This window comes from Cryptomeria japonica, chromosome 1 (genome assembly GCF_030272615.1).
Source record: "Cryptomeria japonica chromosome 1, Sugi_1.0, whole genome shotgun sequence".
Taxonomy (NCBI): domain Eukaryota; kingdom Viridiplantae; phylum Streptophyta; class Pinopsida; order Cupressales; family Cupressaceae; genus Cryptomeria; species Cryptomeria japonica.
In genome coordinates, this window is record NC_081405.1 from 144,251,518 (window position 1) to 144,381,585 (window position 130,068).

Below are 130,068 nucleotides of genomic sequence, written 5' to 3' on the forward strand. Positions count from 1 at the left end.
ATTCCAAGAAAGTTCAAATGGTTGTCGCCGCAAAACCACCACCCTCACAAACATATGTCAATCCCATGCAATAATCATATGTCAATTCCTCACCAATGATACATGTCAATTCACCACCTTAGGCTTATCATAATCCTCAAATGCAGACATCAAATGTGCAAGCCAATTAGAAAAATTCCATCACTATTTCTCAAGCTCCTCCTCAATATACAAGTTATAATAGCCCAAGGCATCAATTTACACCCATGGGGGAACCCTTGGATGTGATCTTTAAAATAATGGAGCAACATAATCTGGTTGTGTATCCACAATCAATATAGTTTGATGAGTCCAAACCTAAGCTTGATTGGTACAAGAAAAATGAGTATTGTTCTTATCATCATGTCAAGGGTCGTGTGATGAACAAGTGCATGAAGCTTAAGCATCTAGTCCAAGATCTTATTAATGAGGGGAACTTTGATGTTGACCCTATCACAGGAAATTCCCCCAATGCAAATCTAAGTGTTTATAAAGATGCTCTTCCCAAGCATCAAGGAGAAGCCGGTATGCCCGATGTAGGTCAATAGCGTACAACCAACAATATTAGTTACAATAATGTCCCATTTGATTATGGTATTATGATGGGTTGCATTACCCATTTAGAAGATCATTACAACATGATTCACATAAAGGGAGTTGATACTCAATGTGTCACAACCACTAGAAGAGATTGCATGATAGTTCTTGGAGACCCATCTCCTACCACACAACAAATTCTTGTGTCTATGCAGCACAACATTTTTGAGCACTAAGGAAAGACCCATGCACAGCTCTCCATTTTAGATTTATTAAACTCTTTACATACTCATCAAGAGATTCTCACCCGTGCATTGCAAGAAGATCATGTTCTTAGTAACATAGACCCTACGCAATTACAATCCTTTGTAGCACATTTATCTACCACATAACATCTCAGTTTCTGATGTTATGGTTCTCAATCCAAATCACATCCTCCCACTCAAAATCAAGGCCATTATCAAATATTATAAGGTAAAGAGAGTTCTGATCGATAATGGTTATGCCTTGAATCTTTGTACACTAAAATTTGTTACACAAGTGGGGTACATTTTCACAGACATGCACAATCAATGCATCATTATCAAGGCATATGATAATGCTGAGAGAATCTCAATAGCAATGATCAACCTTTGGATTCAAGAGGGTCCAATAACACAAGATACGCTTTACCACATCATTCATCTTGATCTTCCATTTAACATCATCCTTGATCACCCACGGATTCATTCCATGGAGGCCATGTCATCCACTTACCATCAATATCTCAAATTTCCATATCAAGGGTGCAAAATCACTATTTGTGGTGACACTCAACCATATGAGTACTATTGCGCTCTTGAGGCATCTTCACCATTTCCCATCATTTCCCAGACATCAATATTAGAGCCCCTCAAGCCACTCCATCACCCTCATATGTTGACCTTGATTCCATACTCACTGTTGCTAAGGAGAAAACTTCTATCTCATCCGCTTTTTACCAACTCAAGATCAATGACACTGGTTGTCGTGAATATTCTTTACAAGGAACCTTTGCAGTGGATGCACTATCCCTAGATCCTCATACTCATGAAAAACCTACCAAAGAACAAAGGAATAAATAACCTGTCATTAGAATGTGTGGTTCTACTACATTCAAATTTCATGATGAACTTAATCATGAGGTTATAAAAGGAAACATCAACCAATGTCTTTTCAAATATTTTGTCGTGGACACTGATACCCACTTTAATCACTTCAAAGAGAAATATCTAGTATCTCACAAGTTGGCTACCAAGAAACGGGATTACCAAGGTGGGGTATTGGGAAAAGAATAACATGGAATTAGAAGACCGGTTTACCCAGTTCCTAATGTTCACCAACAAGGGATTGGTTATGGACATTCTCATGAAGCCTCAACTTTGGAAGGAACTTTTGGAAACAATTAAAATGTTTTGGCTGATATCAAATACATATTTGATGAGGTTGTCAAACAAGCATACAAAAATATGGATATCCCCTTGACCTTTGGCACATTCACCCTCTTTGACACATCCATTCTCCTAATTTACCTTTCACTTCACCATTTCAAACGCATTGATTGGGGCCAATTTTTTTCACACCTAGATACATTCCAAAATGACATAGCACTCCTACAATTCTTGGGGGAAACTAAGTGTGCACCATACTATCATATAGCTTAGAATATAGTATAGAAATTGAATCCCCAAGGATACTTCAAGGGAGAGGCCATCCTTAACCGTAAAAGTGAAAAAGAAATAAAATATCAAGTGTTTACTAGTGAAAACCTTTCTAAGGCACTTGTAGATCCTAAAAAGGTTAAAAAAAAAAAAAAGGTGTATATTCTGGTCAAAACCTCTCTAGGGTGCCATAAGATGAGGATACCCCTCTTCCTCTCATCAACATGCAGCTTCTTGATAGATCACCAATCCTCATTGATGAGACAAGAGAAATAAATTTGGGTACCATGGATTGTCCCTGCATCACTTATGTCTTAACCTCCTTGTCTGATGAAGAGTTCCAAGTATTCTTCCAAACCTTTCACAAGTGGCCCATCAACTTTTCATGGTCTTATGTAGACATGTCTGGCCTCGATCCTGAGCTTGTAGTGCATCACTTGGTTGTTGATCCAAGTGTCAAACCTATCAAACAGAAGCTTTGAAAGATGCATCCTCGAAATGTATTGTTGGTCGAACCAGAGTTAGAAAAATTGTTAGAAGTTAAGTTCATTCGAAAATTGTTAGAAGTTAAGTTCATTCGACTAATTGATTAATCATAATGAATCTCCAACATAGTACATGTTTCCAAACCTAATGGGGTCATCCAAGTTTGTATATATTTCAGAGATCTCAATAAAGCATGTCCTAAAGATGAATTTCAACTTCCCAACATTGATATTCTTATTGACTTGAAAATGGGACATGAAATTCTTTCTCTCGTGGATGGTTTTTCAAGGTACAATGAAATAAAAATTGCAGAGGATGATAAGAACTAAACAATATTTACTACTTCGTGGGGAACTTTTTGTTATCAAGTCATGCCCTTTGGTCTCAAGAATGCAGGCGCTACATATCAACGTGCCATGATAGTAATATGTCATGACCTTATACATTAAATACTAGAATATTATGTAGATGATACACTAGAAAAGTAAAAAACCAGAGTGGACATCCAGCTATCCTTGAACAGATCTTCAAATGCTTGGCTAAGTATAAGTTACGCCTCAATCCTAAAAAGTGTATGTTTAGTGTTACATCAAGTAAGCTCCTAGGATTCATAATTTCTAGGTGTGGTATAGAGGTTGATTTTAATAAAGTCAAAGTGATCTTAGAATGTATCCTCCTAAAACATTGAAGAATTTGTGCAACCTTCAAGGAAAGTTATAGTCTATCAAGCGCTTCATTGCTCAACTTGCAATAAATGCTAGCCATTTACACATCTTCTCAGAAATGGTACAGAGTTTAAGTAGGATGTCCAATGGCAGCAAGCATTTGACAAAATAAAATAATATATATCTCATTCCGCAGTGATTATGCCACCAATTTCATGGTGACCATTCCTTTTATATATCTTAGTTACCCCAGTTGCAGTGGGAGGACTCCTTGCCCAACATGATGATTGGGAAAAGGAATGTGGCATTTACTACATCATTTGAACCTTAGTGGGATATGAGCTCAATTACTCACCTATGGAAAAAGCATGTTTAGTTTTTGTCTTTTGTTCACAAAAGCTCCAACACTACATGTTAAGCCACATTGTCAATCTTATTCGTAAAATTGATCCTCTGAAGTATCTACTATCAAAGACAATCCTTACTAGTCGTATGGATAAATGGTTCATGTTTCTTAGCGAATTCAATATCCAATGTGTAGATAGAAATGCCATCAAAGGACAACTTATTGTAGACCAATTAGAAAAAACATCCCTGATGGATACTGATCCATTAATTGTAGAATTTCCAGATGAATATATATGCATAGTCATAGCACAACACCCTTAGAAACTTTATTTTGATAGTTCACATACACCGAATGGATTAGGAGAAGGTTTCTTATTTGTAACTCCACAAAGTGATATCATTCCCAAATCATTCAAGTTGTCCTTTCCCTGTACCAATAATATTGCTAAGTATGAAGGTCTCATCGCTGGTCTTAAAATAGTTATTTAGTGGAATATTGCAGATGTCCTTGTCTATGGGGATTTGCAATTGGTTTTCAAGAAAGTGAATGATAAGTACCAAACAAAGTATGATAATCTCTTGCATAAAAAATAATGATAGATGATCTCAAGAAGAAATTTCAAAACATTACCTTTGATTGAATCCCTAGGGCACAAAACAAGGGAACTAATGCATTGGTCACTATTAGTTTTCTACTTGCAATTGAGTCAGATAGTCCAAAATACAAATTTTTGATTGGATAGATTCTCCAACTAGCATTTGAAACATCACATATAGATATGGTGTGCAACACTATTGGTCTACAATCACCCTGGTACCATGATATTTATGTCTACCTTAAAGTTGGTACCCTTCCACCCAACATATCCTAAAACAATCGCCAAAACCTCATTCGTTGTTGTGCTCAATTGACACTTATAGGAGATAATATATATTGTCAAGGCTATCATGACATCCTCGCTACATGTCTATATTTGAATGAGGCTAATCTTGTGATGAAAGAAGTGCGCGCCAAATCTTGCGGTGCTTGTAGGAGTGGATATGTTCTTTCCAAACATCTTTTAAGAGTGGGATACTATTCGCCCACCATGGAGCATGATTGTTGTGAATTTTTCAAGAAGTGTGTACCATGTCAGTAGCATGGTGACCTAATTCATGTTCTGACACAGAATCCATAGCCAATTACAACACCATGGTCTTTTTCTACATGGGGCCTTGATCTTGTTGATAAAATTCATCCTCCTTCCTCAAATGGACACAATTTTATCATTGATTCTACTAAATATCTTACCAAGTGGGTTGGAGTCATTCCCCTCACTCTTACCACTAGTGTCCAAGTATCCAAGTTCATCCTGTATCACATCCTTTGCTACTATGGATTTACTTCTACCATCATTATTGATAATGGAACCCCTTTTAAAAACCAACATATGTGTGACCTTTGTTCCATATTTCACATCTAGCACTCTTCCAGTCTACCCCATACTATCCTCAAAGCAACAATCAAGCTGAACCAACCAGAAAAACCTTGATGCATATCCACAATAAGGTTTTCAATGAAACTGGTCATGACTGGAACCTCCACCTTAATCATTCCCTTTGGGCATATCACACTAGTATTCAAACTCTTAATGAAGCCACTCTGTATTCCCTTGTCTATGGTACAAAAGCAATTTTACCAATTGAGGTCGAGTTACCATTTTTGTGCATATCCTTGAAAGATTTTGATTCTAATAAATATTATAGAGTGGAAAGGCTATCTATACTCGATCTCCTTGATGAATAGCATCAGAAATCATATGATCACCTACAAATATATCAAACCAAGCTCAAGAAACAATATCAAAAGAACATTCATCCTCATCAATTCGAGGTGGGTGATTTAGTGCTTCGATAAAGTCCATGGATTTAGCAAGACTGAGAAAAAGTAAAATTTGAAGTCAATTACTTGGGACCATACATAGTCATAGAAAAATATGGTTTAGGTGCCTATCAGCTATCCACTCCAGAAGGGGAGCCTCTCAATGATCCCCTAAATATCTTACATTTGAAGAAATTTTATACCTAATATGAGGCAGTGTACTATTCTAAAAACAAAAAATACCAGAAATTTGAAAAATGATCAAAATCCAAAAAAAAAAAAGAGAAATAAATCATCCTATGTTGAAAACCACTTCTAGTGGCACCTTGGGCATATATATACGGTGAAAATCTAGAAACGGACATTTCATGTAAGGGTAGTTCCATTATCCTTTAGCTCCTCCCATCCATCTCATATGGTATAGTATCCTTCGCTACTCGCCTCCATCAACATCCCTTTTGCATCTACCTTTTCCAGCATGGTATCTTTCACTCCTTTCATTTCCTCTTCCATGATTCACATCCAGCTTCTTTACCTTGTGCTTCTCCTTTCAAGTTTTTGTACAGTCATTTCATGTCCATAGTTGCTTGCGTATAGTATTCACTTTGGTTCTTTGTACATAACGCTAGTCTCGTCCTATTTTTTTTCTTTTTGCACTCCTTTGAGGTTATTGTGTCTGTTGTCTATAGTTGTTGCTTGTAGATAAGTGGTATGTTGTACATATCCATGTCGGTTGTGTCTTCAAGATCATATCTCATCTGTTGTTTCTTCAACAATTATCCTTAAGCATCTTTTCCATCATGATCACATCAAGTTATCTTTTGTCAATTAGTCTCATCAATCCCACATCCAGTCATTAGTCTACATAGTATGTATCCTTCCTCTATTTAAACAGTATCAAATCCTCATCTTTTAATCCTTTTTTTGGCAAAATAAATCTAAGGCACTTGTGTTGGCTTTGATTCTTTTTTATCTTTTTTTATCTTATTTTATTTTTTCGAATGCCTTTGTTTTATTTCCTCTTGGCTTCCACGATCCTTCATATCATAGTGTGGTAGGAATAACAAAACTAGAGGTTTGATCTTGTTCATTTTAATTTTTGCTTGGTGTATTTTTTTATGTATCCCGTGTTGTACCCTCATGAGGTATCAAGTATCTCATGTTACATTGGGGCATGTCTTGTTGCTTGTTTTTCTAGCATCATCCCATGGAATAAACTATAACTTGGTGTGGTGCTAGATTAGCCTTTTGTGTCTATTTATTGAGTCGGCCCATGCATTGGCTATAAAAATCACCTTGGTTCTTTGTACCCCAGTGTATGTATGTATATATGTATGTATGTATGTATGTATATATATGTATATATATGTATATATATACATACATATATACATGTATATATATATACATACATATATACATGTATATATATATACATACATATATACATGTATATATGTATGTATATATATGTATATATGTATGTATATATGTGTATGTATGTATGTATGTATGTATGTATGTATGTATGTATGTATGTATATATTTATGTATGTATGTATGTATGTATGTATGTATGTATGTATGTATATATATATATATATATATATATATATATGTATGTATACATACATACATATATATGTATGTATGTATATATATGTATATATGTATGTATGTATGTATGTATGTATATATACATATATATGTGTGTGTATGTATGTATGTATGTATGTATGTATGTATGTATGTATGTATGTATATGTATATATGTATATGTATATGTATATATACATATATATGCATGTATATATATGTATCTATATGTATATATGTATATATGTATATATGTATATATGTATGTATGCATGTATATGTATGTATATTGTTAGTGAACATATTTTGTCTTTCATTAAATTGAATTGATTCTAAGCTCTATTACCCCTTTGAAAGACAAAATTTCAACTAAACAATTGGGCAAGTGTGACATACATCACTTCCCTTTGAATTTTAGATAGGTACAGCTCCCTCCATTAGTTATTCAGGGAATAATCTAACTAAATAAACTGATATGCTTTTAACCTGAAAGCACGTAAGGCTGCCCACTTCATTCTTAGATGAGAGGCCAGGTAATATGTAAAATAATTCAGAATAACCTTCTACAAGATGCTTTACCGTGAATATCAGAAGAAATCAAAGCAAAGTTTAATAACACTGATTTCAACGCCTCTTAAAAATAGACAAGAGAAGCAAAATCTCTCTTCAACTAAAAATATTTCTAAACAACACAGAAAGAAGCTCCATACTAATATCAAGATCCACCATCAGAAAGGTAATCATAGAAATTTTGATTAGACTAATATTTGCAAAGAAATACCACTCCACGGATTCAAACCCAAAGATTTTCCACCCCAAAATGCATATGATCTTATATATATATATATTTCATGCAACAAAGACATAACAATACACACATAAGTTCTTTCCAAGTTCAAATTCTGAAAGACTTGATCACTTCTTTCCAACAAAACCAAAACTTCTAAAATCTAAGCTTATTGTTCTAACCCCTTCTCTATCACTCTTCATCTAATTTATAGTAGCTTTTTAAAGAACAGAGGAGGTCTCCCTGAAAACTTGACCTCCTCTGAGACAGTTATAAAAACCAATAGAGTATTAGGGAATAGATGTCTTGAAGTCATTGCAAGATTATGAAAAATATGTAAAATAAAAACAAAGCATTAGCATCATGCTATGCCTCTTCTCCATCATCATCCTCTCCTACACTTTTCTGAGCATCATGGGCGGTTGTAAGCTCCTGAATTGTAGAGTGACTCGGATTTTTCATGGCATTGATCTTTGCTTTTGCGGCTTCTTTCTCCCATCTATGTTTCACCATTTTCTTGGCATGCTTAGGTAACTAATTGTTACCAATGAACATCATGGACTCAATTCAGGCGATTCGTGTTATATCTTCAGGAGTGAAGTTGCCTTTGGCCTTAACTTTCTCCATGTGTAGCCTAAATGTCTTTTATCACATCTTGTGTGTTCAGCCCACAAAGTCCCAGTTGCCAATCATGGTCTGGGTTAACCACTTTATTGTCATTGACCAAGCTACACTGAAGTTCTTGAAGCTCATAAACAGAGGCCCTAGCATTAGAAATCATAGACTTGAATGTAATTACCCACCATGTTATAGTTTTCTTTAATACAAAAAGCTGGCACTCATCAGTTACCAATTTGATTGAATATTCTGCTAAAAACTTTGTAGCTCCATATTCCTCTATCTTGGTGAGCATGGGTAATACATTTTCCCATTTATGCTCTTCTTTTTCCCATGGCACAATTTGATTTTGAATCTCCGCAATGAGGTTTTGCATCTCATTGCATAGCTTCTTGGAGCTTGTAATATATGTTTCACCATCTCTAATCACTCCAATCCATTTCTCTACAGCCCCTGCAATGCTCTTGGCTCACTGAACTTGATTCATTAGTTTCTTGTTCTCTGGTGAAGTGGGGTCAAAATTTTCTGAAGCATGCGATATGGGAAGTGCTCCAAAACAGCCTATGTTATCAATGAACTAAGCTAGAATCTTGATATATCGTTTCAGTTCTCTTTTCTCCTGTCCATCTTTTTCTAACCTGGTGAGCATCTTCTTAGCCGATACTTGGAAAAGGTGATTATCAAAATCCTTGTTCATGTTCCCGAGATCCACTTTGGTGACCTCAAAATACTCTGCATTTACTTCCTTATTCTCATGTTTGGGCTTATAGGAAGCAATTTCAGCAACCCACCTCCCAGTCTTTTCATCAGCATCCAATCTGGCAGTTGTTTTGAACTTCTTCTGTTTGGGACCCTTCTCTGTGTATTTAACCACCATGTCTTGAATTGGGATGGACACTAGAATGAAACTCTGTTTCTTTCTTACTAAAGTGGTTAGCCATTTAGGAGTTGCACTTGAACTAGCTATTCCTCCGGTCACTTTAGGTGGTGGCGTCATGCCTACAGTGATCGCATGAGAATCCATGGTGTTGACAATGTCATTGTCAAGGTCCTCGACTTCAAAAATCTGAGTATCAAAGATCTTGTCTTTTACCTCTGTGTCTTTGACCTGGTCCATTTTCTTCTGTGCAGCACTCTATGACCTTGTATATCAAGGAGCAAAAAATTCCAGAGCCGGATTAGGCTTGAGCTTGGTGTGAGATGACTTCTTATTTTTACCTACATGAATAGGCATAGAAGTAGGGTTAGAAAAACATTTTGGGGAACGTAGAGAAACCTCACCATCTCTTGCAGGATCAATCTTGATGCCTATTTTCATTGCTCTTCTCTTATTAACCCAATCTGTGGTTCTTTCCAAGACTCTCTTTGTTCTAAGTTGTATATCATCCTCTTCTTCCACATCCCAATTAATGCAGGACATTTCGGGTTCAACTTGGTCTAGATATCCAGGTTCAAAGAGCTCTAGCTAATCCTCTTCGAACCCACTTTATCAAGTTTCACCTATAGTGAAACTACATGTTCCAGAACCATTCTCATGTTTGCTCTTTTGAACACTTCAAGCTCATCATAGAAATCTTCCCAAAAGTCCTCCAAGTGTGGGATTGGAAGGTGCGGCATCAAACCAAGACTCTGTGAGAAACCTTTATTATCAAAGCCCTTTCTTTCATGATATAGTGGAAAATTGAAATTCTTCAAGTCAACCCCTATGCTCAACCCATTTGGCATTGAACTGCAAGATATTATGCCTAATTGAATAGGAAAATGATCCTCCCATTTATCTCTGAGTTGAGCTTTCTTAATTACGGTAAACAACTACCTACAGATCTCAGCAAGGACAAAACAATCTGAACAAAAATGAGGAAGTGTGAAAGGCTCTTCTTCAAAAATACCTTCCCTTATATAATAGAAATGAGAAAACTAAACAAAGAAACTACCATATCTTTTCACTAATGCCTGGGCATCTTCAGAAATCCTCTTAGTTTTCATGTTCTTTAACTCATAACACAAATCTCCCAGGAAAGCATTATGTACTCTCCTAAAATCTTGCAATGCATTATCTTTTTGCAACATGGGGTAAAAGTCATACATAGAAACATCTCCCTCAGCAAGCTGCCTAGGTATTCCCACTATTTCTTTAACACATGCCAGGCAATATATCAAATACGAGGACATAAAGAAATTTTTCGTGAACTTCTTCGCCCTGCTTAGCTGTTCCCTCATGGAGTCGGCAATAAGCTTTGCCCAGTCAAGATACCGCTTTCCTTCCAACACCAGTTGCACATAGCAGTAAATCCAATCATCGAAGTTGTAGGCCTCAACTAAACCTCTAACTCGGTTTAACAGTAACATAAAATCATGGATTTGGGGAAGCATGTGATTCTTGTTGGGATACTTAGGTAACCTGGAGCCACCCCTTTGAGGAACTTTCAACCAATGCTTCGCTATATTATTCCGGTGTCCAGTTTTATCTGCATTGAACTCAGTGATTGATTGGGCAGGAGAAAAATTTGAGAACTGATAATCAAGTAATTTGAAAACAGAGGAAATAACTTCCCTGTTAATCACGAGGAGGGTTTCACCATTATCTCTCTTGATAGTTTCAGAAATAGGATCATACCTTACAATGCACTCCCTAACTAATTCTGGGCAAGGGATAGCAAAAGGAAAGGCTGTCACTTCTATGAGACCACTACTTAGAATTTCTAAACCAAATGAACCATCTATTCCTTTAAACACCATTTCCTTCAAAACTTCCAAATTTTCTACTTTCAGGTCTGTATCACTGACAATGGGCTCTGTGTAAGCAAGACTGAAAATATTTCCGAAAAGGTGCAAAGTGGACTTCATAATTCATAAATAACAACCCTTATTTCCCCCAGAAAATTTAATTACGAGAGAGAAAAACAGCTAAAAATCACTTGGAGAAGATAGGAATCAAACTCACCTTCACAATTGAAACCAATTGAACAATTACCAGCAGACAAACCTTCTATCAAACACTCTGCAGCAATGAAGAACAAGTTTCAGAAATCAATCACTTCATACCTTCTAGCAAAAAAAGTGATACAAACTTATTTAGTGCATTAATTTTGGTCGTCAACTCAAATGTGCCAAGCATTGGGATTTGACATCACTCATGTGTATTGAATGCATGGCAGCTCTTTTGGGTTAACCACCAATTCCCAAAATGATTACTTGCCTTCAAAAATCGGTCAGTTGACATCACCCGAGATATGGTTCAATCTTCATCATACTTAGCAATAAATGCACCATCGTGTCTTTTAGTCCATGGGACCCACCTGATTTGAACACGCATAAACAATTTGAACTGACTTCATGAGGGTTCAGGTAGTTCAAAACGTACGCTGCACCAAGGAAATTCTCTTTGAAAAGATTAACTCTGCTAAGTTTCATTGGTCTTTTGAACTTCATTGAACATGTTGAACACCACTGAACTATTTGAACTAGGTTCAAAAGGGTTCACAGTCTGGAGGAAGAGAAAATGAAACATCACCCGCGACCGTGAAGTAGAACTACTGCAAAAAAATTGAGTGAATGTTAGCCTGAAAACATCTTAGACACAACTTAGAACTTGCGGTACCTAAATGCACATTATGAACTCTTTTCAAAATGGTTCAAGCAGTTCATGAGGTTCAAACCGACAATTTAAACTTGATGCTATGGATTAAGAGACAATTTACCAGCGAATTAAGGATTGAACCAAGGAATTTTTGAAAGGACAAAGACTCAAATAAAATTTTAGTAAGGCAGCTTACTCTTGTTATGAGGGATGAATGACAGGATAACATATATATGTATATATGTATATATATGTATGTATGTATGTATATATGTATGTATATATGTATGCCCTGTGATTAGCAACAAAATGTTCAACAGTTCAAGAATTGCAAAACAATAGCAATTTCTCTCTGTGTTTGAGAGGGGAAGCTCCCTCGTATGATGGGGATATATGGATTTTCTAATATTTAAAGAACAACAAGTATAATTAAAACTAATTAAGAAATAAGATATAAACTTATCAATTTTTAAATTTCACACATCTAAATTAAGATACCAAAACTTAAAATGATAATCTTCTTCACATGCAATGTTAAAGGAAAGCAAATGGTTATCATTGATAGGACATAAGAATATTAACAATAACACTTGAGATGAATTGAACACACATCCAAAACATTTCTCTATTTCTTTCTTTCTTGAATAGTACTATTTGAATCCTTCATACAATGCTTTACGAAAAAGTGGAACCCCCTTGATTGAATTACAATGAGGTATATATAGGTGAGGTTAGTAACCACCTAAGGTAACTACCTTAACCACCTTTATAACTACCTAGAATAAATAAATCACTTTAAGTGTAACAACTTGAAATAACTAACTCATTTTGGAATATTAGTTACTTAGAGTAACTACCCGAGTTGAGCACTTAAAATAACTAACTCATAAGAAAGAGTTAGGGTAAACCTAACTTTACAATAAAAGAGAAGAAGATAAGACTCGAATGAGAAAAGTCGATCATGAAACTTGTTTACAAAGCAAATCCAAAAACATGATTCGAGTTACACACACAAAAAAATTGAGAACTATACAATATGCATCACTACATTTATTCTACGCCTACCAAGGGTGTCATTGATGAAGTTGTTGATTCTGAAAGCAGGTTATCTTGACCGGATTCTTTATCCTTGAATATTCTGAAAAGTTTGATGGCTGGAGTAATAGATTTCCCTTTAGGAATAAGGATGTTGGCTATCCTCATCCTCCAAGTGTTCAATTTTTTGTAGATTCCACTCCACTCTGTCATCATATTAGGTATTTGAGAAATATAAATCTTCAAGGAAGTGTAGGTGTCAATCAAATTATCCATTGTGTTTTCACTGAAGACTTCCTTGTTAAAAGTTTATTGATCAACCATGCTCTGAAAACCATTTTTTTACACTTGTGAGTCTTCCATCAATGATGTACTTCAAAGGATGATGGTGAGATGACTTTGAATTTTTGCACACACTTGATCACAAGAAAGCATAAGCCTTTCTTGCTTTGTTGAAACTTGATCGATGATCCTCAGTTTCCAACTTATACTTTATGTCCATATCTCTAAGTAGTTCTCTTTAGTATTAGGTAGGATCTTCTCTGATATAAGGATGTCCACTTTGATCTCCATCATTTGTCTGAAATCATTTATGATTTCCTTCCAAGTTGCTTCTTCTTTCTTAACATTTTTCAGGTTCTTTTCAATGGTTTCTTTCTTGATTAAGGATTCATCATGAACAACTTCAGCCTTAACAATGAAATCAAATGTAAGGGATTTGACTTTCTCCACCCAGATTTTGGTCACTTTCTTGTAAACTTGATATTTTTGGAGACTTTCAATAACACCTCTTTCAACTTCTCCTTCTGGACCTAAAATAACTGTTTGGTGAGCAATATTGAGTGGCATGGTAGAAGTGTCAACTATGGACTTCAAGTAGGAGGACAAATTTTGCACTTGTTGTTTCACTTGATCCTTTGACTGATTTTCTTTTTCAGTTCTCTCCACTAGCCTTGCAGCTACCACATTGAAATTTTGTATGTCAACTTCATGAGTAGATGAACCCATATCAATTTTTGTTATAAAAAAATCTGTAGGAGTGGCTTCATTTAAATCTTTTTCAGAGATAGACCGAGCTATCTCTAGGCACATATTTCCTGAATTCAAATCAGTATTTATTCTTGAAGTCACTTTGATTTTTTTTGGCTTCTGAGATCTCCTGAAAAGATTAGATATTGTGTTGAATTTAGGAACCACAAACTCCTCTAATCTTCTCTTTCTCAATAGGCTTTTTTCCAACCATGGGAGGGAAATACTTTCTGAGGTCTCTTGTACATTGCTTTGTTGAATATTTTATTGTTCGGGTACTGGTGAAGTTGCTTCCTCTCTAACTTCTTTTATTGATCAACTGGATTCCTTAGGAAAGAAGGCTCCATAGTTGAAGTAGGGTATTATAATTCATGATGAGGAGATTCAATGAGGATTGAAGGTGACATAGTTTGTATACCTTCATCAAGCCTTGGATCATCCCATACTTCTACTGGGTCTTGATCTTTCTCTTCTCTTGAAGTAGAATTTTCTTCTTTGTCCTTTGATCTTGATTTCTAATTCTTTTGTCTGAGCTCATCTCTGCATGTATTTTGGAGATTATTTCTTCTTGGAGGATCTTCATCTTCGTCGCTTCCTTGAGATTTTTGGTGAGAAATAATAACCGTAACTGGTGTATGACAAGGAACTGATGAATTAGAATCGTCTTGATGGTTGCTTCTCCTTGGTGTCCCCTTTCTACTTGTTGGCTTCATAGTAGTCATTTGTGCTATACTCTTTTTGACCCAAGCTTCTGACTTCTTGATCACAAAACTGGTTCTTTCTCTAACATCTCTAACCTCTAGATCTGGCCAATTAATAGCAGGAAGAGGTTGATCTTGGGTCTTCTTAAAATAAAAGGGATCAATTAGATCTGATTCATCATCTTCAACACCTTCGATGATCCATTCCATCTTGAAATCACATATTTGTTTCAAGGTAAATCTTGTCCAATCTCTTTTCCTAACTTCAAATTCATCCTCACAATCTTCCCAGAAGTCTTTAATCTTTGGGAAATGGAGCTATCCAAGACCAAGTCACAAATTATTCTCAACATATCCTTTACTATCAAAGGGTAATCTCATCTGGTAGGTGTACAAATTGAATTTTGCTAGAGCCCTTTCCACATCTTTTGCTTTTGAGTTGGACTCACATTTATAATGACAAAGGCAAATAGGGAAGGTAACTCCTTTGTTCTTCCTATTTCTACATTTCTTCTGGACCAACATCATCTATGTATAAAGCTCAATCAAGAAGAGCTTATCATCCACATACCTTGGAAACCTATAAGGATAGTCATCGAATCCCCCTACTCGAAGGTAGGTGAATTTTGGAAATTGAATAAAGTAACTTATGTACTTCTTTATCAATGTTGTTGCTTCTTTCGATATTCTGATAGTTGTATTTCCTTGAAGTAACCTCACTGCCAGCATTGTAAAGGAATCATTCACTTGTTTGAAATGCACAAAGCTCTCTTCCAACTGCAACTGCTTGTAGTAGTTGTAGATTTGTGTTTCCGGATTCATAACACCAGTTGTACTCAAATTTGGCCATGACCTTAAATTAGTGATTGCATATATCAAAAAGGAAGACATGTGAAAGCGTTGACTTTTTGTAATTCCCTGTCAAGAAACCTTGAAGGGATAAAGCTAAAACACAAGAATAGAGTGCAAATTTTAAAAAAAAAAATTAAACACAACACAATGATATAATGAGATATCATAAGTTCAGAAAACACAGCTGAAGACTTCAATAACACCTAAAGAGTTTCCCAACGTGATTATTTAGTTCAACACTTAACTCAACTCACGCTAATTAATCCAATTAAGCTGATTAACTTAATGACAAGATATTACTTAAAACAAGGATAAATTCTTTCTGAAAAGTAGAATTATAGATAACATGATAAGTTCATCCATTAAGGTTAAAAATAAAGATAACATGATTAAGTTCATCTATTACAATTTAACCATACATAATGACCAAACTTTCATTAAAACATGAGTCATGCATCTAATTTTATTACATACTTTAATTTCATTATAAACTAATGAATACTTTCCATGCATACTTAATTGCATTATCAAAAACTTATTACATTTCATTATTCAAATCCACATTCTTTCATGATCCAAATTACTGCATTTAATAAGATGACTACATACATGCATTTAAGATTAACTTCATATTATACATTCTAACATAATGTCATTCATACATGCTAAATTAAAGAGAAAACATAAGAACATAAACACCACATAACACCGAAATGATATCGAAGTTCACCCCTAGTGGACTACATCTCTGGGTCTACTCAACTGCAAGACCCCTCTGATAAATAATACCGTGAAGAATACATAATGTTTGTATCATTTACATCCTGCCATCAAGGCATACATAAACCAATAATACATACGACCACATCGGTCCAATAGATACATGAATGATCCCTGAATAAGAAAAGGATCCAAGTGAACATAATAAGAAGTAATACAAAGATCAACTGGAGCATCCACGAAACTAAGTCTTCACAACCCATCATAAGAAAACCATGGTCTAACATGAATATTATGTTTTCACAAAGGCATAAACAACAGGATGACTCCACAACAGTGATCCTATCAAAGACAACACAACAACATACTAGCGAACATAAGGGACAAGTGTCATCACATAACTTGGTATGGTTACCATGGTAGGTCTCCATAGGTTCCGGCCCCATCTACTGGGTTACGCAGGCAACCTATCCTGAACCTCCAGCCCATCCAAGTCTTATGTGGACCCAACACATCCTTTCATGAAGACAAGGTTGATGGTGTGCCATTCCAGGCCTTCTCACTATATGTCGAGTTTGTGCTAGCAGTCATCCCATGCGTGACGTGCAATTATTTTACTTAGTGTTTTCATTAACTAACTCTCTAATTAAGTTATCACTTATTTAGACACACTTTCAATGGGTTACCCAGCAACCACTTTGGGTGCGGCCCCCAATCGAAAGCCACTTTCCCATATGACACTAGACCATAAACAAATGAACTCCTAAACCAAGGAATTACACAAGGTCAAGCATACGGAGTTCAATACGGTAGGAATACCCACTTAGTCAAAAAAGACTTTATACGAGGTGCACTGACTAACAGTACTCTAACTAGAGACCTGACCAACTATGGTCAACCACAAACCAACATTCAACACTCGCATGAAGGACATGACGGGATACAAAATCATCACAAGAAAACAGTCAAAACTCAAGATCAAGGACATAAATAGGTACCCAAACCAACGTACGATAATATCCAACAGTCACAATCAAGGACTTGCCATTTCTTAAGCAAATGCGAATACAGAAAATTAAACATGCATAGGCATAAATCGGAAAAGACAACTTTTTTCCATATTGATTGAACATTTAAAAATGATCCAGTTTTCTAATAGATCTAATTAGACTACAATTTTGTCTATTTTGTCTAGGTACATGTCGTTCATGGTTTACTAACTCACTAAAGTTCGATTGCATCATACAATAATTTAAATACTTCATTGTGAGTTTCCAAACCAAAAACCCATGATAATAATATAATGTATGCAGTATACACAATGATATAAAATCAAATATTCATTAATCAACTAAAAATATGTTATTCATTTATCAAAATAAACCATATTTCTCATACTTTCTCTAAAACAATATTCTAATCACTTCTCTTCCAACACAATTACATACTTTCCAAAAATGGAAATATACATTAAAAAGGAAATAAATGTCGATGATCATTTACCGAATAAAATGATACTTCCTTGTATACATATAGAAAAATACAAATTAAATATTAATTAATGTATATAATTATTAATCTGTAATTAATAAAGTATATACTAATTAATACTTAATAATAAAATTATAAATTAAATATTAATTAATATATATTAACCTCAATTAATAAAATATATATGAAATAATTATTATTAATAAAAAACTATTTTAAAACTTTTTAATAAAATAATATTAAAAACTTTTTTTTAAAAAGATCCCAAAATCAAATTGCGACGCATATTTTTTTATTTTAAAAAAAGTAACTAAAAAAAAGGGCAAAGGGCAACCTGCGGGCCCACCTCCCATTCACAGGAGTGGGGGGGTTGTGCCCTAGTCACGGAGGCTGCGGCCACCGTGGTGGACACAGACCCTCGGCATCCACACAGTGGAAGCGGGGTCCCTGTGACCACCACGGGGTCGCAGGACTCTACATCCACAGTGGGGTCCCAGGTCTCTATGACCACACTGTGGTCGCAGAGCTCTGCGGCCACCAGTGTGGTCGCAGACCTCCCAGGCTGCGAACCTGCAGAGAGGAGGGGGGCGCAAGTTGAGCCTCGGATCCTCGGCCCTCCAAACCTAAAACACCCAATAAAAAAAAATCGTTTAAATTTTATTTTATTTTTTTGTTTATACAAACTTTAGAAAAAGGAAAACCCCAGTTTCCATTTAATTCACAGTCTCATACAAAGACTAAAATATTTTCCAAAATGACAATGGTTAACAAATATTTAAAATTTCTTGAATAACCAGACCCAGATAAGCAAATTTCTTCAGCCAATATCATATTAGGCAAAAAGAATCATTCCTCACAGATTTATTCAACCAATCTGCCAAATTCCAAACTAATTTCCAATATGAAACTTAATCAGAGAACATTCAATGGGGATTTCACAAAGTTTAAAGAGAACAACCAAAATTCAATCTGGAGATTTGGAAAGGGAGCAAGGAGGATTTAAATTCAGAAATTAAACTACTACTCTTTCATTTTCCCCAAATAAATAAGATTTTTCAACAACACAACCATATTTCTTCCAAAAAAACAAACAAACTCTGATAAACAAAGAAATCAAAAATATAAACCAGTATATTACCTCATATAGCAATCCTGGAAAAGATTTAGTGAAGAGCTCAACCTGCAGGCTCAAGAAATCCTTATCCCCCCAATGCCCAAAAAATTTCTCCAACCAAAAAATTTTTCCAAAAATACTCTCCAAAAATCATTCTCTTCAACAAATCAAATATACTAAACTTGCTTTTCTTTTTTCCAAAAATCATTCTCTTCAACAAATCAAATATACTAAACTTGCTTTTCTTTTTAAAAATTGATTTTATCAATTAATTGAAATTAACCTTTCTATTTTCGAAATGCCAATGAGGTTAAATTGTTTATATTTCAAATAAATTTAATATTTCCTTTCAAAAAGCATAAACTGAATAAATTCATCATTTAAAATTAACCATTTAAATCAAACTTTCTACCAACTTGAATTGAGCAATTCTAGTTAATGATTAATCACACAAAGGGGACCTATTTCATTTAGTTCCTTAATTACTAATACGTAAACACTCATTAAATCAAATTAAATAATAAGGATTAAATACTCAATTTAACTACAAACAAGCATGCAACCCAAGAAAGCCAACCAGATAAATGACCTGCACACCCAACCAAAAGGGGAAACTAATGAACGACTGACGACACTCACTTGAGCATGACTAGGGTAAAACGAGGGTCTTAAAACCACCTAATCCAAACTCTAAGGATCAAAGAGATACACTCAAACCTGCAAATCCAGGTGGAGATGAACCTCGTACCTATGCGGTATTGTACCTGCAATCTCCTGCAACCATGAGTCACACATGCATACATATATATATATTTAATAAAAGTGTTACCCTGAGATTAATAACACGAATCAGGAGAACAAATAAACTTACATAAGAGTCAATGCAAAAACATGTTTACAGGTACGTACAATAAAAATAAAATCTGACTATAACATTACATCATGGTAAATCGACCAAGGTCAAACCGGTTTTACAAATCTGATTAGGGTAGGGGTACTACACTTGTCTTGAAATGGATCAACTAATTATGTATACAATCACTAATAAGATAGCCCCAATGAACGAATTTTTTTCCTGCTGATATGACTATGATGAAAAGGTACATCCACATTTCAAATTCAATATAATTAGGGATGCCTATTTCTCTATGAAGTAGGACTATCAGATGAAAGATCTCTTTAATAAAAAAAGAGCGGTGAAGCATCTTAGGAAGCTGATATTTTCCTCCTCATGATTTCACCATCCATTCTTTGGCTAATTTATTCAAGCATTTACTTTTGTTGTCACTGAAATACTTGTAAGCCTTCTACTTATCAATGCAAGTGAATTTCTCCTTATATGGCAATCGAAGAATAATGGCAATGGAAATTTCATCTAGTTTCAAGCGCCCATCAACAATTCTTATTTCTTTGGCATCAGAGTTATATCCTCTTGCATATTCTACCATCAATTTTGGACATTGCACCACCAAGGGGAAACAAGTTGCATCAATCAGCCCATTGTTGGCTATCCTACGGGATAATTTCGATCTATCTCCTTTTGTCAATGATTTTTGGATATCCCGCAGGTTAATGTGCCCTATTTTGGTTTCAATAACCTCAAGAAGCATACTATCGATCATTGAAGTATATTTATATTCCTATGCTTTTTGCTTCATGATGATGTGCCCACGAATTCTTTTGATTAATGTGGATGGTGATATGTGCACTGTATCAAAACCTTGATGGATTTGAGTTTATGGTTATCTTGATGTTATTTGGAGTTCCACCTTCAAGGTATTTCTAAAAAGACTCTTCTATGGCTTATTTGAGTGTGACAATCACTTTGATAATTCAGACAATTGTATTACATTTACTTGTCAAATACAAAAGTAATATTCTGCAATCCCAAAATTTTAGAGCTATTTGACCATAACAACATTATGTCTTTTCCCAAATCTAGACATTCTTTGAAATGAAATCTTATTTAGGCATCAATTTTAATAGTTTGAATGCTTTGTTTGTGATTCCACTTTTGCGAGCATCTGACAACAATCCTACATATAGGTTGATGAGCTTATACAAATCATAGTCTTTATGTTTTATTGGATACCCACAACATCTTTCAAGATTCGGATTCCACCACTGGTTGAGATAAAATTGGCTTGCATGCTCAAATATTGGCTCTACAATAATCCTTTGCATTTGTTGAACTGCTACGAGTCCTTCATAGTTGCATGAAGTTTGATAGATGTCAATGGAGATGGTATATTTCTACTTCACACCTTCTTATGAAAGCATCTTCAACAAACTCTTTTCTACATATTTTGTTTGAATGCTCTCCTTTTGTGTAGACTTGATTAGATGTGTCAACCGGCCCATCAACTCTTTATTTCTTGCATCCTCCAATCACACAGCTCTCTATGAGATAGTGTCTTCTCTGAGAGAACTCTTAATACATCTTGATGGACCCGCGGATTGTATGCATATCTCTTGTGCATCTCTGATGTGTGTTGCAACACTTTCATTTCTCCATGTTCACAGAGGAGAGGATTGGCAAGGGTTTTTGGCTTTGTCTTTATGCCTTACAATGGCATTTGCTTGAATGTTTATGAAAACAATTCAAGGAATGTATCTAGTTTACGTAATGAGACTTCATCTTCAAGTGAAGTTTAAATTGACACCCAAACTAGCTATTCCTCTTCCTTGCATACATGTGTTGTGACGAAGGGTTCGAACCAACTGCATGAAGACTTTTCCATTGTTTTCTTGGATCTTGTCTATGTTGGATTGATATGTCTACAAATTTTAACTATTGGCCTTTCTAAACTTTTGAATGAGTTTGAAGTTAGTTATAAAACTAATTGTGTATTCATTATCCTTCAATCATGGACCGCGTGTTGCGTTTGATATGTCAGATGGAGGTTAAAATGAACCCTATGGAGGACATGTCATCTTTCTAAACTCTCCTATGTTGTCGATGAGAATAGAACTTCAAGTGTATCGGTTACTTTATTAATTTGGCCAACTTGTCAATGACCTGGTAAATTTGCCATTATCACTTCATGAATCGGTTATAACTAGGAGTTAGATATTGGTTGAATCTCTTGATTCATCGGTGGTTTAGGAAGAATCCATAAGTTGTTGAGGGAAATAGAAATAAAGCATCTTGGCTTATTCAACAACTTGGTCAACTTACCGATGTAGCCGATGGAGATGGGAATAACACTTGGAAAGCTTGGGAAAACAGTGATTTGTATTGACGTGAAATCAGTAACCTAGGATTCTTTTGCAAAACATCAAATCCATTATTGCTTTATTAATTAAAGCATCTATGATTATTGATATAATCCATATGTTATAATCATGACTAAGCATTGGTGTTTTTTGAGAATTAATATTTTGCTTTGAAATATTTTTTCCACCTTATCAATGCTTGCGTATCATCATCAATGTTATTATCAACCGATCATCTTAGCTTTATTAAAAACCAATGTTCAACACTTTGCGAATTTGGTAAGACACTAAGTGATAAAGAGACATATCACCACTCTATTGCAACTTCATAGCAGTCCCTTTTATCCATTTCAAAACTTGCCAACTTCAAAATTGATAAACACTTGAATTATTTGAATGTACCCAGAAAGAGCATGTCTCTGATTAATCATCCTTACTAATCTTATTCAAAACTAGTGTTGAGCATTGTAAAGAATTGGCCAACTTGAATATATGAACAAATCATCCCAACTATTTTCCCTTTATCAATCATGATCTGAGATTGATACTTATGTAAAGTTTATAATCTCACAAAGACTAAAAAATTTCAACTGTCGAACTCATGAGGCGAACAATTCAATATTGGATGACAATTGGACAAATTTCTATCTAGGAGGCTCTTAGTACAAGATTCAACACAAAACTTAAATTTATCAAATTTTAAAATTGGGGTCAACAGTATGTATCTATATATATATATATATATATATATATATATATATATATATATATATATATATATATATATATATATATATATATATATATATATATATATATATATATATATATATATATACATATGTATATATACATACATATATATATGCATATACATACATACATATATATGTATAGATATATATATACATATATACATATATATATTCATTTATATATATATATATGAAAGTTTATCAATGAATATATGTACAAATGTGTCAATATATACATCATATGGTACATCATGAATGAATAATAAGGTACATATTTGAGTAATAATGAATGAAAGAATGTATATCACCTCTCATACTCAAAAAACTATGTGTCATGCATACAATTAATAAATAAAATCCTATGTATGGTACATCAAAAATAGTCATGGCCAATTGCATCAAGTTGTGTCAAAATTCTCTAGGGAGACTAGGTTGGTCCTTGTCATGTGTGTCCCTATTCCTAATCTTGCCCCTAGGATCCTTGTGTGGATCTTGATTCTGACACAATGCTCTACCCACTGCCCTATGTGTGGGTCCTCCTTCCTGATCCCCCTATCCCCCTTCTTGATCCTTCATCATGTGAGAAGCTAGACTGTTTGGCTCTCGGAGGGGTTGTGTATACCTCTATCTTCTTGGGAGGGATGATTCTCTCATACAATGTCATGTACCATCCTGCTTGATGAGATAATGTCAATATCTCCTTGAGCTGACACTTGGTCATCCTATCTAAGACTCCCTCTCCTCCTCTCTATTCTCATCCATGCATCAAGCCTCATCCCTCTCCTATTGATATTGGGAGACTCTCTCCTCTATTTCTAGTCATGTATGCTCCATAGCGTCCCTTGCAAATAGAGATACATCCCTCTCCTAGACTAATTTGTCCTTGTCTACCTGCAATTGGGCTCTAACCTGCTCTTCTCTATCCCTCTTCTACCTAAGTTTGTCCCTCTCAGCAATTTGATCTCTTGCATACTTTCATCTTCCCTACAAACTGTCTCCTATAGAGACTAAATGCGCACTACCAAATCTAGTGGTGTCTGTGAGCTCTCTCCCCTTTCCTCCCTCCTCTGTCATTGAGGCTGCATATGTGTCTATGTACCTGACCCCTGCTCCTACGATAATGCCTATACTTGTACCTATGCACCCTTGTATATGTCCGTGTTATGGGAATATCCTCCTCCTATCCCCATCTCATCTTGTCCTCCTATCCTCCTCTACCCTCTCCTAGCTAATTTTGTTGGTGCCATCACTATCCCCCTAACTCTCCTCAAAACTATGCTTGTAGCTACCAATGCTCTCCCTTGAACTGCCTAATATGTGTCAAGCTTGATGCCCATCACCCATGTCACGCTCCTATAATTACCTAATGGTGCCAAGACTTCTCTACCAATTGTTGCTAGTCTATGCTCTATCCACCATGCTGAATAGGTATCCGTCACTCCAAGATTTGTTACTCCTACTCTAGGATCCCATACGATCAGTGCATGTCAAGTCCACTGATCTACCAAACCTTCCCTATTTCCCAAAACCTTCCCAAACTTCATGGCTCACTCTCTAGTAATCTGTCTAAATCTGTGCAGATCCTTTAGTACATCCTATATGAAACCAAACTGACTTCAGACCCTATTGGGTCTATATCTCTCAATAACGTACTCCCATCAGCCAATAATATACATAGGAGTAATAACATAGGGGATGTGCCTAGCATCCTATATCCACCCTTCAAGGCCCATAAATGGATACCATGTAATATGTGTCATATCTAATCTATCAAAAACAATCCTCCAATGATCAACGTCCTTCGTCTCCTCATAGTGGATCCCATCTCTATAGCTATATACAACTCAAAGATTAGTTGCTCACTCTTCCCTACTTGCTTGTTGGTTTACCATGATGTGCTCCCAAACTCACACTTGAATTAGAGTCATGTATCCAAAACTATGGCCCTGATGATAGCATATCGCATGTAGAACTAATGTCCACCAATAAGTGGCCCAGTCTCAGTCTATTATGTCTATACATACCTAAATCATCCCTAGCACAACTCATCAACTATCTCTATATAGAAAAATGAAGTCGCTAACCAGTGCACACACAAAAAAGTAGATATGTTTGTATGTTGGTGTCTGCCTAAGGACTTGTTCTAAGGATTACCGCCCATGTTGTAGCTCAACACTTGTGCCTACTAGCCTCTGTATGGCTTGATCAGGAGGTGACCACTCTACAATCGCTCGTACTCCTCTGATGGGCAACCTCAAAATATGGTACACGTCCTCACCTATAACTATCATCTCCCCTATAGGAAGATGGAAGGTAGGAGTGTCACTCCTCCACCTCTCTACCAACATTTTCAGCATAGCCATATGAGACCTAATGTGAGGCATTTGGGCTAAGTCCCTTAACCCGATCGCATCAATCTAAGCCCACTCAAGAGGTTCAAACTGTTTTGTGACCTACAACATCGGCAATCGCCTCTCCTGGTTAACCAAGATGTCCACACTCCACTGCACTCTAGAAAATAAGCATGTCAAATCATTTTTCTCTATCTATTCATTTTCTTCTTTTCTCCCTGGCCACTACTTTTCTTCTATTTTCCATCAATCCCACTATTTTTGGCAGCTTTCCCTTATTCTGACTAAAGGAATGCATTCCCGCCAGTCCTTGGACCATAAAAATGCATTCCTGTCAATCCTTGTGTTGCAAAATTGGTGCAGGAGCACCTCATAAAAAATCTATTCATGACCCCAAGGATGAAGACTATGATTATTAGGGTTTCCTAAGAGTGTCTTGTGTTTCATGTATGCAAATAAACCCCACCATGTAAGCCCATGTCACCAATTAGGCAATTTGAGAAGCCAATTAGGACAGTGTGGTAAAAAAGGGGGTACTAGATGGTTTAGAATTCTGTTTGATAGGTTTTTAGACATTTTTCATGATTTTTTGGTTGATCCATGTATGTGGATTCCAACCTTAGGGAATATGACAACTTTTTGTGCAGAATTGCAAAAATGCAACTTTTGAGTGCAAAAGTGCAGCTTTTTGAAAATCAGTTGGGGGAAGTCTTTCAACAAATCCAAACTACTCCAAATTTAGTGGGAAACCATTGGAGAGTTGTATAATCCTTGTGGAAATGATTCCCAAGGTGGTTGTTATTGTAGTTGGAATTTGTGAAGCAATAATACACAAAATACTTCAGTTTTCCCATAAATTATGAGTTTGCAGGAGTTGCACATGCCTGTACGGATTGATTTGAATCCCACCATCCATGAAGTATATAGGGAGATGAAATAAATTTATTTTGTTGGTGGTATGAGGTCTTAACTATTTTGGAGTGGAGAGAACCCTCCATGCTTCTGACTGTAACCCGGAAAGTGAGGGTTTGGAGACGGTTTTGAACAAAAATAGCTTTATCTTGCACTCCAATCCATTAGAAGACTCTTCCTTTGTGGGGGATGAAGCATAAGCCTCTTTATTTTAGTGTTTTATTGGTTTTTTGTAGGGGAAACCTTGTTGTGTGGAGAAAGGAGCAAGATTAGGTAGGCATCTCTATGTGGCTACCTAGGACAAGTTTTAGGACAGTCATCATAAGTTGTCATAGCGGTGGATTCCAGCCATGCAACCCTGGAATTAGAGGTTTCTCATTATCCCCCACATGCCCATAAAAAAAAAAATTATCTGGTGTACCGGTAAAGGTATTTGCTTTGGAAAATAGGGCTAATTTCTCTTATTAAGTCTCTTAGCCTCTAAAGGGAATAGACCTTGTAATTGTAGATCTAGCCAAACCATTTTGGAGATCAGTACAACTTCTAAAAGGGTGTCTGAAATGATAATTTTTTTCTATGAGTGTGTGGAAAATTTTTGAGTTAAGGTCCATTTTATCGCCAAATAGGGCTATAAGCCTAAGAGTTAGATTTCCAAATAAGGTACAAAGAATTGATGCCCAAAACCAAAACCAGTATTTGGAATAGTTCTTAGACACCATGAATGGATCATTTCTAAAGTCTCTAAGAGTAGGAGTTACCGGTAAGGCTTGTTTGAGAAAGTAAGGCCTTTTACTCATCTTGAGTAGGCCCGAGCCTAGTGAGTGCGTGTGTAGTTTCATCCAAGGTGTGGAGTCCTTCCTTGCAGGACCCTTGTAGTCAATCGAGGGGTCACTAATCTAACCTTGTTTGGGCTTGTCCTTAGGATTTTGGGTAGGAATCTACATCAAGTGGTATCAAAGCAAAGGAGTGTCCTTTGGAAGAGAAGGAGAAGACAAGATGTCGGAAGAAGAAGGATCCCATGAGGCACCTTCAAGAATGACCAATGCAGAGTTGAATGTCCTAGTGAAGAAGTTGATCGTAGAGAGAAGACCAGTCAAGGCTGAGAATCAGGCCTTGAGAAATGAGATGGACCGGTTGAAGGACAGAGTGGAGAGGGGAGAGATAGACTTTGGAGAAGAAGGGGATGAAGAGGAGATCCCTATGCAGGAAGAACTAGAGGTACCTGTATACCAGAGACCACTGATGAGTGTCCTCGAGTACATGGAGAGAAGAAAAATGGGTGTGAAGATGGATCTTCCAGTATTTACAGGCAAGATGCATCCTGACACAAAGATGGAGTGGATAGACTCCTTGGACAATTTTTTTGAAAATGAAGACATACCAGAGTACCAGAGGGTGAAGATTGCCCAATCCAAAATGAAAGGGGCTGCACTGACTTGCTGGACTTTCATCCAAGATGAGAGGGGTAAAAGAGGGAAAGAGAAGAGTGGCTACATTGAAGAAGATGATGGATTTGGTGAAAGAAGCCTATGTCCCAATGGACTACAATATCCAATTGCATAGGAGGAGACATAATTTGAAACAAAAGGAGATGGATGTGAGTTCATATACCAATGAGTTCATGAAGTTGTGTGTGAGGACCAAGGTGAAAGAGAGTGAAGATTAGAAGGTGGCAAGATATCTCAATGGGTTGAGGTTTACAATCCAAGAAGACTTGAATCTCCACACCCCAGAGACAGTCTAAAAGTGCTTTCAATTGACACTCAAGGTGTAGGAGAAGTTGAAGAGAAGGCAAGGTCAAAATGGCAGAGGTAAAGGGAGACACCAAAGAGGAGGAAGAGGCCCTTTCAAAGGTAGAGGAAACAGTTTTGGATACCAGGGAGACTCTAACCAAGAAGTAAATGTAGGAGAGAGAAGTTACAACCAAGGAGGGAGCTACAATCCAAGAGGAAGCTTTAGGGGTAGAAGACCACCCTCTAGAGGAATATTCCAAGGAAGAGGACCACCTAGGTGTTACAACTGCAACCAAGAAGGGAACATGGCAAATAGGTGTCCAGACAAGGATTTTGGCTTCATGGGAGAAAGGAGAAGCAATTTGGTGCAGGAATATGTTTGTCAAAGTGTGGCAAGTGAAAACACCTATCAAAGTATTAATGCTCCTGATAGTTATGGCTATCCTGAAAGAGGAGAGGCTCTGATGATGAGGAGAGCAGTAACCACCATGAAGGTACCTGATAAGGAGCCTACAAAAAAGAAATATCTTTTCAAAACCACTTGCAAGGTAGGAGGAAAGGTATGCAAGGTTCTGATAGACTCTGGATCCACTGAAAATTTTGTATCACTTGAGATGGTAGAAAATATTAAGCTTAGAAAGTTGCCTCATCCTTACCCCTATAAGGTTTCATGGCTAACCCAAGGTCAGCAAGCAGTGGTAGAAGAGTAGGCTTGGGTAGAGTTTCAGATTGGATCTTATAAGGATAGATTGCTATTTGACATAGCCAAAATGGATGCATGCCATCTCTTGTTTGGGAGACCATGGTAGTATGACTTGAAAGCTCTTCATGATGGGTTGAGAAACACCTACTCAATCACCAAGGATGGTAAGCTGATAGAACTCTTACCTCTGATAGAGTAAGAGATGGAATCAAAAGGGAAGGATACAAGAGTGTTTATGGTAGAAGGTAAATAGTTCATAAAGGAGATTGTAGAGAAAGGTGCAGTTCGCTATGCTCTCATGCCTAGCCCCAAGGTGACAAGGAAAGAGCAATTTGTAGAAGAGAGAGAAGGGGGACCAAAGCACATAGACCCTGTAGTCAGACAGATTCTTGATAAGCATCAAGGCATCATCTCAGATGGAATGCCAACGTCCCTACCATTGGTGAGGGACATCAGTCATTGCATATATCTGATCCTTGGATCTACTCTCCCAAAAAAAGTAGCCTATAAGCTCACCCTAGACCAGAATGCAGAAATGGCAAGGCAGATTGAGGAGTTGCTTGAATCAGGACTGATTGGCAAAAGTATACGCCCATGTGTAGGACTGGCAGTCCTTCCACCCAAGAAAGAAGGCACTTGGAGGCTTTGTATAGACTCAAGAGCCATCAACAAGATAACCATAAGGTATAGGTTCACAATCCCTTGAATAGAGGATTTACTTGATTTCTTAGGGAGTGCTAAGTATTTTTACAAAAATGGATCTAAAAAGTGGATATCATCATATTAGAATAAGGCCAGGGGATGAATGGAAAATAGATTTTAAAACCAATGAGGGGTTATATGAGTGGAAGGTCTTGTCATTTGGGTTGTCCAATGCCCCTAGTACCTTTATGAGGTTAATGAATGAAGTCTTGATGGAATTCATAGGAAAAATTTTCATAGTATACCTAGATGATATCTTGATCTTCAGTCAGACAAGGGAAGAGAACCTTAAACACATAGATATGGATCTTAGGAGGTTACATGAAGAGAAACTAATGATCAATTTGGACAAGTGTTTGTTCATGCAGGAGGAGATCATCTACTTCAATTTTGTAATCTCACAAGGTGAGTTGAAAATGGACCAAGAGAAGGTGAGTGCTATACTATCTTGGCCTACACATAGAACTATGAATGATGTCCAAAGTTTCCATGGTTTAGAAACTTTCTATAGGAATTTCATAAGAGGATTTAGTCATGTTTTTGCACCCATGCTTGACACCATAAAAGGAGGACAAAAGTGCAGGTTCAGTTGGACCAAACAGGCAGATGATTCATTTGAGACATTGAAGAAGAAGGTTGCAGAACAACCAATCCTTGCCTTACCAGACTTCAACAAGATATTTCAAGAGGAATGTGATGCAAGCCACATGGCTATTGGAGAAGTGCTAAGTCAGGAAGGGAGGCCTATTGCTTTTTTCAGTGAAAAGCTAAATGATGCCAAGAAGAGATACTCATCTTATGACTTGGAGATGTATACTCTAGTACAGTCTTTGAAGAAGTGGAGGCACTATTTATTGCCTAAGGAGTTTGTAGTCTTTACTGATAATCAAACACTCAGTTTCATAAATATCCAAGAGAAGCTAAACCACTGGCACATGAAGTGGGTAGAGACACTATAAGCCTTCACCTGCACCCTCAAACACAAGAAGGGAGTCAAGAACAAAGTTGCAGATGCTTTGAGCAGGAGGGTCTTAACTATCAACAAAATCAATATGGAGAGTGTTGGTATTGATTCCTTGAAGAGTATGTATGATGCTGATGAAGACTTTGGAGAGATATACAAGGTATGTGAAACCTATGGTGAGAGATACCATATTGAGTTTTTTGAATTTCTGATACAAGATGGATTGTTGTTCAAAGGAGTGTAGTTGTGCATTCCTAAGTGTTCCATGAGGTTGAATATTATTAGGGAGAAGCACTGTGGAGCTATGGAAGGTAATTCTGGCCTTGACAAGACCCTAGACCTTGTGAACAAACATTATTTTTGGCCTAATTTGCAGGCAGATGTAAGGAAGTTTGTGGAGACATGTGTCACATGTCAGAAAACCAAGGGGAAGTCTACAAATGCAGGTTTGTATCAGCCCTTACCCATTCCTTCTAGGCCATGGGAGAGCATAACTATAGACTTTGTGTTGGGTCTACCTAGGACAAGGAGAGGATTTGACAGTGTCTTTGTAGTGGTGGACAGGTTTAGTAAAATGGCTCATTTCTTGCCATGTAAGACTTCTTGTAATGCATCATATGTTGCAGAACTATTCTTCAAAGAGATAGTCTGGATACATGCATTACCCTTAAACATTGTTTCAGATATAGATGTGAAGTTCATAGGTCACTTTTGGAGGACCCTTTGGAAGAACTTGGGAACTAATCTATCTTTCTCATCAGCCTACCATCCTCAGACGGATGGGTGGACTGAAGTTGTCAATAGGTCATTGGGAAACCTATTAAGGTGTTTGAGTAGGCAACATGGAGAGAACTGAGACAACATTTTGTCATAGGAACAATTCTCATACAATGACACCATAAATAGGAGTACCGGGAAGTCTTCTTTCCAGATTGTATATGGCATCCATCCAAGAGGAGTATTGGAGTTAAGAGATTTACCCAAGGAAGATCCCATTAGTGCAGATGGTGAGGCTTTTGCATCAGCCATCAAAAAGGTGCATGACCAAGTCAAGTCTCATCTCCAACAATCTGCAGTGAACTACAAGGCTCATGTTGATAAGAAGAAGAGAGATGTACAGTTTAGTGTTGGGGATTTTCTATGGGTACATTTGAAGGAGAGACTCCCAAAAGGCAAATACACCAAACTCATGCAGAGGAAGATTGAACCATGTTAGTTATTGAAAAAGTATGGACAAAATGCTTATGAGATCTAACTTCCTCCTGATCTTTGATTATCACCCATTTTTAATGTGTGTGATCTTACACCTTTCAAAGGTGATGGCAATGAAGAAGAAGAACCAATGCAAGTTACAACAAACAATGACATTCCAAGGCAAGAATCACCTAAGTTGAAAAAAGTGTTAGACACTAGAGTCACAAAGAAGACAAGGAACAAGGAGTACATTGAATACTTGGTGGCTTTCCAAGACAAACCAGACTCTGAGGTAGTTTGGATGACCATCGAGAAAATATCCAACCATGGTGCAGATTTGCAAACTCTGATCTCAAGTGGGCTTGAGATCTCTTCTCCCAGGGAGTATGGTGTAGGTGCACCTCATCAACAAGATATTAATGACCCCAAGGATGAATACTAGGATCATTAGGGTGTCTTAAGAGTGTCTTGTGTTTCATGTATGCAAATAAACCCCACCATGTAAGCCCATGTCACCAATTAGGCAATTTGAGAAGCCAATTGGGACAATGTGGTAAAAAGGGGGTAGTAGATGGTTTAGATTTGTGTTTGATATTTTTTTAGACATGTTTCATGATTTTTTGGTTGATACATGTATGTGGATTCCAACCTCAGGTAATATGACAACTTTTGTGCAAAAGTGCAACTTTTTGAAAATCAGCTGGGGTAAGCCTTTCAATGGCTCCAACCTACTCCAAATTTGGTGGTAAACCATTGGAGAGTTTTTTAATCCTTTTTGACATGAATCCCAAGGTTTTTTTTGTTATAGTTGGAATTTGTGAAGCAATAATACACAAAATACTTCAGTTTTACCAGAAATTCTAAGTTTGCAGGAGTTGCACATGCCTGTACGGATTGATTTGAATCCCACTATCCATGGAGTATATAGGGAGATCAAATAGATTTATTTTGGTGGTGGTTTGAGGTCTTAACTATTCTGGAGTGGAGAGAAATCTCCATGCTTCTGACTGTAACCTGGAAAGTGAGGGTTTTGAGAAGGTTTTGAACAAAAATGGCTTTATCTTGCACTCCGATCCATTAGAACTCTCTTCCTTTGGTTGGATGAAGGATAAGCCTCTTTATTTTATTTTTTTCATGGTTTTTTGTAGGTTAAACCTTGTTGTGTGGAGAAAGGAGCAAGATTAGGTAGGCATCTCTATGTGACTACTTAGGACAAGTTTTAGGACAGTCATCATAAGTTGTCATAGAGGTGGGTTCTAGGAATGCAACCCTAGAATTAGAGGTTTCTCACTATCCCCCACATTTCCATAAAGTTTTTTTTTCATCTGGTGTACCGGTAAAGGTAGTTGCTTTGGAAAATAGGGCTAACTACCCCTATTAGGTCTCTTAGCCTCTAAAGGGAACAGACCTTGTAATTGTGGATCTAGCCAAACCATTTTGGGGATTAGTACAACTTCTAAAAGGGTGTCTGAAATTATAATTTTTTTCTATGGTTTTGTGGAACATTTTTTATTTAAGGTCCATTTTATCGCCAAATAGGGCTACAAGCCTAGGAGGTAGATTTCCAAAGAAGGTACAAGGAATTGGTGCCCAAAACCAAAACCAGTATTTGGAATAGTTCTTAGACACCATTAATGGATCATTTCCAAAGTCTCTAATAGTAGGACTCATCGGTAAGGCTTGTTTGAGAAAGTAAGGCCTTTTACTCATCTTGAGTAGGCCCAAGCTTAGTGAGTGTGTATGTAGTTTCTTCCAAGGTGTGGAGTCCTTCCTTGCAGGACCCTTGTAGTCAATTGAGGGTTCACTGGTCTAACCTTGTTTGGGATTTTCCTTAGGAGTTTGGGTAGGGCTCTGCATCAAAAATGCATTCCCATTATCATGGTATATGAACCCGCTAATGCGATAATGCGATCCCCCAAGTTCCTTAATCTAAGCTTTTATTTTTCCCCTTTTCCCAATGGTGGGATTACAATCCTACTAGCATGATAACCATGGTAATGCATTCATAGTATCCTAGTGTGTGAACCCACTATTACAGGGTGGCATTCTCGAAGCTCCTAAATTTAACCTATTTATTTTTTAAACTTGCTCCCCTACACGAGTGGTAGGAATGCATTCCCATTGCTTCAGCATGTGTTCCTACATATTATGAACCAATGGGAATGCTATTTTTCCTACTTCTAGGCATAAGAAATGTAGTAAAATCAAACGTGAGATCTCATTTTTTTGAACATACCAGGCAATTGGTTTGTCACTTCCACCTAACACTCACCATCGCGTTCATGCAATGCCTCAAAGTCTCCCTAGCAACCATCTCATCTGCTGCTCTCAAATCTCTAAAAAGCACTAAGAAAATGCAAAGGGCTCTTAAATTGCTCTAGATTCTCTCTTGTGTGTAGTAAAGTGAATAGTAAATTTTCATATTTGCTAATATAGGGCCTTCTAAAGTCCTATTTTTCACCATCCTGGTTCCTTCGCAACCATTTTTTTTCCATTTCTTCCTATGCTCTTTGTTTTAAGTGTTGTCTTCACCTATTGATTCTATTTCCTACCACTTTTCCTCCATCTCCCTGGGGCTTTTTTCGCTCTTTGTTCTTTGAGTTGTTGGTGTCTTTTGGTCTTTTCACTGACACTATTTTAGCACCGCTGCTAAGAGGGGCAAAATGTAAACACCTAAATTTGATTAATTCAAATAATTGAATTCAACTATCCCAAGCACCTTTAATTAAATAATTACATGTTATTAATTAATTAGTGTTCCCTCTTTCTAGCTAATTAATTATGTTAATTATGCTATAGTCCTTTAATTAATTATTTGACAATTATAAATCATTTAATTAATTAAATCTCCCCCTTAAATTAAATAAATCAACTGCATAATTTGAGTACTTAATTCATCTTGTCCTTTCTCCTAATTCCTTCATAGAATTAATTAATTCTATTTCTCTAACATGTCTCCAAACTCTAACCCTCATCTAGCCCTTCCTCTAAACCTTACCCATCTAGCTAACCATAGGTTTTACTCAACCTTATCCTCTTTCCCTCACCATATGTGTTCACATTACCAAAATATCCTAAATTTCCTAGAATTTGAAGAAATTTCCTAAAATTTAGGAAAATATCTCAAATATCCTAGTATTTGGGAATATTTCCATATTTGAAATAGAACCTTCATGTTTGTGTGTCTCTCTCCCAAATAGGCATGTGTCCTCAGAGACACGTGTCATTTTCATCCATGACACTTGCCCTTCTCAGGGAAAAGTGTCTCATTTTCATGCCTCCTCATCTCCCAACCTAGCCTATTTAATCCTCTCATTTTCCTTCACAATCCATCCACTTTCATGCTTTCATACCATCGTAATTCCCAATTGTTCACTAATATTTTGCATCCATTAGCATTTTAGCATCCATTTTGCATATCATTTAACATAATCCTCATCTTGCATCAATCATCATGGAACGAAATCGAGCATCTGCAAGATAGAGAGCACACATCAAACCAGAAGACAATCAAATCAAGGGTTTGATGGTATCATGAAAGAATAAGAATCTAGTCAACTACAAAGAGGGGGGGTGAATTAGTAGATAGAAAAATTGATACTAAATTCACCAATCTCAAAATAAATCTCTCAATGTAAACTTAGAACTATCAATGTAATATCATTGTCAATATAAAAACTCTCAAGATAAATCAGTTGACTATTACAACAAATTAATAGTAAACAGCTTCAAACTCTTAAACATCAAAATGTTTTTCCATATGTCATTAAAACTTCATTTCTCAATGCTTCTAGTTATCATGACTTATCAAAGTGTATTAAGTAGTTAAGTAAATCAACCATAAGAACATAACCACAAAAACATTCACCACTTGACACAAATATTTTTGACATGGAAACCCAAATGGGAAAAGCCACGGTGAGATGAGACTCACAAGATAAATATCTGAACTCTTCTAAAGTTTGCCCTGTTAGGATCCTAGCCTGTTAAAGCTTTATAAAAGTCCTATTAAGAACAAATCTTGTTAGGGACCACCCGGTTAAGGGATTGATTATAATGCCTTGTTCGAAGCAATACCCTATAACGGGTAACCTCTATAGAGGATTTGAAAATCCAAGATAATGGATGACCTGGCTAGATGATTTGAATAGCACCAACCTTGTTAGAGATTACACGATTAGAGGATTTCAATTATGCTATAATTGTTAGCAAACAACAGTCATTTGTTGATCTATCTGAATAGCAGTACACTTGCTTGATCAGATCATTTTCATGCTCCTTATCTGCCTTTACTCAAACTGCAGATACATCATCTGGTTCAGCAACCACACTCAACTGATCTTTGCCCACACTAGAACTAAACAACTTCATCAACCTTATAAAAAAATCAATTAGGTCGGTAACACAACAAAAACTTAATTCTCATAGAGATTACAAACAAGTCGGTTCAAGTATGACCATTAGATTACATAGTGTAGATAGGAATTCGGAGATCATCACAGCAAAAAGGAATAAAACTAGCTCAATCACAAAAGCTCAATTGCAATGATAAGAAAACCTACAAACATTCAATAGAGATATGAAAATGAAATATTCAATTCAAACGCAAACCATAACAAATGTGAATGTCTCCTCCATGATTCTCCATTGTCCTTCTTTCTCCTTCAAATTGCTTTGTTTTGTGGATCTCACCTACAAGTGCATAAGCATAATATGAAAGCAAGATTGACAAGACGATAGCGTAAGAATACTAGAAGCGTGATTGATTTGGGGATCCTTTGATTGAAGAAATTCATCCAATTTATAGACAAATTGGAGAGATGACAAGATTAGCATGAAGAGATTTGAAAGGAAATTTCAAATCAAGAATGACAAATATGACAAATTGACACTTTCTATGCAAGATTGATTGATTGACAAATTATGACAAATTATGACAAAGTTGCTATGTCAAAATTGATTGATTGACAAATTATGACAAATTTGCTATGTCATTCCCATGAAATTAGGAGAAATTTTAGAAAAATAGGAGAAAATAGAAAATTAGATGAATTAGAAATTAGAAAATTTATGAAAATTAGGTAAATTAATTAATAATTTTTCATTCATTAATTAATTTACAAAAAGAAAGAGGAATTAATTAGCCAATTAAATAAATATTTAATTGTGACAAGAAGACTTAGGATAAATAAATAAATTATTTAACCTAAAGGGAAAATGACAAACAAGATTAAATGAATAAATCATAAAACCTTAAAACATGAATTAGAAATGCAAGGACAACAATTAGGTCTTGACAAAAGATAATTGATGCCGATTCGATTTGATCACGACTAACAAAGGACCAATGCTAATAAATGATTTGATTGATAAATGCACCAATTGATGAGGAACAATGACTAATTGATCCAAATTGACATGATTGAGAAGGACGACGATCAATGACAAATTGATCGTGAAATGACAAGATTTAAAATGACAACAATCAATGACAAATCGATCGCAAGATGACAAGATTGACAAGGACAAGGATCAATGACAAATCGATCGCAAAATGACAAGATTGAAAAGGACAACGATCGATGACAAATCAATCGCAAAATGACAAGATTGACAAGAGGACAAGGATCGATGACAAATCAATCGCAAAATGATAAGATTGAAAAGGACAACGATCGATGACAAATCGATCGCAAAATGACAAGATTGACAAGAGGACAAGGACCGATGACAAATCGATCGCAAAATGACAAGATTGAAAAGGACAATGATCGATGACAAATCGATCACAAAATTGACGAGATTGACAAGAGGACAAAACCCTAATTCTATCATCGATTAGGATTGACGATGTCAAAATATGCTCAATGAGCATGCACATTGATGCGACAGGATAAGATCGACCAAAATCATGACTGAAGATTATTATCGACAAGACCAAATTTGAAAGTGAGACAAATGAAGAATGCAAAAGAAAGACTCGATGCTCGCAAATGATAAAGACCAAGTGTGCAACATAGAAGAAATGTTAATGCGACGCAAAAACCCTAAAATAAGGCAATGCGCCAATGTTAAAGTATGACTCCACAAGTGTTGACCATTTTTAGACGTCTACATTTTGCCCCTCTTTGAGACAATGCAATTTTAAGCGTTGTTTCAAAGAACAATAATGAAAAATGCCCCAGACAATAACGATGACATATGCATGCCCCCTCGAGGAATTGGCTGGAAACATCCAGAAAAGAGGCCAATTGATCGATAAGAATGATAGAAAATGATAGGTTCGAACAGATCAAGAATTGAAGGTTGGATGCACGGATGACAAGCAATGGAAGGTGCAAAAGACTGTGACCAGCATAAGATGGAGAGGGTGCACATCCATCTATGCACTGATAAAGATCTATATAACAGACCAAGAGAATGAAAAGAGCTCATTTGCACTAGCCAAAGAGGAGGATTTTTTGCTCTGAAAAAGGACGCTTGCATAAAGATGGCAAACATTACAATGGTAGATCACCTCGGGGAACATGTATGCACCTACAGATGACCAGATGATGCGGGAGCAGCAGTATGTCTCTCAAAAACCCATATTGTCAATTTCATGAATTTTACTTGCTTGCGGGACATTGTGGGGCCCACAGGGAATGAAGTAACTGACATATGTGCCTGTGTGGGCGCATCCTATGCTTGTGTAGGATGTCCTGCACTTGTGTATGGTACACAGGTGCAAGTTGATGCTACACCGGTGTAGGACATAGCACACAGGCGCAATTGTGCACTGAGAACCCCAATTTGATCAAAAATAGCATGCGAATGATCCCAAAAAGGGGGATAAGGGTAGGATAGGTCAAAATAGATTAGAAACACCCTAATTTGTGGATGAAACAAGGAAATGCATCCCATAGGAGGAAACCCTAAAACTGACAAAATATGCCCCAATTGTGATGCAGAGTCGACAATATCCATTGATTACGTGGGAGAACCGACCTGACTGCTTCATGTTACGACATAGACTCAGGAGCACGGATAGAGATACATTAGTAGGACTTGGATTATACTATATCACATTCATGCCTAAGATTAGGGCAAACATAGGATTGTTGACCGCATTGGCAGAGTGATGGCATTCAGAGACTTCCTCTTTCCATCTCGTGACTGGAGAGGCGACAGTGACACTAGAGGATGTATGGCATATCCTCCGCATTCTGATCCATGGGGAGATGATAGAGTATGACCCAGTGAAAGGGAGAGATGCATTGTGCAGATTATTTGAGTGCAACGTAGATGATCTAGATATCGTAGAGAGGGAGATTGGCTGGGAGACCATGGCATCAGAGTATGATCAGCATTATGTGGTGATAGCAGTGGTTATAGCATGCCTATTAGTAGGAGACAGATGAGGACATGGATTCCCTATTGGATGGGGAAGAGTGCTAGAGTGGATGGCGATACAGGGGACTGTATATGCATGGGGACCATGTGTGCTTACCATGCTATATTTTCTGTTGCATCAAATAGCATACCAGGGAGTACAAACTTTGAGCTGTGGGGTCACACTACTATAGGTATGGGCATTTGAGCACATAGCCATATGTTGACCAATTGCAAAGAGATGGGTATTACCACATCAACCATATGTGTATTGCTATGGGGGAGCACTGAGACAGGGTCCTTTCGGATACATATTGTATTGGTGACATGAGCTAGACAGATTGAGAGAGTTCACATGGAGGCCATATCTTGATTGCCTTGGATGGTCAGATGATAGTGATGAGCTACTATATTGTAGATAGGAGAGATATGTGATTGGGCGACTAGTGGATCGCCAGAGAGTGATTGAGATGTACCTGCTAGAGAGAGTCAGACGACAGTTTGGAGAGAGGTAGGATGTACTGAGAGGGACTGCACACTTTGCCCAATCTCACAGAGAGACGAGTCAGTGGGGGAGAATGATTCAGCCACACATAGCATATGTTGACTTCACATAGCTACAACAAAGATAATGGGATTGGAGATCAGATGTGGTGGACGCCAGGATGACAGAGGAGTATGAGCGATGGTTTGCACGACAACGGCCAATGCCATTGACAGATCCTGAGATTCCAGTACCTAGGAGACAAGAGGACTTCCCACTCGCTGGAGAGGAGGAGGGAGATGATGAGGATAGAAATGAGGATGAGGACAGAGATGATGATTATGAGGAGGAGGATGAGGATGAGGATGATGAGGATGAGGAGTATGAGCCAAATTCGGCCGATCAGGAGTCATTGCAGGATATACACATAGAGCCGGAGTCAGCTAGGATAGAGGAGATGGAGATATGTAGGGCTACCATAGCGAGTCAGCATGATCATATTGCAACATTAGAGAGACAGAATGCTATCTTGAGGACAGAGCAGGATCAGTTCAAAGTAGAGATAGCCAAACTAACAGTGGCTTGAGATACAGCGATAGTGCAGGCACAGCAAGCAGAGTAGAGAGTGACTGAGTTTATTGGGTCTATTAGGGATTCTAGTGCACGTGAGATGGCACAGATGTTGGTAGAGACCAAAGAGGAGATACGCCATTGGAGGACACTATATGAGAGTGCAGTTCCACCAGAGTAGAGAGCAGCGTCATATCGAGCACGATCGAGGACAAAAAGCAGGCCACGTTCTCGGAGGTTAGTGAGCAGCATGGGGGTGAGTGGACCTATAAGACCACCACAGCCAGGACTAGGGACAGGAGGGACATCATCTTTGAGAAATGGCAGGGATGAGGAGGACAGAGGGAGCACCCAGTAACAGAGGCATGTGCTCTTTATGACAGAGACATATGTAGTTTGACATTTATGTAGTCAGCCTGCGGGCCATACTTAGGACAGACAGTCCAATTTTGTACTCTGATATTATTTTGATATATGATACGATATGCAACTATATGATGGGATGCAATGGATTATGACTTATGTTTACTTTCCATGTATGGATGGTTTATGCATTGCTTATGTACCATTGTGGAACATGTATGGATATATTTTTATGTGTTTTTGATGTATTTATGAAATGGATAAAATGCTTGATATAATGCTAGAGATAAGGCAGATGTACTAATCAATGTATGTAGGATGCAGCTTATGTTTGTGGAAATTGAAGCACTAGACTGAACTAACTGCCCAAACTGACAGAAGAAATGTTAGTAAGAAGAAATTAGATAGAGCACAGTTAGAGACGAAGAAAAACTTGCTTTCACCGATGCACTTTGTAGGTGAAAACCTTTATTTAATGTAGCAAAACGGATGCAGAGCATCATGGCATTGAAAGCCAAAGCTGGAACGCAACCCCTTTTGCAAAATACAAACACATCGCACACAAGGAATGAGTGAAGCATCCTAGGGTGCATACATCAAGGGTCAAGGTATGTGCGGAGTTCACAAAGCGAACGTACTTATCACAGACACCCAATGATATAGTTGCCCCAGTTTGTGAGAAACATTCCACAAACAACAAACACAACAACAACAAAAACAAAAGGGACCATGAACCATCCCGGTCACTCTAAATCACTCAGTGACATCATCGAGCAACATAGGAACATGATCGAAGATAAATCAATAAATGATAAGACGCGCTAATTCCAACAAGTCAAACAAACATCTTGACCTTCATTGTCAAAAGTTGAAAGTGTTGATAGGACAATCATGCTATCTGGTTTCAGGGAATGCGGTACCCCGTCTAAGACAAGACATAGTCTAGTTTCGAGTATACCACACCTTGTATAAGACCCATGATAATGTGCCAAGGACCAATGGTAATGTTGATGCTATTTTGATTAATGTGACAATTTTGATCAATTTGAATGTCTGGTTTGATTGAAAAGTTCATCTGTTAACGCATGATTTCATTAAAGCACAGTGTTGTAACATGTTATCTGTTTGTTGTCTACACAAATGTTTGTTTGATTGTCATTGGATGTATGCTCAGTGATCTGTCTATGCATAAAGGGGATATTTTTGTTTTGTTTTTTGAGTTTTTACAAAAAAAAATTATTTTTTCAGGACATTATTCAAATTTTATGATTTTTTTCAGGACATTATTTGATTTTTTTGTATTTTTTCAGGACTTTTTTCAATTTTTTATGATTTTTTCAGGACATTTTGCAATTTTTTGTGATTTTTTTAAGGACATTTCGCAATTTTTATGATTTTGCCCCCAGTGTCTAGCAAGGCAAGGAATATGACAAGTGAATAAATAGGCTTTCTGAAATGATGGTGGATAGAGGGAAGACAAAGGCCTATTATTATGGAGACAATACGGATGCAATTTCCAAGGGCTATTGCGTGATGGGACAAGAGACTGGATATGACAATGTAAAGCAGTGACATGGCATGAGGGACATGTCAAGAGGTTTTTGAAACCATGTTTAAATTTTGCGTCCTTATGTCAGATCAAGATCAAGGAATGAAAAAGAGTGTATGGATAGTGATAAGATATGGATAGGATAAGCAAGACAAGGAATGGATAAGGGACATGGACTGAAGGTCGGGATAGGATAAGGGATAGTGGCAGAAAGTTGCAATAAGCCAGGGAATATGAATGAAAGGTTATAATAAGCAAATGGATAAAGACCAAAAGCTATGAAAGACTGAAAGCTGCAAACAAGATGCATGATGCTCATGAAGATCCTCAGCCTTGTCAAGATCAAAGGTGGAAAGAGGAAATGGACATCAGGGACAATAGGATAATGGAGGAGTATGACAGGGGTATGATAGGATAATGAAGGGCAATAGGATATGAAGGAGGAAACCTGCCCCCAAGTACGGTATGCAAGAAGTTCATAGATTACGCATGACACCTGTTTGCCAGGTTTTCATCACGGTACTTGCCCAAGGCACCTGTTTACTAGGTTTTCACCAGTGGACGAATTATTTTTGCTTTACTTTTTTCTTTTGTTTTGTTTTTTTTTTCTCACTTTTTTTTTTGTATTTTGACATTTTCAATAGAAGATGGACACATGATAGAGGATGGAAGAAGGACTCAAGCGTCTTTTTTTTTTTTTTGGATAGTAGCCTTGAAAAAAATGGACCATGACCCTTAAAAGTATGCTCAAAGACGTTGGTAGGATAAGGACATGGAAAATAAGATGAAACTAAGGTGAGGATTTATGCAAAGGATGGGATCAAAGGGATCGATGGATGGAAAATATGCATTGGATAATGGATAGGGTATTGGAAGAATTGGGCTTCAGTGGATGGAAATGAAAGCAAGATCAACATTGGAACACACCTTGAGGAGTGATGGAGTAATGGAGGAAAGATGTATCTCAGATTGGGAGATTTGGATGGAGGAATAGCTTGGGATTTTGGGACATAAGAGCCCAAAATGGATGATGAAGGTGATGGAGGAATAGATTTGAGAGGTTTGGATGGAGGAATAGCAATTTTGGATGCCAAGTTGGATGTTTCTTTAGGCTTTTGTGCTTCAAGGAGCTGCTTAGGGATCCACATGGTTTTTTATTTTTCATGCTTTTGTGGTTCCTTGGAGTGCATTGCTTGCACAAGGGATTTAGGAACCCATGTAGATTTTGACTTTTGTTTTTGAGAAATGGGCCTTTGTGACCTTTTGGATTTTTCCTTTTCTTTATAGATCATATTGTTCTTTGTTCTGACATGTCGATTATATTGGACATGTTGATCCTTGAATACATGTGGATTTTTAGACTTATGACCTTTATGCTTGGCATCCAAATTGCTTGGAGGGGGAAAGGAATGCATGGATGGATATGAATGAAATGGACTTCTTTTGGATTGATGAAATTTACTCGAGGATGTGTGCCTTTGCTGACCTTGCATAAAGGATGAAGGGACATAAGGACCTAAGATGGATGGAAAGTATGATGGGGAAGGTGTATGTTTGGATTTTGAAGGGATGTTGGATTTAGTAGGGGTACCCACGTCTTAAGGAATTTCACTGAGGCCATGACCCTTAATATTGTCTTTAACATGAAGGGATTCTTGCTTATGGAGATCTAATCCTTTGCATTTATGAATATCTTGACTTGTAGGATACTCTTTTCTTTGGGAAGAAGACGCAAGTCCATTATGAGGTGGATATGATATGAGAGAAATAATGAGATCTTGAAGTGGATTGGATTGCACCAAAGTGGAAGAACCCATTGTTAATGTTAGGGGTTCATGAACATCTTGCATTGACACGTTAGAATCATGAGGGGGACTAGGATTATGTAGTGGACATGGTTCAATGACAGGCTCTTCAAGAGATGGAATGGGAGAAATAATGGGATCATCAAAAGAAATGAGACTTTGGAGTGTATATACTGGATTAGGACGTGGAGATGCAGGAACAAAAGGATCTTGTGGAGGATTTAAAGGAATAATTTGATCTTGACAAGGAGGAAGATCATTAGAATCCTCTTTAAAGGTGCTTTTCTCTTGACTTTCAATGGGATCATCGGAAAGGATGGAAGCGATATCTGGATCTTTCTTAGGAAGTGGAATGTTAATGGGATTTGAAAGGACATTGTGTTCTTGGATATAATTCACAGGAATAAGTGAATCATTGTGAGTGTCTAGGAACATGGGGTCCTGGTCAACAATTGGATGGGATGATAAGGTTTCGGGATCTTGATCTTGATATTTTTTAAGACATGTTTCTTCATGCTCTAAATTAACCTCTTCACATGGGGTTGGACTTTGGATATGCATGGGGGATTCTGAAAAGGAATCAATGTTTTGGCATGAAGGAAATGCACTTTGAACATTTGTGATGGATTATGGCAAGGAATCAATGCTTGAACATGAGGAAGAAGGACTTTGAATGGGGTCCTCTAAAACAGGTAATGGAAAATAAGTGCATGGTGGCATTAGGTCTTGTATTTCTGAAACATGACAAGGATGTGCATCATGAATTGGATTATCATGGCAATCAATTATGGATAGCCCTTGTATAATTGCATCCTTGGGTGTATTGTTTGATGAGGACAATATAGAATGTTCTTGTGAAACTTCTAAAGGTGTAGGGATAGATGCCACTGAGGAGTCAATTTGTTTGTGGGGAGATGAGGCATTGCTAGACATAAGTGTATTTTCTTGATCTTCTTCAAAGAACTCACTTGGTAGTTTCCTTAAGATCATTGCAATAAATCCACCTTTCTTTCGAGGTTTTGACATAGTTGTATCTAGAATTTGAACTTGTTTGGCAAGGAGTTGGTTCTGATCTGATGTCATGTTTTGATATTGGACTTGGTTAAATTGTTCTGACATGTTTGAAACTTGGGTTGGTGTGTGCTGCAACCTTTGTTTTTGAATGTTTGGTTGTGGTTGTTGACATTGATATTCCACCATTGGTTGAACCATTTGTGGACATTGTATAGTTAGTTGGCCATATTGTTGAAATTGGACCATTGGTTGTATTGGTTGTATATGTTGAACAATTGGTTGAACCATTGGTTGTATTGGTTGAAAATTTGATTGATAGTAAACACCTTCTTGTTCTTGTTGTGGAGGCACATAATGTTGTTGTCTCTTTTCTTGAAATTATTTCATCATCTCTATTTGTGAGAGGAGAGCTAGCATGTCTGATCGCTCAATAAGAGATCTTACATCAATTGGCTCAATCTTTGGATTTCGACCTGGAAATTTTTGAAACATTTTGGACATTTGTGATCTATTCTTCTCAATTTTTTTCACTTTTTGTTCCAATATCTCCTTTTCTTGAGCTAGTTTCTCCTCTAGTTTTTGTATTTGGACATTTACATCATCATGATAAGTTTGATCCAAGTTCTGAGACATGTAGAGATTGGATTGACATGATTGATTGCTTAATTGTGATGACATGGCTTCGTAAGAAGGTTGAGATCTCATTTCAACAAACATATCACTATGCAATGCAACTAATGGGATTGACAAATGCAACCTAAAAGGATGACAATGCAACTTAATGTTTTTGTTGTTTTTCAAGATTTTGACAAACTCATGAATTCAATTCTAAAAATGAGACCCTTAGGAAATTGAAATGATGTCTAGACCTCAAAGGACAAAAGGACCAAGTGACAATAGGACAAATTGATAATGTCTCACCTATATGCTTGGATACTAAGCTAGGTTTGACCAAATGACATTTATGACAAAAAGATAAAAGTTTGATAAGGTCTAGACTTCCTAACAATAACTTTAGGGTTTATCAAAGATTTGCAATTACTCAAGTATGAAAAAACCTAGTTTTGACACTATATGCAAAGGGACAATTACCATGCAAATGACCCTAATATGATATGATAATGACCTAAGCTTAATGAAGAGACCTAGGGTATGCAAATGTGACCTAATGTTATGAGGACAAGGATGCAAATGCAAAATGTATGACAATGTCAACCTAGGACAAAACCTAAGGTTGAATTATGAAATGGTATTACTCTAATGCAAGAGGACACATGCAAATGGATGGCCCTTATTGATATGAAAAGGAGTATGACCTAGGTGAAACCTAACCTTGGTAGTTGACAATGAATCTTGCAAAATGCAAACCTAGGATGAACCTAAATCTAAGTGACATGAATGTTGAGACAAGATTTTGAAAAATGTTTGACAACCATGTTTGAAGGTGTTTTGAACTTTGTTGAATCAAATACTCTTGTGTTTAACCTTGTTTTGAATCAATTTGTCTTGTTTTTTAAATGAGGCGCAACTCAACTTTTGACAAGCAAAGAAGACAAGATATTTTAACTTAGACTCAAGACAATCATCCTCATTCACACATTTCTTATGGTAGGTAAAGACAGTAGGTACTTGAGAGATAGACTCATTATGAGATTCAAGGAGAATACATAGATGCTTGACCCCATGGGCTCCCCTCCATGGCACTCACTTCTCAGGGTGGCCAAGCATCAGTCCCCATGGAAATCTCCCCATGGCAAACTTAGTATCTCTTCCAAGTATCCAAACTCCTCCTTCTCAAGCAACTAGAAGGATTTTGGCCTCTAAATACAAGGTGTTTAATAAGGATTTCTGTTAAGCGCTACTCCTTGGTGTCACGCAAGTGTGATTGAGACATAGGCCCACCAAGATATCAAACAAATGTAGTCGTGCAAGCATGATTTAGACCGTGAGGCCCTACTTAGATGCTGATATGAGAAAGAGTCCAAGGGTCATCACTTCCCAAGCAACTACAATTCCCACGTAACACTTCCTTCAAAGATTTTTCCCATCAGGTATTTATTTATAGTGAGTTAGAATGCCAAGGTACTCTAGCTGTGCTCACTTTGGTTCGTTCCCTTCTCACGATTGTCACTTGCTTGCAAAAGAAAGAAAATGGTCGGGAAGGCAGCCCTCTAAAGGTAACAAAGAATCCAAAACATGAGAATGGTATCAAAGGTCTGGATTTTTTATCACCCTAAGAAGGATGAGAGCATACTCTCCTACTCCAATGTCAAACTCGACAAACAAAGTGAAGACATGTTCATTCAATCCTACTTAGCAAACATACTAGGTGCCTAATTAAAAATTGCAAACACAAAGTTTGGTTGGAATATAAGGCAACCTGCAAAATCACTAAGTTAGGAGTTTGATTTGCTTGGTCTTTGACTAGTGAACCTGCATAAAATTTGTTAGTAGTTTCATTCTTGTCTTCGCCATGCGTAATGCCAAGGTGCTGCACAAAGAATCAGTACCAAAGAAAACCAGAATACCAGAACAGAATGCAAAACAAAGTAATTTGCAAGTAAAACATTGATTTTCACCTCTGTTTCTAGCCTTACACAGGCGCAGAATGTCTTGACACAGGTGCAGAATGCATTGACACAAGCGCAAAATGCATTGACACAGGCGCAAATCCCTTTGACATAGGCACAGAATGCCTTGACACATGCACAGATCCCTTGACACAGGCGCAAATTCCTCCTACATAGGCGCAGAAGTGCCCAGAAAGCCCTGAGTTGCCCTGTTTCTTGGGTTTTTCACCTGCAAATCAGCTCAAAAGCACTCAAAACACAGTTAAGGGGTTAAGTTCACGTCAGGTTCACCAATTAATGTAGATAGGAATCTGGAAATCATCAAAGCAAAAAGGAATTAAACTAGCTCAATCACGAAAACTCAATTGCAATGATAAGAAAACCTACAAACATTCAATTCAAATGGAAACCATCACAAATGCGAATGTCTCCTCCTTGATTCTCCATTGTCCTTCTTTCTCCTTCAAATTGCTTTATTTTGTGGATCTCACCTATTCTCCTTCAAATTGCTTTATTTTGTGGATATCACCTACAAGTGCATAAGCATAATATGAAAGCAAGATTGACAAGACGATAGCATAAGAATACTAGAATCGTGATTGATTCGAGGATCCTTTGATTGAAGAAATTCATCCAATTTATAGACAAATTGGAGAGATGACAAGATTAGCATGAAGAGATTTGAAAGGAAATTTCAAATCAAGAATGACAAATTGACACTTTCTATGCAAGATTGATTGATTGACCAATTATGACAAAGTTGCTATGTCAAAATTGATTGATTGACAAATTATGACAAATTTGCTATGTCATTCCCATGAAATTAGGAGAAATTTTAGAAAAATAGGAGAAAATAGAAAATTAGATGAATTAGAAATTAGAAAATTCATGAAAATTAGGTAAATTAATTAATAATTTTTCATTCATTAATTAATTTACAAAAAGAAAGAGGAATTAATTAACCAATTAAATAAATATTTAATTGTGACAAGAAGACTTAGGATAAATAAATAAATTATTTAACCTAAAGGGAAAATGACAAAAAAGATTAAATGAATAAATCATAAAACCTTAGAAGATGAATTAGAAATGCAAGGACAACAATTAGGTCTTGACAAAAGATAATTGATGCCGATTCGATTTGATCACGACTAACAAAGGACCAATGCTGATAAATGATTTGATTGATAAATGCACCAATTGACGAGGAACAATGACTAATTGATCCAAATTGACATGATTGAGAAGGATGACGATCGATGACAAATCGATCACAAAATGACAAGATTGAAAATGACAACGATCAATGACAAATCAATCGCAAGATGACAAGATTGACAAGGACAAGGATCGATGACAAATCGATTGCAAAATGACAAGATTGAAAAGGACAACGATCGATGACAAATCGACTGCAAAATGACAAGATTGACAAGAGGACAAGGATCAATGACAAATCGATCACAAAATGAAAAGATTGAAAAGGACAACGATCAATGACAAATCGATCGCAAAATGACAAGATTGACAAGAGGACAAGGATCGATGACAAATCAATTGCAAAATGACAAGATTGAAAAGGACAATGATCGATGACAAATCGATCGCAAAATTGACGAGATTGACAAGAGGACAAAACCCTAATTCTATCATCGATTAGGATTGATGATGTCAAAATATGCTCAATGAGCATGCACATTGATGCGACAGGATAAGATCGACCAAAATCATGACTGAAGATTATTATGGACAAGACCAAATTCGAAAGCGAGACAAATGAAGAATGCAAAAGAAAGACTCGATGCTCGCAAATGATAAAGACCAAGTGCGCAACATAGAAGAAATGTTAATGCGACGCAAAAACCCTAAAATAAGGCAATGTGCCAATGTTAAAGTATGACTCCGCGAGCGTTGACCATTTTTAGATGTCTACACATAGCAATCTCTACACATCAATCAAGAAAGCCTCAACCACTCCTTGATCACCGCTTCATTGAACTTAGTAACTCATCATGCACTTTGCATTATCCCTAGACAAAAATTGTTCAACAATGCGCCAAAATAACTTGAAATTGTCTTCATACAATGATCATACGTGTCATAATCATTAACGCTCATTAAAAGATCATAAACCAATATAACCAATTCACCAAACAATCGCTCAGGGTTTATCAAAACAACAGGTAGGGTTTACCGGCTACATCAATAGATAGGGTTTACTGGTTACTGGTTCAACTCTCCAATACATAGCAATACTGGTTTACAGTCTCCTTCACTTAGCTCTTCCTACCGGTTACAAAACAATATGACAACAATATCAACAATATCATTACTAGTTAATTGACATCAATGACAACATAACATATCATTAATTCAATCTTCATGCAAAATGCCAGCAATCTCCCCCTTTGGCATTTACGGCAATACAAATATCAATACCATTGATTTCTCTCCATGTCTTCATCTTTTCAATGGTTATGCTCCCCATAATCACATAGTTCTTCTCCCCCTTTGATAGTAATGCCACATTGAAAGTAAAACATGTAATGTCAAATTTCATTGTTCAGCATCAACAACCTGCAACTTGATGCTCCCCCTGTGGAATAACTCCACTTCTACACCAATCCTTCAGTAAAATTTTGCAAGTAGCTCCGGGACTAATGTAATCTACATCATGCTTAACTAACCTCATGAAGGGGTACAACCCCTAGCTGACTTCTAAGATACTCAAAAGTAGTCTTAGGCAGAGGTTTAGTAAAGATGTCTACAAGCTGCTCCTTGGTAGAAACATGATCCAAGATCAAATCTTTACTCTGCACTTTTTCCCTTAAGAAACGATACTTCAATTAAATATGTTTGGTTCGTGCGTGCAAAATAGGATTCTTGGAAATATTTATGGCACTTGTATTATCACATAAAATCTTTACAGGTTCTGAAATCTTCATCTTAAAACCTTCCAAAATGTGCCTCATTCAGATAGCATGAGTACAATTCATGTAAGTTACAACATACTCAGCTTCAGTAGTAGATTGTGATGTACAACTTTGCTTCTTACTACTCCATGAAACAAGTCTTCCTCCAAGAAAAAATGTTCCATCGGTTGTGCTTTTCTGATCATCAACATTTTCTACCCAATTTGAATCTGTGTATACCTTCAAGTCAAAATTTCCTCCATATGGATACCATAATCCATAGTCAATAGTACCTTTCAAATATCTAAAAATCCTCTTGGTTTCTATCAGATGTGTTTCCTTAGGATTCTTCTAGAATCTAGCAACTATGCCAACTGCATGAGCTATATCTAGTCTGTTGTGAACAACAGTGCAATTTTCCAATCATTGACCTGTATTCCTTCTCATCAATAGACTTGGATTCATCTTTCTTAAACAACTTACAACCTGTAACCATTGGTGTCCCAACTGGTTTACAGTCACTCATGCCAAATGTCTTCAAGACCTCTTTCACATACTTAGACTGTGTGATGAAAATATCATTCTTCATTTGTTGTATTTGCAAGCCTATGAAAAAATTTATTTCCCCCACTAGAGATATTTCAAATTCATTTTTCATTTCATCTGCAAAATCATTTATCATGTCATCATTACCTCCAAATATGATATCATCTACAAATACCTCGCTAACCAGTATTTTATCTCCTTCAAATTTCAGATATATGTTGCTATCTTCACTAGTTCTTAGAAATCCTATCTTCATCAGATGTGTATGAAGCCTTTCAGACCATGCTCTAAGTTCCTTCTTTAATCCATATAAAGCCTTATGCAATCTACATACCATGTCTTTCTCATCAGTCAAAGCATAACCATCTGGCTGCTCAATGTATACTTCTTCTTCCAGTATTCCATTCAAAAATGTTGACTTAACATCCATCTGGTATACCTTGAATTTCTTATGTTCTGGAAATGCAAGTAAAGATTTGACACCTTCTAGTCTTGCCACTGGTGCAAAAGTCTCACCATAATCTTCTCCTTCCTCTTTTGCATAACCTTTGCAAACCAACCTATCTTTGTTGTGAACTACAACACCATCTTCATTCAACTTGTTCCTGAAAACCCACTTAGTACCTATCACATTTTTATTTACCGGTCAGGGTACTAGGGTCCATGTGTTGTTCTTTTCAATTTGATCTAATTCCTCCTCCATAGCTTTAACCCAATGATCATCACCAAATGCTTCCTTAGCAATTCTTAGTCCAATAGTGGAGGTCATGCAAGAATTCTCTTTGATTCTTCTTTGAGTTAGTACTCCAGCATCCTCATCCCCAATAATCTATTCAGGATTGTGATTAAGTCTCACATATCTTGGAATAGCATGATCATTATCTTTAGGTTCATCTTCTTCATTATCATCATCTTCTAAATTTATTTATACTGGTTGAACTGGTTCATTAGTATTTGCTTTACCGGTTTCAGATTTCATAGTTTCTGGTTCCAAAAACAAAATTCAAGGATCTTCATCCTTTTTCTCCAAATTGGTTTCCTCTGAGACTTCAGGATATTCATCCACTCAAACATCGGCAGTCTTAATAATTCTTTGTGTATGTTTGTTAAAACACTTGTAGGCCTTACTCTTGGTGGAATAGCCAAGAAATATATATTCATCACTTTTAGCCTCAAATTTGCTAACATAATCACCTCTCTTAATAAAACATTTGCTTCCAAATATCTTGAAATAACTAACATCAGGTGATCTTCCATACCAGTATTCATAAGGAGTCTTGTCTTTACCTCTTTTTACCATAACTTGGTTCATTGTGTAGATAGTTGTGTTGACAGCTTCTCTGCAAAAAGTTTTCGCTACACCTCCTTGAATCAACATCGTCCTAGCAGCTTCAAAAACTTACCGTTTGTTCCTCTCTGCGATACCATTCAACTGTGGTGTCCTCGGTGCAGAAATTTTTCGTTTGATACCATTTTCTTCACAATACCTAGTGAATTCCTCAAAAGTAAATTCACCACCTTGATCTGTCCTCAGACACTTTATCTTCTTACCGCTCTCCTTCTCAGCTAAGGCCCTGAATGCTTTGAACTTGCTAAAATCTTCAGTCTTATCCTTCAAGAATGTGACCCACATCATCCTTGAGCAATCATCAATGAAGATCATAAAATATTTGTCACCTTGAATACTTTTTGTCCTTATTGGTCCACAAAGATCTGTATGAACCAAATCTAACAAATGTTTCGCTGAAAAAGATTTTCTCTTGAAAGTTGAGGATGTCATCTTTCCCAACTGACATTCCTTACATAGAGCATTAATCTATTTTTCCAAATGAGGAAAACCTCTCACTGTCTTGGAATTACTAACTTTCACAATGTTATCAAAGTTTATATGGCAAAATATATTATGCCAAAGCCAACTATCATCTATTTTTGCAATTAAACAGTTGTTGACTTTAGGATTAAGATGAAACAGGTTACCTTTAGTTTTCTTCCTAATTGCAATCAATTCACCTTTGCTCCCATAGATTTTGCACATACCATTTTTAAACTCCAATGGGTATCCTTTGTCATTGAGTTGTCCCACACTCAAAAGATTGTACTTTAGACATTCAACTAGTAAACATCATCTGCACTACTCTTTCCATTAAGAGAAATAGTTCCCTTACCTTTAACCATGCAAGGTGATTCATTACCAAATCTTACAACTCTGCCATCAAATTCCTTCAAAGAAAGAAATTTGCTCCGATCACCGGTCATGTGATGTGAACAACCTCTATCAATGATCCAATCATCAGAGTTATCCATTCTGGATACTAATGCCTTCTGATCTGATATCTCTTCTCTAATAGCTACAAACACAATATCTTCATTAGCATCACTATCAGATTCCTCATCAGTGATACAATCATCAACAATAAGACAATCCCTTTTGCCTTTACCCTTATACTTCTTGAATTTCTCTCGTTTGTGCTCATTATCACCATTAGGACAATTAGCAGCTATGTGTCCAATCTTGTTGCATGCAAAACATTTCAAAGGTAGTTTAGCTCTATATTTACAAGTGCCTCTAGGCAACCGCTTGGCCAACAATGCTTCAAGCTCAACTAAATTATCTTCATCATCAGCTTCTCTACTAGATCTGGATTCATAACTGTGAATGGCATCTCTACTTTTCCTCATAGATGGGTTAGAAATAGAAGCTCTAAATGCAGACTCGGATTTTTGTACACTACCATCATAACCGTTTAATTCAAAAGCAGTAAGCTTGCCAATGATGGAGTCAAGGGTTACCTTAGTTTTGTCAATAGACTTTAGCTCCTGAATGGCTGTAACTCGGATAGCGTAGACTGGTAGCAGGGTTCTCAGTACTTTACTGATCACTGTGGCATCTTCCACTTTACCACCTGCACTCTTAATTTCACTGACTATCTCTTTTATGCTTTGACCATACTGCTGGATATTCTCACCTTCAGCCATCTGCATGTCATCAAACTTTCCTCTTAGACTCTCTTCTTTAGCAATCTTAACATGTTCATCACCGTTATAAATTTCTTCAAGTTTTTTCCATACCTCATATGCAGTCTCTAGACCATGAACATCTACATACTCTGCATCATAGAAAGAACTGATAATGGCCTCTAATGCTTGATGGTTTCCTTGTTGCTCTTTCTTCTGATCATCAGTCATAATCCCAGTAGGTGCAACATATTGAGTATTAATGTGTTCCCAGTACTGGCTTCCCAAACTTTATATAAATTTTCTTTTTTCCGCTCCATATCCTATAGTTCTCTCTATTTAACTTCGGACGTTCCTTCGTCATCATGATCTGCAAGATCTTTACCTCAAGCTATAAGGTTTAGACCTTAGAGGACCTGATGGGCTCTAATACCAATTGATGTTATGATGAATGAATCAGAATCTGTTTAACTACTGAGAGGGGGGGGTGAATCAGTAGATAGAAAAACTGATACTAACTTCACCAATCTCAAAATCAATCTCTCAATGTAAACTTAGAACTATAAATATAATATCACTGTCAAGATAAAAGCTCTCAGGATATAAACCGGTTGACTATTACAATAAATTAACAGTAAACAACTTCAAACTCTTAAACATCAAAACATTTTTCCATATGTTAGTAAAACTTCATTTCTCAATGCTTCTAGTTATCATGACTTATCAAAGTGTATTAAGTAGTTACGTAAATCAACCATAAGAACATAACCACAAAAACATTCACCACTTGACACAAATATTTTTGACATGGAAACCCAAATGGGAAAAACCATGGTGAGATGAGACTCACAAGATAAATATCTGAATTCTTCTGAAGTTCGCCCTATTAGGAGCCTAGCCTGTTAAAGCTTTACAAAAGTCATGTTTAGAACAGATCCTGTTAGGGACCACCCAGTTAAGGGATTGACTATAATGCCTTGTTAGAAGCAATACCCTGTAAGGAGTAACCTCGGTAGAGGATTTGAAAATCCAAGATAATGGATCACCTGGTTAGAGGATTTGAATAGCACCAAGCTTGTTAGATCTTACCCGGTTACGGGATTTTAATTTTGTTTTAATTGTTAGAAAACAACAGGAGTTTGATGATCTGTCTGAATAGCACTACACTTGCTTGATCAAATCCTTTTCATGCTCCTTATCTGTCCTTACTCAAACTGCAAATACATCATCTGGTTGGGCAACCACACACTCAATTATCTTTGCCCACACCAAAACTAAACAACTTCATCAATCTTATAAACAAATCAATTAGGTAGTTAACACAACAAAAACTTAATTCTCATAGAGATTACAAACAAGTTGGTTCAAGTATGACCATTAGATTACATAGCAATCTTTGCACATCAATCAAGAAAGCCTTGACCACTCCTTGATCACCGCTTCATCAAACTTAGTAACTCATCACGCGCTTTGCATTACATGCAGTATACTTGCTCATTCCCTACACAAAAATTGTTACAACAACGCGCCAAAATCACTTGAAATTGTCTTCATACAATGATCATGCGTGTCATAATCATTACCGCTCATCAAAAGATCATAAACCAATATAACCAATTCACCAAACTTAATCAGGTAGGGTTTATCAAAACAACAAGTAGGGTTTATCGTATACATCAATAGATAGGGTTTACCGGTTCAACTCTCCAATACATAGAAATACCGGTTTACAATCTCCTTCACTTAGCGCTTCCTACCGGTTACAAAACAATATTACAACAATATCATTACCGGTTAATTGACATCAATGACAACATAACATATCATTAATTCAATCTTCATGCAAAATGCCAACAGGGTTTTGAAAGAGTTTGTGTTTCTTTTGTTTACCCATTTTCTTTCGAAATTCCCTTTTAGTTTCTTTATCATGAGTATGGTCAATTGTTGTGTTTGTTTAAATGTTTAGTTTAGCATTTTAATCTTCATCCTCTTGTACTCACAATGTTTTGCAGACAACATCATCACTCAGCTTAACCTATATCTCATCCTCAATATGTGTTGCTTCTATTTCACCAAGTCTTCTACAAAGCTCATTCATTTATTCATGCGCAAAATTCCAAAGTTTATAAAATTAGAGCATCAATCAAAGAAAACTACTTTGTTCTAAATTTGTAATGTCACATATAAGTATTAAACCAATGATAATTTTATTTTACATATATAACGATACTAATGCATGATTTCTCTACATATAATAAAGTGGGATAATTATGAAGATTACATCTTACTCCCTTTTCTACTAAAACAAGGTTGATAATTTGTGTCAAGTGCAAGTTAACCACTATGCTTAGCTCCTTTATCTGAGTGAACATATTGATTTTATATTCTTGGGCCTATTTATCCTGAGAGTATACATTATTTCTTTGTTGTCTTTTCTATCCATCCAATTTAGATTGTAATTTTTATGAGATCGATGCCTATATTTTTTCTTAAAGAATTATTTGCCTTATGTACCTTAGTGGTAACTAATGAACTTCTATGATACTTATAAAGAGTTGATATATGACTACATGTATTCACTAGGTTTTCTATCTAATTAGTTAATTGTTTTTTATTGACTTTTCATCATTGTCTTACCTTATGTATTCTTTCTTTCTCATAATCCTTTATGATTTGATCTTTCATTTGAATTTTATGTTTATCCCAGTCACTAATTTCTATCAATATGTTCTAATTTCCCTTGAACTATTTTTTATGTTATGTCCAAGGTGATATATGGTTGCTTTTTTATAATCATATCAATTGTATTTTATATATAATCTCTATTACTTTCACACTTGTCCATCCAATCATTCCAAGTAACTATCTAGAACATATTCTAGCCATATTTTCAAGTTAGTGTCAATTCGGTGAGATCCACTATGGCCCTATTATAGTGGGCATGACTATGTTAATGGTAAGGGCAATCATAGTAATAATCTATGTTTGTTAAATGCAATGAATTCTTTGATTTTATCTATGAGATCATTAATTAATTAGGACATAATACTTTCTAGGACTTGGTGGCTTAATTGCAGTAGGTGAGTCTTTCTCTATCTTGTTCTTCTCCAACATAACCTCCTAAATATGAGCATCTTATGTATTATTTACCTTAATATCTTTGTTTTATTCCCTTTGTAATGTGTCTACTTTCCATTTCTCTTCCTTCTTATCTAGTTTCCTCTTCCACTTTTTTCTTTTCTATTACTACTTCCTATTTTAGGCTCTCCCTATTAGGTTCAAATGTAGACATATCTATATGATGATGTTAATGGGATATTTATATATTCAAATGATATATATTGAGTTTCTCTACCATTATTTACTTCCTTAATCTTCAACAAATTCTTATATACATCTTTTACAAATTATCATTCTTCTACTTCTACTTTTTGGTGACACTCTTTCTCTTTTTAGTGCATGTGCACGGACATCCAATTTTTTACTTGTTTGTATCTCTTGATCCTATTGTGTTTGTAATTTTACTCCACTCTTTTTTTTTATCGATGTAATTATCCTACCATTTGCCTAATACTTTATTTCTAATTAAGAATTTAATCTTGAAGATATCTTCTCTCTCCATGTGTTTGTCCTTAATCCTACAAAATAGTTTTTCTTGTTATTTCTAGTGTTGCATATAGGATAGCTAAATGAACTATATGATCTCCTCTAAAATCTTGTCTTTGCTACTGCTAGTGTATGATGAGTATGTATTTTCCTTACTACTTATCTCCTCTAAAGTATTTTAATAACATAGCTAACATTCTAACAAGCTTAATTAATCATTTGTGCATATCAATAAAAAAAGCACAAACAAAGCTACTTGAAGGTCACTCGAGAAGTCTAATCCTATAGGGTATCTAGAATTATGACTAAATCAGATATTGGCTTCATGGGATTCAACATCATGTGCCCTATTACTTTATATTGAGTAGGACAAATTTACAATTTTAAACAAACTCAGCACACCATTTTGAATTTTTCTTGTATTTGCACACTTTGAACAAACGTTACACACATCCATCCACTACATAACAATAGTTGAAATGAATGATAAAATTATCTAATGTCGTAAGATTTATATTTAATAATCACATTTCATTAAATTATTTAATATACAATACTATAAAATTTAGCTCTATTGAACTATCATATCAATTTTATTGAAAATACTCAAATTAAACACCAATATATATTTACATGCATATCAACTATTACAAATTCAAAATAGAGATATCCTCAAAAGATAACCCACCAATACAAAATATCATAATAATAAGATATAACTCCAATACACAACTGTTAGACAAGATATAGATCTTACAACATAGTGATGTGTAGTTCAAATAAATAACATAAATAGAGCAGGATGGTTATTCAAAGTTTCCCTTAACCCCATAATATGTTCTTAGCACTCGCTTTGACAGATTCCCAAAGTGTGGGCTCAAGAGCGTGAGAAAGGTAAACTCCAATGGAGTCCAGGTACCAACCACTTCGACCATGAAAGCCTTTTATTTTCCCTCCGCTGGTGGGAAATGAAAAGTGCGTGCCTTGTTCCACACCATATGGCCCATGTTTCCGAATATTAGTATGAAATATGAGTGATCTTATCACACATGGGGTTCCCGGCGACATATGACCATAATGGCCGCTAATAGAAGTCAGAATCTCATTTGGGTAATCGAATTGAATCTGCAAAAGCTCAAATTTTGCCATCAAAACTCTAAACAATCCATAGAAAAGTAGTCCAAAGTGTTCATGTATATCAAACAAAACTAAAAGCAAATCTCGAATACAAGGCATAAGTAATACATCATAAATAGTTTCTGATTTTAATTGTAACTGATTTATTTAGTATCAATGTTTTGGGTTACGTTCAGTGATTTATCATCATGATTTTATTCTTTTAGTTTTCTATTATCTTAATGATAGATTATCGAATGTAACCAAAAAAATCGATATTAAATAAATCAGACAGTTAAAACTAAAAACAATTCATAATCTTTTGTTATAGACTATAGAAATCTAATGTCTTGATGAAATTTTCCTGTTCCAATTGAAAGCTTACCTTATTATTCTTGGTTCCTCCATTGCCACCATGCTTCTCTGACCAAACTGAACGCCCACCCTTGTCATATTCAATCCTAAGAGAATCAATGCAAGATGCATGCACTATATGTAACGTCTTAACTCCTGTATAAACCCCATCATCCCATGGGGTTCCACCACTTCCTCCCCATGGACCAACTGAGACTGCAGACTTACTGCTCTTAGTTTTTGACAAGCTCTGCCACAAATACCAAAACCACAATAAGGTCATTTCTTGGCAACGTCTATCCAGAGATCAAAATATACTGTGATTGTACTTTTTTTTTGGTTTATATCATATGCACTGTTGACTATACTTATTCTGTTCATTACTATTTATATTATCTTTAAACAAATGATATGAAATACAGTCAACGATACATTTTGATTTCAAAATAGATAAGTCGCACTTCAAAAAGACAACTAAAACAACATAAATTCAATGACTCCAAAATCTAAAAAAATTGTTTTTTTCCTTAAAACACCCAAACCTTGAAATAGCTTTCCTTGAAAATCGATTCAGAACAAAAATCAAATGAAGTGGATTCCTGAAAATGAAAAATTAAAAGAAAAGCATCTTACCATTATTGGGATTTTTACAGGTTCAGCTGATAATCAGAGTCTCCTTTCCTTGAATGATTCTTGATCTGTAAAACAACTGAATAAAATAAGGAACTTATTACTTCTAGTATTCATAATAGTACCAATACCAATATAAATATTAACTCTTCTTACTCTCTTGAAGCACCAAAAGTGGAAAATATAGATGATGTTTGCTTCCCGATCATTGAAGAAAACAATTTTACAACTTATACAAGAGTCTAGAGACAGATTTTTTCAGGCCAATAGTCAATCTACACTGTAGCATCTTATACAGCTTGCTTCCACCATGAAAATTTATTCCATGGTGATATGAGATCACTCCAAAATACTCAACGAAGACTTGAAAAGAAAGAATCTTATTCTGATTTCTTGAAATATCTTTCTTTCTTCACAGCTAATTTTGAATATTTGAACCAAGATTTTTGTTGGTATCATCATTTGAAACCACAAACGTTGCTGTCCCAAGATGCTATCTTGCATTAAAGCAATTGCCATTTTCTTTTATGCTCTTCTCTTTGTTAGTCATGATTAATACTTGCCATTTCCTTTTATGCTCTTCTCTTTGGTAGCCATGATTCTATTGATCAAGAGACGTTCATTTAATTTTTAGTTGAAGCCATAATTGTAAATAACTTTCTCCTTTAATTTTAAGGAAAAAATATTTATAGAGAAAGTACGGAACACATCATAGTTAATATAGATAAAGGTATTTTCAACTCTATAGTGTTCTATTTGAGGTGGTCATGGGATCAATTTCCGTTATAAATATTTAGAATCTTAGTTACAAAAAATCATGTCTTTTGTCACTAAGAATCAAATCAATTATTGTTCCATCATGGGTATGTCTTTTTTTTGGCAGTATTGTTCCATCATTTGTGTGAATTTTTCTCTTTCATCGATCTAGTTATTATTTTTCTCTCATAGATATGCTTACTTCACTTAACCATGAAGTTCATGTCACATCTTCTACATTTTTATTAGTGATAGTGATGTGCATGAGCATAGTGATGCTTTTATCTTTGAAGACCTTTCCTTCTCGTGTTTCAATTCATCGTAGTGATATATTTAGTTAATATTTTATTTATATATATATTATGCTATCTTTTCTTGTTCACTTATGGATTCTTCTACTTACAACTTCCCTACATAATCTTTCCTTGAGGATCCCAATGGTGAAGATAAACATATTTCACCTATGAATGAGGTCATTATCTGTTATTTTCTATCTTATGGCATATTGTCTAAATATGATATAAGTAGTGATGAATATAGTGATAATTATTTATATTCTCAACGAGGTAGATTTGTCTCAAGTTCATGATGATAATTATAAATTAGCTTTTTAATCGGAAAGAAATATACATACATATTCTCGATGTTCCATGCTTATGGTGTTTAATTCTTATGTCATTTATGTACCGTGCATGTTATGATATTGCACACATTTACACATACTTGTGATAACATATTTTTTGTTGCATGTCTCTATTATGCTTCCATATCCAAATGCTTGTGATCATTATCATAAATCTATTTATGATTCTTATTATAAGGTTCATATGTATAAATCCATTTAATCTACCCTTTGTATCTTAATTTATCATGATGTTCTATTGATCTTTTTATGCCACACAAAGATAAGTATGTCTACATACATGCATGTTGATGATTAGATGTGATGTAAATGTATGTTTATTGTTTCCTAATTGATGATTTTTTATGATTTAGAACTAGGTATATGGTTCAAGATCTTGATTCATTTGTCATTACTTCATATGACAATATAGATTTAGTTGTGTTGGATCTATACATATCTTGCACTCATGATTAAATAATAATTTGGAGATACTAGCAGTGTTGTTTGGTGAACATATTATTGGGATGCATTAGTTACTATGTATATGTATATGTCCTACTTATTATATGATTTGTGAGTCATTCCTATTGTGAGACATAAGAACTATATTAATTATATATGTTACATCTAGATATATGATGTTGATCCTAATTTATTTTTTAATACTTCATATTATGCTAGATATTTGATTGGGTTTGATCTATACATATTTTGTATTCATGATTAATTAATTATTGGGAAATATATTGCTAGTGTTTTTTGGTGAACATTTTATTCGGTTGCATGAAATAATACATGTGTATATCCCTTGTATGACTATAAAATCACTATTATCATAAAAATTAACTAGTGTATTTCATTAAGTTGAATTTTACTCGTGATTTAGATCGCTAAAGGTGTGATGTGTCTTGAATGTGTGTACGTTTTGGTTTTGTTGTTAATTTGTTGTCTATTATTCCATGATATGCTTGACATGTTCCTTTAGTATATTGATAAAAGGTAAAATCTAATGAAAGGTAATGCAACATAGGGGTGACAAGGATTTATACTTGAATTAAAATTATCCTATGTTTAAGCCAATAGTACCACCTTACCCAACTCTTGTGAAATTTTGAGAGCACATAATTACCCCTATGTTCTCTCTATTTTGCTTTAGCTTTAATTTTTTTTTGTCTAAATGTCTTCCAAGTAGTCAAGAATTATTTACATTCATATTGCATGTTTAAAATTAATTCAAAATGTGTTGGGATGGATTTTTATTAGGACATCATAAATAAGTGTTTTCTTCCCCTTTCTATTCGTGGTGTCAAAAATTGCACATTGTTGCAATTTCACACTCATGATTTGAACCCATTTAAATTTGATAAAGTAGTTCCGTAAATTGTAACCCCTTATAATTCACACTCCCTTTTGTGCCCTTGCCTTAGTGTGTCTCCTCCTAGCTCTTTTCCAAGCCTATTTATGGATTTGCACTGTAAAAGTGATGTCGTATGATGATATGGTCATCTAAATCCCTATTGTGAGCATGTATACATTAGAACCACCTTTGTTTCAACCTTTTCTAGGTGGACTAGGGCAATAGGCGGTCGTGTCCTACTGGACTAGGGTGCTAGGCGCCATAGTCTCCCCAGTTAAGGCCCATTAATAAATATGTCGATGTATCGAATCCTGCCAATTGATTACCGATACCGATATTTTAATATGATCGTTGGAGGTTGGCTTAATTTATGAAATACCTTGGAAACCTTATATAAGAGTATCTTTCCTAATTTGTTTTTATCCACGAGCATTTTACAACATTGAGCATTATTGAGATCACTTCCCAGAGTGAGTATTATAAGTGAATTTCTTCAAATTTGAACATTATGGAGTAGGAAGTTACAACAATCTCCATGCAAGCTTTTTTTATGATTGTCTTATGCCTTGTCATGTAATGTTATTGCATCAACATTTGTGGGTCTTATTCAAAGAGCATTGCATCATCATCATCATCATCATCATCATCATCATCATTAATAGGACCAAGCTTGAGGTATAATATTGTGGACCAACATTTTACTTCAAATATTTCTTTAATATCTATTTCATTAAAGGATTAATTCTAAATACGAGGTTTGACAGAAGAAACCCCCTATCAACCCAACACCATTTTCTCCTCTCTTGTGCGTGCAAGTTTCAGATTTAGCAAAGAAAGAATAAATATCCATAAAGTACAAACCGAGACAAATAGAACCAAATTTTGAATAAGCAGAAAACCTTAGGAAGTGGCAACCGCTCAACAGTGTCTGGCACTTTTTAGGCAAAATTTTAAGAGGATATTCTGAGTGACATCCTAATTTTGAATTTATTATCAAAATTTGCATCTAACACCTTCAAGATTAGGTTGCCTAGCCCCATATTCCAGTGCTTTCAAGATCAAATTTAGATATAGCTTCCTTTCTGACTCTCATTTCCTTATCTATACTCAGTGTCTACACATATGATCTAAACCTTACTGTTTATGATTAATATTTTCAATTTTTCATCATTAGCCCCAGTTCTCACATCCTCTCATCATAATCAAATGATCAAACAAAAAGATAAAGCAAATCATAGTGCCTAGCTCACATCAATAGGTCTGAAGTTGGGCCTATTATTTTGGTGAACCCAACACTCCTTACATTTTGCATATTTATGACTGAATGTTTTCAAATCTAATTTTTCACTATGAAATTTAAAACATATAATTGATTTGCAATTTCACATGTGATTACATTGTTTATTAGTTATATTTATAAAAATCATGTGTTGCATCATGGCTTCTTTCACTTCATGTTACTTGCATTCATCCATAGCACTCTAATGTATTTCATCATAAGGATTTTGTAATGGTGCAAAAGTGACCCTGCAAAGGGAATAACTATGTTCTCCTAGGAGCCAACTTCACAACATACATTCAGATACCTCCAACTAGTGAAACTAGTGAAGATATCTAATTAGAGAAATTGAAAGAGAAGACATAAAGAGTATTCGATCTAAGTATGAGCGTCTCAATCAAGGACACCAACACGATGGGAAAATGTTTGTGCGGTGGGTTGTAGTCTCGTACAAACCGCGAACAGAAAAGACTTGCAAACACGAAAACTATTCTATGTGTTTTAATTAACCTACAAAATTCAAGAGTTAGAAATGTAGCAACAAATACTAGATGATGAATACAAATAGAAATGAATATAATACAATTAAATAGAGAAAAAACAAACCCTCGTACGTTTGAATGCTTCTAATAAACCTGCACACATGAGGAAGAGGAAAATGTTGGGGATTGTGTTTAGAGGCCTGCCTCAATTAGGCCCCCTTTTTTATGTTTCCACCTCCACAGACAACCCAGATAGATAGATCAAAAGATAAATAGCTAGAATGATGAAATGATCAAATAGATAGGGGATGGGATAAATCACAAGATGCTCAAACCCGAGATAGATAGAATGCTAGAAAGATATTACCAAAGAGGCTTGACAAAGCCAAGAGAGTTGCAAGAGATTATTGTGAGAGCTTGAGAGTGTTGTAGTGAACTAGAGACTTATGTAGCAAGAGAGAGAGAGAGAGTTGTGAGAGCTAAGAGATATTTCTTGAGAGAACCTAGAGAACCAAGAGAGACTGCATGGAGAGAAAAGATGGGTTTAAAAGAGATAAGAGGAGAGAAAGAAGAGGCTAGAGGGTTGTTTAGAATATTTTGAGCCATTTCCACTGACCAAGATAGGTGACAAGTGCCAAATGCACAGAACGGACATTTGAATGTTAAGATGTTGAAGGATGAATGTGCAGCGCACGGACGTCCACGTGACGCACTAGTGTCCAGATGAATCACACTCAAAAACAAGAAATGGCAAGAGAAACATATGGCTAATATGGAATAGGAGCTAAAGGATAGCTATTGAAAAGGGAGTCCTGAGCATCTTGAGAGGGAAAAAGTTGATGCAAGGGCTGAGACGAGCCTACTCAAATGCTAGGGGAATGGACACTAAAGTGGTTATGAAAATGTAGGTGGAATTGCAAAGGGGTATGCAATTTATGACTCTACAAAATTCAAAGATGTTTTCTATATTCACTTCATTTATTAAAGATTTCATGCATGCTTCATGTTGTTATATTCATCTGATATTTTAAAGATGTTCATAGAATATTTGGATTTCATTAAATATTTAGTGGAGGTTTCAAGTGGTATGTTTAATAATCCTCCTAGAGATGATATCGAAATGAATCACACTTGTAGCTCTCCTAGAGTATCTCTAATTCATGAGGGAATCATAAGGAAGTTAAGAAATGGAACAATTTTCTACAGCAGCCTCTTGTTGTTTTGTTGCAGCGCTCTGTTGACACCATTGTTTGTAACCCTGCAGGGTCCCTTCCGGTTGATCTCTCTTTTGATGGACCTAATGACAACATCACCTGGACGGTGGTTGCTTGCAGACGGAAGGGGAAGTCTTCTCCCCTACCCTAAACCCCCCCTCGTTGGGGTTTGGGTGGCTCTCCCCCCCCCTTGAGTGGGGTTTTTTGTTCTCCAATTTGATAGGATTCCTTGCCTATCTGACTGTGTTTGTTTCTAACTACCTTTGGGTTATTGTTCTTTTTTGCCAACATCATCTCTCTTGATGTTGCTTGTTGTTTGTTGATAGGTTTTTACTATGTTAAAGGTCAGCGCCCTAGTTAACGTTGCTTTACTAATCAAAAACAACTTCCTACACTAATCTTGAGAGGAGTGTAATGTAAAAAAATTACAAATATTTACAACAGTTACAAAGACTTAACAGAAATAAACATAAATAGCATGCATACCACAACACAATGACTTACATGAAGAAAACCTTTTCGAGAGAAAAATCCCACACTCCAAAAGCCACCCGGTATATTATTCAAAAACCGACAATAGATTAACATATACTTGCAAATCAAGCTTCTCACTAGAGTATCACCAACAGGGATCCAGAGGCAAGTCAATAGCTATAAGACTCTTACACAACCTCCATCTCATGCACCTAATATATAAGAGATACAATACATGAAACCGTCAAATGGTATTATAAAACAATGAGCTAAACCACCCAAAAAAGTGGCATCCAACTTATCTCCAGTACAAGATGTCCTATGATGTATCAACACACACATCAGTCCAACCCATTTTTTATATTTTATATTTCAAGAGATCCAACTTCTAAAGGCCATAACTTTTGAACTGAGCCCCCAATTGACAAACCATTTGAAGTGTCAAAAATCTCGTGATGTCCTCTATCAAGCTATAACCCACTATGTTAATTGTGAAAACTTTTAGGCCGTTTCACGGCCTCTAAGGCCCTCAAAATTTACTCCAAAGTTTTCATTCACAAATTTCAAAAACGAAAACTTTATATCTTCCAATATAGACATGCTCTTGCAACAAAAAATGTACTAGCATACTTATCTAGCCAATCTGAAGCTTTGGGGAAAATTTTAGACTAATTCTTGCTCAAATGACAACTTACTATAAATAGTAACCTTTTATAAATGTAAGGTTGAGACAACATTTTTCTAACAGTCTTCCACTTGGCAAACACCTTGCAAGATCAAAGGGAGGGGTTCTAACATCATTGTTTAATTACTAGGGACTGAGAGGCCCATAGAATTTGAATGCCATCCAAACTTCTTGTGCTCGCAACCATAATTAAAGAATCTACAACATTCATCAAAGTTTCTACCTTTACCAATTTCATCATTTCATCCTCCACCATATTTGTGACAAAATGATACTGAACATCAATGTGCTTGGTCTGAGCATGAAATGTCAGGATCTTAGCTAGGCAGATCGCACTCTAACTGTCACAATAAACTGTCACTACACCTTGTTTTATTCCAATATCTAAACACAATATCTTAAGCCAAATACTTAGCTTCAATAGTGGACAAAGCAACCATAGCATGTCGCTTACTCATCCAACTAATTATGTCACCAAATAAAGTAAACACATAAGCACTAGTGGATCTTCTACAATCAACATCACCTACCCAATCTGAATCAACATAACCATGAATATCAAAAGAAATATTATCTCCTATCAAATCACCATGATAACACCAAGAATACTCTGAGGTACCCTTCAAATATCTGAAGACTCTTTTAACTACATTCCAATGAACTCTACCAAGATTAGACATATATCTAGAAAGAACTCCCACTACTTGGACAATGTCTAGTATAGTGCATACCAGAGCATACATCAAACTTCCAACCGCACTCTGGAAAGGCACTCTGCTCATGTCTTCCATCTCGATGGCGGATGTAGGACAATCGGAAATAGATAATTTTGTTTTAGCTATAAAGGGAACACATAATAGTCTACAATTTTGCATGTTAAACCTATGGAAAATTGAATTCACATACTTACTCTGCCTAGCCATAGTTTTATATAACCTCTATCTCTCCTAATTTCTATCCCAAGAATGTGTTTTGCTGCACCAAGATCTTTCATTTCAAATTTAGCAACAAGTTGAAACTTTAGTCTTGAAATCATATGTTTCCCTTTTCCAATGAAACATATCATCAATATATAATGTAATGTATAGAAAATTATCACCATCATATTTATAATAAACATAGTGATCTGATTAGAACATTCAAATCCCAAACTCAACACATATGTATCAAATTTTGGGTACCACGTCATAGGACTCTATTTCAGGCCATACAAATATTTTTTCAATTTACAAACAAGATTACGTATACCTTTTACCACATAGTGATCTGGCTATGTCATATAAATATCCTCCTCCAAATCACCATGACAGAAAGTAGTTTTCATGTCCATTTGTTCAACCTTTAAATTATAAGTAGCAGCAATAGAGAGCAAAAATCTAATAGATGTCATTTTTGCAACATGAGAAAATATATCACCATAATAAACACCCTCTACCTGAGAGTAACCTTTTACAACCAACCTTGGTTTAAACTTCTCAATACCTCCATATGAACCAATCTTTTTCTTGAGCACCCATTTGCAACAAACAGGTTTACGTCCTTGAAGCAATGGTACAAGATCGCATGTACATCATTCTTTTTCAAAATTGTCATTTCTTCATCCATAGCAGTTTTCTAGGATTCAGCATCATTCATACCTAATGCCTCTTCTATAGATCTAGGTTCATCCACATTAGTATTCAAAGAAAAAATGCATCTCCAATCATCAAGTGAATACATTTCAAGTGGTTATCTATGTCTTGTAGACCTTCGAACAAGTTAAGTTGGAGGTTCTTCCTCCTCTTCTAAATATTCAAAGCTAGATAAGCTCTCCTCAACTTCTTACCTATCTAGGGTCTTGATTCAACTCTTTTAGGCATAGAATAAAATTGAATCACATCTTCCTATTTAGTTTGTTTTGATTGTAATGGAACAAAAGGAGGCTTAGTTTCTCTAAAAGTAACACTTCTACTATGTAACACCTTTGTGCAACAGGGTCCCAAATCTTGTATCCTTTCACACCATAATTGTATCTGATGAAGATACATTTCATAGCCTTGTTCTCTAACATCGTTTGCTTCTCCTTTGGCAAATGTGCATACCTCACAACCAAAAACTCTAAGATGTCTCAATGAAAGCTTATGACTCAACATGTCTCCATGGGTGTTTTATCAACAAGAGTCGATGTAGGAGACCTATTGATTAGGTAGCAAGGAATGGAAATAGCTTCAGCCCAAAACTTTTGTTCTAGAATAGCACCACTTAGCATGCTCCTAGCCTTCTCCATTAGTGTCTTGTTCATTCTTTCTGCAACTTCATTCTGTTGTAGAGAATATGGACTTGTCTTCTATCTTTAGTGTCACGGTCTTTACATGATTTATCAAAATCATTGGAGAAAAATATACCACCACTATCAATCCTCAAACATTTTATTTTCTTTCTAGTATGCAACTCAACCATTGCTTTAATTCTTTAAATTGACTGAAAACTTTAGATTTACTATTTAAAAATTATACTCATGTCCTGCTATAATCATCAATAAACGAAACATAACATGTGGATTTTGTAATGGAAGGAACGTCTAGAGGACTAAAACACATTAGAATGAATAAGATCCAACAAATCACAAGATCTATGAGAACTCGAGTAAAATTGATGCGATTTTGTTTTCCATAAATGCAATGCTCACAAAAATCAAAATCAAGATTACAATCATTCTAACGTTAAACAAGGTTTTTATTTTTCAAGATCCCTTAGACCCTTTTCTCCAATGTGGCCAAACCTCTAGTGCCATAGCATAGCCTTCTATGTAGGTAACTTTTATTTAGAAGAAAGAGCGCCCTTAGGTACCCAAAATCCATGGCCATGTGTTGAAGGTGAAATCCTCACATGTTTCAATCAAGTATCAGTAGAATTTATTTTCACGGAATTGTTATACTCAACATGTATGCATCTAGGTTATAAAATGTACCAAATCTGACACCTCTAGCAATCACCATAGCACCTCTCACTTTTTTACATCCATTGTCAGAAAAGACTACCTACACACCCGCACCTATTAGTTTGCTCACAAATAAAAAATTGAGGTAGTCCAAGGATATGCAACACACCACTAATCATTTTTACTCTATCACCAAGAAACCTACTTCTAACTTTACCACAACCAATAATATCTAAATGAGAATCATCACCCAAGTACACATTACCTTCATTGAATTCTTCTTAAAAAAGAAGTCTCTATTGGAAGTCATATGAAAAGATGCACCTGAGTTAACTAACCATGCATAATTTCCTGCATGAGTAGCCAAAGCTACAATTAGTGCATCACCATCTTCCTTCTTGGACTCAGAATTAGAATCAAACTTCTTCTCTTGTTCTTCTTTTCTTATTTACAATATTTATGCAAGTGTCCTGATTTACCGCAATTTCAACAAAAAAATTTGGACTTTCCAAGTGTAAAGGGTGAAAAAATTAGGGTTTCACCCAAAGGAGGATGAAAACCGCTAATTTTGTGATTTAAGACCTTTACATAAAAAGAGGGTTAGAATCCACTAGATCCAGTCACAAATTAGATAAGAACTGAATACTGAGTGGATTGGATTGATTTGGTAAATTGGGTTCCCTCTTTTGTGAGTTGAAATGTTGATTTAGTGTAAAATGTTGGGAATTGAAGACAAAACTGAGAAAACAATGAGTTATGGATATGGGATTTTGTCATGCACCTGAAATTTAGCAGTATAAGTTGATTCGAACCTACCCCTCAAAAATACCCCGCAAAAGTAGGGACCATGACGCGGCAACACGGTTCTCTGAATTGTTCGCACACCAAAAAGGGTTGTTCTGACTCTGTGTCTGAAGCTTATTCTGAGAAGTACAGTTGTGCACCTGTTTCCTGCACACATAAAAAAAGGGAAAAAGGTTGGGAATAGGAGTTTTCCTAAGTCAAACCCTAATTGAGGAATCAACCTTGAATGAAATGTTACAAATACTAAAATAAATAATGAAAATGCATACCTCGGATCTACAATGATTGATGATAATGCTTCACTTCTTGAATATAATCACATATGTTGTATGAAATGGCATGAACATGACAAAACCCTAATCACACACACATACTTGCAAATAAATGATGTAATTTTGCTCCACAATGGATAGATGAAGAATATGCAGCCTTGAAGACCTCTAGAAATGTTTGATGATGAATACTCCAATGCTTGAATGAATTCGCCCTTGTAACATGATCTCCCTCTTATCCTTGTATATCCAAATGAGAGGAGAAGACCTCTTTATATACTTGCTTGTCGTCAAACATAATAATTTTTCGACATAGGTCGACACGAAGGAAGATTTCCCACCCAAATTTTGGATAGGGCCAAGTGTCCAAACTAGGCCTCAACTAAGGAGGGTCATGGTGTAGCACCATGGTCCCATTGAGGACCAAGGCACCACGCCCTCGTCCTACCCCAAATTGCGCCAGGGTTAAGGGGTCCCAGCAAGGTACAAGATGAAAATATGACATTTATTGCATGGAGAGACATAAATAGGTCCAGATCAAGTGTGAGGACGAGAACACTAAATCAAGGGCCCCAAATGCAATCAAAATTGCAAAAGGTGCAATTTTAGGAAGCTACACCAAGAGATTTGGATCTCACTTTGGACTTGGATTTATCATAGTTATCTTTCTTCTTAACTTTTTCCTTAGGTCTTCCACAAAAAGTTAGGGTTTCCTTTGAACTAATGGATACCTTCCTCCACATCTCTTTACCAAGCAATGCACCCACCATATTTTCAAACTTCAAAACAACAAAAGTATTATTCATAGCCATAACAAGAGAATCTCACAAATCAAGCAAAGAACAAAGCAATACTTGAAATTTATCCTCCTTCATCTTGACACCAACAAATGCCAATCAAGCCACCACCTTTTTGAATGATTCCAAGTGGTCTATAATTCATCCACCCTCTTCCATTCTCAAGGAATATAATTTTTTCCTTGAGAAAATTTGATTCAATATAGATTTGATTTGATACATCTCACCAAGCTTCTTGCATAGCTTCTTTGTAGAGGTCTCTTCATGGACATTGGTTAGAACAGAGTCTACCAAGCACAATTTGATTAGACCTTTGGCTTTATCATCTATAACATCATACTAAGTAGCCGCAATAGGATTTGACGGTCTCGATACCTTCTCGTCAACAACATCCCACAAATCTCGATCTATTATCAGATCCTCCATCTTTAGCTTCCGCATCTCAAAATTACTTTTAGAAAATGTATCCACCTCTATTCTCCCTAACAAGCTTTCCATTTGAAAATTCCTACAAGATCAAAAAAAATCTTTTTCACAAGCTCCCACTCGAATCTGTTGAACACTTCCAAATGCTGAAAGCAGGGGGTGAATCAGCATATACAAAAAAAATTAAATAGAATTAACCTTTTTACTTATCATTCATCCTATATACTCTATGCATGAAAGTAAACAATTGAAAACACAAAAGCAACCAAACAATAACACCAAGATTTTTATGCAAAAAACCCAAACTGAGAAAAACCACGGTGAGAGTTATCTCACTATATGAAAAATTGATTTACAATGTTTAGGCCAAAGGCCAAGGAGCTTACTTGCCCTTGAGATAGCAAGGCTAAGGCGCACAACTTTAGGGAAAGATACAAAAGAGACTTGCAAACACTGAAGATCACTTCTTCAGGGAAAGATACAAAACTCTAGATACAAATACATCAATAAAGTTGAACTGTAGAGAACCACATCCACTTAAATGTTGATCACAATTCAAAGTAAATATGAAATTGTCTTCATCATTTCTCTATAATGCTTCTTGACCATTCTACTGCTTCACATACGCTTCACACAAATCATACAAATTCTATATAGCTCTCCACAATTATTTCATCCTTTATATATCAACCACAACCTCAAGAACACCAATTAGGTCAGCCTAACTAGGTGTAATGTGTGAATACATAGTTGTCACTAGAAACAAACTCCAATAAAAATTCAAAAGGGAAAATGAGACATGTGAGGCTTCACAACCAGTTAGAACCACCTTCATGTCCATCCTAGACCATCACCCATAGTTCCACATGCAACCGCATGAACCAAAACATTATAGGTTAAGTGCAAAAGATAAAATTGTCAAAGCACATCGCCACAAGTTTACACAATCTTCAATGTGGATCAATAACAAACACCATTAATACTAAATATCTAAACTACATCACCAAAGTACAAGCAGGTATAGGAATGAAATGTATTCTTGTACACTCACACTAAAATAGTCACATGTATCTATTCACCAACTATGGATCTAATAAACCAGCACCAAAACTCTAGAAACATCAGGTTACGTCATTATAAGCCTTTACGAGCCATCAAAAATGGATTTTAAACATTTGCATGACCATATTGAAATCCTGTTGTGATTGTACTGAACCAGACCACATCTGAACCATAGACTATAACCAAAATGCTCATCTAGATCAACAAGTTTGACATCAATGGCAATGAGCACACCTATTTGCAACAATCTCTCTCTTTGTCATTGATGGAAACACTTGTACCAACACCAAAAAATACTCCCCCTTTGACATCAAAGACAAGGGGTGCCTTCATACAACAAGATTGAACAAACTATACACAACTCCCCCTATCTACAACATTCCCTCAAAACTAAACACCAACAATGTTTCATACATTCATACATATATGTACATGACCAAAAAATGTCTTGTCGGAAACAATCGACCACCTGGTAGGGCAGTTTGTTTGCATGTCTTAGTCAAGGGCATGATACTCTGATAAACAAATTTCAATTGAGCCCAGGCATTACTCCAATCAGCTCTTCCAGAGAACAAAAGATTTTTTTAGACTCTCCACCTTTAGTAAAAGATTCTCTGCCTCTTTACTACTTCTCAGTACCTTGATTGTCTTCTTGAACTCCAATGTGTCCTCAAGTATCTTCACCATAGTGGTGAGGTGCACATCTATGATATCTCTTAGTTGGTAGAATTCCTTCTTAATCTGGTCTTTTTAATTTATTACCAAATTGAGCACTATATACAAAATCTCCAACTAAACTCTCCCTTGTCCATCCCCATCTTCCTTGAAGTTTATTGCCTTAGATGCTTCCACAATCCAATTCTCAAAATACTTATCTGATCTTGAATCCCCTAAGTAGACTTAGGCCACTTATGAAAAAATTGATATACTTATACCACATTGTCTATACACTTCTCAAAAATGGTTAATCTCTCCTGTAGTCGAATGCGTGCATCTGCACACTTATTCACAAGATCATTCAGCCTCTTTCTACCACCTTCTTCTCTAAAGTTGCTTCCAAGATAGAAGCATAATCCTTAAGATCACTTAACATAGCATCTAATTGTTCTTCTTTACTCAAAGACTCATCAACCTTTACTTCTGGAAGTTTCTAGTGGAGAAAATTTACTATATTATTTATTACTGTTGCAAGGGGAGTGCCCTTGGTCTCGTTGTGTTGTGCAGCACAGCGCTCGGGTTTGTGACATGGCTTAACTGCCTCCTATGGATTCTATAAGTCTTGTGGTTGAATCGGGCATTAACAGGTCGATCTTTTGGTGCAACGGCAACCACACTTGTAACAAGTGCTATTAGTACTTAGTCACAAGTTCAAACCCCTCGCTTGCGTTTGGGGGGGTTTGTTGCAAGGTGTGTGCCCTTGGTCTCCTTGTGTTGTGCAGCGCAACGCTCGGTTTTGTGACATGGCTTAACCGCCTCCTGTGGATTCTATAAGTCTAGTGGTTGTATCGGGCATTAACAGGTCGATCTTTTTGTGCAACGGCAACCACACTTGTAATAATTACCTCTATACAATCCACCTTAGAAACAAAGTATTTCTTTCTAGCGGTATGGTGGAGGACATCACCCAAATGGAGCATATCAAGGCGTTATAACTTGTTCAAATCTAACCTGCCCCCTACCATTGGAACCTGCAAAACCTCTAATGTAACCACAAGTTCAAACTTCATTTGTTGTTGTAATAGTCTTGTTTTACAATCTCCGAATAATCCAGAAGATTCTCCAACTGACATTCTTTTGGTCATCTTCTCTTTCACCAAAGTCACCTTTTCCTAATTGGCTTTCTTCTCTTCTTTCTTCTTTTATGTCTTTTCTTCAATTTTCTCTACTCTTTATGTCCTTTGTTTCTTTATTTATAGTCTCTCCTTCTCTTCGCCTGAAACATCTAAGATCTCCATTGAAATCTCCATCACATTTTGTTTTGTATCCAACTGATCATCCAGAACAATCTTCAAACCAACATTCTCCTTTTTCTACTCTCCTCCTTTTTCTACCGAAATGGCCATACTACTTGATTCTCATCTTTGAATGTTTGTCTTTTGCGAAGTAGACAACAAAGTAACCTTCAGTACTTCAATGCATTTTGTAGCTTCATCCTCTATTTGTTTTGTTATTCTCTTGATGTCTTTCGGATCACCTCACACGATCAGATTGACTCTCCATATGGAATCTTGTATACAAACTTGATTTATCTTTGCTCTCTTCTTTTGAAAATGGACTGATGACCATATCAAGTGCTTATGTCCTTATGTTTGTATCCTTCATTACTATGTCCTTCCTCTTCTTTGTTAACACTTCCTATAGCTCTGAAGGTAACTTATCTTGAATATTGAATCAATAGATTTCTTACAAACAATCATTTACCTAATTATTGCTTTCTCAATAGTTTCCTTATCCATAGGAGATGCACTAGGATACATCTCAACAATGGTTTCCATAGAATTATATTCACATATTACATTTATTAAACTATACAAATCTAAAGGTTGATAATTTGGATCATCCTCAATGTTTTTCTCCTTAGGACCCTTAGGCTTCTTCTTGACTTCTATTCTCTTCTTTGTGAGGGTCACTTTCAATGTGGCCAATGATCTCTTCCTTCTGACCAGAGGCACTATATCCTCTTCTTCTTCTTCTTCCACTTGTTCAACCTTAATTCCTTTTGATCTTGTCTGAATATAAAAATGTGTTTTCTACACTTCTTCTTCCGAGTTGATGCTCTCTACTTCTTCAATCTCTGTCTTTGGATCACCTTTCTTTGTTGTATCCTCCTGCTTTCACATTTGTGTCTTCTTCTCACTTGTCACTAACTTAGTCGGGGTTCCAGAGGAATCTATCCTTACTAAAGAGAAGGCAAACACAAACCTAATCCGCCTTTGTCCCTATCTAGATGACCCCTCAACAAGAGTCACACCAAACACTTCTACTACCAAAGGTAGCCCAATGTCCTTGAACAAATTTTCCATTCTCTTTCCAAGTTCTTTGTCTACCTTTTGTTTCCTTGACTTAGCTTCAATTTATCCAACTGTGCCAGATCTATGTTCAATTGGACCATCTAGCAACTATATAATTGTAGCAATGTGTCTCTATTTCTTCTACAGATACCTCATAGGGTAACTCAAGATTCCATGCAGTCCTTGGCTCAACAGCCTCAATATAATGGTTTACTCGTCCTACATAAAAAGTAAACACACCCCTATACTTTTGAATCACATCTAGAGGAAACTTATATCTTTCTTGCATAGTGTCTAGCAGATTCTTAAACCACCTGGAATATAATGTATTGTAAGCCGTATTGTCTCTTCCAAAACTCCTAATATGTTGCCTAATTTATACCACTGGGGGAATAAACTTATCCCAAACTTGATTCTTAGCACCTGAAAGTTCATTCATGAACATGAATGCCAAACATATAATAAAAGATCCATATCTAAATTGCTACGTACTTTTCTTAGTTCTTTCCATATTCTCCAACAACTGCTTGCTAATCATCTCACATAGGTCGAATCTCTCTCTGACAACCATTATCTAATGTGTAGAGTAAATGGCTATAGCGGTTGCAGAACCCTCCTGGTTTTGATATTAAATCTTATATGCCAGAATCTTCGCCACATAATGAACACCCAGATCAACAATATCTTCTAACGACATCACTCTACCGTCTAACTTAGCACCAGTCAACTTAGTAAATATATCATTCTTCACAATCATCTTCTTTGAAATTGTACCAATATGCCACAGTACATATCAGTCAGTACCCTAATGGCATCCCTAGTTATCTTGTAGGGTCTATCTAGATACATTATTTCCTCATGAATCCGACTCAAAATAATCTTTATCCACTCCTCTTCATAGTTGAAGTCCGAAAAATCCTTTCAAATATTTAAACCCATCATCTAAATATTCTTATGTTGCTCCTTCAATATAGCCATATCTACTTCATTTAAGTTGTCCCAAATGTCATGAAACTTCAAATGATTGATCTCCTTCGCCTCAACATGAATGTATGCTCTCACGTCTTCAATATAAATACAATCAATCAGAACTCTCAAGAATGCTCCATCTTTATCTCACACCATCGCCACATAAGGATATGGCTTGAAAATAGGGTGAGGCTTCGACTCAAGGTCGACCACAATCGGAGTAGCCATCTCACTCACTTCACAATCTGCACTGAAACTACAGTTAGCAAGAAATGCACTAATCACACAAAAATCCTTCTTTACATGTAAGAGCTCTCAAAATAGCAAGTTTGTAAGCGATCAAAATGAACTCAAAATCTCATTTTATCGATAGTATCCACCAACTAGGGTCACACTAACATTAATGCATTTTATCGTTATAGTTCATAAAGTTGATACTTTGTTTTATCACATTTCACAAACAACACTATGAACCTACTAAACCATCTGTTATCCTCTGAAAAATACACTCGTATTCTTTGTCATGTTGATAACAACTCAACATCCAAATTGCAAGGGGGCATGTCAGATCTGCATTCAATTCTCCCCTTAGACAATGTTATCCGCTTAGTTTCCAAAAGAGGAATCAACACCAATTTAGTAGGTATGGACTCATCCTCAATATTTTCTTCCACAATTCCATCGGGATTCTTTACCCATGTTATCTTCATCTTCTCCTTTTCTTCATTAAGATCAATCTTCAATACAAAATCAGTCTTCTCATTCCTTCCTTTGCAAAATCTGGCAATATATCTTGACTTGTTATAATTATAGCATACAAGACCTTATTGTGAACCATTTCCGTTTATATTTCCATTCGATCTAAAACTAGACCTACACTCAACAGCCTTGTTGATGCAGGAGCATCCCCGGTTCATAGCAATATTCCAACAACCAAAAATATTTTCCTTTTTGTTTTCCTTTTTGTGTGTCCTAGTTCTGTGGAGTTGGATTCTTCTTGAAGACTTGATCATCTTTCTTGCTTCCAGACCGCATTGCATTTGTACCATTTTCCGGCAAGATATCGCTATCGGTTTCCTTGACAATTTCCTTTTACCGATTGGCAGTTCTTGTTACCGGTTGCCTGGACCCATTTTGGTGATCTATCGAAACCCCTTTTGAAGCTTGCGGATACTTGGGCGTTGATTTCGATGTTACTTGGCGTGTGGACAACCTTTTCCCACGATCTACATTTCATCCTTTGGATTTTTGGAAGAAATCTTGGCAGAGGTCAACCTTGTTATTTTTACACGTTAGGCCTTGTTCTTCGGGTTTTGATCCCTTTTGGGCCAACTGGATCCTTTGGATCGATATATATAATTGTAATTGCGCATAAGAATGCAATCAATCGGAGAATCAAGTAGCTAGACTATGCATAGAAGATAGATCTCAAGATTCAAGGTCCCGGTTGTGACCTATTTTGTATGTTCTACCAGGCCTATGAGCCGGTATGTGGTAACTCGGTTGTTACCGGTTGGATGTAATCAATTTTCATGCAATAAAACAATTTGTTCTGCATTGCCTCCATCATATCTTTGTGTTTTCAGTGTCTTACTCCTATTGATCGGTCTGGATTGATCTCCTTGAGGTCCTTCCTCACCGGTGGATGCTTCAAGTGGTATCAAAGTGAAGTTTCGTTCTGAAAGTTGCGTGTTCTGAAATTTTATTGTAGGGTGGCGGATTACGGATCCGACCTGCAACTGCAGAGGACTAGCGTGAATGATGGAGTGAAGAGGCGCTAGGAATCGTGTAGTGTGTGGGAATGCAGAGCCTTCTATGATGGAGATGTTGCGAGGTATAGCAGCCCGGTTGGAAGCCGTGAAGTCAGACCAGAGAAGAGGCAGTCATATTGAAGATGTAAGTGAAGATGAAGGAGAAGAAGCCCCAGCAGAACAAGCAAACCTACCGGCGGTTGATCCAAATGAGAAAAGGTTTTTGAGGGTTTTGAGTAGGGCGAATACTAGACCTCATTTTATTCGATCGGAATATGATGGGAAGTTAGATTCAGATGAATTGATGGATTGGATCTCAAAGATGGAGAAGTATTTTGATTTTGAAAACACTACAGAAAAGAGGAAGGTGAAATATGCATGTACCCGGTTGAAAGGTCATGCATCTTTTTGGTGGGAGCATTCGCAAGTTGATAGACAAAGCAGAGGTAAAGAGAAGATTAAGACATGGGATCGAATGATTGCTAAGTTGAAATCGAAGTTTGTTCCGACGAATTATCAAGTGGATCTGTTCCGGAAGTTGCAGAATTTGAAACAAAATAAATCTAGTGTGAAGGAGTACACCGAAGCATTTTACAAGTTGAATATTAGATCCGAACATGTTGATGATGAATTTGAAAAAGTTGCAAGATATTTGAATGGATTGCAGGTGTCTATAAAAGATGAACTCAGTTTGATCAAATTGGTGAGTGTAGAAGAGGCTTACCAGTATGCCCTCAAAGCAAAAGAAAATCTAAACAAAAGACATGAGCAGAGGCAAAGAGGCAGAGGTGGAAGGTTTACCGGAGGAAGAGGAACCAATACAAATCAGAGCAAGGACAAGGAAGTGAACAAAGAAGGTAATTTATACTGAAAGGATGATAGAAATTTCTACTGGAGGAGAAAACCGGATGGTTGCCGGAATGAGAATTTTGGAAGGCGAGACAAGAGGACATAAAGAGGAACCTGCTTTCTGTGTGGAGGAGAAGGACATCATGTATTCAAGTGTAAGAATACAGAAACTACCAGAAGAGCAGCAGTGGTGGAAGAAAACCCCATTGGATCAAACAATAAACCGGAAGATGGATAAATGTTGGTGATGAGGAGAGGTTTGTGTCATACCAGAGGAGATGAAGAGCCCTTGCAGAGGAAGAATTTGTTCAACACCAGATGTGAGGTATCTGGTAAGCATTTTAAAGTTGTTATTGATAGTGGTAGTTTAGATAATCTTGTTTCAGAACAAATGGTGAATAAGTTGAAATTGGAGAGATTGAAACACCCTAAGCCTTATCAGATAGCATGTTCAGGATGAACATAAGTTGTTAGTAAGTGAACAATGTTTGGTGTAACTGAAAAATTGGGAATTATCATGATGAAGTCTTGTGTGATATTATGTCTATGGATATTTGTCAGCTTGTGTTGGGTAGACCTTGGCAGTTTGATAGACAAGCAATACATGATAGGAGGATGAATACATACACTATTGTGGCCAATGGGATAAAGCAAACCTTGTTACCCTTGGAGGAACCTTTGAAGAATGAAGTTTGTATGAATGCTAGAATCTATTTGGTAGATGGAAGGAAATTCCTGATGGATTGAGACATGAGAATGTGTGTTTTTCCTTAATTCCTAAGAAGACTAAGAAATCGGAACCAGAAGGAGAACACTCGGAAGAGATAAAAGATTTGCTGGCAGAATATAAGGACATCATTTCAGATAATGTACCTGATGGATTGCCACCTCTGAGAAGTATTAGTCACTGCATGGACTTGGTTCCCGGAGCTAGTTTGCCTAACAAAGCTACACACCAGTTGACACCGGTCGAGAATGAAGAACTGAATAGACAAGTGCACAAGTTGTTGAAAAAAGGTTTGATTAGGAAGAGTCTGAGCCCTTGTGCAATGCCAGCACTATTAGCACATAAGAAGAATGGAGAATGGAGAATGTGTACTGATTCCAAAGCAATAAACAAGATCACAGTGAAATAGCGATTTTCTTTGCCTAGGATGGACGACATAATGGACTATTTGAGTGGAGAAAAATACTTTACAAAGATAAATTTGAAGAGTGGATATCATTAAATTGGGATCAGGGAAGGTGACAAGTGGAAGACAGCATTTAAGACAAATGAAGGACTGTATGAATGGTTGGTGATGCCTTTTAGATTAACTAATGCATCGAGTACTTTCATGAGGCTGATGAATGAGGTATTGAAGAAATTCTTTGGTAAGTTTGTTATTATGTATTTGGATGACATTCTAATTTTCAATAGGATAAAACAGGAGCATTTGTTGTAGTTAAGACAAGTTTTGAAGAGGTTGAGAGAAGAGAAGTTGTTGATCATATCAAGAAGTGTACTTTCATTAATAATGAGTTAATCTATTCGGGATTTGTGATATCTGAAAATGGTTTGAAGATGGACCCTGAGAAAGTAAAAGCAATTGTTGAATGGCCTAAACCGAAAAGCGTTGGAGAGGTATGATCATTTCATGGATTGGCTAGTTTTTACTAGAAATTTATCAGAAATTCTAGTTCAGTTTGCAATCCTATGATTGAGACCATGAGAGGAGATCGGAAGGAATTCAAGTGAACCACCAGAGCAAATAAAATTTTTGAACTGTGAAGCAGAAAGTAACTGAGTAAACTATGTTAGCTTTACCGGATTTCAATAAAGTATTTCAAGTGGATTGTGATGCAAGTGGAACAGCAATAGGAGCAGTCTTGAGTTAGGAAGGGAGAGCAGTAGCTTATTTCAGTGAGAAATTGAATGATGCCTGGAGGAGATATTCAGTGTATAATCAGGAGTTTTATGCCATAGTTCAAGCCTTGAAGAAGTGGAGACACCACTTGGTGCTTAAGGAGTTTGTGTTGTATACAGATCATCAAGCTTTGCAGTATTTGAACAATCAGAGTAGGTTGAATCAGAGACATATGAGATGGGTAGAATTCTTGCAGAGTTACACCTTTGTGTTGAAGCATAGTGGGAAATCTAACAAAGTTGTTCATGCATTGAGTCGGAGAAGGAATTTGATGACAGAAATGAGAGTGACAGTATTAGGATTTGAAGATTTGAAGACCTTGTATGATGATGACCCGGATTTTGCAGAACCTTGGAAAGCATGTAGAGAAGTGGTTATGGTAAATAGAAGCAAGTGGCTGGATTACTTCATTCAGCATGGGATATTATTCAAAGGAGTTCAGTTGTGCATACCTAAGAGTTCTATAAGGGAGAATTTGATAAAGGAGAAACGTGGTGGAGGACTAGCTGGACATTTTGGCATTGACAAAACAATAGCATTGGTGAGTGAGAAGTACTTTTGGCCCCAGATTCATAAGGATGTTAAGAGATATGTGCAGAGTTGTAGAGTTTATCAAGTTGCAAAGGGTAGTAGTCAGAATGTGGGATTGTATAAACCTTTGACAGTACCGGTAAGACCTTGGAAGGATATAAGCATGGATTTTGTACTTGGATTGCCTAAGACACCGAGAGGGAATGATTCTATATTTGTGGTAGTGGATAGATTCTCAAAGATGGCCCATTTCATACCCTGTAAGAAGACATCAGATGCATTGCATGTAGCAGACCTATTTTTCAAGGAAGTGGTAAGGTTGCATGGATTACCTAAGAGCATAGTTTCAAACAAAGATACTAAGTTTGTTTGCTATTTTTGGAGAACACTTCGAAAGAAGATGAAGACAGATTTGAAGTTCAGTTCTACTTTTCATCCACAAATTGATGGACAGTTAGAATTTGTTAATTGGAGTTTGGGAAACTTGCTAAGAAGTTTAGTGGGAGATAAAACCGGAAGTTGGGATTTAATCCTTGCACATGTAGATTTTGCCTACAACAATTCAGTGAATAGAAGTACCGGAAGAACACTTTTTGAGATTGTTACCGGAGTGCATCCTAGAGGTATATCAGAATTGAGAGGCATTAGCAGTGAAGAGCGGAGAAGTTCAGAAGCAGAAGACTTTGCAGATCACATGGCAGCATTGCATATTCAGGTTAAGCAGCATTTGGAAGACATGAACAACAAATATAAGGGGAAGGCAGATGAGAAGAGGAGACATAAGGAATTTGAAGTTGGAGATGAAGTGATGGTATATCTGAGAAAAGAGAGATTCCCGGTTGGAGCTTATAAAAAGTTGCAAACGAAGAAGTTTGGACCATGCAGGATTCTGAAGAAGTTCAGTATCATGAACCAGAATTTAGTGAGGATAGTGTTACAGACTTAGAGAAACAGTTGCCCCAGAAAGAACCGAATCATATTGAAGAAATTTTCAACAGTAGGATTGGGCATAGTACCTAGAGCAGTCAATATAAGGAGTATCTTGTGAAGTGGAAGGACAGACCAGTTGAAGATTAATATTGGATTTCTCAGGCAGAGGTAGACCGCCTTAGTTTCCCTCTGACCCCAACAAAGTGAGAGGCTCACTTTTTCAATAACCCCAGATGTCTAATGCATGAGCATCCTTGGTTCATAGCAATCTTGCATCAACCAAAAACATTTTCCTTTTTGTTTTGCTTTTTGTTTGCAGTTTTAGTTTTCCTCTTTGTGTGTCCCGATTTTAGCTCACCGGATCCTATGGAGTTGGATTCTTCTTGAAGACTTGATCATCTTTCTTGCTTCCAGACCGCATCGCACTTATACCGTTTCCGGCAAGATATCGCTATCGGTTTCTTTGGCAGTTTCCTGTTATCAGTTGGCAGTTCTTGTTACTGGTTGCCTGGACCAATTTTGGTGATCTATCGGAACCCCTTCCAAAGCTTGTGGATCCTTGGGAGTTGATTCTGATGTTCCTTGGCATGTGGCCGACCTTTTCCCACAATCTACGTTTCATCCTTTGGATTTTTCAAAGGAATCTCTTGGCGGAGATTGACCTTGTTATTTTTACACGTTAGGTCCGGTTCTTCAGGTTTTGATCCCTTTTGGGTCGTCTGGATCCTTTGGATCGATATATATAATTGTAATTGTGCATTAAAATGCAATCAATTGGATAGTCAAGTAGCTAGCCAGTGCGTAGAAGATAGATCTCAAGATTCAAGGTCTCAGTTGTGACCTATTTTGTATGTTCTACCAAGCCTGTGAGCCGGTATGTGGTAACTCGGTTGTTACTGGTTGGATGTAATCAATTTTCATGCAATAAAACAATTTGTTCTACATTGCCTCCATGCTATCTTTGTGTTTTCGTTGTGTTTACTCTTGCTGACTGGTCTGAATTGATCTCCTTGAGGTCCCTTCGCACGTGTGGTTGCTTCACTTATGCCCATACTTGTTGCAAGCATAACAATGTCCATTGAATTATTAAATATTTCTACCATAATTTGCATTCCCATATCCATTCTAAATCAAACTACTATTGCACTCATTTTCTTTATGTCCAAACTTATTGCAAATGTATCACTAACCATTAAATGATTGAGATTTGATCTGACATCTACATTCACTAGCTCTATTTCCAACTCAATTCATAAAAAAAAATTTACGATTAAAGTTTGGTGAATACATGGTTTGAGAAAGAGCGGTCTTTCTATCAATCTTCTTGTTCCAAACCCGAATGAAACCTCGTTGATCTTTGTTTAAGTGTTTCAATTCATCCTTGACCTTTTCCTTCCTTTATCTTCTTTACTAAAACTCTTAGAACTTTAACCTTTTTCATCAAATTCCACCTTTATCTTTGTTTTGCTTCTGAGCATTGAGCATTACATCAAGCACTTCACTTCCTCCTTTAAGCTCCAAAACTTTATTAATTTATTATTTTGCCTCTTTTAACTCTTTCCCCAACATATTCACTTCTTCCACAAGTTTGATAAATTCTTCGGACTTGTCTTGTAGCTTTGTTTCATGATCATCAATAGCCTTCCTTCATTAAGTAATTTTCTCAGAAAGGATATCTTCTCTTTAGTTTTATTTCATTTGTTTCTTCTTTCATCCAAAACTGCTAAAGCAAGTCTCAATTCTCCATACATGTTTACCATAGCATCAATGTCCCATTCAATTTGTTCCATATCATCCAAATCAGAATCAAACATAGCGTTCATAAACTCATATCTACCTCAGTTATTAGGTTGTTACTTCAGGAACCTTCCTCTGATACTAATTGTTGAACAATACCCGATGTTGAAAAGGGGTGTGAATCAGCATATACAAAAAAACTTAAACAGAATTAACCTTTTTACTTATCATTCATTACATATACTCTATGCATGAAAATAAACAAATGAAACCACAAAAGAAAACACACAATAACACCAAGATTTTTACGTGGAAAAAAAATTGAGAAACCACAATGAGAACTATCTCCCTATCTGAATAATTAATACAATGTTTAGGCTAGAGGCCAAGGAGCTCACTGCCCTTGAGATGACTTGCAAAGCTAAGGTAGACAACCTTAGGGCAAGATACAAAAGAGACTTGCAAACACTGAAGATCACTTCTTCAAGGCAACATACAAAACTCTAGATACAAAGATATCAATAAAGTTGAACTATAGAGAACCGCAACCACTGAAATGTTGATCACAATTCACAATTCAAAACAAATCTAAAATCGTCTCTATTATTTCTCTATAACGCTTCCAAACCATTCTATTGCTTCAAATACACTTCACACAACCCATACAACTTCTCTACATCTCTCCACAATGATTTTATCCTCTATATATCAACCACAACCTCAAGAACACCAATTAGGTCGGCCTAACTAGGTGTTGTTGGAATCCAAGAACACTAAGAGGGGGGGTGAATCAGTGTTCTACCGATTAAAGAATTTTGAACTTATGGTGATCAACCGGATGACAGAATATAAAATTTAAGTGCATAAACAAATGAACACATAAAGCAATACCATAACACCAATATTTATACATGGAAAACCCTGTAAAGGGAAAACCCACAGTGGGGTTGGTACCCACAATATCTATATACTTAATCAAAGTATACAAATATTACATAGAGGGGTATGCACATGCATACAGGATTACCGCCTAGAGTTCACTACTCAAATACACATATATGGAAGTCTCACTGACTTACAGATCATTAAATTATGATTTATAACAACATTGAACTTAAATGATGCATCTGACCATGTTGGATAAGTTCCAGTTGTAGCTCTGAGTTCTTCAAATGAACCGATGATACTAATACTCTATTTTGCTACTGGTTAGAATTGTGCACGTGCAACTGCACACATATACCATCATTCACTCATCAATTCGCATACTATCAATCTCTGACTTTTTTGCATCTCAAATTGCATCATACCAACATATATAATCCATCGCTAAGTGATCTCTCTTATATACCCTTATAACTTGTTCATCATGTCGACCTTCACAATGAAAATAAACCTATCGACTTCCTCCAAATAATAAAGTATATTATAAATTATCCTAAAGATCTTATTTGATGTTGGCCTAGCACGCTACCTTCAACTCCTCAAATGGCTTTACCGGGTCCCATAATATGAATTATGGGTACCAAGAATAACCGGTTAACAAGTGTAAACCATAGGGTGTATATCGATTGGCCTTATCTAGACAAAATGATAAAATGATGAGTCTCGATGAAGAAATACCATCTCCTGAAGATGAGTTGCCATCAATGACAACCCAAAAATGCAATTCACCTCAGAAGGTGACTACCGAATGAGTGTCAATTGCCAATAGCTGTAACGTGTGAATACATAACTATCGGTCAGAAACAAACCCCAATGCAAATATCAAAGAGAAAATGAGACGTGTGAGGCTTCACACCAATTCGCCACACCTTCTCATCCATCCTAGATCATCACCCATAGGTCCACACACAACCACACAGACCAAAACATTATAGGTGAGGTATAAAAGATAAAACTGTCAAAACATATTACCACAACTTTACACAATCTTCAATGTGGATCAACAATAGTATTTGTGGATGCCCAAGATAGCATCAACAAACACCACTAACAGTAGATATCTGAACTGCATCACCAAAGTAATAGCAGGTATAGATATGCAACGCATTCCTCTACACTGACACCAAAATAGTCAGATGTATTTATCCACCAATTAATAATCCACTAAACCAGCACAAAAACTTCAAAAACATTAGAATACATCATTATAAGCCTTATGGAGCCATTACAAATGGATTCTATACATCTGCATGACCATATTGAAATCCCACTATAATTTTACTGAACTGGACCACATCTAGACCACAAACTGTAACCAAAACACTCATCTGAATCAACAAATTTGACGTTTAAGACAACAAAAACACATAATTGCAACAAAATTTGGAGTTAGTTCAAAAACTCAACAACCCATAACTAAAACCAAACGTGGTCAAGGTCTGATACCACTTGTAAGGAAGTTAAGGAGGGGAACAACTTCCTACACTAATCTTGAGAGCAGGATAATGCAAAACGTTTGTATATCTTTACAACAATTAAATAAACTTAATAGAAATAAACATAAATAGCATGTATACCATAACATGGTGATTTATGTGAGGAAAACCCTTTCAAGAGAAAAACCCCACACTCCAAAATTCACCCAATATACTTGCAGAATAAGCCTCTCACAAGAGTGTCACCAACGGAGATCCAGAGGCAACTCAACAACTATAAGACTCTTACACAAAACCTCCATCTCACACACCTAATATATAGGAAATACAATACATAAAAGTGTTAAACAATATTACAAAACCATGAGCTAAAACCACCCAAAAAAGTAGCGCCCAACTTATCTCCAATCCAAGATGCCCTATGATGTGTCAACACACACACCAACATGTGTCGCTCCCTTTTACACATCATTTATGTGTCCAATGCATTTTATATTTCCTATTTCAAGAGACCCAACTTTTGGAAGCCATAACTTTTGGATCGGGTATCCAATTGACAAACCATTTGAAACACCGAAAATCTCACGACATATTCTATCTAGCTATAACCTGCTACATCAGTTACAAACACTTTCAAGATGTTTTGGAGCCTCTAAGCTCTCAAAATTGACTACAAAATTTTTGTTTGCAACTTTCAAAAATGGAAACTTTAATATCTTCAAATCTAGACATGATCTTGCAACGAAAATTTACCAATATGCTTATCTAGCCAATCCAAAGCTTTTGGGAAAATTTTAGACAAATTTGTGATCAAATGAAAACTTACTATAAATAGTAACCTTATTTAAATGCAAATTTGAGACACCATTTTTCTAACAGAAATAGATAATATTTTTATCAATGATCTCTCCAATCGAGATGTAGCATTGAAGAGTAATGATGACTCCTCTTCTCACAAATTTACTTTGGTGCAACAGGAAAAATCTAAACACATTGATAATCTCTTAACACATCTATCATCTTAGATCCTCCTCATTTCCCAAGAGCTAATCTTAGCCATCAAAATATTTTGAGACAAGATGATGTTATGTATTTTCTTCACGATATGTCACCTAACATAACATTGTGTATAAATGAAGCTTTACATGATTAGAACACTTCTTCCCAACCTAACAAATTGAACATGAATAATGATAAAGATGAGAGCTTCTCTGCAAAGATCCATCCTCATCGATGTATTCATCCCTTTGGTCTTTCAAAGTATACATACACAACAAACTTCAATGAGGTCTATAATGAAATTCCTTCTCCTTCGCAATTACAAACACTTTATAAGGTTGGCTACAACATGATTTCTAAACAAGAATATAGTGGACAAGGTATTGGAAAGATGCAACAAGGAATCAGAGTCCCTATAGAACCTCCTTCACTGTACACTAGAGAAGGTGTAGGATTTCCTCCTCCTTCCTTACTCATTCTTTTAACAAACCCAATCCTTCTACTCCACAAAAGACACATCCTACCTATGTTCACACTCCTTTGAACCTAGAAATTAGAATTTTTTGTAAACTTTAACATGATAAAAGATTACTTTTTCGTTCATAAAATTTACAAATAACTTCAAGAAACATGATAGTAATACTTTTTTCCCTTTTTCATTCTACAAAGGGACATATTATTGTTGATTGTAGAGCCTTTAAATAATTTGTTCAAGATTTATATGATAGGACTCTTATTCATATTACACATGATGTTGATCTTTTTCTAATCCAAATTTGAAAGTAATACCTTAGCACTCCTTAGCCCTATTATGTTGTTGCTCACTATGTGACATTAGTCGCTTACCTTTTGGGGGGCTTTTTGTCATTCATGGTGATACAATTTTATGTGCATTCATACTTGGCTAGCAGCATAATAGTTTAGTTAATCTTGACAACCAGTAACCATAGGGGTTCCAATAGGCTTACAATTTTTCATACAAAATTTCTTCAATATTTCCTTGATATACTTGGTCTGAAAAATGAAAATATCTTCTTCTAATTGTGTTACTTGAAGGCCAAGGAAAAATCATAACTCACCAATCATACACATCTCAAATTATTTTTACATTTCTTCTGCAAATTTCTTGCAAACATCTTCATCTCCATCAAAAATAATATCATCAACATGTACAGCTACTATCAATAGTTTATTACCTTCAACCTTAAAGTAAAAATTACTATGTGTGGTACCTAAGTTGAAGTTTTGTTGAAACAAATATCTATCCAACCTTGCGTACCAAGATCTAAGAGCTTGCTTGAATACATACATTGCCTTCTTGAGTGTGCAAACCATATCTGGATCTTCTGACAACTTAAACCCATTTGGTTGTTCAATATACACCTCTTCATCAAGTGCTTCATTCAAGAATGTTAACTTAACATCCATTTGATATACCTTAAAGTTCTTATAGGCAAAAAATGCAAGAAACTTCCTTATAGATTCCATCTAAGCTACTGGAGCACAAGTCTCCTCAAAATCTATACCTTCAACTTGTGAATAACCTTTACAAACCAAATTGGCCTTGTTCCTTGTGACTTCTCCATCTTCTTTCAACTTATTCTGAAACACCCACTTTGTTCCTATCACATTCTTGTCGACCAATCTAGGTACTTGTTCCCATTTCTAATTATTCTCTATCTAATTCAATTCTTCTTCCATTGCTTTCATCCATCCCTAATTTTTGCTAGCTTCAATAAAGGTCTTCAACTCCACCTTATATAAGAAGTGAAAATTAGCTTGTTCACCAATCTTGGCAAGTCTTCTTCTTGTTTGAACTTCTTTGTCTTTATCTCCAATGATCTAATCTTCTGAATAGTTCTTTTGCACATACTTTGTAGGTGTCTTAGGTGTTTGTTCAGGTTCGTTTTCTTCTACATTTGATTCTTCTTTATATTTTGAAACATCATTTTCTTCCATGGCAACAAGCGTATCTTTTGTCTCAATCTCAAGTTCATGTACAACCTGATTCCATTCTTCACTTACTCTAACATTTGTGCTTTCAACAATCTTCTTTAGCGTCTTCTTGTAACATCTGTATACCTTGCTCTTTGTAGAGTATCCCAAAAATATTCCTTCATTTGATCTTGCATCAAACTTTCCCAAATCTTCTCCATCTCTTCTAATGTATCGCATGCTTCCAAAGATCCTAAAATACTTCATTGTAAGTAATTTTTTGTGCCATATCTCATAAGGTGTCTTTGTATGATTCACTCTCACTTGTACCTCGTTAAGGAATATAGATAATAGTATGCACGGCCTCTCTCTAGTACATATTAGGCAAATTATCATCCTTCAACATAGTTCTAGACATCTCAACAACAGTCCTATTCATTCTTTCAACAACTCCATTTTGTTGTGGAGTTTTGGGTGCAAATAATTTCCTTTTAATACCATGTTCTTCAAAAAATCTATCCAATTCATTTGATGTAAATTCTCATCCTCTGTCAAACCTTAGATATTTGATTTATCTTCTACTTGATTTTTAACCATAGATTTGAATACCTAAAATCTATCTAGTGCTTTAGATTTTTCTTTTAAAAAAGTAACCCCATGTCATTTTAGGATAATCATCAATAAGCAACACAAAATACCATTCATTTACTCCTCTTGTCCTTGTAGGTCTGCATTGATTTGTATGAATCAACTCTAAGGATTTTGTAGTAGAATACTCCTTATTCTTGACTGTGTTCCTTATTTGCTTTCCCATTTGACATTCTTTGCACACTATATTAGCAAGTTTAATAATCTTCAACAAATCTCTTACAACTTGATTAGAACTAATCTTCACCATGTTGTCAAAGTTAATGTGTCCCATCCTTTTGTGCCACAGCCACCATTCACTTCTCTACGCCAGTAAGCAACTACTTCCTGTATTTTCCTTTATGTAATAAGCATTGCCATTTATTCTAACACACTCTACAACTAACCTTTTGGAACCTTCTTTTTTATCTCACATCCGGACCCATGAAATATAAGTTTGTAGCCTTTACTGCATATTAGACTCACACTCAAAAGATTATGTCTCAAACCCTTAACATAATAAACATCATTTGTCTTATGCTTACCATCAATGATTACCACAAATAGGTGCAACCTCTTCACCATCAAATTTTACCAATCTACCATCATACTTTTCAAAGTCTATGAGCTTCCCTTTGTCACCTATCATATGATTAGAGCATCTAGAATCAATTGTACATGCTTTGGGTTCCACTTTTGCATGCAATGCAGTCTTCACAATCATTGATCTTTCATTGTTCTTCTCATCATGCGGAATACCAGACCTTTCATTATACTTTTCTTCTATAGTTAAAAATAATGATTCATTATTGAGTCATCACAATCTTCTTCTTCTTTAGAGGAATGGGTCTCCATCGAACAAAAACTCTTCTTAGACTTGTCTCTGTCATTTGTTCTCTAATTTCTATCATCTCTTCTATAATTATACTTTCTCTTGTTATCATCATAAGATCTCTTATATTTATCTTCTTTGTAAGTACATCTAGTAGCATAATGACCAACTTTTCCACAATTAAAATAATTAGAGGCAACGTACCTTTGTATTTGTTGGTTCCTCTCTTTAATCTTCTCACAAAATTTGTGTCATCTCCATCCGCATAATTGTTTATTTTAGATAAATCTTAAAATATCTTGGTAACTTTGAATGCATCAACTTGTATGATGGTGGATTGGAAACTAATTCGTAAATCTTTAAAGCCCAACCATAAGCAAAGATCCAAGATATTAATCCAACATCGTATCAATGGAGCTCTTCCCTATGAAATGCAAAACACAAAACAAATAAACCAATAAAACTATGCATTCAGCAGACACGACTACATTGCTCTCCTATCTACCAAGATCTTGCATTTAATTACTTTAGTGCTCTCAGATTTGCACAATGCACAAGAGGCTATGGAAAATGGAGTTGATTTTTTAATGCCAAATGATTGAAAAATGTGGAGATTGTTTAATGCCAAATGACTGAAAAATATGGAGATTATTTAATACAATCAACTTTCCTAGAAGCGAGAGGCTCAAACCTGAGAAAGAGCATCAATTTAAGGCGTCCTCATCAGAAATATTGATGTCAAGACGAATATGGGATAAAAGAATGATATGGAGACATAAGTGTTTGTCCCACATTTTTGGAGTGGACGCAATTGGTGGTGCAGGAGCACCTACCTATGAAGAAATGAACCAAGAACAAGATGATCTTCCACTAGCCTAGAAGGAATGTAATAAGACCCTATGGGTCCTTTCTGTAATTCAATGTCCTAGGAGTGTGACAAGTTTGTCCATGTATGGGTCAAATTGTCATCTAGAGTCATGTAGAGAAAATTGACTCAATAAGGGTCACAATGGTCTAAATTAAGGGATCAAGTGGTTAAAGGTTTATTTGAGTCATTTTTTATGTTTTAGAATCAAATGTAATCATTTTGGAGAACTATGTTAGTCTGGAGTCTAAGTTGGTTGAATAATGCAAAAATTGTCATATTGTCAATTTGTTGTCATAACAATTTTGCACTTTTTGTAAGTCATGATTCTCCAACGATCAGTTCAATTTGTAAATAGTTGGAGGAGGTTGTGTTCGTTTGGGGTGACACCTTTAAGGACCCAAAACACCGAAAGATGTAAGTGGGTTGATGTGGGTTGATTTTGTTTGATTTGGAGAGGAAATTAAAGCATCAAAATTGTTGGAAACTCATAAAACCGTCTAATTTCTGTTGATTGCATATTGAAGGTGGATTCGAAAGAATGCTCATGGCATAGATCTCGTAACTGGATTGTTTTACCTTTGTTTTGCATTTGGTGCGTGTTAGGATCCGGAGGCAACTCAGAGGGGGGTGAATCAGTTGTCTATTAATTTCAACCCAAATATAATTTAATCAAACTTGATACATAATATCGGTAAACCAAACTTGATGTCGGTTAACAGATTAACAGTAAATGTCAATACCGATGAAACTTAATGCATGAAACAGAAAGAGAAACAACATCCACAACAAACACAAAGATTTGTACGTGGAAACCTTGTAAGGGGAAAAACCATGGTAGGAAACCTTACCCACAATCAGATGATACTACTGCAAATTGTATGTGTGTACAAATGGGGTCTGCACATGCCAAAAGGCCAACCGCCTAGAGCTCACTGCTCAATCACAAAATAAGAGCCACACTGACTACAATTGGATGATTAAATCCAATGATAATATACTACTCAAAGTAACATCTCCAATGTTGGATTCAATACCGGCTAAGCTCTAATAATCACCTTCTCTATGGTCTTCTCATAAGATCTTCTATATTCGCACATACCATGTTACAATACCATAACCTTGCATACCACACCCTGCATCTCATAATTGAGATCTTACATATATACCAAAACCTAAGACCAAATGTGTAGGTCGGCTAATAAAGAATATTACAATAAAATCAATTACAAGTAAGTCAAGATGTGATGCATCATGTCGGGTCAATACAATTACAATAATATCCAATTGATATAACACGTCGTGCTAATCTGGAATAGATAATGCATGTTGGTCCATAACCTAGACCAATTTGCCGGTAACAGCAAATATGTCAACCCAATTAGACCAATAACCAAAATACCAAGATCAAGTGTCCAAACCATGTCTTCGACATAACCAAGTGATCTCCAGATGATAACAAGTCATCCTCAATGCCGGTGAACAATATAACCTATCAGTGAACCAAATACCGGTGAATGTGCATAAGTCACTAAACTTCTCGGTGAACATAACCAAGGATTTCTAGAAGGATAAGTGTTGATAAGTGTCGACATCAATGACAACACCAATGCAACACATCCATAATACCAACAATCTCCCCCTTTGGCATTGATGGCAACACAAAGATGGAAAAACATCTAAGTGCCAAAACAAAATGCCAAAAACCAAAAACCAACAATCTCCACAATAGATCAATACCAAATATCAAAATACTAATGCAGAGAGTATATATCTCTCCCCCAATGAATAATCTCTCCTCAAAGGATAATGTTGTTTTTCCATAAATATCTCTCCCCCTTTGACATCAAATGTCAAAGCAATACAAATACCAGATACAACTAGTTCAAAGAACCAATTACAAATACCAACTACTCCACCTGAGAAGTAGCTCTCCTCCATCAAAGCCGGAAAAAGGTTTCTCTATAAATTTTATCGGTTTGATGTCAATCATCAGTTGTCTAGGTATCAACCGGTGAGGGTATAAGCCCAAGCTGCTCTCTGAGATATTCAAAAGTTTCCTTAGGAAAAAGCTTAGTAAAGATATCTACAATCTGTTCTTTAGTATTCACGTAAACCAATCTCACTTCTTTTGCTTCAACATTCTCTTTCAGAAAATTATATTTGATAGAAACATGTTTAGTTTTAGAGTGAAATACCGGATTCTTAGATATATCAATTGTTGATGAATTATCACAATAAATGATTATAGGTTCTTTGCATTTTACCTTTATGTCTTTCAACATTTGTTTAATCCATAATACCTGAGTACAATTAGTTGCTGCTACAACATATTTTGATTCTGTTGTTGATGATGATGTACAACTTTGTTTCTTTCTCAACCATGAAATCAATCTGCTACCAAGAAAGAATGTCTCGCCGGTGGTTCTCTTTTTGTCATCTACACCTCCTGCCCAATTAGCATCGGTGTATGCACATAAATCAAAAATTTCATCTTTAAGATACCATAAACCAAGATTTTTTGTGCCTTGTAGATACCGGAAAATCCTTTTCACTGCTAATTCATGATTTTCTCTAGACTTACTCTGAAATCTTGAAACAATACACACTTCATTCATTATATCAAGTATTGTTTGTGTCAAATGTAGTAAACCTCCAATCATAGATTTGTATCTTGTCAGATTGACAGGAGTTGAATCATCCTTCAATGATAATTTATCAGTTGTAGTCATAGGAGTACTTACCGGTTTAGAGTTTTCCATACCAAATTTCTTCTGTGGTTCCTTCAAGTACTTTGTTTGACATATGAATATACCTTTATCAGTCTATGAAATCTGCAATCCTAAAAAGAATTTTACCTCCCCAATCATAGACATTTCAAATTCATCTTGCATCTTATTATAAAAGTCTTTACACAATCCATTTTCTCCTCCAAAAATGATGTCATCAACAAAAACTTCAATAACCAAGATGTCTTCATCAGTCACTTTGAAATATAAGTTATTGTCAGCATTACCTTAGTGTAACCAACTTTCAAAAGATATTTGTCCAATCTAGCATACCAAGTTCTAGGAGCATGCTTATGTTGGAAAATGCACACTCCAATGAGAAATTGTAGGTGATTGAAGATATTGTCATTGATGGCAACCTTACAATCATGTGATACCGGCAGGTAGACACAGGCACCGGCACCAACAGATTCTACACCGGCATACAGATCACCAGCACCGAAAAGGAAGATTACCGGCACCATGGTCAACAGGAATTTTGTATAAATATATTTTGTAATTAATTGTAAAATCCTTTGTAAGACGACATGACAGATTGTAATATGACTCATATATGTATGAGATCATTGTAGATCATTTAAAGAGCAAAGTATGAAAAGATAATAGCAGACCTAATATGCGAATATTAGGATAAGGGTTTATGTATATTGCAGAGCTTAAACCGGTACTGAATCTGGCCTAGTAGATGTTGATCTGAAGCAGTACAAGACATTGGATTTATATAATCCAATTTTGTAAGTCAATGTGACTTCTTTTGTAACTGAGCAATGAGCTCTAGGCACTTGGTCTTCCTGCATGTGCAGACCCCTATTGTAAACAATAATATTCTCTTATTGGTCAATAAGCGAATATTGTTGGTCACAAATCCCACCGAGGTTTTTCCCACACCGGGTTTCCTCATTAAAATATTGTGTTATGGTGTGTCTCTTATGTTGTGGTTGTTGTTCTTATTTACTGCATTATTTTTGGTTTACCGGTACACAGTTTTAATATGATTTCCATGTTATAAGTTAAGAAAATTATTTTACCGGTCAAATACTGATTCACCCCCCCCCCCCCTCCCCCCCGCCTCTTAGTATCTTTGGGAATCCTAACAATTGATATCAGAGCCTGGTCCTCTATTTTCAAAAGCCTAACAGCTTGAGGAAGATCTTGACACCAGTAGAGATGGAAAACTTAAGAAAGCAATTGGAAACAACTCTTTCAGACTATGATGGAGAAAAGGTGAAGAATATCAAACTTGAAGATGATCTGAAGGCTGCACAGGATATCATTCAAGGACTTCAAGAAAATTTCACTATTGCAAGGAATAAGAGGAGAGAACTTTGTGAAAAGATCTAAAATGGTGAAGATGAAAAGGAAACTCTTAATGATCTGGTAAACAAACTGAGACAAGAAAACAGTACAATGAAGAATGAAATGCAAGATATGATTATGAGATTTTGTAAAGAAATTGAAGATAGGAAGAAGAATGAAGAAGACTTGGTCAAAAGACTAAATGATGTTGGAAATGAAAACACAAGACTCAGTCATGAAAATGATATGTTGAAGACAGGCTTGATGCATACACAAAATGACAGAACTGAACTCATGAGACGAAAAGGAATCTTGGACAATGAATTGGCTGCTGCAAATCAACACAAGGAGAAATTTAAGAAAATTAGATGAACTTGTTGACATGTTGAAGAATCGGAAACATGATGGTAATACAAATGGCCTTGGCTTTGAAGTTGGTGAAAGCTTCGGTACTACAAACAAACATAATCATAGCAAACCGGTAAGACAACCTACTACTTACAAATTTAATGGAAAATGCTTTAACTGTAACAAATATGGTCATAGAGCAAATCAGTGTAGATCTAGAAACTATCAGAACACTAATACACCCACCAGTCAATGTTCTAAATGCAACAAAGTTGGTCATAATTCAAAAAATTACAGAATGAATGTAAGATGTTATGTTTGTGGAAGATTTGGACACTTATCTAATCAATGCAGAACACATACCGACACAGGATATGGGAAAGTTATTCAGAAAAACAATGTGACTTATTATGCTTGTAACAAAATTGGACATATTGCTAAATTTTGTAGAAGGAAGGCATCACCAGCAAATAACAAAGGTCCTAGCTTGAAAGGTAAAGAAAAGGTTGAAGAGGTAAAGCAAGAATTCTCAAAGCAATGGATCAAAAAGTCAGATCAAAATGTTGATGGGAATACTCCTCCACCGGCAGAACAGAGTAACACTCCATCGGCAAGAGACTCTTCATCTAATTGAAGAAAAATCCTTTGGGGGTTTAACAACAAATTGAAAAACATGCTATTATACCTCAGTTGATGGTGAGAAGTTGAATTACTTCTTTACCGGCAGATGAGTTAAGCTGTGACTTAACCGGCAAGCATTAAATGTGGTAGTTGGAGAAAATAACATTATAAAGCAAGTGTTTTGGCTCCTTTTTCAATTCACCGAGCATTCAAATCTTCAAGAGCGCAAAAAAATCCCGAGCGAAGGCATCCTTAGCGAAAAAGTGAAGCAGTTCATCCAAGCACTCATCCCTAAGGCAAATTGAGGTATTTATAACTATGGCCTCCTCATCCACACGTGAATTTATTGCAAACCCTACTGTGATTGAAGTTATCAAGCACCCTAGACCCGTATTTAAGCTTGTTCCCAAAATTGCGAAGAAAGATGATACCATAGGTGCATTTTCAAAAATACCTAAGGGAGTAGTATATGTTGAAGATCCTAGAATATACATACATTGTCATATAGAGGAACTAGGAGATGATGAAATCAAGAACATGTATAGAACTGTGATTTGTGATGAAAATGGCAATATCAAACCGGAACACAAGGTAGTAGAAACCCTAAGTTTTGTGGATATTCTTAGCATCCTTGATTTTCCAGAAGATGTGATAAGAATAGTCCTAAGCAGAGTCCATGGCAAATTCTTTTGGTTGGATTCAATTCATAAGATCACCAAAGAAGCCGTTAAGGCAGTAACAAGGTTACCTTCCTCCAGTAGCAGACTTGACAGAACTAAAAGGGTCTCAAATGACACAGTGATGGATCTAACCGACGCAACATTTGACAAAAGGTCTCTAAGGGTAAATGATGTGAAGGACATCAATGTCAGATTTGTCAGTATGATTTTAGGCTACAAGGCTACACATGCAAATAGGTTAAACTCAGTATCTAGCCTATGTTAGTATTTTGGTATGGTTTTGTCATTGATATCAACACCTACTAACACTTATCAACTCTGGCACTTTGGAGAATCAGCAACATTCACCGACAAGCAAGTGACTTATGCACAGTCACCGGTATCTGGTACACCGGCAGGATATAATGTTCAGCAACACTTGGAATGGCATGGAAAACACCTAGTTATGTCGAAGACATCATTTGGACACTTTGTCTGGGAGATTTGTTCATTGGCATATTCGTATTTGCATATTTGTTGTTACTGGCAAATAGGTCCAGGTTATACACCGGCAGGTTTATCTTTTCCAGATGAGCACGGCACGCTATGGAGATGTCTTATTATTGTTGTAAATGCATCAAGCCAACATGTTGAATCAGTTATTGCATCGGACATTGTTTTATTTGTAAATTGATTTTATTGTAATATCCTTTAGAGCCGACCTACCAAAATTGGTCTTAGGTTATGATATAAATATAAGATCTTATTTAAGATCGGATGTGCAATGCAAAAAAGAATTGTGTGAAGGTATATGCGAGAATAAGCAGAGCTATACACGCAGACATCATTTGAAGGTTGAAGGAGGGTTTTTGTGAAGACAATCAGAACTACACCGGTACTGAATCCAGCATAGTAAGATGCTAATTTGAGCAGTACATCCTTATTGGATTTAACCATCCAATTGTAGTCAGTGTGACTCCTATTTGTGTTTGAGCAGCAAGCTCTAGGTGCTTGGCCTTTCTGCATGTGCAGACCCCATTTGTATACACATACTATCTACAGTAGTATCATCTGATTGTGGGTAAGGTTTCCCACTGTGGTTTTTCCCCTTACACGGTTTCCACGTACAAACATTGGTGTTATGTGTTGTGGATGTTATTGTCTTTCTATTTCATGCATTAATCTTTACCGGTACTGTAATTAATTGATAAAACTGTCTACTGGCATAAAAGATTGGTTTACCGGTATTAAGCATTAAAGTTGGTTAAGTTGTTTTGGTTTGAATTTGTTGACAACTGATTCACCCTCCCCCCCCCCTCTCAGTTGTCCCCGAGACCTAACAGCCTATGTATTAAAAGTGCATATGACATGGTTAATGATAATGCTAGAATAGATGTGTGTTAATGGCTCAAAGATGAATTCATAGTCAATCTGAAAAACATCAAAGGAGATAAGAAAGGAACCTTTAGATTTGGAAATTTGCTTGTATGTTTAATGTTGTACATTACTAAGCAAGTACCCAGTATTGGTAGGAGAGATTTTGGCTTTGATATCCCGGTAGGAAAGCAACTATTGGATTTATTAAACATGGGATAAAACAGAGAGAAAAATATAAACGAACATTTTCAAGCACTAAAGGCTCAAATAAAGAGAAGAATAAGGCTATCCCGAGCAATTGTGGATAAATATCAAAAGGAAATATGTTTTGTAATCAAGAAAGATGAAATCTGCATGGAGGCAGTTGTCCCTAGAACTATCTGGGTAACTGAAATGGGGTATGAAACAAATGATAACATCATTGAAACTTATGCAAAAGCCCTCCTTGAAGCACCAAAGGAACCTTCTGAGAAAGTCTTTGGCAATGCAGAAACAATTGAGAGTGGAATTCAGTCTAGGAAAAGAGTTAAGAAAGTTGAACAAACAGTAAGGAAAGGCACTAGACAAGCAAAAGAAATTAAGCAAGATGTATTGAAGCAAACTGGTATCAAAGAAAGTGAGTTGGAAGGACTTCAACCGGAAACTCATCTTTCACCGGTTGCAACTTCTTCTGAGAGTGATATACCGGCGGTATTCAAAAGGGTAGAAAGGAAAATAAAACCCTCACCGGTACCCTCACCCACACCCAGGAGAACAAGACAAAAGCAACAGGCAGTGAGGCCTCCAGTTAAGAAGTTAACTCCTAAGAAGAAGAAGGTAAAACAAGATATTGCTCCACTGGATAAACTCCTTAGTGAAATAACAGAGGGTGGAAAGTTGAAAAACATTAGCAAACTGTATAACACACTATCTGCTGATGAGAAAGAGAGCATTGAAAATAGTGTAATTTTACACTTGGATATATACAACAAAAAAATTGATGGAAATTGTTGATGAAATACCCAATGATTTGTATAGAAGACTAGAAGCTAGAAGGGTAGCCATTGTTGAGCTGGACAAGAAGATAAAAATTGAAAAACTACTTGCAGTGCATCCAGTAAACTCACCTGATGAGATAGACAAATTAATCAGTAAGGCCAACCGGATGGTATTTTCAACTGCTCACCGGCATGTAGCACTGATGGCAGGAAGAGTAAATGAAATTTCAGAAGAGACTACGGATCAATGGGACATATTCTTTGTTGAAAAGGAAAAACAGGAAGAACTTAAAAGACCTAAAACTGTCAGAGTATATCAAAAGGACATGGATAAGGGGAAAGGTAAGGTAGGTGGTCCTCCAAGCCTAAAAATAACTGATAACTTACCCCCACCTCTTTCTAATACTCCACCGGCACATACTGTCGATAATCAACCAAAGACAGAGAGTATGGAGACTCCTCAAGAGGATACAAATCCTAAGTTTGAGATATTATATACTACGAATATAGACACCCAGGAGGTGAATATTGTGGTAGATAAAGAAACCACTGAGGATAAAAAGAAAGATGTGGCTACTGAGCCACCAGCTGCAGATGTGGTGTTTAATGTTAGCACAGAGACAGAGAAACCGGCAGAGGACACCACTGAGAAATCATCTGAAGCACTGGTAAATGAAACTGAAAAACAATCAGCGGTAAATACAAAGAAACTGGAAGTGCATACAGAGACTACATATGAGAAACCGACAGTTGAGAGCTCAGAAAAACCTTCTGAGACACAGATGGAGAAACCGGAACAGAAATAGGTTGACACACAGGTTCAAACCGAGACAATGCCACCGGCAAAAACTGAAAAAGCCTAAACCTTTGCTAATAGAAATGCAAACACAAACTGACCTACCAGAGGTCGAAACAAGCAAGGTTATTACTACAACCGGCAGCATGGAGATTGTGAAAACAGTTGGGCAGACATCTGGTACTTCAATAGCAGAATTTCGGCCTACAAATGTGACAGAGGTCTTACTGGACTCAATAAAGAAAATCACAGAGTGTAATGCACAAGCCTATAAGGCTATTGATGACACAATTCCTATTCTTAAATTGGTAGCACCCAAGTGCACTGTGGAAAATAAAGATTCTTTAGGTCAACTAGACACATTGTCTAAATTCATCACCAGTAACATTTTGACAGTTGATCAGATAAATGAGGACACATTCAAAGAGAAAATGAATAAGGAGAAAGAGAAATTCCTTGAGGAAATAGTGAATAAGAATAAGGAACAAACAGAAACCTTATTACCGGCACTAGAAGAAACAATTTTGGATTTCAAGAAATTGTACAAGGATACATGCAAAATCGACATCTTGACACAAGACATAGATTCAGAGATCAGCAAAGCACAAACTAAGATTAGCAATATTGCTGACAATCTAATAGGCGCATCAGATTCATTTTTGGAAATAGAAAAGAAAATTGCAGATCTTGAAGAGAAAATTGAGAAGTTAGAAAAGGATAAAAAGAAAATAAGGCATAAGGCAAAGAGCTTAAAATGCAAACTAGGTCCTAAACTAGATTACCTCATTTCTTTGAGAAAAGAAATTTCTAAGGCTCTGGTCCTTGGACTCAAGTCATCAAAAGAGCAAATGCACATACTCACCGGTACAGTTCAGAGAACACAAGCGGCAATAACAGATAGCAAAAGATTCAGCAACAGTTTAAATTTGGTTTTGGCAGATCTTTTCCAGATTGTAACCCACCGGTTACAAGAATCTAGGCAGGAATCACACTCCACTGATAGCGAATGACAACCTTTGTCATTGATGTCAAAGGGGGAGTAGTGAGATGAGAAAAATGATCAAAAGAAAGACATCATCTGCTCAGGGGGAGCATACATTTTTTGGGCACACAGTTTTGGTAAGACAATTTTGGCAGATTCTTTTTGGACATCATTTTGGACACTTTTTTATTTTTCTCATGAGTGTTGCCATCAATGCCAAAGGGGGAGATTGTTGGCAAATGCACACTTCAATGAGAAATTGTAGGTGATTGAAGGTATTGTCATTGATGGCAACCTTGCAATCATGTGATATCGGCAAGAAGACACAGGCACCGGCACCGGCAGACTCTACACCCGCATACATATCACCAACACCAAAAAGGAAGATTATCGGCACCATGGCTGACAATAAATTTGTATAAATATATTTTGTAATTAATTGTAAAAATTTTTGTAAGCCGACATGGCGGATTGTAATATGACTCATATATGTGTGAGATCATTGTAGATCATTTAAAGAGCGAAGTATGAAAAGATAATAGCAGATCTAATGTGCGAATTATTAGGATAAGGGTTTATGTATATTGCAGAGCTTAAACTGGTACTGAATCTGGCATAGTAGATGTTGATCTGAAGCAGTACAAGACATTGGATTTATATAATCAAATTTTGTAAGTCAGTATGACTTCTTTTGTAACTAAGCAGTGAGCTCTAGGCACTTGGTCTTCCTGCATGTGCAGGCCCCTATTGTAAACAGTATTATTCCCTTATTGGCCAGTAAGCGAATGTTGTGGGTCACAAATCCCACTGAGGTTTTTCCCACACCGGGTTTCCTCGTTAAAATATTGTGTTATGGTGTATCTCTTATGTTGTGGTTGTTGTTCTTATTTGCTGCATTATTTCTGGTTTACCGGTACACAGTTTTAATATGCTTTTCATGTTATAAGTTAAGAAAATTCTTTTACCGGTCAGATACTGATTCACCCCCCCTCTCAGTATCTTTGGGAAACCTAACAGCTTCAATCCATATAAAGTTTTCCTTAATCTGCAAACCATATCTTTATCATTTGTCAATGAAGAACCATCAGGTTGTTCAATGTAAACTTCATCTTCAAGATCACCATTCAGAAATGCACATTTTACATCGATTTGATATACTTTATAGTTCTTGTGTGCTGCAAATGCAAGAAATAATCTGGCTGCCTCAATTCTGGCTATCGGTGCAAACGTTTCATTGTAATCAATTCCTTCTTTTTGTGAATATACTTTACACACTAATCTTGTTTTGTTTCCGATTACCTTACGATCTTCATTAAGTTTATTTCTAAATACCCATTTAGTTCCAATTACATTTTTATCTTTAGGTCGGGGAACCAATGTCCATGTATTGTTCTTTTCAATTTGTTCTAGTTCATCTTCCATAACTATAATTCAATGTTTATCTTCACATGCCTCAATAAAAGATGTTGACTAGTTCAATTTGAGAAATTAAACATACCTCTTCATTTGTCATTCTTCCCCTTGTCATAACTCCTTGATACTTATTCTCAATTATCTGACTTTCAGAGTGATTCAGTCTTACATACCTGGGTGTGTTCACTTGTTGTTGTTCTTCAGTCACTGTGGAATTCTCTGATGATGTTGGTGTGACTGGATCAACATTTTGTACCGGTGCACTCTGTATAGGTTCATTTGTGATCATCTCAACTGTCAGTTCAGAATCCATAGACTTTGAATTTCCTCTAAAGTGTTCATCTATCTTCACATTTGCACTCTCAATGATTTTCTGCAATCTTTTATTAAAACATCTATATGCTTTGCTCTTAGATGAATAACCAAGAAATATACCTTCATCACTTCTAGGATCAAATTTACCAATATACTCATCTCTCCTAATGTAACATTTGCTTCCAAATATTCTGAAGTATATAAGAGTAGGAATATTACCAAACCATAATTCATAGGGTGTCTTATTGGTTTCACCTTTGATGTGAACTCTGTTGAAAGTGTAAATCGTTGTATTCACTGCTTCTCTCGAATACACATGAGGTAGATTTGCTTCTAATATCATGCTTTTAGCTGCATCTAGAATAGTTATGTTCTTCCTTTCCACAACTCCATTTTGCTGAGGTGTCTGGGGTGCTGATAGTTGTCTTCTAATTACATTCACTTCACAAAATGTATTGAACTCCTTAGATGTAAATTCACCTCCTTGATCTGATCTTAAACATTTGATTTTCTTACCAGTTTCATTCTCTACAAGTGCCTTGAATAATTTGAATTTCCCAAAAGCTTCTAATTTTTCCCTGAGAAAAGTAACCCAGCACATTCTAGAATAATCATCAATGATTAGCATAAAGTATCTATCTCCCTGTAAACTTCTTGTTCTTGTCGAACCACACAAGTCAATATAAATTAAATCAAGAACATCATTGGTTTTCTCAGAAATACTCTTAAAAGTTGTTCTAACTTGCTTTCCCATTTGACATTCCTTATGTACCGGATTAAGAGGTTTTACAATCTTAGGTAAATCCCTTACTGCCTTAGATGAACTAATCTTTACAATGCAATCAAAATTCACATAACAGAGTCTTTTATGTCATAAACAACTTTCATCAATATGTGCAATCAAGCAAGTCTTTTCATTGTTATTCAAATGAAAGATATTACCTCTAGTCTGATTACCGGTTGCAATCTCCAAACCAGTTCTATTTATGATTTTGCATTTACCATTCTTGAATGGTCACTGAAATCCTTTTTCAACTAATTAACCAACACTCAAAAGATTATGCTTCAAACCTTCAACATAATAAACGCTGTCAGTATTGTGCTTACCATAAAAAGATATAGTGCATTTTCCTCTGATCAAACAAGCTTTGTCATCTCCAAATCTTACTATACCTCCATTGTATTCCTGAAAAGATAAGAATTTACTTTTATCACCAGTCATATGATGTGAACATTCGAAATCTACAATCCATTCATCATTTTCTTCAATTTTAGCTGTCAGGGCCTAGTCTACCTGTGGAAAAATAGGTGTCGGTTGATCTTCTGTTATTACAACAAAAGCCCATCCATTGTCTATCGGTTCTTCACCAGAATCATCAGTAACTCCTTCATCAACATAGTAACGTGATTTGTCTCTATTCTTCTTAAATCTGTATCTCTGATATTCAGGGTTAGGCTTGTATGTTCTTTTAGCTTCTTCTCTCAATATTGCATGTCTGTCAGGACATCTAAATGCCATAAGACCAACTTTATTGCAATTAAAACATTTAAATGGTTCTTTACTTTCATACTTACTTCTAATAGGACCTTTAGGCATTTTCCTTGCAAATAGTGCTTCAAGTTCTTCCAGTTCTTCATTTTCCCTCCTGATATCTTCAAGTTCTCTTGCATAAAGTGCTTTCCAATCAGATTTATCTGATGATGATGATGATGATGATGATGATGATGATGATGATGATGCAGGTAATGATGCTTTGAAGGCTAAATCTGTTTTAACTGTAGCAACAGAACCAAATTCCTCAAGCTCAAATGCTAAAAGTTTTCCAAGGTATCTCCAGATACCGATGTATTAGGCATTGTTCTCAACTCATTAATAGCAGTTACTTTCATTTTGTATGTCGGTGGCAATGCTCTCAAAACTTTACAAACAATTTCATCTTCACTTAAGGAACCTCCACAGCATTGTATTCCCAAAACAATTTCATTTACCCTTTCCATAAAAGCAAAAATTCTTTCATCTTCTTCCATTATCAAATTTTCATACCTGACCCGGAAGCATTCCAGTTTTGCAATTTTGACAGTGGTATCTCCTTCATTCAATGTCTCCAATTTATCCCAAATAGCTTTAGCAGTAGATCGATCTGATAATCTCATGATTTTCTGATCTGACAAGACGCTCAAGAGTGTTTCTCTTGCTTTACAATCATTCTCTTGATCCTTACCCAAAGTTGGTGGATTAGGTTGATTCGGTGTAGGACCAACATAGTCATTCTTTATAACATCCCATATGTCTTTTCCAATGCAATTCAGATGTGTCTCTATTCTGATCTTTCATATACCATAGTTAGTTCCATCAAGTTTCGGACTATCCTTCCTGAAAAAGTTAGTTGCCATAGAATCTCCTCAAGTTGTTAAACTTCTGCAAAAAGAGGACTAAGCTCTGATACCAATTGTTAGGACCCGGAGGCAACTAAGAGGGGGGTGGGGGTGAATCAGTTGTCTATTAATTTCAACCAAAATATAATTTAATCAAACTTGATACATAATAACGGTAAACCAAACTTGATGTCGATTAACAGATTAACAGTAAATGTCAATACCGGTGAAACTTAAGCCATGAAACAGAAAGAGAAACAACATCTACAACACATAACACAGAGATTTGTACGTAGAAACCCTGTAAGGGGAAAAACCACGGTGGGAAACCTTACCCACAATCAGATGATACTACTGCAAATTGTATGTGTGTACAAATGGGGTCTGCACATGCAAAAAGGCCAACCGCCTAGAGCTCACTGCTCAATCACAAAATAAGAGTCACACTGACTACAATTGGATGATTAAATCCAATGATAATTTACTGCTCAAAGTAGCATCTCCAATGTTGGATTCAATACCGGTTAGCTCTGATAATTGCCTTCTTTATGGTCTGCTCATAAGATCTTCTATATTCGCACAGACCATGTTATAATACCATAACCTTACATACCACACCCTACATCTCATAATTGAGATCTTACATATATACCAAAACCTAAGACCAAATGTGTAAGTCGGCTAATAAATAATATTACAATAAAATCAATTACAAGTCAAGATGTGATGCATCATGTCGGCTCAATACAATTACAATAATATCCAATTGATATAATGTGTCGTGCTGATTTGGAATAGATAATGCATGTCGGTCCATAACCTAGACCAATTTGTCGGTAACGACAAATATGTCAACCCGATTAGACCAATAACCAAAATACCAAGACCAAGTGTCCAAACCATGTCTTCGACATAACCAAAAGATCTCCAGATGATAACAAGTCATCCTTAGTGTCGGTGAACAATATAACCTGTCGATGAACCAAATATCGATGACTGTGCATAAGTCATTGAACTTGCCGGTGAACATAACCAAGGATCTCCAGAAGGATAAGTGTTGATATGTGTTGACATCAATGACAAAACCAATGCAACACATCCATAATACCAACAGTGTGAAGTCTTGAAGTGATTGTTGCCTCGTTCTACAAGCAAATATCTACCGGGTAGCCTAAAACCCTCAAACCCCTAGGGTTTGATTGTAATAATGGGTTTTGGCCTATCAATCCTTAACTAAACACTCTGTCGTTATAGGAGATGATAGGCCATTGTATCATGTGTCAATTCCAAGAGCCATTAAGAAGACACAATAGGGCGAAAAGGATAGAGAACTAACACTAGGTCTGGCATCTCTATGTGACAGACCGGTTTGATGAGTGCAGTGCGTGAGAATTGAGTGGTAGAGCACTGGAAAGGGGTTTGAATGTGGTAGAAGAGTACTCTAGAGGTTTACATGACATTTCATGGTCAGTGATGGTCACCAATTAGGAGAACCAAACCACTTTGTGGAAGGCGTTCAGTCAAATAGGACTAATAGCCCTATTAGGTCTATTAGTGCAGTATTGGTTGGGATATCTGCAAGTTGATCTGGTATCGAAAACTAGGATATTGTTGAGAACTCCCAAAAGGGTATCTGAAAATATAATTTGTTTGCCTAGATCCTCAGGGTGTCAATAGTTATCACACGATTCCTTCAAACGGAGGCCTAATTGCAACCAGTTTTGTTTATTGGCGAGTCAAAATTGGTGTTCTGGTGGGTCTAAACCATGAAATCTTGTTTCATTTGTGTCAAGGTGATGTGAGAACACCCCTCCAAGGGTTGTTGTGTGGAATTGGTCAAGTGGGCCTTTCAAACCCCTAAAGCCTAGTAGTAGCCCACATATGAATGCAAGAGTGTGTGTAGTCTCACAAGACTTGAGAGTGTTAGTTGTTTGTAAGTGGGCATATTGGAGCTTTTGAGTCTCCCAAGGTATTGTTTAGTGTCATTGAAGCATTGCTTGACTTGGTGTTGTGTAAGGACCCTTTGGTAGTAGGGATTTGGTTGAGTTTGTGAGCCTTAGAGGTTGGTTGGTTCAAGGTTATCCTTCCAGTCTGTTGCCTCCTCATTAATTGGTGAGGGTGAAAAGGGATAAATAAGATGAGTTATGCAATGATGGATATTAGGGATTCATTTAAGAATGGTATGTACAAAGAGTTTAATGAATAAGGTAAATTAATGAATAAATAGAGAAAATATTGAATTAATTAAATAGATAATAATATCCATTTAATTAATAGAGGAATCATGATAATATATGAGGATAAGTTTATGTGTCTATACTTCCTTCTTGGCATTGTGCAGTTCCTTGAACTCTTATATCTCAAAGCAAAGAGTGATCCATAAAGTTGGTCCAAAGTATATGTGTCCACATTATGACTTTCTTTAATAGCATACAACTTAGGTTTGTAAGATATAGGTAGTGTCCTCATAACTTTTCTCAAAAATTCATTTTCTTTCAATTCTCTGCCAATACCTTTGATTGCACTTACTACCTCATTTACTCAATGTAGATAACCTTCAATGTTCTCATATTCAAACATCGTCAATGTCTCAAATCTATACTTTAGATTCAGCATATTGACTTTCTTAGTCTTCTAATCTCCATAGATGTTGCTCAACTTATCCCAAATTTCCTTTGTAGGCTTGCAACCCATCCCCTTCAAGAACTGAGTCACTCAAACTACTGACTATTGCATTAGTTGCCTTTGCATTATTCTCATGTGCTTTGACCTAGAAGGACTGCCAGTCGAAGCAGCATAACCACTCTTACCAATATCCCATATTCCAAGCAGAAAAGATTTCAAATGATATTTCATCCACACCTTCCAAGAAGAAGATTTTATGCCATCAAACTTTGGTGCTTTGTAGCTAACATATTGTGCCCATCCTAGACCTTCCTCAAGCGGTTAATCATATCAAAGAGGAACCTCACTTTGATACCAATTGTTGAACACACCACAAGACTAAGAGGGGGGGTGAATCAATCTGAACCTTAAATCAATTTATCTATCAGCGTTCAATATTTAAAACATAATTATCATGAATACCATAAATAGAACACACAACCACACAACACAATATACAAGAGAGCACCATAATTATGTGGAAAATCCTAAGTAGGGAAAAACCATGGTGAGAATGATGCTCACAATATGAATAACTGAGTATAATGTTTTAGGCTCAAAACAAAGCTAGCTCATTGTTCTTGATTCGAACATACAAAAATAAAGCACACAACTTTAGGGCAAGATACAATGGACTTGCATTACTAAGACGCACAATCCTAGGGCAAGATACAAAAGAGACTTGCAGACTAAAGTGCACTACTCCAAGGCAAGATACAAATATGCAAAGGCTGCCAAAGGACACGCTGTCTTTTGACAAGTACAAGAAAATGATGAATTGAAATGAACAAGATCTCCTGGTCATGAAAATTTCCATGAACCACTATGTCAATTGAACAATATCAAGGAAAACACAACACAGTCGTTCATTGTCTCAAGATTTTATTACACTAAAAGATAAGATCATCAGAGCTCATCACAAATTGAAATTCGCACTTCTACTGCTCCACACATCATTTACAATCAACTCGTATATACACTGATCAATCCACTACACTTCACACTTCAAGTCACACACACACACACACACACACACACACACACACACACACACACACACACACACACACATATACTAGTCATTTAATTAAAAGCATCAACAAGGTCGGCCACAAACAAGATATACATAAATTACACAAAGTCAACCACCAAGAGCAACTCCAATAAATGCGATCCATCCCAAGAGATAAAGGGGACCCAAATAACTCATAACAAGTCTTCCAAACTTGCTTCCAATGAACCACACACTAACACATCCTTCAAAGTCGGCATCAAACGTAATGTGTAGATAAACAATAAAGTACATTAACCAGTTGGCCCAAAAACATCACCCAATGCAAATTAATCAATGTGGATCTTCAAAAGCCACAGGGCGACCCATAATAATATCTTAAATCAACCTCCAATACATATCCAGACCAAAAGACAATAATCTAGATAGGATAAATCAATTGAGTCAACCGGAGACCAACACAGCTAACAGCTTCAAATAACAGAACAACATAACTTCACTTGACAAGAAAACCAACACTTGAAATCTGAACTGGAACACTACACGAACCATATGAACATGTCCTCTAAGCCGCAAAACTTCAATCAACATAGTAGAGCAATACAGAGCATTCTCCAGACCAGTCTTAACAAGCAGCCTCACTATCAACAAACTGCAACAACTAACTTCAACATTTGAATAGCTGAGAACCTAAAAACATGGTAATACAACATACACAAAACATAGACATTAAATCCAAAACCGCAAGCCATCAACTTCAAAAATTGATGGAACACGGACCACTCTCCCATAAAGACTTTAAATACTATTTCCTGCATATTTCTACTTCCACTAATATCTCCTAAAAACACCTATACTCACTCAATATTATCACCACACAACATAATAACATTTGAACACCCATTTTTGAACCACTTACATTAGGCAACAACTATAGAACAACTACAATTGTATGACACAAACTCATGTTTCCAACAATCTCTCATGCCAATAAGTTTGACATCAATGACAACACACTCATATTTCCAACATCTCCTTGGTAGTGAAGGTGTTTATATGTGATGTGTTATTTTCTACCTTAAGATATCAACATGGAGCTATGTTGACATCTTAAGGTGGGGCATATTTGTGGCCTCCTTATTGCTTGTGCACTCTTGTTGTAGTTGATTTTTTAGATTTCCTTACAAACAAAGGGCTTTGTTTGGTAATCTTTGTTGTGTTTTCATATTTCCTTCCAAAAAGAGGGCTTTGTTTGGTAACCTTGTTGCGTTTTTTATTGCCTTGCAAATAGAAGGTTGAATTGTTTAGTGATCTTTGCATATTGCAGATTATTTAGTACATAGAAGGTTTTTCTTTGTAATATTTTTCAAGATGAGTCAACTAGCATAACATACCTTGCTAGATTGATTTGACTCTCCTTGTTTTCACACAAATCACACAACATAACATGCATTGTTGTCCAATGGAATTTGTGCTTTCCTCTCTTTCCATGGATCACCTTGCATAACACAACTTGCTAGCTAGTAGAATCCATGTTCCTTTCTCTCTTTCCCATGAACCCATAGCATAGCATACTTAGCTAGTTGTTGGATCATGGCTTCTTGTCTCATCAATTGATTTAAGCTCCTGCTCTTTCCATAGGACCGCTTGTGCTTTTGCAATAGCATTCCAAGAATGATATTACCAGTTGAAACAATTTCATTGTCGAGGTCTCTTCAACTAGTTGACTTGGAGCCTTTGTTTTTAGTACTAACCCCCTTTTGTGTGTCTTTTTGTTTGTCTTTGTTTGTCTTTTTGCCCTTTTATTTGGTGTTTGTTTGCTTTGTTTTGTGTGTCCTTCCTTGTATGGGATTGTGTGAGTTAAGATCCTAATCTTGGGGGCTTGTTCCCTCAAACTCGGTGATATCTTATCTCTTGTAAATCCTCCAACCTCTAACAAATATAGTTTTACTTTCCTAAAAGAAAATATGGCAATGCAACAACTACAATAATAAATTTGTTTTTTTTTTTTAAATCAAATGCAAAAAAAAATATATCTTGTTCGTCTTGAATCTTCTCTTGTGATTAGCTCTAATTAATCTAACATATTAACCACTTATCTTTAAACATTAACACATCGGTATAGTAGTAACATCTTAATTGGAACATTATAATTAAATGATATCTTTCCAAACACAAATTGTGCAATTTGAACTACTAAATTTCACTACTACAATAATGTGAACCATCCTTCAAATTAAAGAATTTAATCTTATTCTTTATTAACTTAAAAATAACATCCTTAAATTGTACTATTAAATTTGGAAACTTGTTTTATCTAACATGTTTGCCAAAATGCTTACTTTAAAATGAGAGGGAGTGAGAGTGGGAGCGGTAACAAAGGTAGGGTTTCATTACGAGTGGGGGATGCAAATGGAGAGGGGGAGTTTGATACAAAGGATGATCGAGAGTCTATCTACCTGAGTTTGTTGTTGTTAGTGTCCTTTCCAAGTTGTGGTCAGAACCTATTATGTTGTATGCCTAGTTTTTGTCGTTATTGATGGGGCTTCAATCCTCAGGTTTGTTCCGCTTTGGTTGCCCTTGGCCCTATCAGCAATTCCTTGCTTCATCTTGCATGCCTTGTACGGCATCTATGGAGTGGGTGGCTCGGTTGTGTTCATGGTCTTGGTTATATTTGTGGAATTTAGGGCTCCATCCATGCTTCCTAGTGCCTGTGGTGCTCGTTGTGGTTTCATTATGGCGTTAGGAAAGTATGTAGCTAAGAATGATTCATTTGGCTTGATGTGTGGCACTTGCTTTGTCTACTTGAGTTTTTCCCTTAGCTTTGTTTATGGGCTTGCTTTGTTGTACTTGAGGCAAGCCATTGTCGTGGCATTAACAGGTGTATTGCGGTGCACTAGAGCTTGGTTCGATAAGATGGATATGGTTTTCTATATGCCTGAAGAGGGGGATTCAGATGGAGAGGGAGAGTTTGATGATGCATAGGATAATCGAGTGTTTGTTTAGGATTTCATTGTTGTTGGTGTCATTTCAAGGTTAGTATTCCTGGCCCTATTCTAGGTGGGTTTGGTGGTTTTGGCTAGATCTGTTACTAGCTTTGCAAATTGCGGAGTCGTGGTTGACACCTCTTATGTTGTGTGAATAGTTTTTGTCATTATTGATGGGGCTTCAATCCTCAAGTTTGTTCCACTTTGGTTGCCCTTGGCCATACCAACAGTCCCCTACTTCATCTTGGATGTCTTTCATGGCATCTATAGAGTGGGTGGCTCAGTTGTGTTCAAGGGCTTACTTCTATTTGTGGATTTTGGGGCTCCATCCACACTTCCTAATGCATGTGGTGCTCAATGTGGTTTCTTTATGGCATTAGGAATGATGGAGCTAAGGATGGTTCATTCGTCTTGATGTGTGGCACTTGATTTGTTTGCTTGATTTTCTCCCTTAGCTTCATTTGTGGACCTATTTTGTTGGAGTTGAGATAAGACATTGCCATGGAATTAGCACGTGCATTGGGGTGCATTGACCTTGGTTTAGTAAGATGGATCTAGGCATTGACAGCAGTTTCTGGATTTGATTGTGTGAGAAATTTTTTACCATCAACATTTCTAATCACACTCTATGATTCATCATCAGGATGCAAGGGAGTTTAAGGAATTGTAAGATGGATATGGTTTTCTATATGCCTTTTTCTATTCTTTTGGTCTTTGTTGGTTTATTGTTGCAGCCTGGTTGTGATATTTGGAAGCTATGGAGTTGTATGTATGCTTGTTGCTTTCTTGGTTGGGTACCCATTCTTGGAGACTATCTTGTTCTTGGAGGCCTTCTTTTCTTCAACCCCTATTGAGCTGGAGCATTTTGGGGCCGTTTGGATGGGTTCTTTGAACTATTTGGGGGTTCACCTTGGAGTTCGTTTGTTTGGTTCTCTCTCTCCCCTGGCTTTGGTTTTTCAAGTTTGTTCTTTTGTTTCGGGACTATGTGTGGTAGTCTTCTTGGTGGTTTTTATGGCTTTAAACGTTTTTGTAGAAGGAGATTATTGTTTCTCTTATTTTGTCTATTTTGGACACCTCCTGGTTTTTGTTCAAAAGTTGCAGAGGTGATGGTGGAAGGGACATTGATGAGTTTCCTTTTTCTGTGTTGTTGTCTTCCTTTTTGTTTGGGCTTGCCTTTATGGGTGGTTGTTGTTTTCGGTTAAGGGTTTTGTCCTTTAATCTTGTGGATGATTCTTTTTGTGTGGATGGAGTTAGTGCCCTGTTCTTGAAGGTTTTCAAGTTTCAAAAATGGGCTTGTGTTGTTCTCTTTGTTGTCAAGTCCTTCTTGATACTCCTATTAAGGTGGAGAAACTTCTTATGGGGAAGCCGCGAGTTTGGTTTTTTTTACTATTGGTTTCTTCTGCTGACCCTATTGAGATAAGGTGGAGATGGGCTTTGTTGGAGAGGTGGGGACTTGTTGTAAGGGGGCGTTTGTAGCCATTTTCCTTATGGTTATAAGAGTCATTCTAAAACCCATTGTGGTGGTTTGGGGGGCCTATCAAAACCCTATGTTGCTTCTTATCTTCATTTTATTGGCTACATGGTAGGAACATTTGTTGCCCTTGTTCTGAACATTATGGGAGTCTTTTCAAAACCCATTCACCCATGTGTTATGTTATGTCTTCATTTTATTGGGTCTTAAGATTATGGAAGCCTTGCCAAAACCCATGGTTCAAGGTAGGGGAACCTTGCAAATCCCTTTCTCTATGTGTTTATGGGCTCTCTTGTTTGATGTATTTAGATTTTCATGGTAAGTTGTTGTTAATTTGTGTTGTATCTATTTGTAGCATTCTAAAAGTGGGTTGTGGATCCCTGCAAAATCCATCTCTACAAGGTGTCGAGTCCCTTCAAAACCTATTGTAAGGGGTTTCGAGTCCCCTCAAAACCTGTTTTACCATTAATCAAAAACATGTTCGCCAAAACTATAAATATCATATTTAGTTAATTATCAGTATATATAAACTTTATGATGTTTAAAATTTTCAACCTCTAATATATCACAATAAGATCTTGTTTAACAAAATTAAAATTTATGACCACACCAATTCCAATAAAAGAGAAGCTTTCACCTTTAACCAAAATATGACTATTTTTTATAGTTTTTCCACTACTAGATTTCTTATTGATGAAGACTATCGCTCAAGGACAATGCATGAAAAACATATGTTAAACAACCAACCATAGTGATTTATACTTTGTTTTTGTACTATTTAATTAAATACAATGTTTACATTATTTGACCAAGGTGAAATTTATTTGGACTAGACCAAGATGAAAAAATAAACCACCTAGGATTACAAGGTCATTGCTTCAATGTGTTATGAAATAAAAATATGGATAAGTCAATTTCAACATGATTTAATACTTGGCATTTTCTCTTACAAGTTAAGAACGATAATGTTTATAGCTAAGATATTAGTCCTAATGTTAGAATACACAAATATTGGTAATCAAAAATTTATTTTGAAACAACCAACTAATAATATCTTAATATTGTAGTAACTATTGCAAATATTAACATAATTGGACATGATAAGGATTCCCTCAACTACAAAACTTATTTAAAGTTGATGGTGCAAGGGCACCTAGCCACGCTTGTCAAAAATGGTCAATTAATGAGTTTTGATATTTTGAGTCATTGTGGGATTGTAATAAGGTCATAATAGACCGTTTATAATGTAATAGGAGCCATTTTAGTTCATATTGTCATATTTTGTAATATTGTAAAAAATGTTATGGAAAAATGTAGAGTTGCAAAAGCACAAAATGGAAAGTTGAAGAGACAAAGTTGTAAAGGGGTATTTGGGGAAGTTAGAAAGGGTGTAGGAAGTTATAAATAGGCCCTTTTGAATCATTTGTACGTGGTTAAGTGTGGAATAATGTGTGAGGATGATTTTCAAGATGAAATGAATAAGAAACCTCATTTTTCTCTGTTTTTTTTTCCAGAAATTTGTTTTTTTGTTTGGTACGGCTTGTACGGATGTGATGAGGGGTTGATCCTTATATGGTTGGAAAGATAATTGAATTACAGAACTTTTTCATTCTTACCAAGTCAAAATAAAATATCGTTTAAGTTGTCTAATGGTCGAATCTTTCTAGTCACCTTGTTCAAAAACTAGGTTTTTCCAACATAGTCGTCCTATTTTGAGACACATGTTCCAAAACAACCATATATATGTTTTACATTTGTTGTATAATGTCCAAATGGGAATCTAAAAATGGTTTTATATTTTTGATATGGATCCTATAGTAAAAGTTAAACTTAAAAAACTCAGTCTGTTGTTGTAATTAGACCTAAAGGGCAGATTACCAGTCCATTTTTTATTGGTGTGTTTCAAAACCATCATAGCCAAGTTTTTTATATGTTTTGTAATCCACAAAAGGGTATCTGAATATGTAAACAATTTGTGAATATCTTATCAACATCAAAGGTTATGCCATGTTTTGTAATTTGTGAGGGCAACCTGGCCATCCTCAATAGTTTTGAAAATTAAGAGCCATCTGACGTCCATAAGTATGCTTATCAAAACAGGTACCGAGTTTACCCTATGCTTTACCCGTCCATCGGTTGGACGTTTTCATCTTGATGTTCTTGCACCATGCCCCTGTCGAATATGAGTGGAATTTGGGTTGACCCTGCAACTTCATTGGAGCCCTGCGATAGCACAGGTCCTAAGGTGACATTCAAATCCGGCACTACCGGTCGCAAGGGTGGATTCACCTCGGGAGGTTCGGCATTCAACAGGATTAACGAGGCATTCGACTTTTCCTTAACCAAAGTAACCAATTCCTGCCCTATTTCCCTATGATGTTTATCCAGAGCACTTTGGATATAGGAAAAGTTCTGCATCTTCAGCATATGTTTAATGTTATCATAAATTGACACAGACATGTCTGGAAAGGAGGGAATGTCGCGAGAAAATGCCTCCAATGTGGGCGCTACCCTCCCACAAGTCATATCTTTGAATTGCAAGGAGAAGTTTATTACTAGACAGAAATTCATGCTTGACAACTTTGGTAGCAATTAACTCAAGCATTGAAAGGGATTGAAGCAAGTCAAAAGCATTTGACAAGAAAATAGAAATAAGTTGTGAAGGGAAGATGGCCCATCTTGCCGAGGAAACGGGATTTCTTCACCAATCACCCGCTTGATGCTCCCCCTGATCTGGTATGATTGAATTTGGACTACTTGTCCCAAAAGAACGTCTGTAATGTGCTTGGTGAAGGGTCTCTCCCACTCTTCCACTACTAAAAAGACTTTGTGGTTGCGTAGCAAATACTCAGTGTGCTCTTTGCGACATGTTGCACAAGTAGAGTCCATTTGCAATCTTCCTTTCATTAAAGTCAGCGAACCTTAATCTGTGTTAGCACAGACCCGTTTAGCTTGCGAGGGAAAAATGCCTTTTAGGTGGAGGAAGTGATGTTTAATAGCCGGCCCAACCGTCTATGTTGTAATTATGAACTCTTCCTGCTTACAAGAATTCGCATGTGACAGCTTTACTAAGTCATGAATGAGGTGTTATCGGATTACATCTCACATGCGCCAAGGATGTAGTCATGTATGCACAGATGACAAGGGACTAATTGAATACAATTTGCACATGCGATCATGCTTAAGCGATTAATTCACCCTAATTCGAAGTCATTTAAGTGATTAACCATGATGGTTACCTTGTCTCATCACACACGAAATCTCATCCCACAAGATTTTTTTTAATTGCAGAAAATCTTTTAACTCATGCTCGTCCTTGATCAATTCAACTTGATGACCATCGCAGCCCATGTTTGCAAGTGTATCCGCCATCTTATTACCTTCCCTGTAAGTGTGCAAAATATGAAATTCTTGGAATGAATCTAGTAGAGACCAAACTTGTCTGAGGACATAGTTGATCCTCTAATTTAATGTTTTCCTCTGTATGCAGGCATTAATAATTAGAGAGGATTCCCCTTCAACATGAACTTTTAGGTAACCCAATTTCTTTGCGAGGATCAATCCTTCCAATAACGCTTGCACCTCTGCCATATGATTAGTTCTTAGAGGCAATACAGAAGATTTGAATGCTTTTAGTTTGCCCATATGATCCCTAATACAAACTCCAGCCCCTGAGTCACCTGGGTTCCCTCTTGAAGAACCATCGAAGTTAATTTTGACAAAATCTCGTTGAGGGGGTTGCCATGAAATGTTAGATCTATCAACCTTAATCAATTTATTAGAAGAAGACAAGTTGGAGTTAGAAGGTGATAAAATGTGCTTCCAATTCCTGATAATGAAAAAATCCCAAGACGAAAATAATGAAGAAATGTTAAAATGGAAATGAACGTGAACATTAACTAGGTCTGAAATAGATTTCTCAATGACTTCCAAAACTTTATCAATAGACAAGGACACTTTCCTAAAAACTCTTTTATTTCTTTCCCACCAGATGGACCAAATGACTGAAGCTAGAGTGATATGCCAAATACAAGAAAAGGTGGAGAAGGTAAACAAAGTAGGCCAGGACTAAAACAAATCCCAAATTGTGTTTAGCAGCAGTAATGAGATTTGCAATCTATTCAAAATGAAAAACCAACATTGTTGAGAAAATGGGCACTAAACAAACAAATGGTCAACTGTTCACTTTCCTTGTTACACAAAGCACAATGAAATGGTTGCGAAATTTGCAGCTTGACTAGTCTATCACTAGTTAAGATTTTGTTTTGAATTGCCAACCAAGAGAAGCAACCTGCTTTAGGCAGAACCTTGTTATTCCAACAGAATTTAAAAGCTCTTTGGTTCTGTTGTTGTTCCATCATATGTTGTAAAGTTGCATATCCATTTTAACTGAAAATACTCCTTGTTTGGAAGGAGCCCAAAAAACTTTATCTGATTTATCTGAGAGGAATACAATCCTCTGATCCAAAAGGTTTTGTAACATCTACTTTTGATTAATATCAGTGATAATATGCGAAAAATCTTTCCAGATGGCTTTTCATGAATGTGATTCAATTCCATTGATATAGTCAATGAGTTTCTCACCCCATACATGAGTGAGAATAGGAATTATTTCTTGCAAATGTTGACATTGTGCTAATGGAGGGTGTCCATTCCACAAGTCATTCCAAAAATGAATTGACTCCCCATTATTAACTTGCCAAGAAATATACATGGTTACTAATTCTCTGGAGGACATCATAAAGTTCCACATTGCATATCCATTTGGGGGATTAGCAATGGTGAGGATTCTCAGCGGGTTTGAAGAGTCTAGATACTTCGCTTGCATGATTTGACACCATTTTGCATTAGGCTTGGAGTACATTTTCCATACCAATTTACCTCCAAATGCTTTATTCTGTTTGGTGAAATCATGCAGTCCTACTCCTCCCACCGCCTTTCCATGTGACATATTGGTGAGTGAAATTAATGGAATTTTCTTTTCTTGTGAAATATTACCCTTCCATAAAAAGCTTCTGATAATTTTTTCGATCTTCATGACAACTAATTTTGGAGCCTTAAGGACAAAGATGTAGTAACTAGGAATGGAAGCCAAAACAGTTTTGATAAGGAGGATGTGGCCTAAGAGAGACAACCATCTGACTCGCCAAGCTGAGATTCTTGATTTAATCCTTTCAAGCACATTTTCCCAATAAGATGATTTATTGGCTCCCATGAAGAAAGGAATACCCAAGTACAAGCAAGGTAAATCTTCTAGTTTGAATCCCAGAATTTTGATGATCTTTCTGCTAATTGTGGGTTTTGTGTTGAAGATTTTACCTTTGATTTCTGAACATTAATTCGCTGACCTGAGACTGATGTGTAAGATTCCCAAACTTTCTTAATCTAAGTAGCCTCTGCTATATTGGATTTTCCATATAGAAGAGTGTCATCTGCAAAGAGTGTGTGTGACTGAAAAGGGTTAAAGTTTATTCACATATATTATTCGGTTTAAGATTAAGTTAGGATTGGAGTCATATATATATAAATATTAAGATTCTTATAATATTTTATTTTAATTATTATAATTATATTATAAAATTATTGTATAAATTTTTATATATTTATTATTATGTTGTTGTTGTTTATTAATTTATTATTATAAATATTAGTACTATATTTTTTTATTATATATATGTTTATTTATTTATATAAGTTTTAAAAGATTTAAAATTTGTTAAATATTTGTTTGGTGGATGTGTAAAATAAATTTGATAAGAAAATTTAACACATTAAATAGTATTTTAACATACCTAAAAAAATTCATCCCGGAAATCCGCTAGTAAGATTCCAACCAATTAGATTGGAGAAAAAATAATTTCTATAATTTAGAAACTTAAAAATCACACATCTTAACTTTATAAAAATTAAAAAACATATATCAAAACAACAAATTCATAGTTTTAATTGGTGGAGAAACATTTGAATAATAACGAATTAACAAAATAAAATTGACAACTGATTGCAATAGTACTAGCCTAACGGCAAGTACCAATAAAGTAAAAGAAATGTTCTAAAAAGACAAATACCACTCATCTAGTTTAAATGGGGTGGACATTAATTTAAGTGTGAGCATTTGAATAAAATAATGTAACCAAACAAAGTCCTAATTGTTGTTCTTTTTTTCCTTGTCTACAAAGAAAGTTTTTAGATACAGACGACAGATTAAATATTATTATTGTGTTTATTTTATTTTTTACTTGAGCAATAAGCAAAAGGATCTAGTAGTTTAGTGTGTTCCAATGAGTGGGAAAGCATTTGTTATTTGTTGATTTAATGTCTAATATTTTTAACAATATTGTGCCAATAATTATACTATAAAGTTGATGAAATGTATCTCTTAAATTAAAAAAAAATCAATTATATGATGTCATATTAGCGCACCGATAAAACATGACCTAGTGCACAAGTATAGCCTCACTTTTTGGAGGGTTGTTTTGGACACTTCAGCAAAAAGCATGCTGATGTGAGCTGCTCTAAAAAAAATTGAGAGTGATTTGAAATTTTTAGAAACACAAAATTAAGATGCTCGGATTTGTTTATTAAAATTAAGCAGTCTTGAGAGCATTTACAAGAAGGGCATAATACATTAAGTCGATTATAGCAAATTTTCTAAGATCCCTTGAACAGAGAGCTGATTTCTCCCTTGTCTGGCATACTCTACTCTTGCTATTGCTACAGCCTTATAATGAAACATAACCCTATTATTAAAAAATTTTAGTTAGAAGATTTCATTAGTCTAAAAAAAGATTGAATCCCTAAGATCTGATAATATAGAACAACATAATTTTCTGAGGATGCATATTACAGTCCTCTTCCACAAATAAAAGCAATGAACTCTTCTTTGGCTTATTTATGCACAGAACCTTAAAGATCCGTAAGCAAAGCTAAGGACAAAAGGAATGACTCTCCAGTCATAATCTTTGTAGTTCCACTGAGTAACAGATCAATGAGGGAAATCACTCTTTTCACCCAACCGTATGGATCATCAAGCCTTACAAGCTATTACAAACCCCCGAGCTGAGAGGATCGCTTAAAACCCCAATTCGCTAATTACATAAACACGGAGACTTTAAACACTCAGATACCTTTTTAACTACGCATAATGCTACTGAATCCCATGACAAATTTCATTCACAGGGAAAAATGGGAAATAACAGCAAAATAAACTAAAATCTCATAACCAGAGGTGGCACAGATACTGTCAACAATCGCACTCTCAACTTGAAAGATCTCCACATATTCAACACAAATAAAATTTTGGCAACAAATTTGAGAAAGAACATAAGGCAGAGAGGACTTACCTTCCAAACCACCACGAGTAGGCTGAAATTGCTTTATTTCCCCTATCTTCCCACCCTGCTTCCCCAAAAGCCAAAACACATCCCCCAGAATCTTCCCTCACTGCATTTCCCCCTGTTGGATTGGGGTTTCAAATTTCCTTTTAACACCCATTTTCGTCTCCTCTTTTCACCATATTTCCCTTTTTCCTTTTTGTTGGGTTTGTACTTCAAGACTCCTAATAAAAATAGTCTAACTCCCTTTTTCACATATCCTACACCTTCCTTCTAGCATCTCCCCTTTTTGAGTTGGGTTGTTGAATTTCTTCAATTAACATCTATTCTTCTTTCTTTTCACTTTTTTTTTCTTCCCTTTTTCAATGGGTTCCAAGAAAAATATTTTAACTCTTTTCTTTTTCACATAACTATGAACACTTGAATAATTGACTTATTGAGATAAAATAAGGTTTAACTTAAAAGTTTTCCAACGAAATAAAATAATTTAAATCACATTATTTCATAACATGAAGACAAACCTAGTCACGGTCCTAGTGATCCTCTTGTTACTCCCATTCGTCATATAGTTACCTGCATACTTTTGACATTGCCAATCTTCTTGAAACAATTAATTAATTGTTCTATTCAAAGTTACATTATCAATTGACGATAACGCATTGTTAGCATATTTACAAATATAACTCTTGAAGTGAATAAAGCATAATTATTCATAATTATTTGAACTTAATATCCAACTTGCATCGTTAGCACATCATAATAGATCACTTTGTTCACTAATCTTACTATGGTTAATTCCATAATTAGTTAATAACAACTACCCAAATTACTATAGAATTTCAAACACATCAGCACATGAAATGAATTCAATGTAGTCCTCGATTAGTCTACCTGGTTCATCTCCAATCATATTCTTATCGTCAAAAATAACAATTATGTGTAACTTACTACCTATACATACCTAGAGTTCATCCTCTAATTTAGTTTGTGTACACCTATATGATTGATTTTCAATTTTATTTGAGATATTTGGATTAAACTCTTCTTCCATTCAATTGTTCCCTCATCCAGATCAAAGCAATGTATTAGTAAAATTCATTAATCCAAAGATAAGTCGAACACCTTTTCATGTTCACTAATATTACTTGTTATATGATGTCATTTTTTATTAGTTTTCAATCACCAAATATTACATCAAATTCTTAATCCAATTTAACTTTAAGATCGTATAATAAACCACATTAGCCATCAATGCCTAGTTTAACAACCCAATAACTCTAATACTTGACCATTTAAATTTACAACAAAATTTGAACTCATACAATATAGTTCTATAGCTAACAAGTTAATTCAATCATTTATACAATGGAAATACCAATTTATTGACAATAACCTTTGAGCTTTTTAACATGTTGTCAAAGAGAAAGAGAAAGGATTATTAGATACCCATACAATTCACCAATGTGATCCAAAACACAACACACTTAAGCAAGGTTGCATGATTCATTACTTAAAAGACTCCCTTAAGTGTTATAACAAGTACACATAAGGGTAGGCCTTACATTCCCCTCCCCTTAAAATTAGACTTCCTCATGGAAGTCACTAAAGTTTAACATCATAATCCATCTTAATTTGATGAAAAAATATGAATTTTGACAATGTACAAATATATAATTCTATTTTCTTACCAATTTGAATAACCATGTGTTTGAAGTATATAATCATAAAGCAATTCATTCTATCTATTCATACCACAATATAGAATCACTTTGAATAAGGCCATAGGCTACACATGAGAACCTCATTAAAAATCTCAAAGTCAATGGGATCTCACATTTGAGCCAAAGGGCTATACACTGCTCACCCTCAAGCTAGGGAATATACGGCAACCCAAGGTCAACTCATACAAACATCACAGCAGCACAACAATAATGAAGATTAATACAATGCACAACAATTACCCAACAAGCACAAATAATTCCCACTAAGAACTTTTTGAGGAGGAGTAGGGGCTCAAGCTTGGAGGGCTTATATAACAAAATTAATCTCCACATCTCCAATGCCATCCTCATAAATACACCTAGTGGACTCTTCAAATAATTCTCCTTATGGCTTCAACCCCAATCCCATGAAAAGAAGGGATACTCATCCCTTGAAAAATAATACAAACCAATATTCATGAATCTTACCAACAAGGAATATTGCAGCCAAAATTCAATGCACTAATTTACACGTGTAATGAAACCAAAAATTGAATTATGTCATAGTGGTTTTATTGAAAACTTTGCCATGAAATTTTTATACAAGTCAATAACTCTTTGCAGTCGTTTGCTCACTATGAAATCCTTCATTCTCCATTCTCTCTACTATTCTTGCACAAACTCATATTTTTGTGATAATATTATGTATGGTGTAGTACCCCTACATGTTTTTCTCTAGACACTTATTACTTTGACTTGATAGATTATGTTTTGATTCTTTATGTGTGGTTTATTTCATTGTTTTGTTTTTATAGATACATTCGTGTGATTCATGTTTTTGATTAAGGTAAAAACAAGTTTTGAAGGGGCCCCGAAACCCTTTACAAAATATCCTTAAGAGAGAATAGCATTAAGAATCCAAAAGGAACATACATAAGAAAAACCATCATAGCAACTAGAAAAAACCAGCCAAAAGCCCCAAAAAACCAGCGACCACTAGCCAAACTAGACAAAGCACAGAAAATGAACTATTTTATGTTTTTCAGGGCATTAGCCAAGTTACTGCTAATCCCATGTAGTTCTTTAATATTATCCCTAAGATTAGGGATTTCCTTATAAGATGCCACAGCAGCTTTCTTCAAGCTCGCCCTAGTTCTCTTTGTCGCTCCACCAGGAGTTGATTCCCCAATCCCAGTCTCGATAGCATCTTCATCAATGTCAAGGTCCACCACCGATTTGGGAGAGCTGGAGTTTTCAAGGACCTTAGAGATTTCCTCTAGGTTCTTAGTGACAGCAATCAAGATATTTGAAATCATTCCCAGCACGTTTTTCATAGCCACTTTACCTTCTTCCAGATAGTCAATCTGAGCTTCCATCTTCTTAGCTTTTTCCTCCATGTCCTTCTTCCATTGCTTCTAGTTCCTTTCATCTTCCTTCCTTTTCTCTTCCAGCTGCTTCCCATTTTTTTCCAAATTCTTTAAAAATTCATAACTCCACCTATCAAAACCCAATCTAGCCTCGATAAGGTTTTTGAGATTATCTAGGAATAACCCTTCTCCAGCACCCTACTTATCCTTACTCAGACTATCCTTAGTCGTTTCCTTCTCGGGTTCCTCATTCTTCTCCCTCTCAATATCCATTTGTTTTTCCTCATTAACCTTATCATCCTTCTCCACCATTGGCTAGCTGTCGGCATTGCCTAAGCTAGCCCTATGAGTAGGACTATCTTGGTCAGACACGTCCTCAGCTTCACCTTCCCCTGCTCCCACGTCCTCATCTTTCCAGCTATCCTCACTTCCAGACTCATCTGTTTCCATTTCACTGCCATCTTTTCTAGTATCCTCAATGTCATTCTTGTCCTCTTGCGTTTTCATCCCAGTAGCACTCTTGCTCTTTTTGCTCTGAATGGACTATTCCTTGTTGGGTCTGCCTTCCTCCAGCTTTCTCTTGTCTTTCTCTGGAGAAGCAGACAATCTCTTGTTTTCCTGAATAGCAAGGATTTTGCAGTGCTCATAAATGAGCAGAATGAGGCCACAATGAAGCACCGGGTTCGAAGGATTCTTGTTGTGTTTGCTGAGAGACCTCGACAAAGACCTAAAGAGGTAGTAGGGCAAGGAAGCCCTTTTCTCATGCCTGAAGTGATTTAATAGACTATTCGTGTGATTCATGTTATTAGACTATTTTATGATATTTATGTCTTAGAATATGATTACTATTATGTTTCATTTGAAATAAACATATTGGTTTTTGTAATAGTTTACTGATGACTTGAATTATATATTGGTGATTTATTATGGTGTTGCATGTGATGCTAATCCACGATCGGATGTTATTATTTGATGATATTGATGTTTATGGATTTTATGTGTAGAATACACGTAGAATAGATCTTTTGTTGTATTGTTTGCCTAGGGTAGGGTGAAAGAATTATTTTGTATTACTCATTGCGAGTTTCATACGACGTCACGATTTCCTTTCACTAGATGGGATAAGAGATATGTGTGTATATATGTATGTTGTATACAACATGTTTTTGGTGCAGGATTGTAGGTACCAGACATCAACTCCATCTAGGTCCACAAGTCTAAGTGTGTCTTTATAATTCCCAATGGTGGTAAAAGGAGATAGCGCAAGGCCCAAATTATACCTAACCTTAGCCATTGTCCTAATCTAGGGACAATTGTCTGTTTTTCATGTTATCCTGTCAAATTTGTCATGTGGACAATATTTGACTACCCAATTGTTAGTGGTGAGTCTTGTTTTGATGTCAGCACTATTTTATAATTTATGTGAATGTGATATATTTTTGGGTAAACGTACAGAGTTGGGTCCCAATCCCGCGGAAGTCCGCAGGTTGGGAAATGAGCCCGCTAGAAACGGGTGCCCGATTTTTACAAATCGGGCACCCATTTAGCTTTAGGTGCCCGAGCCATCAAAAAACAATCGTCCGTTTAGCAACGGGTGCTCGAAGCTAAACGGGCGTCCATTTTTTAAATGTATTTATTTATTTATTTTAACCATTTTCCCATCATTTTTACTGTTTGGAAAACGGGTAGGCATTTCTGAGGAGCACGGGTACCCATTTTTTTCACGTCAGCTGACCCCCTAGACCATTTTTACCTCCTTCCAGATATTTAGCTTTATTTTTTATATTCTATTTTATTTGTTTTTATTTGTTTTTATTGTTTTTCATAAAAAAATGTTAATGTATTGTTATTTTTTAATTTTTATGTTTTAAAGTTTGAAAATCGTCTTTTATTTCATGTTTAAAATAGTTTTCAGTTTTCAAATATTGCAAAAAACATGAATAGTAAAAACTGTAGGAAAAAAAAAACGTGAATAGTATTTAAACCGTAGGAAAAAAACAAAAAACAAAAACGTAAACAAACAATAAACATTAGACCCAAAAAACAGACAATAAACCCTGAACAAAAAAACGAATAAACATTAGATGCAAAAAACAGACACTAAACCCTGAACAGAAAAACGAACAATAAACATTAGATGCAAAAAACAGACAATAAACCCTGAACAAAAAAATGAACACTAAACCCTAAATAGAAAAAAACGAACAAGTCCCAGGAGAAATTTGACTATCTTGGTTGATTAACTCTAAATTTGACTATCTTGGTTGAATAACCCTAAATTTGACTATCTTGGTTGATTAACCCTAAACCCTAAACCCTAAATTAAATGGTGCTTAGTGATCAGTGTTTTTCCTAGCAGTGTTGTATCAAATGGAACATATATTTAGTTTTTTATTGGAGCTTTTAGAGTTAAATTTAATTTTTTTTGGTTATCAGTCTATCATAATCAGCAAAGGTATAATAGATCATCATGCATCTCAATGTAACTACAAAATTACAAATCACCATAAGGCGATCCAACACATCATGGGTCCAAAGCAATCACAAAACATATATCAAACTAAGCAAACAATAAACACTCAGGGGCATACAATGCAACAAATGAAGCATCTAGAATAAGATCAAAGTAAAACTGAAAGATTTACATTCAAAATGTAAATGGCACAATCATACGCACATGGCCAAATCCACATCAAGAATGAAGAATGCAAATGAGTAAAAGGGATTGGCATTAGAGGGGCATAGAATATAGTGAGGGAAATTTTGAGGAGCCCTTGAATTTTACCAATGTCATTATGTTTAGGTGACCTCTCAAGATTATGCACCATCATTGTGTCATAATGTGTCAAAAATATATTGGTTAGAGTATTGAACTAAGGCCTATACAAGTATGGTGGAAGACTGTTGAGGGTAGTGTTAGTGTTGGTCTTAATGATAACAACTAATAATTAAGACCTCATGTATAGGGCATGGTGGCCCATTTTTTTGCATGATCAAGAGGATTGGCTATGATTAGAAATGGGTCATTGTAAATAGTGTAGGAATTGTCTAGGCTACAAGTGGATATCAACTAATACAATCACTACATCATTATGTTTTCATACATGTCAATATAAGGGTAGGCCATGAAAGTGTATGTTATAATTATTTGGTTTATCTTATACCAATTTGTAATAAAATGTAATTTGTTATACCAATATCTATCACTAGGCAATAATCACCTTGTAATTCTTTAGTGCATAGTTTGCACAATGGTGGGAATATGTAATTATTTTAGATGAAATAGAATTATTATCAACTGTGAAGTATCATGTTTATAATCCATCACATGTTACCGAGAATTATGATAAGCTCCCAACTACCTATGATGCTTGAGACGAGTATGGAGGTAGGTAACATCACAAAAAAATTTATCTAAGAGGGGTTTTTCTTCAACCTAATTATGTTCATTATTAATGTAGGCTTATGAAAATGGATCTTAAGACTCCTTTTAATTATGGACATGAAAATTGTTAAGGGAGAATCAAGGTAGGGTTGTCTAAGAAATGTTTGTTGATTTCTCGAAAGGATTGGACTTAGTGACCTACTTGCCTCAAATGGAAAGAAAGAAAGTATAAATAGAAGGTGTACATCAAGAGTTTGAGGTATTGCAATCTTATTGTAGCAATATTAGTAAAGTGTTGGTTGGTTTGCAAAATGCACTTGAAAATAGTAGAGTGTGTGTTGGAAGTGAATGTATTATATTATGTGAAAGCATTAATTGAAATAGTAAAATAAGAACCAACAAGAAGGGAGAGTTGAGGGTGGTGTCTATATAGGGTAGATGAGTTATGTATTCTAATATATGACAAATTTTCTTGGATAGGTTTCATTATAAACCCCACTAAATTACTTAAAAATTTACACATCTATATAAATTTATTTTGCCAAGTATATATTAAATTAAAAAACTGATTATATATTTATATGTGTATGTATCATTTTACATTTAGAATGAATTGATTCTAATTTTTTTATGATAATTGCTTCTATTTCATTACCAAATGTTTATTCTAATTGATATAATTGATGTACATAATTAAAATATATTTTGAAAATTATTTAATATGTAAATAAAAGTTGATCTTAAGTAAATAAATTATTTAATATGATATAATGAATTTCCTCTTAAGTATCACCATCGAAGGGTATGTGATCTTCATCTACAAAGGGAATGAAACAATCTACAATAGGATCCTCTAGGAATGGAGAGATATGATGGTCTCCATGGATCTCCTAAAGTCTATTCCAAAGTGTGTGGGGGAAATCAATAGCCAATGCAATACACACAGAATCATGATCTTGATACTAGATCAAATCACTCCTACATGGTCAATGATGTTACACCAAGATTATATATTTTCTAGTGTTTCTAGTTTAGGTATGACTCCATACATAAAAGGAAAATGATTAAACCACCTAAAACTTATGAAGATACCATTTTACAAAAGAATCATAGTTGTCCCTTTCTAATTTTACCACAAAAGGAAGAATAGAGAAACCTATGATGCCTCCTCAAATAAAACCTTAAAAAATCAATAAAATCAATACATATAAAACATATCAAACAAATTCATCTCATGTAAGACGGTCATTTTCAAGTGCCAAGATGTCCAAGTAAATGACTAGAATGTGAAATCAAAAAAAATGGTCATTTATTCAAGCTTCAACTTAGTGTAGTACTACTAGTAGTACATGTATTGACAAGTTCATAGATATAACTTATGACTTTAACTTATGATTATTTTTATGATTTTGATGGAACTTATACTAATTCATCTTTAGATGTTAAAAAGTATTGTTTGAGTTGCATGGGCATTATGATGTTTTATTTTGTAGAATTTTTCTTATACTTTGATTTAAGTGGATAATATTTCTTAAATGATGCTTATTATTACCCACCTATTAATAATATTATAGATCTATGTGAGTTTCCTTTTTTTATATTTAAGTTGCTAAATTGTATTTAATTATAAGTTTTTTTGGAAGGTGAAATGTAAATTAAATAGTTTATAATTGTAAATTTTCATGTTTGTAATTGTAATTGTAAATTTTCAAGTTTGTAAATTTTTATGTTTGTAATTGTAATTGTAAATTTTCATGTTTGTAATTGTAATTGTAAATTTTCATGTTTGTATATATATGCAGATTATTTTCACATGATGGATGAGTTTGAGATAGATGAGCTATTAGGTATAGTACCACCTCCACCTCCACCCCCTCCACCTCCACCTCCAACTCCACCAGAGCAGTTGCGACAGACAATTAGGACAAATATTGATGCTCTGATTAGAGATATTCACACTATTAGGTGTGAGCCTCATCCACCCCCTCAGTTGTTATGCCTTGCAGATAGTATGCAAGGCATTGTACAGTTTGCACAGGCATTAGATAGTGAGCTAGATAGCTATCGTAGCTGGCGTGAGGGATTGTGTGCATTTTACGCAGATGGCCTCACATACAAACAAGTTAATGATTTAAAAATAACAAAAATAGATTTGAAAAAATATTGTGTGAACCCTAAGACGGGTGAAGAGATAGATCTGAAGAAGCCATGGATCTCTATTCGATGGTGT

General features: G+C 35.9%; 1 protein-coding gene across 3 annotated transcripts; it reads right to left on the reverse strand.

The window, feature by feature from the left end:
* Positions 1-58,083: 58,083 nt before the first annotated feature.
* LOC131027508 (jacalin-related lectin 19) lies at positions 58,084-121,571 on the reverse strand. 3 transcript variants are annotated; one of them, XM_057957604.2, is made up of 4 exons: positions 121,396-121,571; positions 59,496-59,560; positions 58,894-59,112; positions 58,084-58,517 (listed from the first exon to the last, which is right to left on the reverse strand). In XM_057957604.2, exons 2-4 carry the CDS (start codon positions 59,496-59,498, stop codon positions 58,215-58,217), a joined length of 525 nt encoding a protein of 174 aa, XP_057813587.2. In that variant the 5' UTR covers positions 59,499-59,560; positions 121,396-121,571; the 3' UTR covers positions 58,084-58,214. The 3 variants fall into 3 exon arrangements, with proteins under 3 accessions (XP_057813587.2, XP_057813580.2, XP_057813575.2); XM_057957597.2 differs by lacking the exon at positions 121,396-121,571 and adding an exon at positions 59,649-59,823 and having other exon boundaries at positions 59,496-59,571; XM_057957592.2 differs by lacking the exon at positions 121,396-121,571 and adding an exon at positions 59,649-59,821.
* Between the last annotated feature and the right edge of the window lie 8,497 nt (positions 121,572-130,068).

Excerpts from the sequence above, each read along its gene's own strand:
- LOC131027508 (XM_057957604.2), bottom strand. Across the intron at positions 58,518-58,893 it reads GAGGAACCAAGAATAATAAG|ATTCAATTCGATTACCCAAA; the intron begins GTAAGCTTTCAA and ends GAGCTTTTGCAG.